The sequence below is a fragment of the Cornus florida genome, unplaced genomic scaffold, assembly GCF_030987335.1.
Source record: "Cornus florida cultivar Cherokee Brave unplaced genomic scaffold, ASM3098733v1 CherokeeBrave_3.0.0_Hap2_Chr04, whole genome shotgun sequence".
Lineage (NCBI taxonomy): Eukaryota > Viridiplantae > Streptophyta > Magnoliopsida > Cornales > Cornaceae > Cornus > Cornus florida.
This window is the reverse complement of record NW_026775574.1, coordinates 94,181,182-94,313,114: the sequence shown is the minus strand read 5'-3', so window position 1 is coordinate 94,313,114 and position 131,933 is coordinate 94,181,182. Positions and strand designations below refer to the sequence as shown.

General features: G+C 35.4%; 11 protein-coding genes, 1 long non-coding RNA gene and 2 pseudogenes across 19 annotated transcripts; 6 read left to right on the top strand and 8 right to left on the bottom strand.

The window, feature by feature from the left end:
* Window positions 1-15,047: 15,047 nt before the first annotated feature.
* Window positions 15,048-21,271, bottom strand: LOC132304004 (uncharacterized). 4 transcript variants are annotated; one of them, XM_059801485.1, is made up of 5 exons: window positions 20,893-21,271; window positions 18,061-18,153; window positions 17,827-17,961; window positions 15,768-15,813; window positions 15,048-15,665 (listed from the first exon to the last, which is right to left on the bottom strand). In XM_059801485.1, exons 2-5 carry the CDS (start codon window positions 18,088-18,090, stop codon window positions 15,622-15,624), a joined length of 255 nt encoding a protein of 84 aa, XP_059657468.1. In that variant the 5' UTR covers window positions 18,091-18,153; window positions 20,893-21,271; the 3' UTR covers window positions 15,048-15,621. The 4 variants fall into 4 exon arrangements, 2 of the variants coding, with proteins under 2 accessions (XP_059657468.1, XP_059657467.1); XR_009481472.1 differs by lacking the exons at window positions 15,768-15,813; window positions 18,061-18,153 and adding an exon at window positions 20,373-20,430 and having other exon boundaries at window positions 20,893-21,265; XM_059801484.1 differs by lacking the exon at window positions 15,768-15,813 and having other exon boundaries at window positions 20,893-21,075.
* A 9,534-nt stretch (window positions 21,272-30,805) lies between these two features.
* LOC132304003 (uncharacterized) lies at window positions 30,806-36,766 on the top strand. The gene is made up of 4 exons (XR_009481470.1): window positions 30,806-30,912; window positions 31,022-31,069; window positions 32,257-32,666; window positions 36,415-36,766. It is a non-coding gene; the product is annotated as an uncharacterized LOC132304003 (long non-coding RNA).
* Window positions 36,767-38,434: 1,668 nt separating this feature from the next.
* Window positions 38,435-43,726, bottom strand: LOC132305383 (21 kDa protein-like). Its single transcript, XM_059803030.1, has 2 exons — window positions 43,348-43,726; window positions 38,435-38,637 (listed from the first exon to the last, which is right to left on the bottom strand). The coding sequence occupies exons 1-2, from the start codon at window positions 43,724-43,726 to the stop codon at window positions 38,435-38,437; spliced, it is 582 nt and encodes a 193-aa protein (XP_059659013.1).
* A 2,675-nt stretch (window positions 43,727-46,401) lies between these two features.
* On the bottom strand, window positions 46,402-47,025 carry LOC132302337 (21 kDa protein-like). Its single transcript, XM_059799172.1, has one exon. The coding sequence runs from the start codon at window positions 47,023-47,025 to the stop codon at window positions 46,402-46,404; it is 624 nt and encodes a 207-aa protein (XP_059655155.1).
* Window positions 47,026-50,255: 3,230 nt separating this feature from the next.
* Window positions 50,256-51,156, bottom strand: LOC132302336 (21 kDa protein-like). Its single transcript, XM_059799171.1, has one exon. The coding sequence runs from the start codon at window positions 51,154-51,156 to the stop codon at window positions 50,533-50,535; it is 624 nt and encodes a 207-aa protein (XP_059655154.1). The 3' UTR covers window positions 50,256-50,532.
* Window positions 51,157-53,479: 2,323 nt separating this feature from the next.
* On the bottom strand, window positions 53,480-54,444 carry LOC132302335 (21 kDa protein-like). Its single transcript, XM_059799170.1, has one exon. The coding sequence runs from the start codon at window positions 54,166-54,168 to the stop codon at window positions 53,533-53,535; it is 636 nt and encodes a 211-aa protein (XP_059655153.1). The 5' UTR covers window positions 54,169-54,444; the 3' UTR covers window positions 53,480-53,532.
* A 1,821-nt stretch (window positions 54,445-56,265) lies between these two features.
* Window positions 56,266-68,068, bottom strand: LOC132304001 (uncharacterized). Of its 3 annotated transcripts, XR_009481469.1 has the most exons (10): window positions 67,910-68,068; window positions 67,638-67,784; window positions 67,413-67,510; window positions 65,529-65,601; window positions 65,381-65,441; window positions 65,200-65,285; window positions 65,027-65,116; window positions 61,154-61,226; window positions 59,567-59,657; window positions 56,266-56,772 (listed from the first exon to the last, which is right to left on the bottom strand). XR_009481469.1 is itself a non-coding variant. In XM_059801482.1 (9 exons), exons 1-8 carry the CDS (start codon window positions 68,015-68,017, stop codon window positions 61,164-61,166), a joined length of 726 nt encoding a protein of 241 aa, XP_059657465.1. In that variant the 5' UTR covers window positions 68,018-68,068; the 3' UTR covers window positions 56,266-56,772; window positions 61,154-61,163. The 3 variants fall into 3 exon arrangements, 2 of the variants coding, with proteins under 2 accessions (XP_059657465.1, XP_059657464.1); XM_059801482.1 differs by lacking the exon at window positions 59,567-59,657; XM_059801481.1 differs by lacking the exons at window positions 56,266-56,772; window positions 59,567-59,657 and having other exon boundaries at window positions 60,961-61,226.
* Window positions 57,691-59,560, bottom strand: LOC132304002 (21 kDa protein-like). Its single transcript, XM_059801483.1, has one exon. It carries the CDS (start codon window positions 58,603-58,605, stop codon window positions 57,967-57,969), a length of 639 nt encoding a protein of 212 aa, XP_059657466.1. The 5' UTR covers window positions 58,606-59,560; the 3' UTR covers window positions 57,691-57,966.
* Window positions 68,069-75,535: 7,467 nt separating the features above from the next.
* LOC132304000 (non-specific lipid transfer protein GPI-anchored 7-like) lies at window positions 75,536-77,955 on the top strand. Its single transcript, XM_059801480.1, has 3 exons — window positions 75,536-75,932; window positions 76,414-76,449; window positions 77,645-77,955. Exons 1-3 carry the CDS (start codon window positions 75,623-75,625, stop codon window positions 77,728-77,730), a joined length of 432 nt encoding a protein of 143 aa, XP_059657463.1. The 5' UTR covers window positions 75,536-75,622; the 3' UTR covers window positions 77,731-77,955.
* Window positions 77,956-82,677: 4,722 nt separating this feature from the next.
* Window positions 82,678-88,704, bottom strand: LOC132303999 (FAM10 family protein At4g22670-like). The gene is made up of 11 exons (XM_059801479.1): window positions 88,454-88,704; window positions 88,303-88,354; window positions 87,649-87,810; window positions 87,470-87,557; window positions 87,256-87,336; window positions 87,025-87,089; window positions 86,448-86,588; window positions 86,114-86,230; window positions 85,673-86,026; window positions 85,439-85,496; window positions 82,678-83,004 (listed from the first exon to the last, which is right to left on the bottom strand). Exons 1-11 carry the CDS (start codon window positions 88,561-88,563, stop codon window positions 82,907-82,909), a joined length of 1,326 nt encoding a protein of 441 aa, XP_059657462.1. The 5' UTR covers window positions 88,564-88,704; the 3' UTR covers window positions 82,678-82,906.
* A 3,132-nt stretch (window positions 88,705-91,836) lies between these two features.
* On the top strand, window positions 91,837-99,234 carry LOC132303997 (uncharacterized). 3 transcript variants are annotated; one of them, XM_059801475.1, is made up of 4 exons: window positions 91,837-92,094; window positions 95,030-96,723; window positions 96,943-97,287; window positions 98,754-99,234. In XM_059801475.1, exons 2-4 carry the CDS (start codon window positions 95,058-95,060, stop codon window positions 98,780-98,782), a joined length of 2,040 nt encoding a protein of 679 aa, XP_059657458.1. In that variant the 5' UTR covers window positions 91,837-92,094; window positions 95,030-95,057; the 3' UTR covers window positions 98,783-99,234. The 3 variants fall into 3 exon arrangements, with proteins under 3 accessions (XP_059657458.1, XP_059657460.1, XP_059657459.1); XM_059801477.1 differs by having other exon boundaries at window positions 96,943-97,306; XM_059801476.1 differs by lacking the exon at window positions 98,754-99,234 and having other exon boundaries at window positions 96,943-98,062.
* Window positions 99,235-100,998: 1,764 nt separating this feature from the next.
* On the top strand, window positions 100,999-103,834 carry LOC132303998 (flavonoid 3'-monooxygenase CYP75B137-like). Its single transcript, XM_059801478.1, has 2 exons — window positions 100,999-101,955; window positions 103,068-103,834. Exons 1-2 carry the CDS (start codon window positions 100,999-101,001, stop codon window positions 103,686-103,688), a joined length of 1,578 nt encoding a protein of 525 aa, XP_059657461.1. The 3' UTR covers window positions 103,689-103,834.
* A 3,954-nt stretch (window positions 103,835-107,788) lies between these two features.
* On the top strand, window positions 107,789-127,234 carry LOC132305382 (flavonoid 3'-monooxygenase CYP75B137-like; annotated as a pseudogene).
* A 1,224-nt stretch (window positions 127,235-128,458) lies between these two features.
* On the top strand, window positions 128,459-130,585 carry LOC132305381 (labd-13Z-ene-9,15,16-triol synthase, chloroplastic-like; annotated as a pseudogene).
* Window positions 130,586-131,933: the final 1,348 nt, after the last annotated feature.

The following is a 131,933-nucleotide window of genomic DNA, read 5'->3' as shown; positions in this document are numbered from 1 at the left end:
GTTACTTCATGGTGTACAAATCTATAACCCAAAAGTTTTTGAATTGTTTCAAAAAGAGTACATGAGGTTGGGTGATTACAATGTGTATAAAGTGGCTAAAGATGGGACAAAAGTTGAATACAAAATATCTTGTGTTGGAAAATCTGTTGGGCATGTGGTCAATTTCGAAGCCTCAACAGAAACAGTCACGTGTAGTTGTATGAAGTTCACTTTTATTGGGATTTTATGTGTTCATGCTTTGAAAGTGTTGGATAAGAAGAATATAAAAAGGATTCCGTCCTAATATATCGTGAAAAGATGGACAAGAGATACAAAGGCAAGGACTATCACCAATTATCATGGAATTGAAGCCAATGACAATCCTAAAGAGTCTATGGGAAAGCGTTGTAGTCATTTGTGTCGAATTTTTCGTGAGATTTCATCTTTAGCATCGGAACATAAGAAGTTATATACATATACAAATGATCGTGCTCTTGTGTTGCTTAATGACTTGGAGGAATTGAAGAAAGAACTTTACTCAAATAATGAAAGTGGTGGCGAAAGTTCAATTGGTCGAAATGAGGAAGTTGATACAATAGCTCCACCAAAGAATTGTGTGTGCGAATAGGGGTTAAAAGAAAAGTCACAATTGGGCGTCCACGTAATCGATTAAAAGGTGTACTTGAAAAGCGAAGAAAAAAATCATATGCCAAAGATTCAACAAGACAACAAAAAGGCCCTGAGGTATTTTATGAAACTTTATAGATAAATTAAAGTGTAATCAGTGTTGTACTTACTTTTTTATTTTCCATGGATATTATAGGAGCCTATTTTTAGTAGTGGGAACGCACAAGAGCAACAAGCTAGACATGATATGTTTACTCAGGTAATTAATTTCTTTTTGTGTTGTGTTTCTTTACCTTGGCTTATGGTTTATTTTATAATTTTGTAATTATTGCTTAATTTATATTTGACAGGAATCTCAAATTGGCCTTGGAGCAGAGACGTCTTCCGCAGCTCATTCAATGATGAGCTATGATCATGAAAATTTTGAGGCAATCACAAATAGGCTACCTAATATGTTTTACACATGATTACTTCAAGTAATTATATTATCCTAACAGAATAATATTGATAATGTTACAAATTGATGATTTAGATTTATTTATTTTAACTTTCTCATAATTTTAGTTTTATAATACTTGTAGGAGTCCCATTATGGCAACCTCTCACAAACTGCATAAGAAGGCAACCCGTTAGAAAAATTTCCTCCTTGTTAGTCAATTAGAGGCATGTTTGATGGAGCTTTTGGGGATGCTGGGATTGTTATTTTTTGTTATTATAGTTAGTTATTGAATTTGTTACTCAATATGATGCCTATTTGGTGGAGTTTTTGGGCATGCTGGGGATTGTGTTACTTTTATAAAAACTGGTTAGTCAATCGGAGGCATGTTTGGTGGAGTTTTTGGGATGCTATGGATTGAATATTTTGTATCCTATTTTTTTTTGGGGAAGGTAATATTTTGTATCCTACTACTATATAGGATAAATGAATTAGTTTTTGCTACTGTGAAGAGGCTATTATCATGTATTTCCTTCCCAACAATGAACATTATAAAGAAGGTTTTGATTATAAGTGGTTTTTAGATTTTCATTCTCATATTGATGTCTATTAGCTATATGGTTGAATGTGCTAATCCAGTTTGTTGGAAGGTTTACCACATTTATTGATCTAGATTCAAGTTAAGTATTTTCTCTGTAGTTTGCAACTTGAATCAATTAATGTGTTGAGCTAATTATGAGTAAAAGATTGTGGTATACTGTTGAGGCCGGCAGTCATGTAGTTTGGGTGACAAATTTCTTTCTTGGGTTCATATCTTCTGTCTTTTCTCTAATTTTGAGCATAAAAAGGCAAGATTAGTTTTCTCAAGCTTAATCTTTTGTCATAATAGGTATAAAAATTATTTGAACACAAATCTATTTCTTGAATGAATCTATTATTTCATTTGAAAAGGAAAAAGAAGAAGTTATAATGTCAAATCCTAACTGTCCCAAACAATTTGGCTTATGCATTTCTGCAGTTGGAGAGAGCATTTCTTTGGAGAGAGAAAGGGGGCTAAAAAACGGGTTTGACCTGCAAAATGGGTATTACCCATGTTTTTATTATTTTTTTAATAATGGACACGTTTCAACATATAAGGAAGCCACGTCAGCAGGGAGGATGAAAGTATTACTCTTAATATAATGAGTAATGTCTATTTAGATCTATTTGTCTAGCCAAGAGTGTAACTGAAGGGATTTTTATCTACGATGTAGTGGATATGCTAAATGTTGATCCCATTCACTACATCAAAGGGATAGTAACCCTTATACAAATAGATTTGAAAAGTCGCTTTAAGAATCATTTTCCTTAAAGCGCACACACACACACACACATATACATATAAGAGCCAAAAGGCATAAGAATAAAGCAGACATATATATATATATATTCCCGGTAAGTTCATAACAAAGACTTATAGCAATACTCTTAAAATCTTTTAAAGAAATGGTCCTGCAAAAAAAAAAAAAAAAAAAAAAAAAAAAAAAAAAAAAAAAAAAGGCATTTAAAACTCAAGGAAATATAACAGCCAAACCAAAAGCAGTCCTTGTTGGCTTTTGCTCTGATACCACTTTATTGGTTTTTTCTCTGATAATACTTTGTTGAAAATAATGGCCTAGATACACACAACACTCAATAATATTTTGAAAGAGAATGATATAAAGGAATACTAGGAAAATTATTTTATTCCACTTCTTCTATTATTTGACTAGAGTACATGAATATATATTGGCCACATGAACATAGGTGTAACAATTATATTTAAGTGCCCAATTACTCACACTAACATAACCTTTAGGCTTAACTCCCACTACTCTTACTAACATGGTATTTAGGAGGTTTAATTCTCACACCTCTTGATTTTACATAACATTCACCATCAAAACTATTTACTACCCCACTAACATGAAATGCACACATGCATTATGTATATCAAATACTTTAAAATACTAATTGATACTAAAATTCTAAAATCAAGTTTATTTTCAACACCCCCCCTTTAAACTTGATTTTGTAACTTGAAAGTAAGCTTCTTATTGATTTTGGGGGCAAAAAGTTTGTTATTTTGTGTTGAGTTCCACCTCCTTCAACTGCAACAATCTTCTTGGCCATTTCCATTGATGTATATGGCTTGTGAAAAATCTTCAAATGCTTATTTGATGTCTTCACATAATCATATATCATCCTCTTTATACAAATTCACCATCTATCTTTTTTCTTTTTGAATTTTTTATGGCTCTTCAACTTCACATATGCTTCTTCTTTAGAGTTAAAAAATAACTCCATATTTACCCAACCTTTGTCAATTACAAAATTCTCCAAACTATTTTTTTTTTAAAATCATTTGAGAATTTCTTTTCATCTTGCTTCAATCTCATACTTCTTTAGAACAACTCTCTTTAAGAGAAGTTCATCATTCTTTACAACAACACAATTACCATAATATTTGATTTCGTTTTCTAATTGAGATGAATATGAAGAAATCATAATTTTTTCAAATAAGTGAAATCTAACTTCTTTCAAGGTAGAATTCGTAACCATACCTGAAGTTGTTAATGCACCGGCCAAATTCATCAACTTGTGCATCTTCTTTAGCACTTTCTTCTCCTTTATCTTCTCTTTTAACTTCATTCTCCTCCACTTTTTAATCCCTTCTTCAACACATTTCTTTACCTCTTCCTCATTCAACATTTCACTTTGGCCTTCAACTTTTGAATTTTCAAATTCTTCAACTTCATTTGTATTGTACGCCTCTTCATTCTCCACAAATTTGTTCTCTACACTATTATAAATATTAGCCTTCGTAAACTCATCATCCTTAAAGCATTGTACCCATTGCTCAATAGGTAGTGATTCACCTCTATGATTGGAAACGATGGTCTCAAGTTTCCAAACACAACTTGGAGTTTTGGACTCTCCAAAATACTCCCAATCATCTTGATGTATTGCTTTTTGCAACACTACTAATGCTTTCTTTTCACAAAACTTGTTGGACATGCCATTCTTTGACTTTTCTCCAACAACATCCCACAAATCACATGCTTTGAGGTATGAAGTCATGATGATTTTCATTCTCTTGTAATTAGAGAACATCATCTTCTCACTAAGAAAATACATTTTCCCCTCTTCATCATCATCAAGGAGAAACATGTTTTTCTACAAAAGTTGAACCTTCTAGGATCAACTTCGGTAGGCCTTCAGGATCATCTAGGCTTTGAACATGAAACCTGGCTCTGATATGTTGGAACTTGGCTCTGATACCACTTTTTTGGAAAGAGTGGCCTAGTTACACACACAACACTATACTATTTGGAAGAAAATAAAAATAGAGGAAAACACTTTTATTTCACTTGATTAAAAATGGGTACAATACATGGGTTTATATAGACTTTAAAACATATATGTAAATGAAAATTAACACCCCGCTAACATAACATTTAGTAGGCATAACTCCCACTAACCCACTAACAGTTACACATACAACACTATACTATTTGGAAGAGAATAAAAATAGAGGAAAACACTTTTATTTCACTTGATTGAAAATGGGTACAATACATGAGTTTATATAGGCTTCAAAACATATATGTAAATGAAAATTAGCACCCCACTAATATAACATTTAGTAGGCATAACTCCCACTAACCCACTAACATGACCATTACTAGTTGTAACTCTCATGCCTCCCACTAACTTCAATAAAAACTAACATAAAACATAAAATTAAAAACCAAATAAATGACCTTCGAAGATATTTAAAAATATAGTCAAGTTTAATTTCTAACAGTCCCAATGCATTTTGATAATCAACAACTAAAACAAAGGCAGACCCACAGAGTATTAATGGAACAGTTACGACATCCAAACAAGCACTTCATTACAAATAAGCAACTTACTATTACATTGTCAAACATGAGAACTTCCGATTAATTACTTCTAATCATAGCAGAGTGTTGCTTTACATTAAAATGGTATATTAAAACTTTCCATGTACAAAAATTTTGTGCGCTTTACACTACAAAGAATAATGGACAAATATTTATAGCATATCATTCCTTACTAACTCTACACATTTTAACTTTGGTCTTCTCCTATGTCACATTCAATGCAAATCATGTCACTCTTCCGTACTAGCTCACTTAGTAATCTTCTTATTTGCACATGTCCAAACCATTTTAGTGCATAACCTCTCATTTTGTCTTCATTATATTGGTGTTACTTTAACCATCCCATGGATGTGCTCATTCCTAGTTGTCCTTTCTTGTCTTATTGACGCATAGACCATGACATTCGTATTACAGCCGCACTCATATTATATATATGTTGTTTCTTAAATGCCTAACATTCTATCATGTAAAGAACAAAGGGTGTATTAGTTGTTCTTTTTTTGATAAGTGGGTGTATTAGTTGTTTTTATAAAAGTTCTTTTTCAATCTTAGCGAGATATGTAGATCAAATAACATACTAAATGAACTGCTTTACTTAACCCATCTTGCCCTGATTTTATGATCAACATTATCTCCAATTTCCTCCTCAATATAAATGATTGAGCTAATATAATGTAACTATTCACCTTTTTGTGTCTCATGACCCTCAATCTTCACTACATACTTGTTTAAAAACCCTCTTAATTCTACTATTGTAAATGAGCCAAGTTGTTCACAAAGAGACTAGGCTCGATAAAACTCTGATCGTGTTAGTTCATTAAGTAAGCAACCGAGCTCAAACAATTTTCTCAAGCTTGTACACCAATTACCAAATAAATATATATAAACATATATACATGCAATATGGAGAGTATAATATATAAATATATACATGCAGACTACGTTTCATGGACTCTTCAAAAGTAGTGAAGTACTCGTGTCGGACACATATTGCTCGAACATGGGTATGGGATATGTGTCCAACACTTAGGGTTGTACTTAAAAAGCATATCCAATTATTCAATTATATTATATTATTACTTTACAGTGAGTTAAATGTATATATTGAACACTATATTGGATAAAAACATTACTTTACTGTAAAAAAATTAAATAAAATGAATAAATAGTAGTGTCTATGTGTCGGAGATGCATGAATACATACCCGTGTCCGACAGACATATCCAAGTCCGGGTAACATAGTATATATGCAGAGTCAAATAAAAATGAAAAATATCTAACACCAAATGAATTATTAAGTCATTTTTAAGTGGCTTCCTATATATGTTTTTTGAGATCTTCCACTTTAGCTAGACTAGAGTCTAGATATTTCTCAATAGTTCTCTTCTCCGTTCTCGCATACACTCACCAAAAAGTTTTCCGCTTATGGTCTAAGGAATAATCCATATTACTCCGAAAGACGGAGAGTTTCTCTCTAAATCTCTCATTAACGGGGTTTTATTTCGAATGTTGCTGGTCATAGGATTTCAAACTATGGCTTCTTATTTTATGTTATGTTCAACGCGAGCTCAAACAATAATGTAGAAGCTCGATTCAAGCTTGAGGTGAGCTCAAGCACTCTTGTAAAATGATCGAGCCAAGCTCAAACACCCACTACTCAGCTCGGCTTACTTACAACCCTACTTAATTCTAAAGTTTCATCTAATCCTCTAATCTAACACTTAAGAGGTTCTCTAGTTAATGATCGAGCCAAGCTCAAACACCCACTACTCAGCTCGGCTTACTTACAGCCCTACTTAATTCTAAAGTTTCCTCTAATCCTCCAATCTAACACTTAAGAGGTTCTCTAGTTTTATCTCTTAAAATAAGCAATAAGAATATCATTAAGTGCAAGGAGAAAGGGTCGAACCTGGGACTACTAGGTGAACCATGAATGGAACATTAACCACTACGTCTCTAGCTTACTTCCTCCGTTATTATATGCACAATTATAATATTTATTGCATCTTAGGTACAGTGCATATCTATCAAAATGTATAACCTTGTAAATAATGCTTAATATCAAAATGTAAACCCTTGTAATGCTTCTTAAAACCTTATAATACATTAAACATAAAATTATATATAATCAATTTATATTCTCCGACTTTCAAAAAAAAATAGAAAAAAAAATTTATTTTCTATTTTTTTTTTTTTTTTAATTTTCACTTATAAATGGTGACTTTTTTGCGATATAAATGTTATATATGTTATGATTCATAATTTTCTAAACACTTTTAAGTTGTATTGTATTTTTCATTTTTTAAAATTGTCAGAGACTCAGATCTATTTTTTACTTTTTGTTTTTTAATTACCACGTATTATATATAGCTTGAAATTTCATTTATTTCACACTTAAATTTACTTTTATTCATTCATTTTTGTAAGGGTAAAGTGCATTAAACCCCCCTGAGCTATGGGGGTTTTGCAACTAACCCCCCTGAATTACAAAAAAACCCCCTGAACTTTCACTTATTTGCAATTTGCCCACTTAGGCCACCGGAAAAGATAAAAGACAATTTTACCCTTATTCAAAACTACATCGTTTCTATCTCCCTCTCTCTATTTCTCTATGTGTGTATATATTATAAATATATGTATATAATATATATATATATATATACATATATATATAGACACAGAGAGGAGAGGGAGCACATCGATCTCGCCGGCCAGTTATAACGCCACCTCGTTCATGTTGTCGTTGACCGGCGACACCGACGGCAAGCAACCGTCATCTTCGTCGGCGTTCCAGATCACCAACATGTCCCATGTGTTCTGCGAAGAACAGAAATAAAGGCGGCAGAAACCCGGGCGGCGGAGATAGACCATCACGGCCGAGTCCTCACCGGACGACCTTTTCATAGTCGACCTCTTCACGGCGGCAAACGACGAGAGCAGATCTGACATCCCAAAGTTGTTGACGGCGCAGACGGTGATGGACTCCCGTAACTCCTTGTGCCACACCCAGCGCGTCCTCACCGCCTCACCAGTAACTCCTTGTGCCGCTGTCCTCTGTCCTCGTCGGCGCCGTTTCTGGGTTCGACGGCAACAAAAAACCGTACCAGTTGCAGAGTTCGTGATTTGGGGATTTTTTTTTATTTTTTATTTTATTTTTGGTTGAATATTATTTGGGGAAATTTGGAAAAACCATGATCAATTTCATTTTTTCGGCTAGGGTGGATTGGTTGGGCAGAATGGTGACTGTGGAGGTTTTGGGTGGAGAGCGGTGATGGTTTTAATTGGTTGAAGGTGGTGGTGGACTGGTGGTTATGGGTTGAAGGCTTCGGACGGTGGAAAGGATGAAGGCGGTTTCGGCTTTGGATGATGTCGGTTGTGATGCAGTGGCAGTGATGGACCGGCGAGGGCTCGGCCGTGAGGAAGAAATGCGGCAGTGGAGTGGACCGGCCGGCAAGGATGAATCCAAGCTTCTTGTTCTGTAAATGGGTTTTGATTTTTTAATTTTTTAATTTTTTTGTAATTTTGAAATTTTCTTATTCTGTAAATGGGATGAATCCAAGCTTCTATGCCTTGAATCGTTTCAATTCTAATGCCAAAGGACCGGTCACGAGCATCTGTAAAACATACAACATATATATATATATATATATATATATATATATATATAGATGTATACATATATTGGCAGATATATACTGCACAGATCGATGAGGGAGACGAACAAAACGTTAGGGCTTGTTTGGATACTAGTTGGGTTCAAATGTCTTTAAAGGTTATTATGGTCTTTTTACATTCCATAAGGGCTCTATGGTCATTTAGAGAAATATGGGCTATCACATGGTAGAAATCCATCGGCCGGTTGCCGGATTGGGGTAAAGTGCAACCAAACAACATACTTCAGGGGGGTTTTATGTTACTTTATAAATTCAGGGGGGTTTTTTGCTCATTAAGGTATAGTTGAAGGGGGTTTAATGCACTTTACCCTTTTTGTAAAACACTTTATACGGGCCTAATCTGACCCTTGATGCATGCCTACGGTAATTGAAACTTCAATTGTTTCCCACATGCCATCTAAACTATAGTCACACATCTATCATACATATCCTTTCTGGCATCAACATATTACTTTGAAACTCTTTTTCGTTTTTCTTTTTTCTAAAACACTTCATTTTAGATATCTAGGTACATTATCGTAGGCATTCTCTAAATCGATAAAAGCGATATGAAGATATTTCTTCTGTCTCATTAATAAGTAAATAACCTCCCAAGCATGAATCTAAATTGATCCTAAAACGCTAAAATTTCCTTTCCTTAGTTGATGTTTAATCACTCTCTCCTAAAGTTTCATGGTAAGACTCGTCAATTTAATACTATGGTTATCTTATATAATAGATAATCTGAAAAAAGGTTTATATTTACATATTATCGGATCCATGTTGTGTTTGTATGCTACTTTTTACAGAATTCACATGTTGGTGTATTTATATCGTACCGTTTACAAGACTCATGTCCGTGTTTGTATTATTTAAAGAATAACTAGCGTTGTATTAAAGCAATCATCATGATTGACTCTATAAAAACAATACTGAAAGTATAAGCATAATAATAAAATAAGAACCAGTCTCCCTTTGGCTTGGTGGCACTGGTTCTCAACTTCCAAGCCACCGGTCAAGGTTTCCAGACAGACAAAAGAAGGAATAATAAAATAAGAAGCAAATTAAAGAATTCTTTTCCCTGATGATAATATAAAAACAATAGCTATACGTACCTTGCAATACAAGATATATATAACAAATAAACTTGTTCTAATACATACTCAAATATTTACATGTTTTTGGTGCGAACACAATCAAGTAACACAATAGAGCCATAACTTCACATATTAAAGGTAACTTACAAATTATAATGCATTGCAATATACTCCCTCTGTCTCAATATTCTTCCCCATCTTTTCATTTTGTGATGTCCCATTTAAAAAATGGATGTACTATTTTTATAACATTCCCAAACTATCTTTTGACATTGACTTGATGCATTAATTACGGAGTACTCCTTTTTCTTTTAGTAAAGATAAATTTAAAATTTTACTCTTATCCAAAAAAGTTATATTCTCCAAACACCCAAAGAATTTTAAGACAGAAGGGGTACATTATTCTCTACAACAATTGCTTTGGGTGATGTTATATTGCCCCTCCTTTCAAGAATACACTTTACAAAATTTTCTTACACAAAGAAAAAAATATATATTAGAAAATTATTTTAAAACAACTTTATGGTTCGTCAGTGAAAGAAAACATTAAGGCCTAGTTTTAGTGAGGTGGAATGGAATAAATTTTTTTTTTTTTCCATTCTCGTGTTTAATGTCAATTTTAAAGTTGGAATCACCATTCCTCACTATTCTTGGAGAATGATCATCCCATCAAAATCATTCCACCTTCAAACAAAAAGAATAACCATTCCATTTCATTTCCACCTCCATTTTCATTCCATTCTAATTCATTCCACCACACCAAATTAGTCCTAAAAGTTGATTCCTTTATTTAAGAAACCTTTGGACTTGTTTCTGCCTTTACTAAAACATAAACTCAACTACAAGGATACTCAATAATGCAATTAATTATTATTTGATATTTAATGCAATTATAGAATTCAAGAAATATGAAGTCTAAACAGAAAGTTCTTGAAACTCTAAAAGAATCATTGATAAATCACAACCGTTATTCTCAACGTGTATGAATCTTCAGCTATACATTATGTTTTTGGTTGTAGAACATTATCAAAGGGTAAATGGTTTCAATTCATAAATTTGTCTCAACATTAAAGATCTATGAAACTATATGACATATTAATATAGCTTTGTGTACTTCTAGTAAGCATTGATTGTGACCCTCTCTCATGCCTTTCTTTATGGAGCTACTATAACAGATTAAAAAAAACTAAAATAACATACTCCGTTGGTACAAAATTGAGATTTAGATATTATGCGACGACCAATATAGAAGTATTTCCATTGTGATATGATTTTGCCTTTATGTTGTCTTCAACTACAAGTAGATATGATACAATGTAATTCACAAGATGGGACCCACAGATAATTTTTTTTAATGATCAACAATTATATAAATTACAATTTTATGATATTTTTCTAAAGATTAGAAAACTTTATATAAAGAAGACAATTATCTAATGCCAGTAACTTCTATCCATGGCCGTTGCTGTCAGAGGAAGACACGAGATAATTATCATGTGTCATTATACAAAACACCCGTATACAAAAAAAAATATTTACCTGCAATTTAAATTTGTGCAGCAAAGGTGGTGCATTTATCAAGGTCGTCCAACTGAGAAGGCTTGAACATTCGTCTGCCTCAACTGGCAATGTCAAGTGTTTGAGCTTGGTAAATTCAGGAAGTTGTTTGAATCCTGGATTACCCTGAAAAGCAAAACTTATCATAAAATAACAAAATTAAAAATGTCACTACCTAGTGTTGGGGTTACGTGGGATGTTGAGAGGATTTACTCAATCCAAACCTAACCTTTGATATAATTTTTTACAAAAAGTATTTGCAGTCATACTCGAACTAGTAACACCAAGCAAAGATCGCTATTCTATGGTAATCCTCACCCAAAAAAAAAAACCAAATAATAAAATAATAATAATAAAAAAATAAAAAATGATCACTATGGTAATAACTTTAGAATATATTAAATCACGCTCCTGTTAGAAATTGATGCACTATTTACAAAAAGGATTTACGAAGAAAAAAAATATTAAAATTTAACAAAAATAATTTATTCATAAATTTTTGGCAAGTTATTTTACATGCTCTGTTTGATGGACTCGACCTTAACCTCGACGTAAATATTTGCCAAATACCGACAAAGTAAAAATAAAAGAATATTTTACCTGAAAAAGAAAAATATTTTTTAAAAAGAATATTTTACATCGAAACAAATGGAGCCAAATCTTTCGAGCTTTTTACATGTAAAGATTCAAGAAGAGGACAATTGGAAACGAAGTATTCAAGAATTTCTTCACTTAAGTTCACAAACTTAAACAGAGGGATCTTAGGGACCTAATTGTCACGCTTTGCCTACGGAGGTTACGCTACGCAGGCGACACGCAGATACTGAGTAGGAAGCTGCATGGCAACTACATGGCGAGAGGAGTTTCTAGAATCTTCCGGAATTGTCTGGAGTTATGTGGAAGATTCTAGATATGTGTGGAAGTGTGTGGAAGGTTTTAGAGTTCTCCAGAATTGTGTAGAGTAGTGTGGAGAGTTCTAGAATATTGTAGATACTTGTAGATATGTATGGAAGTGTGAAGAATGTGAGAGAAAATTCTAGAGAATCGATCTCCATCATCGGTTAGAATGCATCTTAGCCGTCCATTAGGGATGGGGATGCATATAAATAGGAGAAGGACTTCATTTTGTAGCCAACAAGTCCTGGAGTGAGTCTTGAGAGCCTTGTAGAGAGTTTGAGAGTTAGCCTTGTACAAAGCATTCTTTGAAGTAATAGAAGTGTTTTTTCCTTGCCAACTTAAATACCTTAGTGTGTGTGAGTGTGCAAGCCAAGTGAGGAGAGGGAAAAGGCCACTACAACACTAGTAAGCGCACGAGGAGAGTGCGTTGGCTAAGGTGGGCACGGGAGTGAGGCTGACCAAGTACTTGCGAGAATAGAAGCAACGTCTTGGTGCTGTATAAGAGTAGCTAGAGTGGTGCGCTGAAACTCTAAACCCGTGATAGTTAACTGGTATCAGAGCCAGGTTCGTTAAGGAAGCTTTATTGGAGTAGATATGGCTAGCGGAAAAGACCACCATGTCCATGTCTTGGAGCAGATCTTGGAGGAAAAGGTCACCACACACTTGGTCTACACGGAGACCAAGTTCAACAGGCTCGAGAGAAAGATGGCAGAGCTCTACGAGTTGATTGACAGCATGGCCATCAAGGCATGAGAGAAGGAAAGGGACTTGCATGATCTGGTAGACGACTTGCATATGGAGATTGACGAGTGCAAGAAGAAGCTCTCCCAGGCGCGTGAGATCGTGGTGAAGCCAAGTAAGAAGAAGACGCCAGAGCCCAAAGAGTATGATGGGGCAAGGAATGCACGCCAGATTGACAACTTCTTCTGGCACATGGAGCGGTACTTCGAGTGTATGGAGATCGAGGATAATGAGGAGAAGGTGTCGACAGGCACTATGTATGTGATACCCACAAATTTTCATGTGTAGGTTGGCCAGGCCTGAAAATATGGGAATATCAAAACAATTTAGTATTTAAACGAACACAAAATACAAGAATAATAAAAAGAATGAATAAATCGCTAAATAAAATTCTATTAATAAAATAAACCTCCTTTACAAAAATAAATTCCATGAATTTAAAATTCTAAAATACAACTCGGGAATCCTATAAGTCAAGGACCCCTAAATTATAAACTATTAATTCACCAGATATCTAACAATAAATAACAATACTAAAAAGTAAACAAGATAAGTAGATGAATGACAGTCTCCCAACTGTAGATCCTCAACCTCGAGATTAGAACTTCTAATAACCTGAAAAATAAATCGTGGGTTAGACCCACGAGTAAGTTCCTTCTACCAAGCCTCGAAAAACCAAAACATTTCTAACCAAAATCATCCTAATTAAAGTTTTAGCCTTTAATATAAGATGATACATATATATTATATATATAAATATATAAAGAATATATTCATTAATATATTCCTGGAAATCCAAGACCATAAACAATTATAAGACTACCTCCATATTTAAACTAACCATCAAGTACATTCACTTTTAAGAGAAAACTCCTTTAAACCTAAATTCCATATTTAAACAGTTATTTAACCATTTAAATAATAAATAATAATCCAAGAAATATTTTCCTTCAATCCAAATCCCAATTTCCACCAATGTATGATTTTATTTATAAAGATCACATAGCAAAGATCTATACTTTGGCAACTCATCCATACCTACACTAGTATTATTTTATTAATATTATAAAATAATATATTATTCTTTAAACATTAGTTTATTCTAATAAGAATATTTATCACCTCCAACTTATAAACACAATATCCATAGATGTACATTTAATCATCTAACTTACCTAGTAATTTATTTATAATTTGGCAAATTATCAATGCCTCCATAAATATTTATTTATGTTTTGGCAAATCAACCATGTCTCTAGAAATACGTTTATTTATACGATAGCAACTCAATCATGCCTACACTAGTATTACATTTATACTTTGGCAAATCAACTATGCCTATTAAATGACAATCTGTTTATGTCTTGGCAACTCATTCATGCTTCCAAAAGTATGTTTTTTATCAATACTATTAATTAGCAATTCATCCATGTTTCCCATGTATGTATTTTATTCATACAATTAATAAGACAATTTATTTATGCATTTAACAACTCATCCATGCCTCCAATTTAACCATATACCAAACTTTACAATTAATTATGAAATAAATTATACATAGGCACTCCATGCAAGTTATAAGCATATAATTAATTTAAATAAACAACCTATTATGATTTCATCAACACCACCACCATATATATAAACATAATAAATATTAATGAACAACTTATTAGTTGACACTACAAGAAATTAGGGTTTTAGGGACAGTCGAGACTGTCCCTAAAAGCTCTGAAACCGTCCCTAAAGGTCAAACTGGTGCGTCACTAAAAGTAGCGTACCAAAAGATCTTTAGGGACGCTCAAATAATTTAGGGACCATACGTATTGTCCCAAATAACACTGTCCCTAAAATTATTAGGGAGGTGTCACTAATAAGGTATGAATGGGATAGTTTTGAGGACTGTCCCCAATATGTATAGTATTAGAGACATTAAATTGTCTCTAATACATTATTTTTTAATTATAATTATTTTATTAGGGATGCATGGACTGTCCCTAATACATTATTTTTTTAATTATAATTATTGAATTAGGGACGGATAGACTGTCCCTAATATATTATTACTATTTTTTTTTTTAATGCTTGATTTGTGGGTTTAACGATTCCGGATACATGCAAAACATAAACAAAATAGATTCAGAATAACATTCAAAAATATATTACTAGCCATGAAACAAAATAAATCCACAAAGTCATCAAAATACAACCCAAAAAAAAAAAAAAAATTAGTAATCAACTAATTGATCATCAGAAGGCTCCAAAATTTGTGTACCAAAAAAATTTCTCTCTTTATCACATTAGTCATTCTGTTGGTGGTTGTGGTGGTGCTTGGTGACGGCTGCTGATATTGCCATCTTATTGGTGGCAGTTGCTGCTGCTGTTGCGGGTGGGAATCTGATGGAGAATATTGTTGGTGGAACCATAGTGACGGTTACTGTTGCTGCTATTGATATTGGAGGAACCATGGTGGCAACTATTGCTGGTATTGCTTATGCATCTTCTCAAATTTATCCATCTTTTTTACCAATTGTATATTTCTTTCCTCATCAATTTCGGCCCTTTTCCTAGAAGCCTCGTCACATGATGAGGAGGCACGTTGACGCTTTGGAGCTACGAAACCATGTCCGAATCCACGACAATATCCCTTCCTTATGCCTAGTTGGTTTTGCATTATCTTAACATCATTTATGATTGGACTCGTATCATCAGAATTTTGAGAATTTTGTGCAACCTTTTCTTTCATTGCATCCTGCAAAATATTTAATTGCGCTATCAAATTGAAAGAATATGGCATAAGAATAAATCATGTGCAAGCTAGAATATTAATCTCAATAGAGAGAAAAAAAATTACTTATTGAAATGCTTATTTTCAAAATGGAAGGATGAGTTTGGCCACACTGCAATGACAAATGACAACTCATATTAATTGTAAGCACTTTTTAATTGAAAGCAATCTAGAGACATTTTGAATACTTTACACATTCAAGATCTGATATTAGAAACTAGAAACAAAAATGTGTTTTTCTCAACATTTCATCATTCTCATCTCTCAAAGAAATTCATAATACAAACCAGACCTTTAAATTTATAAAATATCTCACTTGCACAACAAAAAGGGTAGCACAGCTTCTTCTTTCAACTTTAGGATTTCTCACAAATACAAATACTCTTATTACTTTTAGAAATTCCTAGAGCATGTGAGGATGGGTACGCAGATCATTAAATGTTTTTTCTTGTATGCTACTATGTATGCAAATGACAGTTTACATGTTTCTGTTTTTGTTTTACCCAATTTAATTGCCTCTTGATTTGACATGTTCATAGAGAAACTTGTTGACGAATTTGAAGTAACGGAAAGTAGATATAAAAATTTGCTGTAATGTGCTGTTGTCAGTTGACACTTTTGTACAACCAGCTAAAGTGCAGTTTCTGCTAGACTACTTGATAGTTTTATTGATTGTTAGTAAGTTCTTTTCAATTAAAAAATGACAATTCTTGAGAATACAAAGAATATTTTGTGAGCACTGCTACATACTATTCAAATTCAAGCGACAATACATCTCAAAACTCATTTAGAATGTGAGAGGGCTATCAGCCAATCACAAAAAGAATTGTAGTTCATTTATAATTAGACAGTACCAATGTAAAGAATATGGATCACAATTTGATTAATTAAATTTATAAAATATCTAAGAGATAAGTGTCTTCTCACAAATACAAATACTCTTATTACATGCCCAACTAGGTTTTACTAATTTTATAAACAGAATGATAAATATAATAGAAACATAAAAAGGGCCTGAATTTGGTATTTCTCCAACCTTCAAAAATGAGATTTAGAATAATTTTCCATTTATTTATTTTTTATATATTTTTTTAGGAGCTTGGACTAACGAGGTGTTGGCACTATTTTTTTATGTTCAAAATACAGTACTCCTAGTTTAAAAGATGGCCATTACAACTGCCATCCAAATTGTGGCATTATTCTAATATACATAAACAAAAAGTAAAGACAAAATAAAACCCTAGATAGGATGAAGGCACCATCAACATCAAGGCCATCATTTAAGTGACTGTCATTGCACAAGTGTTTGGACATTTTAAATTAATAATTTTTATTTTTTATAAAACCAAAGTAGGAAATGATATTAGTATTTAAAATTTGTTGAGTAGCTTCAGAGCAGTTTGAACATTTTAAAAATCAAATTCATACTCTTTTACACACATATAATCAGATTATGAGCAACTTTTTTTTCTTTTTTCTCCACATCTCTACTTTGATTTTCATAGATTGCAAAATAGGAGCCAAAAGAATATATGTCATTAAGAATTAAGAATCCTTTTCCTCCGGGCCTTTCCGTAAACATATTTTTCATATTTGTCTTCTGTTTTCAGGACTTAAATTTGTTTTGCATTATTGTCCAGTTATTTTGATACTTGATGAATGATGGTTAAACTTTGTTACAAGCTCTTTAGACATTTATAGATGGCTTCTGCTAAAAATTTTGTGATAGCTTATTTTTGGGAAATTTTCTGTATAGTCATAGTTTAATTTTCAGGCTCTCTTTTATGATCTCCCTTATCACATTAACACAACTTTAAACTTCTTTCAATGTGAACCCTCTTTGTCACATGGCCGTTGTGCACAAATAATTTCAAAAAATTATTCCCATTATATATTTTTAGTTTTTAAACATGAAATGCAATGAATGAAAACCACACTTCATCCGCAACAATTCCCCACCTCCATTTGTGCACAAAAAATCAAGAATGGTCACTTAAAGGCATGTGACCGACCCCCTATAAACCGCAAAAATGGTCACTTAAAGGCATGTGACCCCCTATAAACCGCAAAAACATTATGAGATCCAAATTTCATAATCCAACATGCTAGCTTATAGTTAACTTACAAAATTCCTCTTAGCTTTCTCGTGTGCCAATCCACCTTGTTCCTTAAAATGTGTATCCTTGTACAAGCGAATAGCAGGATCCTCATCCCTTTCACCATCCTCATCTTCTTGGCTCTGCCTTTCTTTGAGTTTGACCTGCAGTATAAAGTAATAATGACCATTAGACAAATATATGATTTAGAACGTAGGATATAAAATAAAAAATTTATAATTATTGTTTCATATATTACGTACATAAGTATCGTAATGTCTAACGAAGGACATCGATCCAAAATAATGTGGAAACTCATTTTTGGAATGGTTTTCTTTGTTTTTTTCACTTATTTCCTAGGTAGTAATTCAAACAATATTACAAGTTAGGAAACCCAAAATATATATAATTGAACCCTACAAAATATATATATATATATAATTTTTTCCTAATAATTGTCAACAATTGAGATTCACAAGCACCGACAAGCTTCAACCAAACAGAAATTCCAGCAACATAATTACAAGAGAAATACACTACTTTTTTTATAAAAAAAAAAAAAAAAAAATTCAAGCGATTAACAAACAAAATAAGATTTAATGATTAGGAAACAAAATAAGAGTTAAGAGTCATCTTGCATGATATGTGATACATTTTGTACTAAATATATATTTCAATGGCTTTTTAAAAATAAATTTTAAACTTTTCTTAACAATTATACTATGATATTATTTTGGGAAAATCTACATTTTAATGTTTAAAACTAGTTAAAAATGTGTATTGAAGTATGCGAGAAGTATTTGTTATGTGATCGATGTGAGAAGTATCGAATACCGGTTTTTAAAATGAATTTGTTAATAAACAAAGAAACATGTTTTAATTTGAGTATTTGTTCATTGACTGTCATGGGTCAACTATCGCTAATGTCCATCTACCTTCATTTATTAATGTCCATCTGCCAGAGAACTCTCAATTATAGGTTGTTATTCTTAAACTAATTTAAACTCAGATGGAATATTGTGAAGTAATGACATAGCAGCAATAATGTAGAAAAAAATTATATACGGAAAAAAAAATTGCTAAACATCTCTCAATAGAACAAGAAAATTCATTACACGTTGCAACGACAATATCATTGATTATTTAACATGCACCTTTAGATGATAAAAGTGGAAAACCTAAGAATTCCAAATCTATTGTATATCATTATAGATTTAGTAAAAGAAAGTCCAATGGAAAAAAAAAAAAATAAAAATAGAAGAAATTAAAAACTTTTAACGGATGACCAAATGGTCTGCAAAAGGGATGGTCACTACAAGGGTTCATTTCAGCAGTAGCTATTTGCTGGTTTAGTTGAGACCTTCCCATCATTTTCTGTCCTTTGCTTTAGAGGAAATTGATACTCATCAAATAAAGAAATCTAATATATAAAAGCAGGATGTTCTTGGTTTAGTCCTAATATATTTTACATTTTCTTAAAAGTAGATAACACCCTCATAAAAAAACTTTATTCATAAAAGTATCCTTATTCCTTTACTTAAAAAAAAAAAAAAGAAAAAGAAAGAAAGTATCCTTATTCCTTACATCCCACTTACATGAATTGTGATTTCCTATATTGACTCTCTTGCAACTATTCTATGATTCAACTTGGAAATAAGGTGAATACATGTTTTGTTCTCTTTCTACTTCACTACAAACTCTATTATACTTGAATAGAAATTATACCAATTGACCTACAAGAAGAGAATATGTTTTTATTCTATGACAACAGACTTATTGTAAAAAGATGTTATTCTACAACAGTTTCTCATTTCCTTTCCCTAGATCATAAGATCTCCCAAGTAAATAGTTTCTCTTGTTTTTCTCTGTAAAATTCTCAAAAAATTAGCTGCTCCTGGAAAATTTTTGTCCTTGACTTGATCTTTGTTTCAAATTGTCTTGGAATATAATTCCTGTCTTATAATGTGAGATAAATTTTAGTAGTATGATATCTGTGATCTAAAAGTTATTTTCATGCTCACATATATTGTTTGTCATTACTATGATTAGTTCATTTCAGTGTTCTCCCTCATCATCCAAGTGATTTTGATATGCTATCAAACTCTGAACAGTTGTTGTTTAACACTATCCTCCAAAATTTCATGTACAAACATGTTGTCCTCTATTGTGATTGATCCCTGCCATCTATGATTTCCACTAAATCATTATGGGTCATTCGAGACGCAGTAGTCTTGGTCATTCCTTTTTGAAGTTAGATAAAGCTTTTTTCTATATATGTGTGTGTATAAATAAAGAGGCCATTACCTAATATAGTCTCCATTAATCAGGGGTGCTGGAACTGGAAGGGACAAAACTATATTGTGACATAATTTTTGGCATTATTTTTATAAAGTGCTACTATGGGATTGCACCAACCAAAAAGTGGTTAAAAATAAAAATAAATAAAAAAGTGCAGATCAAATATTAGATAGAAAGTCTACAAAATTGATACCTAAATCAACCTCAAATAAATAAATAGTATAGAGAAGCAATCTAAGCTAGTCAATTGAGATATGAAGAAGAGAGTGAAACATACCTCACGACAAGTAGATAACTGCCAGTAAAACTAGAAGCAGAATGTTGAGTGATTAAATCTATTGTATAATAATGAATGAGTAAAGAAACAACATAATAAGAATGAAAATAGTACACAATTTTTTTATGTGTTCGTGACCTAATGAATGAATTGCATATACATATATATATATATATAAAGGATACACATACATGTATATTTATATGTATATAAGGGATAAATTAATAAAGTTAGAAAGTTCAAACAACCTGTATGATTTCCAACAGCAATTCAAACTAAAACGAAAAGCTTTTTCTAGATTTGTAATTTACCCCTTCAACTGTTAGGCCTTTTGCAATTTCAAAACCCTAAAACATGTATTTACATAAAAATAAAAATAAAAATAAAACTAGGGTGAGGATCATGAAACCGAAGTGGGTTATATGAACGCCAAATTGAACATGGAGGTTCTCTGAAAATTGAAGAAAGAGGCTCAAACTTGAATAATCCCTAAAATTTTGCAAAAATAAAAACGTAGTACCTCAAGATCATCGTCTTCTGATTCGGTGAAGATTGAAGACGCTTTGAACGAGCTATTGAATTCGGTGAAAATCAAGCCCAAAGAATGTTTAAGAAGAACTGAAGAGGTTTGTAAATGATATATGTCTTAATATTTCGTGACAGTGGAAGAGCTCTGCAACTTTTGACAAGAATTGAAGATCGAGGTTTGCAAATGATATTTACTAATTTTTTTAGGCAAAAACGACGTAGTTTGATTACTCTTCCCAATTTTGTAAAATAAAATAATTTTATATATTTCATTTTTACGCATACTATAGCGCCAAAAAAAAAAAAAAAAAAAAGAGGCTAAAACTTGCCACTACTTTTTTGGTGGAATTGGGGACGGTATTGGTGACATATCAGATTGACTGTCCCTAAGGCTCAGTTGGGTAGAGTGAAAATGGGGGGGAAAGGGAAAGGAAGGTGATGGAGGGTGATTCAAAAATTGTGTTTGGGTAAAATGGGTGAAAGGAAAAAAAAAGGAGAGGGAAGGGTTTGGAGGGTTATGTATAGCTTTGTACAGTGATTTGCTTATCCTCCCAAAAATGGGTAGAAATGGAAGAAAATGGAAGGCAATGGCTGATGTAATATTTGTGATGCCAATTTTACCCTCTTCTCGTATGCAAAAAACAATATGCATACAAGTTAGCAGTTGTAGAGAGAATGAGAGACGGCGGCCAGCAGCTGAAGCTTGCGAATGGCGAACCCGAACTGAAACAGCGGGCAATGGAAACTGAAAGATATGGGTTTTGATTTTTTGAACAATCTGAAATGATATGCCGATATGTGTTTTGAACTTTTGATTCTTAATAGACAAATTGAAATATTTGGGTTTTGAACTTTTGATTCTTGATAGACAGCGGCTGTAGTGCACAGAGAAACAGAGAGAGGGCAAGTTCAGAGTTGAGAACGAGAATAGAGATAGAGGCAGAGAGATTGGGGAGGCTGCAATGATATTGCCCTAAATCTTGTGGCCCATCATCCATATACGTGGCTTACAGAGGCTATTTTACTTCTTTTTTTTTTTTTGGTCTATTTTACTTTTTTTTTTTTGGTCTAGATATATAGATATATATATCTTTTAAAATGGAAAAGGGTATAATAGTAAATTTTCTCTCTTTCCTTTTTTTTCCCAAACATGATTATTATACTTCCCTTTCTTTTCCTTCATTAATCAACTAAATACGATTGGGGGTTAAAATTATCCTTCCATTCCTTTCCCTTTCCCTCATAACTAATGTTATCATTCCCCTTCAAACCTACTGTACCAAACATAGCCTAAGGGTCAGTTTGGTGCAATGGCAAAGGGAGGAAAGGGAAAGGAAGGTGATGGAGGGGGATTAAAAATTTGTGTTTGGCAAAAATTGTTGGAAGGGAAAGGAAGGAAAGGGAAGGGTTTGGAGGGTTAACACAAGGCTTCAACAATAAATTTCTTAACCTCCCAAAAATGGGAGGAAATGAAGGGAAAGGGAAGGAGAGCCTTGGTGTGTGATTTCAGATGCCAATTTTCCCCTTGATTACATGTGAATCTAGTTTGCAAAACAAGAATTACAAACCTTGATTAGTTGATTTAGGAGTTGCAGAGAGAGGAGGGCAAGCTTGAGAGTTGAGAGAAAGAGGGCCAGCGGCTGAAGCTTGCGAACGGCGAACCCGAATTGGAACAACAGCCGATGGAAACTGAAAGATCGATATAGGTTTTGATTTTTTGAACAATCTGGAATTGGGTTTTAATATTTTGAACAATCTAAAATGATGCCGATATGGGTTTTAAAGTTTTGATTCTTGCAGACAAATATATAAACTAAAATATATTTTGAACTTCTGATTCTTGTATTTGCAGTTAGAGAGAGAAAGAAAGGGTAAGTTCAAAGTTGAGAACGAGAATAGAGATGGAGGCTGAAATGATTTGCCCTAAAAAAAAATTCATTTTCTGGTGGCCGTTCCATGTCCTTTATAAAGGAGACAAATATATATATATATATATATATATATAAATTTATATTTTAAAATATAAAAGAGCATAATAGTAAATTTATTAAAATAATTCTCCTTTCTATCCTTCCCTTTCTTTCCCCAAACATGATTATTATCCTTCCCTTTCTTTTCCATTCAATAATCAACCAAACACGATAGGAGACTAAAATTATCCTTCTCTTCCCTTCCCTTCCCTTTCCCTCATAACTAATGTTATCCTCTCCCTTCGAACCCACCCTACCAAACATAACCTAAAGGCTGGTATTAGGGATAATAAAATTTGCCCGTCCCTAATAATAAGATCTTTAGGGACAGTTTTTTAGTGCGTCACTAAATGACTATTCCTAATAGCCTAATTTCTTGTAGTGATTAGGTTATATTTATTTATTTATGTGTGGCAGTATAACACGTAGGTTACACAATTTAGAAATGTCCAAATAACACGTTACACGTTAAATAAATATTAAGAATTATTTGGGCTTAACCAATACAAATTATCCAAATTGGTTAAAACAATTATGGGATAAGATATATATATATATATATATATATATATATATATATATATACAAAATTCGTACTGACTTCCAACCCATTTTCGTTCAATCACGTGGGATTTGAGCCGTTTTGGCACTCAAGGAAAGAGATACAGACATAATACTAAAACAGGAATTAGAGAAAGTTTCCTAGTTAAAGAATGATTCTTCTTTTTCTTCTAATCAATTTCTTTACATGCATTTATCCTATATCTAGGTAATTAACATGCCAATTTAATCTATAGATTTTGATATCTAAGGTGATAAACTTATGGGTTCTAAGAGAACAATTAGAAAAGAACTTACCTGAAAGTTTCGAAACGAAACCGATGCTTCAACCTTGGTTGTCTCTTCCAAATCCGACGTCCTCTTTCTCTGATCCAGCCTTCTCGTTGTCAGCCTTCCCTTCTTCTTTTTATCTGCTTCTCTTATTTTTTTCTAACGTGAAAAACCTTATAACAATATAATCTTATGTGTATATTTATACACATTAATACCCTAATCCTATTCCTAAAATGACTACCCAAATAAAAATAATAATAATCTTAAATAAAATATATACAAATATATTTTATTATATATATATAATTATTATTATATATATAAATATTCTCACACAATAAAAAATAAAAATAATATATATTGCCAATTCAAATCCTCCTCCATGTAAGACTCCAACTATATTAATATACATAAAACATATATATATATATATATATATATATATATATATATATATATATTTTGTAATATATATTTATAAATCTTTTTTAACTATACTTACCATATATATGCATAAAGTCCTATACATATATACTTACTATAAATATATTATTCTCTATATATATATATAATAATCCATTTAATATGCATAATAAATATATATATACTCATGCATAAATTTATGGGCCTTTAAACCATGCCAAATCCTTTAAGGCTTCCTTTTTCCAACCCAAGACCTAAATCATTTGGTCCAAATAATCCAAGCCCAATCCATTAAATTTAAACAAATAATTAAATAAATAAACACTTAATATTAAAACAACTAAATACATGTAGCACATAATCAAATAAAAATTAACAACTAAGTCATACCATACAAATAAAAATCAACACGTCAACAAATCAATCAACAATCAAGCACTTCATCATACCAATAAATCAAATAAACAAATAAACAAATAATTATTTTAAAATAAATAAATCCATTAAATTTATTTAAAGGCAATTAATTTAATTAAATAATTCTTTAAAATATAAGTGTATTACATTCTTCCCCCCTAACAAAAGGAATTCCGTCCTCGGAATTCATGAATTCATAAAATGAAAACTTTAATTATTTATTTCACTTTCCATTTTTCCTTTTTCCGTATGGAAAATAACCCATCCATACTAACCAATAATTAGCAGACATATCTCATAATTTATTAAGAATATGCTAAGCTAATCCGTGCATTTTTTTGCAACCTAATCTCATCAATTTATATGCGTTGGTAATTATCCCCATTGCTGTATTTTCTTACAACAAAATACATGAAAACTCTTTTTTTCTACACATGGTGCAAAATATATATTTATATCTTTAACTATAGGCTATTGCCTAGAAATAAAACATAAATATTTATAGAGTGAGGTGATAACATCCTTTCCTTTCCAATCAACATTACTCCCTCTATGGGAGACAATTTGGGTAAAGACTCACTTTTAAACTTCCGAACTCTAATATGCGAGTTTACTATTAATACAATTATTCTGCCTACTCAGGTAGTACACATAAAATCTTGAATAAAAGTAATCCCTTTGATCGTATCATTTAATAAATGTAGGACTCAACAATCAATAATATCCCTCTAATTACACAATCATCATACAAATCCTTAAATTGTCTTATACTATTGGTATAGATAAACTCTGGAAATATTAACTACTATTCTCAATTGTCCATATTATTTAGGACTCTTTTTTGCTGCATGTAAATATTATTTAGGCAACACGTGTGCTTGTTCATAGATGGGCTGTAGTCTTGGGTGGCCACGGAGCTTAGGAGGAGGGAGGCTAGCAAGGGCAGATCCAGAAAATTGGCAGTAGGCTGGGCTAAAATTAAACATAAATTTAATAACACAATTTCTTAAGCAAATTTTTTTTATAATATAATCTAGATAAATATTTGAATTCAAATATTACAAAATATCTATTTAAGTTGTGGTCGACGAATCTTTAAAGACTCAAATTCGTTGATAATAGACTCCAAGTCAATTTTTTAAACAAGGTAATTCATCTCTTATCGTGCTATGTTTTAACACTTTTCATATTTGTTTTGTTTTTTTTTTTTTTTTTGTTTTAAAGATTTAATTATTGTAATTTTTGTTTGTGGTTTTATTTTATAAACTTTGTTGGTTTTAAATATTGAATTATTGTAATTTTGGTTTGTGGTTTTATTTTATAAATTAATTTGAAATTCTAACACTTACCCATCTATATTTGTTTTATCTAAATTGTAGTAAGTTAGCAACCTTTGATTTGTGAATTATTGGATTTAGATGTTTTCTTTTATACTAATACTACTTGTCTACTAGAGATCAAAATCATCAAATTTTCGTAGTTTATAATGCCATAGATTTTTTTGTTTGTTTGTTGAATACTTTCTAGATAAACACAGGAGCTTTGTTTATTTTTCATGATGATATGAAAGTGTTGAAATTATGAATTTATGCTATATATATAATTTCAGAACTACCCCTGTAACAATTTTATCTTAAAATATGTTTTACTTTATATCCTAATAATAGGGCTTGTTAGGCTTGGGCCTTTATTTTAGTATTGTGGCTTAGTTGACTTGGGCTTATTTGGGTGAGCTAATATTAAAAATAATTATTTTTTTTGGGCTGGGGTAAAAATACCAATAATAATAAATTTTTTTTTTTTTTTTTTTGGGTGGGCTGGAGCCGAGCCCAGCCCAGTTTTACGCTGGATCCGCCCGTGAAGGCTAGAGACTTAGCATCCGTAATGGCTGTAGTGGATCGCCTTAAAGACTTTAGGTGTGATGACAAGAGGGCCACGTTTCCCAGGAGGGACCACAACAAAGGTAGGGGAGACCGGCGCTCCAAGAAAGGGGGCTCGCCCAAGTCCAGCGATGATGAGCACATCGATGAGGAGAGACGCCTACGCCATGACAAAGGCAGGGACCATGGAGAGAGGTCCAAGGCCAGTGGCAAAGGGGAACACCACGACAAGGGCAAGTGGGAGCCGAAGTGTTACTTGTGCGAATGGCAGGACATATTGCGACACTGCCCCAATAAGAAGACCATGAGGGCCTTTGTGAAGGATAAGGGCAAGGGTAAGATGAACGATGCGGGCAGTGACAAAGACAGGTGCATGGGGGCTATGTAGATACTGAGTAGCATGGTACATGACACCAAGAAGAAGGGCAAGGCGAAGAAGGTAGCTGGGGTGCGCTATGTGGATGCACAGGTTGGTGGCAAAGCCGTGCAAGCGTTGGAGGACAAGGGCGCCACACACAACTTCATTACCCCGAAGGAAGCGCAACAACTTGGCTTAGAGATGCGCAAGACGAATGGCTGGGTCAAGGCCGTCAACTCCGTAGAGGCACGCATGAATAGAGTGTGCAAAGAGGTAGAGCTATGCATGTAAGGGTGGAAGGGTAAGGCCTACTTCCAGGTTGTGAAGATGGATGACCATGACATGGTACTGGGGTTGGAGTTCATGGACAGGAACAACGTCGCGCCACTATCGTGCCTTGGTGCACTGATGATACTTAGAGGCGAGGAAAACAAGGACGCATGCATAGTGCTGCTTGTGGGCAGGAAGGAGAGTTAAGAGGTGGCAGTCAACACGATGGAGCTCGTGAGAACCTCACATCTCCCGAAGGGCGCGCGTACGTTTGGGCCAAGGACATATGCGCAAGTGCTGATGACCTGCGAGAGGCTGGGTCAGTTGAAGAAACCGTGACGAGGGCATCACAGAAATGGGTGGGGGAGAATGTCACGCCCCGCCTATGGAGGTTACGCCACGTAGGCGACACGCAGACGCTGAGTAGGAAGCTGCATGGCAACTGTATGGTGAGAAGAGTTTCTAGAGTCTTCCATAATTGTCTGGAGTTGTGTGGAAGATCTAGATATGTGTAGAAATGTGTAGAAGTGTGTGGAAGGTTCTAGAGTTCTCCAAAATTGTGTGGAGCAGTATGGAGAGTTCTAGAATGTTGTAGATACTTGTAGATATGTATGGAAGTATGAAAAAGGTGGGAGAAAATTCTAGAAAATTGATCTCCACTGTCAGTTAGAATGCATCTTAGCCGTCTATTAGGGATGGGGATGCCTTTAAATAGGAGAATGACTTCATTTTGTAGCCAACAAGTCCTAGAGTGAGTCTTGAGAGCCTTGTAGAGAGTTTGAGAACTAACCTTGTACAAAGTATTCTTTGAAGTAATGGAAGTGTTTTTTCCTTACCAACTTAAGTACCTTAGTGTATGTGAGTGTGCAAGCCAAGTGAGGAAAGGGCGAGGGCCACTACAACACTAGTAAGCGCACGAGGGGATTGCATTGGCTAAAGTGGGCACGGGAGTTAGGCTGACCAAATACTTGCGAAAGTAGAAGTAACGTCTTGGTCCCGCACTAGAGTAGCTAGAGTGGTGCTGAAACTCTAAGCCTGTGACATAATGCTGGACAAACCCGCAGGAGTTTTGATGTGAATATAACTCCAGTTTGTAAAAGTATATGCTAAGCATTTCCAAAAACAAAACATGGTTCAAGTCCACCTTAAAGCCTTTGAACTCTCTTTGCTATTGCAAACTCAATCCATCTATCAATGTCACAACTAGAAGAGTTATTCAAACAAAAAGAAACTCTAAACTCATCTATGGTTGAACCAAGATGCGACTCTATGACTTTGTTCACCCAATTTATGTACCTAGATCTTTCTACTTCCAGTTCCTTTCGATTGGATTCAAGATGCAAATTTGTTTGTAAAGCATCAAAATTTAGAACCCTGTTGTATGACCACACATGTTCCCATCTTTTTGAGAGTACACAAGTGCGTGCAGCTTCTCTAATTCCCAAAAGAGATAGAACAGAAACAAGACTTTCATCAGGCCGCCGACCGAGCCAATCTTTCATGTAGTTGTTACTCTGATGAACAGTACATGATAATGTTTCAGCCAAAAACACTTAGCATAATCCAATTACCCTGAAAAAAATATATAATAATAATAATAATAATAATAACTTTAGAGTGCTCAATGTTAACAAGGGGTGATAAAATGGATCAGAAACTATCAACCTGCCCATATCCACCAGCTATTTAATGGTTTTGGGTGAACCATATTTAAGATGAGTCAAAAATGAGTTGAGTAATTTTTAACCATTTAATTTGAGAGCCAATATTCAACCCATATTTCACCCCGTATATAATAGACACATTAACACACATTTATTTTATATTGCACTAATTCATTCTCTCCCTAAAATTCACTCATTAGGGTTGCAAGTTGGGCTGGCCCAACCCAACCCAATCCCAACCCAACCTCAATTCGAAATCGAGTTGGATTGGGCCAGCCTCATTTTTTGGGCTAGTTTCAAGGGTCAATTTTTTTTTTTTTTTCATTTTTTATCCCCCTAATATACCAATTACATTTTCTTTTTCCATATTTGTAAATATCAAAATTTTGGGCAGGTCGGTCGGGTTTCACAGGTCAATTTTTTTTTTTTACAAATATACAAATTACATTTTCCTTTTCTAAGTTTATAAACATCAAAATTTTAAAGAAATTTATATTTTTTAAACATCAATATTTTGGGCGGGTCGATCGGGTTTCATAGGTCAATTTTTTTTTTTTTTTTTAATTATGCAAATTACATTTTCCTTTTCCATGTTTGTAAACATCAAAATTTTTAAGAAAATTTTATTTTTAAAATATCAATATTTTGGGCGGGTCTGTCGGGTTTCACGGGTCTTTTATTATTATTATTACAAATATACAAATTACATTTTTATTTTCCAAGGTTGTAAACATCAAAATTTTTATTTTTTAAACATCAATATTTTGGGCGGGTCGGTCGGGTTTCATGGGTCAATTTTTTTTTTTTTTTTTAATTATGCAAATTACATTTTCCTTTTCCATGTTTGTAAACAACAAAATTTTTAAGAAAATTTTATTTTTAAAATATCAATATTTTGGGCGGTTCTGTCGGGTTTCACGGGTCTTTTTTTTTTATTATTATTATTACAAATATACAAATTACATTTTTATTTTCCAAAGTTGTAAACATCAAAATTTTTATTTTTTAAACATCAATATTTTAGGCGAGTCGGTCGGGTTTCACGAGTCAAATTTTTTTTTTTTTTCAAATATGCAAATTACATTTTCCTTTTCCATGGTTGTAAATATCAAAGTTTTTAAGAAAATTTTATTTTTAAAACATCAATATTTTGGGCGGGTCGGTCGGGTTTCACTGGTCATTTTTTTAATTTTTTTTTTCCCAAATATGCAAATTACATTTTCCTTTTCCATGTTTGTAAATATCAGAGTTTTAAAGAAAATTTTATTTTTAAAACATCAATATTTTTGGCGGGTTGGGCAGGTTTCATGGGTCAATTTTTTTTTTTTTTTTTTTCAAATATGTAATTACATTTTCCTTTTCCATTTTTGTAAATATCAAAGTGTTTAAGAAAATTTTATTTTTAAAATATCAATATTTTGGACGGGTTGGTCGGGTTTCACGGGTCAAAATTTTTAATTATTATTTTTTTTTTTCAAATATGTAAATTACATTTTCCTTTTCTATGTTTGTAAATATCAAAGTTTTTAAGAAAAATTAATTTTTAAAACATCTATATTTTGGGTGGGTCGGTCGGGTTTCACGGGACATTTTTTTTTTTTTACAAATTACATGTTCCTTTTTCATGTTTGTAAACATCAAAATTTTTAAGAAAATTTTATTTTTTAAGCATTAATATTTTGGACGGATGGTCATGTTTCACGGGTCATTTTTTTTTTCTTCCCCAAATATGCAAATTACATTTTCTTTTTTCATATTTGTAGACATCAAAATTTTTAAAAAAAATTTATTAATAAAACATCAATATTTCTTTTCTTTTCTTTATTTCTCTTTCTCAAACGAGTTAATAAATATTGCTGAGTTTGAGATTGTTTTTTTATTTGTTATTAAATAAAATTTTAAAACATTTTGAAAAAAATAATTAAAAATAATAATAATAATTAATGAGTCCATGGGTCAAATGGGTTGATCCTATATATTTTTGACCCGTTTATTTTTAACCACAAGTTGAATATGAATCTTGACTCATATTTAATCCACTTATTTTTAACCCAACCCAAACTCCGCCCGTCATTTCCACCCACCCATTTCCACCCCAACCCAAACTCCGCCCGTCATTTCCACCCCTAGTACTAATACAGTACTCTATACGAAATAGGTCTCCCAAGCAATTCGCCGCATCTTGCAGAAATTAGGGTTTGTTCTCTCGATTTCTTCTTCTTTTGATTTTTATTTCCCTATTACTTCCTCACTTGTTGTTTGATGATCATAATGATGAATTTGCTCTACTGATTTACTATTTCAGAACAAGATTTGCCACGGCTTCCCGCAGAGATCGAAATCGCAAGAACGAGTAATGATCTGAATTTACTTGTGTTAATGGTTTGTTTTAGTATAGCGATATCTTGATTTAATTTTTCTTGGCATTTTGATGTTTGTTGATGATCTTCATTTGAATTTAAGTTTCCATGATTATGGCACCCTTCGTATATTGAATTATATGAGATTCTTTATTGCTTTTGCATTTTAGAAATAAGACTAGACCTATGTAGCAGATCTAACCTCATGCATATTAGAGATCGTGTATTGACCACCTAAAGGCAAAGCCTGCCGACGATTTTAAACAAGAAAACTGTGAAATGTTTATTAAATTCCCGGTATTTGTGTCCGTAATTTGCGTGGCTTACTATTTTCTTTCTGTTCTCCCAAACCGCTTTTTACTTCCTACTTTTTCCTGCTTTTCTGTTTCTGTTTCTGTTTATTATTATTATTTTCATTTTGATTCTGAGTTTTAAATTAGTGCTTTTTGGCCGCGACACCACCAAGTTGTGGAGATGATAAATAACATATAGTTTATCTTTTATATGTTTTAAAATACTCTCAATGTGGAACAATGAATCAATATTTGTGGCGGCTGTCACATGTTGGCAACTCAACTTGAACGAAAGTAGATTTAAATAATGTTCAAGATTATTTGTGTGTATGCTCTTTTTGTCACACTACTGACATTGGATGGTTATATGTGCAAGTAGCAACATAGAATGGTGAAATGTGTAAGTAAAAAAAAATTAAAAAAATTAATATGAGGTATGTCTTTTTCCTTTTAAAATGAAAGCGATAGTTCAAATCTCAGTGGGTTTAAATTTGTTATGTCTTGCCTTCAAAATAAAACTAAAATTAAAAGAGAGGTGATAGAGAGCCCAAATTCGAACTCCAATCACTCACAAAGTGATGTGCTTTGCTCATAAAAATAAAAGTGAAAGAGTGATGTTAGAGAGTTTAAATTCAAACATGATGGGCTAGAGAACTCTTTTGTGAGTTTGTTGAGAAATTGAATTCAAAGTCCAATTCATTTTTTTGTGCTACTAGTTATATTGTGTCAACAAAATTTTCTCTCTATTTTCTTAAATATTTCTTAAATATTTCTTATCCCTTTCTTACTGTATTTAAATCGATGAAGTTGGAAGTAAAATAAAGAAATGAGAAATAATAACTATAATATCATGTTTTTATAGTTATTCTTTTTTTGGTTCATGACAGATATGACAAGAAAATGGAGGAACGCTGCGCAGAAACTGCCACGTTCATTGCGACTTCTTAGGAATATATCTGCATCTCACAGTGCAGTGTTTGTTTTGTTGGCTGAGAGTCACAAGCTGCGGCTAAAACTGCGGAAACGAAAGATTCAAGTTAAGAAGCTTACGGAAAAGGTGAAGAAAATGCTTAAAATGATCAAAGAAAAATGGGACGAGGAGGCTGACAGTAAGTCAAAGATTCTGAAGCTTGATAAGATTGTTATAAAAACCGTGGACATCTAAACGCTGTGGTCAAGCTGGCTCGCTCTTCGCATGCAGGACTCCAGATCCCGCTAACCATACATACTCGTGTGAAACAGAATGCCCGGGAATGGCTCACTGAGCAGGCCCAGAAGGAAGGGCTTGAAGTTGAAGGTGAGTTGTTCATGTTTAATTATTTAGTATGCATGAAGAGAAACGTAATCTGTAGATGCATTTAAGCAAGCAAAATAAATTAAGGATCACAGTTATAGTACAATTTGTGCATTTAAGCAATCATTTAAGAAGCAAGGGTTCTTTTGGTTGTAAGAAAAAAGGGATCTCTAAAAGTTTTTCTTTGACGAGTATCACTGGTTTAATAGTGGGGTAGAATTCGCACCAATATACTTTGGTATACCTCATACAGATGGTGGTAATAAGGAAATTACCCAAAAAAAAAGTGTATACAGGATGGGTTTGTAGTTGTTTTGAAGTCTTCTGGGGATCAGCTTCCTTATTTTTTTTTTTCTAAATCTTGCTACATTTCACAGTTTGTTCTTCCCACTCAATTGATTAGCTAGAGTTGGTTTCTTTCTTTTGATCCCAAACTCGTGCTATAAACGCGTAGATAATACAGTAGAATCGGTCAAGTCAGCGAGAATGATTGAGACATTTTCTTTAGAAAGTGCAAGTGCGAGATCTACGACCAACCTTGCTTCAACTACGTTTCTGTGCAGGGTATACCCTTTACAATGAATTATGAATTGTGCTGATAGCTTGAACCTTTTACTTAGCTTAAGCTATAGCGTGCGCAAGAAATTCGTAGTATAGGTGCAGTTCAAAGGGGAGAACACCACCCCAGCAGATACATAGACATCGGTCTACCTGCTGACCCGTATGGGACACTTGGTGGACCTGACAGTGCCCCTACTTTCTAAGTAGCCTTCGGTGTACGAACGCGTAGCTCTTCCAATGCTCCTATGCTACCTATCCGGGGCGTGTGAAAAACGCTATGTACTTAGCGAGACGGGGGTGACAGGAATCCTGAGACGCTGGCAAAACTCAACGAGGATTCTAACGTCGACGTCTCAGATATCACTCTCTTGCTTTGCCTGAGCGGCAAACATATCAAGAAGTGAGTTTCCTTAAGTTCCAGTTCATATAGGAGATAGCTGACCACTGCATACGAAGGACCCTGCCCCCTCTCCTTATTGTTCTTGCCCCATTGAATTCATTTCTAGGTGCTTCAATCTTTTCACCATCTGTTAGAGCGCATTAGCCCATTTTTTGCATTTCTTTCATGAATTGGAGGATGCTTCCTGGCTTTACTCATTATCCTATTGATTACTGTGCAAGCACTCATTCTAAGAATCATTTATCATGGAAGTTTTCCCTCTTTGGGTTAAAAGCTCTCTCTTCTTCCAAGCCCTTCTTAGAAAGCACTCACTCAGTTACTTACCGAATCTCAAATCTCTTTCAAAGCCGAGAATGTTAAAAGCTCTTTCTCAAAATGCTCTTTTTATCACTGGAGAAAAAGAAGAAACACCTGTCATTGGAATCAAGCATCATTCTGTCATTCACCCCTTTTCTTTCTTTCTTTCTCGAATCACTAAGAAAATAGTTTCTTTTCTGGTTATACGTGAAGGTGCAAAGTCACTTCACTTCCCTCAACAACTGTGAAAAACAAGTCTCCAAATGAAAGCAAGTATGTTTGATCCAAAGAAGAAAAAAATGCCTTGCATTGCACTATATGCAGTTTGAGTACCAAAAGAGTCGCTTCTGTGGTTCTTTTATTAGTCGAATCCTTTGCTTTCACTTTAGTAAGCTTTAGTCTCGGTCACCTTCTCGCTGTGCTACAACCGGTCAAAGTTTGAGCTAGAATCCGCTCAATGCTGCGGTAATTAGACCCAGTTCTTCAATCTGAGAAAACTTTTCTTGTTCTTCTATTCTAGCTGGCTGTCCCGCATTATTCTGTTTGTTCATCCCTAGAAACTGGAACTAGGAATCTTTATGAATGAACAACCGCTGTCAAAAAGTGCTATACGTCCCCTTTTGTTACCTTTAATGCACGCCCCGTGTCTAGGTTCTTTCCTATCGAGTGCTCTGCTTCTTCACACCACTTGTTAAATTGTTAGGGAATAGAAAGCTAGTTCATCACCTGGCAGAAATGGAATTGATTCATAAGTATGTCTACTACTTCAAGAAGCAGTAGAATGATTTTTGACACCCATTAAGGGGATGAGATGGAGCCGGAGGCTTCCATTCCTTGGTCACACATCAGTTGAATGAAAGTAAATTCTCGTGGAACCGAGCAAGACAACTACTTTCTATATGGAGGAATGACATTTATTTCACTGCACAGGCCAGGTATAGCATAAGCACTTTCTTCATTTGAAGTGGCAACTTACGTTCCTTTCGAATCTAATGGGGCCTTGTCCTTCTATAGAATTTCTTTCTTTGAATAGCCTTATTTCGTATATAGTGTGTGCTTCCAATAGTAGGGGCGTAAGCAAGGAGTTCAGGCAACTCTTTTTTTTCATGCTCAGTGGAAGGAGGTCCTGGATCCCTTCTTACCAATCTGAAATAGGAACTCAAAGTATATACAAAATCATTGAAGCTAACCAGCGAAAGGCAAAACAGCTTCTATTGCATTTTTGTCTTTCTGGAAAGCAACTATTTGATCCACGTAAGAATAAGAGACAAGACTGTACTTTTGTGTGGGCTTCTTGTTGGTTAACTATAAAAGCTAGCTAAGCTTCAAAGTCTCCTCGATTCTCAAAAAGACGGAAATTGAAGAAAGAAATAGGCCAATCAGCTCTGCTTAGGAAAGCCAATCTGGTACCATAAAGTGAAGAAGGCCTTACTACAACCTTAATGCCTATATTCTCTGATTGAAATAGGTAAAGAAAGGGCGCAGCCGACGGCTTCTCCACCACGTCGGTTAGGGGAATGTGAATTCTCGTCTACTTGAAATTCATTTGACTAAATAAAGAAGAGAGGACGGCGGCAGAAAGAGCTCACTCGTCAAAAAGTGCCAGTCTCCAAACATGAAGTTCTTATTTCTTAAACAGGGCGGGGCCAGGAACGGGTTTAGGCAAACCCCGTGCCATACCCGCCCCGTTGCCATCCATACATGACAGCCATATTTGTTTAAAAGTATGTCTTTCTAGATATCTAGCTTTGGATTGGAAGGTTAAACACAGGCATCTTCAATTGGGGAGACGAGACATCCAGACACCGGAAGTCTTAATTGTCAAACTATAAGTTCGTAACAATTTGAACACTCCCCAAATTATTTGCGAGTGTAATCAAAATTGGTTCAAAACGGAACCAACAAGTATATCAAATAAAGTTAGTGAAGGTGCTGGATACTGGGATATTCTGTCTCAGGGCTTTGCTTACCATTATTTGATGGAAAAATAAACTACTTGTCTGCTTCTGTTCCTATTGATTCCCTCTACTTGTTTGTTAAATTCTAATGCCAAATATCAAAATTTTCAGTTAGTAGCTGCAAGTCTCCCAGTATGTTGCATCACTAGTTAATTATGGATGATCATTTATAGTCTTTAAATAGAGAATGCCCTTGAATCGCATGTGCTTATGTTCATCCTCACACGACAAATTTTGGGTTGGTTATGAATCCGGCTGTGTTGCAAAACACCCAGTCAAAAGCCATCTTTGCTGGTGATCGCAGACTCGTGTTATTCATTACTGCTGCATAGCATAGCATGTAATTCTTGTTAACTTTGTTTGCACCTTTGAGTTGAAGCATATAATTCACATGGTGGAGTCATCAGTTCTGTTTTGGAGCTTTGGTTCTTTGTTTTGTTCCATTGGATGTTCATTTAGGCTGATGGATATCACATACCTGTATTTCTTATTGAACTTTGCTTGGAGTACTTAAATGTGTATGCCTTTTTTGCAGAACCCCGCTGATAAGGAGAAATCTGAAACAATGTTTGAAGAGGAGGACAGAAGTTGGCTTTCAGGAGATTGGTAGATTGGCTGACTGTTGATATAACTCCTGTTTTTTTCTCTTCTGGTACATAAAAAAGTTGGAAGGATATGAAACTCTGTTTTTTGGTTTGGAATATTTTTCCATCTGGTATTGGTCTTAACATTTTCATTAACTTTAGCTCATAGCAGCGCTAGCTGATGTGATCTGTTAATGTGAGATCAATTCATAATGAATGGTTTAGACGGGAGATTTCTTTTTGCCTTGGATCAAAATCCAAAATTATCTGCAGAATATGAAAGTCACGTGTCATTGCTGTGTTCGGTTGGATGGCTATGTTCCGGTTGGATGGAATTGATGCATTTGAATTGGAAGATAAAAGTTGTGAGCAATTTCTGTTTCCTTGCATGATTTTATAATATGCTTCTTTTGATTAGTGAGTGTAATACTAATAGTTGAGTAATAGTATTATGATAGGTTAGAATTATGTTCCATATGTGAAAAATAGCAAATCTTGAAGCATATATTTTCTCAGTTTTACATAGTAATAGCATATTATAACACGCCATATCCCAATATTTTTTGAAGGATTTGGCTGGGTATCAGAGCTTATTAGAGCATTGTGTGGATTAAAATTTTCATCAAAATTCCTATAATTTATTTTGCAGTGACTGGCTGCAGTTGCTGTCCAAAGCCTTTCATAGAATTGAAGAATCCACTCCTTGAAAACTTTAGGGGTCATCTTCATTCTCTAAGATGTAATTGCATTTTAACATCTTTTACTCTTCACTGTACAATGGAAGAATTCAGTACACCTAACCCATTCTGTAAACAATTAAGTTGTGACGAAGCTATTAAAAATAATTTGAATTTATTTAGTCGACTCTATTCATATGGGATTATGATGACTATGATGACGGTATTTATTTAGTCGACTCCATTCATATGGGATTATGACTACGGTTTCCATATAAGATATTATCAGTCTGGAACCAGTAATAACCACCCAACAGACTTCCTTTCATTTCATCCTTAAATAAACATTCTAGTTTTCACACTTAATTGCGGCATTTCTCATTTTCCTTCCTAGACTCAGACTGGCACAAACCATTTTCACTCCAAAAATGAATTAGTACCATGGCCTTGGTCTTTCCAGAGCTTAAATTTCCTGTAAACGGAACAATACCATAAACAATTAAATTAAAAACTCCTCATTGCTATCTGTTTTACCGATATGAACTCAAATAAAGTACCAAGTTTTTACTAATGACCATCTAGTCATCCTCGTCATTTGTACCTCTAGGTCACCCAACAACTACTATTAAAATGATCAGCATGTGCAGTGTAGCAAATTACGACATAGTCGATCAAGTGTTGATTATATATATATGTATATATATATATATATATATTTTACAAGATCAAGGAATTAACTAGTGGGATAAATTGTTTAAAGAGAGACATATTAAGATATTCTTCTTATTTTAGTAATCTATAGCAACCACCACAAGTCCCCTTCCCTTGAAATAAGAGTAAACATACATTTCTGTATTTTGTAGTATATATGGAGCTTTATACCAATAGTGTTCTGGGCATAGCTTCTATAATTTGTTTTGTTAACCACAAACATCCATATGATACCAACTATTTGTCACTATATTTCACGTTTCTGAGGGTCGGGACGTGAAACAAACGAGAGAGAGAGAGCAAATTTATCAAGCCTAATACAATTTAACAAAAAAAAAACCTAGTAAAAGAACTACTCCAACTTAGAGCAGTTGACATTTATACATAAACAAGCTTTTTGTGCCCTCAGAGAGACCATTCAAGCAAAAACCAGATGCTATGCAACACGAACCGAAGCTATACACCAGATCAAAAATATTAAAAATAAAAGGGAAACCTGGTGCCTATTACAAACATCTTCGAGGGCTAAAAACATATTTACCAACAGACCTGCACAATGAAACACTTTGAAGAAGATATCTAATCAAGGAACGTTGGTGGTCGAAGCAGCTTTGTGTCTTGCTGCATAGCAGCTCGCCAGCGCAAGTGTGTTACTAGTGAGTTGTGCAATATTGGTGACCCTATTCTTAATAGCAGTCTTCACATTTCCTTCCACGCCTTGGTCAGAAAATCCATCAACACAAGTGCTCTCCCTGGTGAGCGCGGTACTGATGGGTAATGTGGAGCCTGATAAATGCTGTACACCAAGCCCTAACTCTACGAATCCAACTTCGTGGTAAGTTGGTGAGGGAGTTATAGGGGGGGCAGAGCCCCCTTGCCTGAAGGTGGGGGTTCGGGGGCTTGCCCCGACCTGAATTTTTTGGAGAGTATTTTGGTTATTTCTGCACTTGTTATGTTGTCCTAGTGCGAGAGTATTTATTCATTCTGAACTCTCTGTATCCGCTACTATTTTTTATCATCATAGTGAAATCCCTGCAACCCTTGGACGTAGCCCTAGATTTTGGGTGAACCAAGTAAAATCTGTGTGTTCTTGTTGTGCGTGTGTTTGATCTATTTCTTGTATTTTCTGTTTGATTTCGTAACAACTGGTATCAGAACCATTAGGTTCGAGTGGGAGCGATGGGTACAGAAGAAGGAAAGATCAAGATCGATAAGTTTAATGGTGCAGATTTCGGGTTCTGGAAGATGCAGATTGAGGATTATCTGTATCAGAAGAAGTTGTATCAGCCTCTTTCCGGAGAGAAACCAGAAGAGATGAAGGATGATGATTGGGCTCTTCTTGATCGACAAGCACTAGGGGTCATTCGATTGACACTGTCGCGCATCGTTGCCTTAAACACAGCAAAGGAGACGACAACAGCAGGTTTGATGACTGCCTTTTCAAATATGTATGAGAAACCCACTGTGTCTAATAAGGTATATTTGATACGTCGATTATTTAACCTAAGAATGTCAGAAAGCGCTTCAGTGACTGACCATCTGAATGAGTTTAACATTGTTACGACTCAATTAAGCTCTGTAAAGATCGAGTTTGATGATGAGATTAAGGCGCTGCTTCTCTTATCCTCTTTACCAAAAAGCTAGAATGGTACTGTTACAGCAATGAGTAGTTCCTTAGGAAAAAGAAAATTGAAGTTTGATGATGTTCGGGACTTAATCCTCAGCGAAGATATTCGCAAAAGGGAAACAGGGGAATCATCTAGATCTATTTTCAATACCGAAGGCAAAGGAAGAACTTCTAAAAGATCAGACTCGAATTGCAGTAAATCCAAATCTAAACACAGAAGCAAGTCGAAAATTAGAACCTACTGGAACTATGGAAAGAATGGGCATTTGAGATTTGAGTGTTGAGCACCAAAGAAGAAGAGCGAAGGAAAATAGGAATCTGTAAACGCCGTTAGAGAAGAGATTGTTGATGCTCTGATTTTGAGTGTAGATAGTCTGGTTGAGTCTTGGGTTCTAGACTCAAATGCATCTTTTCACTCTACCCCGCATCGTGAAATCATGGAAAACTATGTTAGTGGTGATTTTGGAAAGGTTTATCTGGCTGATAATGAACCTTTAAATATTATGGGTAAAGGTGATGTTCGGATCAGGCAACCTAATAGGGCTGTATGGAAGATTCAGAATGTGAGGCATGTTCCTGGCTTGAAGAGAAATTTGATCTCTGTGGGACAACTTGATGACAATGGGCACGTAGTTAATTTTGTAGGTGGCTTGTGGAAAATCACCAAGGGATCCTTGGTCGTGGCTCGTGGAAGCAAGATAGGTACTCTATACATGACAACAAACACCAAGAACGCCATTGTTGTTGCTAATGCTGGCGTAGATTCAAACCTGTGGCATTGTAGACTAGGTCATATAAGTAAGAAGGGGATGAAGGTACTTCTGTTGAAAGGAAAAATGTCAGGTATTAAATCAGTTGAAGTTGGTTTGTGTAAAGACTATATCTTCGGGAAACAGAAGAGGGTCAGTTTTTCAAAGGTTGGCAAGACACCTAAGCCAGAGAAATTAGAATTGGTTCATAAAGACGTGTAGGGGCCTTTTCCAGTTTCATCTCTTGGTGGCTCATTGTATTATGTTACATTTATCAATGATTCTACGAGAAATGTATAGATTTATTTTTTGAAAAATAAATCTGAAGTATATGATACTTTCAAGAAGTGGAAGGCCATGGTGGAGAATGAGACAGGCTTAAAGTTGAAGTGTTTGAGATCTGATAATGGTGGTGAGTATGAAGACAGAGGCTTCAAAGAGTTCTGTGCTGTTAATGGGATCAAAATGGAAAAGACTGCTCCTAAAACCCCGCAACAGAATGGGGTTGCAGAACACATGAATAAAACCTTGAATGAGTGTGCTCGGAGTATGAAGATACATGCTGGATTGCCTAAGATGTTTTGGGTTTATGCAGTTAACACTGCAGCATACTTGAACAATCGGGAACCTTCTGTTCCTTTATATGGAGGCTTACCAGAGGAGGCTTAGAGCAAAAAATAGGTAAATCTTTCACATCTGAAAGTGTTTGGCTGTGTTTCATATGTACATATAAGTTCTGATGCTAGAAACAAGCTGGATCCAAAGTCAAAAAAATGTACTTTTATTGGGTATGGCATTGATGAGTTTGGTTATCAGTTTTGGGATGATCATAACCGAAAGATAATTAATTAGAAGCAAATATGTCATATTCAATGAAAAAGTAATGTATAAGGATAGGTTAGCAACAGATTCTACTAATGCATGTGCTCATGCTGAAAATGATGAGTTTGTTGAGTTGGAGGAAATATCCGAGGAAGATGTGCAGAGGAGAGTTCAAAACAATCCAGAAAAAATAGTTCCACAAGTGGAACAAGGCACACCTATTACTGCATTGAAACGGTCCTCCAGAGTCTCCAAATCTATGCAGCGTTTCTTACATTCTTTACACTATTTGTTGTTGTCTGATGGTGGTGAACTAGAGAGTTATGATGAAGCAGTGCAGGTTGGTGATTCAACCAAGTGGGAGTTAGCTATGCAGGATGAGATGGACTCACTCTTTTTAAATCAGATATGGGAGCTAACTAAACTACCAAAGGGCAAGAAAGCTTTACATAACAAGTAGGTTTATAGAATCAAGGAAGAACATGATGGCAACAAACGTTACAAAGCCAGATTGGTTGTCAAGGGATTTCAGCAAAAGCATGGTGTTGACTACACTGAGATTTTTTCCTTGGTTGTGAAATTGACTACAATCAGATTGGTGCTTGGAATTGTGGCTGCAGAAAATTTGCATTTAGAGCAATTCGATGTGAAGACTGTCTTTCTCCGTGGTGATTTGGAGAAAGATATCTATATGAGACAGCCACATAGATTCACAGTGCCAGAAAAGTCGGGTTTGGTATGCAAGCTGAAAAAGAGCTTATATGATTTGAAGCAAGTCCCCAGACAATGGTGTAAGAAGTTTGATGGATTCATGTGCAATAATGGTTTCACGAGATGCTATGCAGATCATTGTTGTTATGTTAAGAGGTTTGACAACGGTTAAATTATCTTACTATTGTATGTTGATGATATATTGGTTGCTGGGTCAAGTCTCGGAAAGATTAAAAATCTGAAGAAACAATTATTTGTGCATTTTGCGATGAAAGATTTGGGTGAAGCAAAACAGATTCTTGGCATGAGGATTTGCAGAGACAGAATGGGTAGTACTCTGAAGCTGTCACAAACAAAGTATGTTAAAAAGGTTCTCAGCAAGTTCAGCATGCAAGATGCAAAACCAGTGAGCACCCCATTAGCTAGTCATTTCAGACTAACTAAGGAACAGTCACCCAAGACAGAGGAAGAACGAGTATACATGGAAAGAGTTCCATATGCCTCAGCTATTGGCAGCATAATGTATGCCATGGTTTGTACCAGACCGGACATAGCACATGCAGTGGGAGTTGTGAGCAGGTACATAAGTAATCCAGGCAAACATCATTTGGAGGCGGTAAAATGGATCCTTAGATACTTGAAGAGTACCACAGAAACATCACTATGTTTTATTGGGAAAGGGGTTGCATTGCATGGTTATGTTGATTCAGACTTGGCTGGTGATATAGATAATAGGAAGAGTACTATGGGTTTGTGTATACTTTGGGTGGTACAACTGTGAGTTAGGTCTCTCAGTTGTAGAAGATTGTGGCTCTATTAACCACAAAAGCTGAATATGTTGCAATTACAGAAGCTAGCAAAGAGATGATTTGGTTGCAGGGTTTTTTGGAAGAATTGGTAAGAAGTAAGAGAATAGCATTTTGTATAGTGGTAGTCAGAGTGCTATTCTTCTTGCTAAAAATCCATCATTCCATTCCAAAATAAAACATATACATTTGAGGTACTATTTCATATGCTTACACTTAAAGGATAAAGTTTTATCACTTGAGAAGATCCATGGGACTAAAAATCTAGTAGATATGTTAACCAAGGCAGTGACAATTGAGAAATTGAAGCTTTTTTTTAGCTTCAGTTGGTGTTCAAGCTTAAGGACAAAGGAGTGAGTTGATGTGGTGTTTTGCTATATATGAAGGCATATGGGAGTTGACAGTTTGATATTTATTAGTCTCCAAGTGGGAGATTGATGAGTAGTGTGGAGCCTGATAGATATTGTACACCAAGCCTTAACTCCGCAAATCCAACTTTGCGGTAAGTTGGCGGGGGGTTGCAGGGGGCAGAGCCCCCCGACCCGAATTTTTTGGAAGGTATTTTAGTTATTTCCGCACTTGTTATGTTGTCCTAGTGCGAGGGTATTTATTCATTCTGAACTCTCTGTATCCGCTACTGTTTTTTATCGTCATAGTGAAATTCCTGCAACCCTTGGACGTAGCTCTAGATTTTAGGTGAACCAAGTAAAATCCGTGTGTTCTTGTTGTGTGTGTGCTTGATTTATTTCTTGTATTTTCTGTTTGATTTCGCAACAGGTACTGACCCACGTCTGCACATTGCTCATGTGCCACGCAAAGTCCTGAGCGGCTTTACCCATCTGGCCTAGCTCCTGAACTGATCTATTGAGCTTGTATATGGCATCACCTATGTTAACAATGCAATCTTTCACAGCTTGGTACTCCCTAGGCTTGATGCCTGAAGTTTTAGTCATCTTGGAGACGAACACTGCAGCCAATCGAGCCCTGGTCAAGCTCACTGACAAGGAAGCTTGAGTTAATTGTTGATCACTCTGTTGTATTGTACTGGCATAACCCGAGAGAGAGTGAAAACACAACGCAAGATAGCTAGTGGCTCTGCATGACGTTTTTATGAAGTTTGTGGTAATGGAGTATGTGGCAACGGTAGGCTTCGCGGCCATGCCTACCATTAGATGCAATAAGAAGAGTAATAATACAAGCAAAGGTCAAATTTTGCCATGTTAATGAGAAGTAGAAAAAGAATGGTTTTAGATGGTATGATTGAGAGAATTGAAGCTTTTGTTTTGTTGAGTTGAGAGGGTGGAAGCTTTATATAGAGATTCTAAGAGGTTGTCACCTATTTTCTTAAGGTATATCTATCTCCCTCTAAGATTAAATAAAATAAAATATTTGTCACGTGCCTTCTTCATTCTAGTTCTTTGTTTTCTTTATATGCTCGCTCCACTTGGTTCCGAGAAGTGATACAATTCCTGATCATCTTTGTTTTCATCAATGTAAGCAATCAGATAGAGACGAGCATACTCTATTGTTAGTGTAATAAATGTCTCACCATTTTTTAACTCAAACATGTGCTCCGCGTTCATTATAAGTCTGAATCCTCTATAGTCGCGTGACGTAAAAATTTCAACACATTTATTTCATGTTCAGTATGTTAGTTTTATTGTTAAAATCTAAAATAAATATACTCCCTATAACGTCAGAGTTTCCAGATGCATCATGCATTCATATCAAGGATTTGAATTGGATTCTGAAGAAGCTGTCAATGTTTCCTTTATGTATAAATGTAAAAGAAACCACACCAAGGTAAGTAATAAAAGCTGTCAATGTTTCCTGTATGTATAAAAATATAAAAGAAAAATGTTAATTTTAGCTATTAAATTAAACAACTCCTGTTGAGTCATACAAGATCCAGAAGGTCAAGCAATTTATTACTAAGTATACAACTCACATGGAAGGTTCTAGTTTGCAGTTTTGAGGAGAGTGATTCCATTAATAGAGGTCAATGTCTCTCTGCCTTTTTTTTTTTCTCAGAAGTCAAAAACTAAACACACAAGTTGTTAACTAAAGAAATCATAGTCATTTGTGCCTCCAACTCACCAAAAAACTACTATTAAATGATGAGCATGTATGGTGTAAGAAACTATATCACAGTGAATACATGTATGCAGCCTTGTACCAATAGTACTGGGCATAGCTTCTATGACTTTTTTTAACCACAAGCATCCATACGATGCCAACCGTTAGAGCAGGCATGCCTGGCCCACACTAACTGCAGTTTTAAGGATGGGCAACCTAGTACTCACACCTCAATTTATGTACTTTATTTACTCTTAAAAAAAAAAAAAAAATTAAGAATTTGAAGATGTATGAGTGGATGACTAGGTCAGAAAAGATCACTAATCAAAGTGTCAGATGAAAATTAGGTGTATCATCTATTGGTGAGAAAATTCGAGAGAATAGACTTAGATGGTTTGGACATATGCATCGGAGACCTAATAATGCGCTGGTCAAATGAGTAAGAATAGTTGTAATAAAAGGTAAGAGATGGAAATGTGGGTAAAAAATAATACGAGAAGAGGTTATTAAAAATAATTTAAAAAACTAATATAGTAGGTGAATTGACATGTAAAAGAAAAGTTTGGAGGGAGAGAATTCATGTGACCAACCCATTCATATGGGATTAAGACAAGAATGATAATGATGATGATGATGATTTATTCATATAAGATATTTCCCTCGTAAGATTATTCTGGAACCAATAATAACCACCAGCAGACTTCCCTCCATATCAGGGTAAAGAAGTATTGGGTAAGTTGAGGAACATTCACCAATTTTTGCTTGAAATAAGAGTAAATGTACATTTATGTATTTGTAGTATGAAGCCTTGTACCAATAGCGTACTGAGCTTTGTTAACCACAAGCATCCATATGTAACCGTTAGACTGGCCCACACTAATTGCAGTTTTTAGGATAAACCTTCTATATTCACAACTCATCTCATGTACCTTCTGCGTCCATATAACATATTTCTCTCCTTGATTCAAGTTTTAAACTTCATAAGATTATTTTGGAACTTGACAAGCGGAGAGATGTACCGTGTAAGTTGAATAATAAGATTTTCTCAAAGCCTCCAGTTTAAATGATTTTATGTTAAATGTATCAAAATCATTGAAAGGCTCGTCAACTAGCAAGTTTTGGAATCAATAACTCATTGAAGCATGGAGACAGATACGGGTTACATATGCCAGATGATAGAGATATGGCGACACAACAAAAGAAAAATCAAATATCAATGGAGTGATGGTACGACAATATACATATATATGAGTATATATTGGTGGGCAACATACTGCTTCTGTGAGACTCATGTATATTGTATGTATTGGTGGACAATATACATATTATGGAAATTGTAGAATTTGAAGAATCAAAACAACTCCTCTTGAGATGATTTTGCCACCTTCTGAGTTTAATATTGTTATTTCACGTTGCCGACACAAAATCTCACCTAGAACCATGTAGGAATATCATGAGAGAGAGAGCGCAAAATTATCAAGCATAATACCATGTAATAAACAAAAGATTGGTACAAAAAACTACTCCAACTTAGAGCAGTTAAGTAACATTTATACATAAACAAGCTTTTGTGCCCTCAGAGAGACCATTAAAGCATAAACCAGATGCTATGCAACACGAACAGAAACTAGACACCAGATCAAAAATATTAAAAAATAAAATAAAAATCTGGTGCCTATTACAAACATCTTTGAGGGCTATCGATTAACATATTTACCTAGAGACCTTCATGATGATACACTTTTAAGACGAGATCTAATCAGGGAACGTTGGAGGTTGAAGCAGCTTTGTGTCTTGCTGCATAGCGGCTAGCCAGTGCAAGTGCATTACTAGTGAGTTGTGCAATATTGGTGACCCTATTCTTAATAGCTACCTTCAAGTTTCCATCCATGCCTTGGACAGAAAATCCATCAACACAAGTGTTCTCTTTGGTAAGCGCGGTACTGACCCATGTCTGCACATTGCTCATGTGCCATGAGAAGTCCTGAGCCCCAGCTTTACCCATGTGGCCTAGCTCCTGAACCGATCTATTGAGCTCGTATATGGCATCACCTATGTTGGCGATGCAGTCTTTCACAGCTTGGTACTCCCTAGGCTTGATACCTGAAGTTTTAGTCATCTTGGAGAGGAACACTGCAGCCAATCGAGCCCTGGTCAGGCTCACTGACAAGGAAGCTTGAGTTAATTGTTGATCGCTCTGTTGTATTGTACTGGCATAACTCGAGAGAGACTGAACACATAACGCAGGATAGCTAGTGGCTCTGCATGAGGTTTTTATGAAGTTTGTGGTGCTAGAATCTATGACAACGGTAGGATTCGTAGCCATGGCAACTATGAGATGGAATGAAAAGAGTAATAGCAAGCAAAGGCCAAGTTTTGCCATGTTTATGAAAGGTATAAATGGACTGGTTTTAGATGATATGACTGAGAGTGGAAGCTTTTGTTTCGATAAGTTGAGAGAATGGAAGCTTTATATAGAGATTCTAAGAGGTTGTCACCTATCTTCTTTAAGGTATACCTATATCCTTCTAAGATTAAATAAAAAAATTGTCACGTGCCTTCTTCTTTTTAGTTCTTTCTTTTCTTTATATGCTTTCTTCTTTCATCTCCAAAAAATACCTACTTTTTAACACTCCACTTGGTTGCTAGAAGTCGTAAACTTCCTGATCTTCTTTATTTTCTTCAATGTAAGCAATTAGATAGAGACGAATATATTTTATTGGTAGTGTAATAAATGTCTAACCATTTTTTACTCCAATGTGTGCCCTATGTATTCATTAAAAGGATTTGAATTGGATTCTAAAGGAGAGTAGACAAACCACACGTAAGTAAGTGATGAAAGCTGTCAACATTTCCTGTTTGTATAATTATATAAGAAAATCTTTTAACTATTAATTTAAACAATTCCTGTTTAGTCATACAAGATCCAGAAGGTAAAGTAATTAATTAGTACACAACTCATTTGATCAAGTGGAGGGTTGTCATAAAAGATAATAGATGGAGAGGGCGACTAAAAATACTATGGGCTGTTATTATCAAAAACTTTAAAATATATATATATAGTAGGTAGTATAACATTTAATAAAAAAGAATGGAGATAGAGAATTCATGTGGCCGACCCCATTCATGTGAGATCAAGATAAGGAAAATAATAATAACAACGACTCATATTGAAGGCTCTAGCTGAGAAGGTAGAAGGTCGAGAGGAGAGTGATTCCGTTAATACTGGTCAATGTTGCCTAGATCTTTTATGGATGATTCTGAATTTTTCAAATGTGAGTCTCTCTGCCTTGTTTTGCAAAAGTCAAATTGTTAACTAAAGTAATCCTAGTCATTTGTGTCTCCAACTCACCAAAAAACTACTATTAAATGATAAACATGTGTAGTGTAAGAAACTATTACATAGTCAAGTTTTGATTTTAATTTCGTTTACAAGTCTAAGGGATTAATTAGGGCTGCAACTCGGGCAAATTGGGCGGGCTTGGCACTCATCTCGGGCTAGGCCCATATAAAAAATATTCAGTCCAAGCCCAGCCCAAACCCGCCTTAAGCCCAGCCCATATAAGATTAGTTCAGCCCGAGCCCGCACCAAGCCCGCCTCAGAATAATTTGTGTGTAAAAAATAAATCAATTTATGCTGCATACACGACTTGAATATGAAATCTTTAACATAAATCGTAAACACACTGTCAACTTGGCTATTACACTCTTGTGATCCAAATATAGGTATAAAATATATAATATTTTCGGGCTCGAGTTGGGTTTCGGCCTTTATCCATATCAACCTAAGTCCACACCGAATTGAATTCAGACTCAAAATATATAGTCCAGGCCGGCCCAAATTGATATTAAAAACACATTGCCCAAGCCTACAAAATATTGGGTTAGACTCGAGTTATTTTGGGTTGGACCCGCCAAGTTACAGCACTATGATTAACTAATGGACTATGCTAGGATCAATTGTTTAAAGAGAGAGAGAAAGAGGTCTACTAAGATATTCTTCTTAATTGCAGTAATTTATAGCAGACACCACAAGTCAGGGTATTGTCCATTACCAAAGAGTGTCTATCTTAATGGTATGAATCTTTAGGGTTGGTTGAGAGTTCGAATAATCACATAATGTGAATAATGAGTGTGTATCTTTAAAGATTAAATTAAATTAAATTAAACAAATAAATAGTACTGGGTATAACTTCTACAACTTTTTTAACCACAAGCACCCATATGATACCAACTGTTAAAGCAGACATGACTGGCCCACTCTAATGCAGCTTTTAGGATGGGCAACCTAATATTCACACATCAGTTTATGTACTCATGCATCCATGTCAGATATTTCCCTTCTTGATTAAAGCTTCGAACTTGATAACGTTATTTTTGACATTTAAATAAAGAAGGAATGAGGACAGAGAAGAAGGTCAAAATGACATCATTGATTTGTGAAGGGAGATGATGTCATCACTTCAAAAAAATAAAAAATATCTCTTTCTTCATTATTTAAACTGAAGAAGTGGAGTGAAAAAATTTCTTTGGAGTCTGAATATTACTATCTTTTTATTTATTTTTAAAAAGTAGTGTTATTTAGCTAAAAAAAAATAAAATAAAATAAAACGACTCTTCCAACAAGTTAACGTGGCTACCCAAGTGGTAAGTCCAATGAGGCCCATCTTAAACCAATGTACACAAGAAGTTGCCTATTCGTATGCCTCTATCTCTTGCGTTTGAGAAAACAAACTACACAACGATCAGAAAACAACCTAAACAACGACGATCTGCAGATCAAGATCAACAGACCCCATAAACAAGATCGCAATCAACATTCTCCATCCAGAATCCAAAAATAAAACCCTAGAAATAGTTAGAAAGAAAACAAGGTTGCAATCAACATTCTCTGATACGAAATTCGAAAACAAAACTATAGAAATAGATCAGAAAGATATGCAAACCATTTCAACTTGCTATAGAAACAAACAGGGAACCAAAAAATATAAATTGTTTCTATATGTAACAATATATATACATGTATATATATATTATCAACCGGATTTGATTTTGTGGACTAGTGAATATCTTTACAACTAAAAAGCCTCGTGTCAATTCTCTCTGTGCCAAAGGCCAGATAACATTATTCCTCTTACGAAACCCTAGATTCAAATGTCCGATCCTCGTCTTTGCTTTCTCTTTCGTCTCTCCCTCCATATATCCTCTTTTATTTCTTCTCTTTCATCTCTTCTCATTCTCACTCCATCCCAATCCACACCTTACAAAACCTCTCGTCTGCTGAGTCCTTCATCGGCTCCCTCATTTTTATTCATTTATTTATCATTATTATTATAATTATAATTTGGAATGTTATGATTACGTGTTCAGCCACATTATTTTTCCATGTAAGTGGGTTTTGAAGTAGTGTGTATTATTATTGTCAGTTCTGTTCTCAAATTAATGATTTTTGGAGTTCAATGGGTTGAGAAAGTAGTGACAGCATGAACCCACTTAAGCATATATGTAAATCGAGGTTGCCTTCTACCGTCCTTCCAGACCAGTAAAAAAATCTCACCTAGAAGTACCATGTTAGAATATCATGAGAGAGACAAATTATCAAAGTCTGTACCATGTAATAAACAAAAACTTAGTATAAAAAACTACTCCAACTTAAAGCTGTTGAGTAACATTTATACATAAACAAGCTTTTTGTGCCCTCAGAGAGACCATTCAAGCATAAACCAGATGCTATGCATGCGCAACACGAACAGAAACTAGACACCAGATAAAAAAAAGTTTAAAAAAAAAAAAAAAAAAAACCTGGTGCCTATTGCAAACATCTTTGGCTATCAATTAACATATTTTCCTACAGACCTGCAGGATGAAACACTTTTAAGACTACATCTAATTAAGGAACGTTGGTGGTTGAAGCAGCTTTGTGTCTTGCTGCATAGCGGCTAGCCAGTGCAAGTGCATTACTAGTGAGTTGTGCAACATTGGTGACCCTATTCTTAATAGCAACCTTCAAGTTTCCATCCATGCCTTGGACAGAAAATCCATCAACACAAGTGTTCTCTTTGGTGAGCGCGGTACTGACCCATGTCTGCACATTGCTCATGTGCCATGAGAAGTCCTGAGCCCCAGCTTTACCCATGTGGCCTAGCTCCTGAACCGATCTATTGAGCTCATATATGGCATCACCTATGTTGGCGATGCAGTCTTTCACAGCTTGGTACTCCCTAGGCTTGATACCTGAAGTTTTAGTCATCTTGGAGAGGAACACTGCAGCCAATCGAGCCCTGGTCAGGCTCACTGACAAGGAAGCTTGAGTTAATTGTTGATCGCTCTGTTGTATTGTACTGGCATAACTCGAGAGAGACTGAACACATAATGCAGGATAGCTAGTGGCTCTGCATGAGGTTTTTATGAAGTTTGTGGTACTGGAATCAGTGGCAACGGTAGGCTTCGCGGCCATGCCAACCATGAGAAGGAATGAGAAGAGTAATAGCAAGCAAAGGTCAAGTTTAGCCATGTTTATGAAAGGCAGAAACGGACTGGTTTTAGATGATATGACTGAGAGAATGGAAGCTTTGTTTTGATGAGTTGAGAGAATGGAAGCTTTATATAGAGATTCTAAGAGGTTGTCACCTATTTTCTTTAAGGTATATCCATCTCCTTCTAAGATTATGTGTTCTTCTTTTGTCCCACTTGGTTGCAAGAAGTCTTAAACTTCCTGGTCTTCTTTATTTTATTCAATGCAAGCAACTAGATAGAGATGAATTTACTTTATTGGTAGTGTAATAAATGTCTAACCATTTTTTACTTCGATGTTTGCCCTATGTGTTCATTACAAGTATTTTAATTGGATACTGAAGAATAGTAGACAAGCCACACATAAGGTAGGTGATGAAAGCTGTCAATGTTTCCTGTGTGTATATAATATATAGGAAAAATCTTTTAACTGTTAATTTAAACAACTCCTGTTTAGTTATAAAAGATCCCGAAGGTCAAGCAATTTACTAGCATACAACTCATGTTCAAGGCTCTACTTTGCAGTTTTGAAACTAACAAATGAGAAATATTTTGAATATTGAGAAGGTGGACGGCATGGGGGAGAGTGGTTCCGTTAATACAGGTCAATGTAGCCTAGATATTTCGTGGATGATGATTCTGAATTTTTCTAATGTGAGTCTCTCAACCTTGTTTCTCAAAAGTCAAAAACTAACCACACAAGTTGATAATTGAAGTAATCCTAGTCATTTGTGCCTCCAACTCACCAAACAACTACTATTAAATGATAAACATGTGTAGGTAAAAAAATATTACGTAGTCGGTCGATAGTTTAATTTTGTTTACAAGGTGAAGGGATTAACTAGTGGGATATGTTGGGATCAGTTGTTTAGAGAGAAGAAGAGCGACCTATTAAGATATCATTCTTAATCTAGTAATTTATGGCAAGCACCACAAGTCCCCTTTCCTTGAATTAAGAGTGAACATACAAGTAGTGATATCTCACAGAAGCACTTTAATTGTTAAAATGAGATTTTGCGAACATGTTTACAGTTGGATTTTAAGAATGATAATTTGAAAATTGAGACTGGACATAATGAGGTTTATCCAGAATTTTATTGTACCAAGAAATATGGAATATTTGGTTTTTTTCGTGAATTTTTTTTAACATCGGTTGTTCCTGTTGTCAAGAACAGACTGTATGTGAGTATTAAATAATGTTTCAGCACTATGGAATTTGATATGATCTCTCAACTGTGTGTGTATGGCATTAAATAGGTAGGGTAAGAGTTTCTCTTGGGTTGAAAGACCCTAAACGGCTCAGGTTTAATGAGGGAGTGTTCAAGGTCCCTGAGTGCAAGCCCCTAAAGCCAAAGGATGGGGTGGTGGTCCCTAGGAGAAGGTCCCTAAAGACGCATAGGATATACACTGATCAGTTATTGTCTTTGGATAATTTTCTTGGTTTTTATATCACCAATTGACTATTTGAGTACTAGCCATATTAAGCTGATTTGGTGAGGAATGGTGGATTGATTGTGTTAACCTATCTTCTTAAGATTTCATGAATTGCTATTATTTGATTAATTGCTTTATAAGACGACATTATGAAATATTTCGGTATTACTTGAAAAACAAAGTTTGGATAATATGACAATTTAAATGCTATAATTTACTTGATAATAATCTGATGTCTATTTCCATTTGTCCAGTTCATATTTTTTGGCATTTGCTAAAGGAAGTTCATCGTTAAATAAAAATATATCTGTATTTTTTGGAGACTTGACTTGTAGTTGGGTTATATTCTATTTTGAGATTGTCTATGCATTGAACAGAGTTTTTGGATCTTCATTATGAGACTGAGGGATATGGTCTAATAATATAATATGGACGGAATGTATTTCTGATACTATGGAGGTTTTAGACTCTTAGAGTCAAAACAATTCGGTGCCTTTATTGTTATTAATGAATTAAAATAAGCTTATCTTAGGAATGTTTTGAGATAATTTTTGTCACTTTCTGAGTTTAATGTTATTTCACGTTCCCCATGGTCGGGCGTGACACAAAATCTCACTTAGAACCATGTAGGAATATCATGAGAGAGAGAAATTATCAAGCCTATTAGGCTATTACCATGTAACAAACAAAAGCTTACTACAAAGAACTAATCAAACTTAAGCAGTTAAGAAACATATGTGCATAAACCAGCGTACTGTGCCGTCAGAGAGACCATTCAAGCATAAAAGCAGATGCTATGGAACAAGAACAGAAACTAGACACCAGATCAAAAACATGAAAACTAACATGGAAACCTGGTGCCTATTACAAACATTTTTGAGGGCTATCAATTAACATTTACCTACAGACCTGCATGATGAGAAACTTTTAAGACGGGATCTAATTAAGGAACGTTGGTGGTCGAAGCAGCTTTGTGTCTTGCTGCATAGCGGCCAGCCAGTGCGAGTGCATTACTAGTGAGTTGTGCAACATTGGTGACCCTATTATTAATAGCAGTCTTCATATTTCCATCCATGCCTTGAACAGCAAATCCATCAACACAAGTGTTCTCTCTGGTGAGCGCAGTACTGACCCATGTCTGCACATTGCTCATGTGCCACGCAAAGTCCTGAGCCCCAGCTTTACCCATGTAGCCTAGCTCCTGAACCGATCTATTAAGCTGGTATATAGCATCGCCCATGTTAGCAATGCAATCTTTCACAGCTTGGTACTCCCTAGGTTTGATACCTGAAGTTTTAGTCATCTTGGACACATACACTGCAGCCAATCGAGCCCTGGCCAGGCTCACTGACAAGGAAGCTTGAGTTAATTGTTGATCGCTCTGTTGAATTGTACTGGCATAACTCGAGAGAGAGTGAACACATAACGCAAAATAGCTAGTGACTTTGCATGAGGCTTTTATGAAGTTTGTGGTACCGGAATTTGTGGCACTGGAATTTGTGGCAACAGTATGCTCAACCATGTCAACCATAAAATGGAAGAAGAAGAGTATTAGCAAGCAAAGGCCAAGTTTTGCCATGTTTATGAAAGGTAGAAATGGATTGGTTTAGTAATATGACTGAGAGAATAGAAGCTTTTGTTTTGGTAAGTTGAGAGAATGGAAGCTTTATATAGAGATTCTAAGTGATTGTCACCTACCTTCTTTGAGGTATATCTATCTCCTAAGATTAAATACAAAATTGTCACGTGCCTTCTTTGTAGTTCTATCTTTTCTTTATATGCTTGCTCCACTTGGTTGCAAGAAGTTGTAAACTTCCTGATATTCTTTATTTTCTTCATTGTGAGCTATCAGATAAGGATGAAAATACTTTATTGATAGTGTAATAAATGTCTAACAATTTTTTACTCCAATGTGTACCTTATGTGTTCGTTGCAAGGATTTGAATTGGATTCTGAAGAAGAGCAGACAAACCACACGTAAGGTAGGTGATGAAAGCTGTCAATGTTTCCCGTATTTATAACTATAAAAGAAAATTCTTTTAACTATTCATTTAAACAACAACTCCTGTTTAAGTCATACAAGATCCAGAAGGTCAAGCAATTTATTAGTATACAACTCATATTGAAGGCTCTAGTTTGCAGTTTTGAAACTAAAGCATAAGTATTATTTTGAACACTGAGAGGAAGGTGGATGTTCTGGAGCAGAGTGGTTCCCTTAATACAGTTCAAAAGTCAAAAACTAACCACACAAGTAGATAACTAAAGCTATCCTAGTCATTTGTGCCTCCACTCACCAAACAAACTACTATTAAATGATAAGCATGTGTGGTACTACTGGGATCAATTGTTTAGAGAGAGAGACCTATTAAGATTTACTTCTTATTGTAATAATTTATAGCAACCACCAGAAGTCCACTTTCCTTGATATAAGAGTATGAAGCCTTATAATAATACTGGGCATAGCTTCTACAACTTTTTTAACCACTTAGCGTATCCAAGAAACATGATAGAAAAGTACGCACACCATAAACAAAGAACACGGCAAAGCCTACATTCACGGTGAATATCCGGCAAAAGTTTTCATTATGCAAAAAACAGGAGATTACAAGTTTCAGCCCCAAACCATAGCTCTCGCCCTCACTCTCTTTTATGCGATTTTCAATGTCTCTCAATATCCCACTCCAAACCCTAAACACCCTTATATATCGGGCTACAAGAGAGTACGAAATAGGGTGCACGAGCCGTAAACAAAAAAGGGGTCACAACGCGACCGGAACAAAATTCGGACCACAACATCACAACATCCATACAATACCAACTGTTAGAGCGGACATGCCTGGCCCACACTAATTACAGTTTTTAGAATGGGAAAACACCACAGTTTATATGTACTTATGCATCCATATAAGATATTTCCTTCCTTGAGACTCTATATCTAGGTAAAGATGTATTGTGTTTAGTTGAGTGATGAGGTTGGCTCAAATCCACCAATATTGGCCCAGGCTATCCATTTTTAATTTTTTTTTTTTTTTTTATAGTTGGTACTCACAGGCACATGCCTCCAGGCTTGAACCCTAGACCTCCCTTTGAAAAGTAAGGGCCTCATACCGCTAGGCCACTAGCCAGACTATACATTTCATTTCATCCTAAAAAAAACATTCTAGTTTTCATACTTCAGTATGGTGTAGAATTTAATCCTCTAAATAGCAACTGATAATACCTCATTGGATCACTTCTCATTTTCCATCCAAAACTCAGACTGGCACAAACCATTCTCACTACATAATGTGAATTAGTACCATGGCCTTGGTCTTTCCAGAGTTTAATTTCCTGTCTACAGAGCAGTCCCCTAAAAAAACAAAAACTCCTTGATAAAATTCAGCCTAGTTGTCCATAAGTTCATTGCTATATGTTTTACCAATATGAACTCAAATAATTACAAGTTTCTACTAATAACTATCCAGTCATCCTTGTCATTTGTGCCTCCTCCTAACCTAACCACTACTATTAAATGATAAGCATGTGTAGTCTAACAAATTATTACATAGTCGGTTAAGCATTGATTAATTTTGTCTATAGAACGGTCCGGTAAAAAATAAAAAATAAATAAAAAAACCTCCTTGATAAAATTCAGCCTAGTTGTCCATAGGTTCATTGCTATATGTTTTTACCGATATGAACTAAAATAAGTACAAGTTTCTACTAATAACTATCCTCCAGCTCACCTAACAACTACTACTAAATGACAAACATGTGCAGTACTGTAACAAATTATTACATAGTCGGTCAAGTGTTGATTAATTTTGTTTAAAAGGTCAAGGGCTTAACTAGTGGGATGTGCTGGGATCAATTGTTTAGAGAAGAGAGACCTGTTAAGATATTCTTCTTATTTTAGTAATTTATAGCAACCAACTCAAGTCCCCTTTCCTTGAAATAAGAAGGAACATACATTTATGTATTTTTAGTATGGAGCCTTATACCAATAGTGTACCGGGCATAGGTTCTATAATTTTGCTAACCACAAGCATCCATATGATACCAACTGTTACACTGGCACACACTAATTGCAGTTTTTAGGATGGGCAACCCAGTATTCACACCTCGGCTTGTGTACTTAGGCATATCCATATAACATATTCCCTCCTTGATTCAAGTTTTGAACTTCATAAGGTTATTTTGGAACCTGATAAATAGAAAGAAGTACTGTGTAAGTTGAGTAATAAGATTGCAAGTAGCAACAAGCATTCTAGTTTTCACACCCCAGTATGCTGAGATTTTCATTCTCTAGATAGACAAGTGGTAATATCTCACAGAAGCACTTTAATACAAATAAGAATTTTACATACATGTTTCTTTACATGATAAATGTGGGTTAAGTTATCAAACTACTTTGTTTAGCATGAAATTGATTGGAGATTTGTTAGAATTTTACGGTAAATTCTTGTGTTGAGAACTGAATTGAACAGTATGGCTTTAGGACTGGAATTCTCATACTCTTGACTTAAAATTTGTAAATGAAATTTTGAGATATTAGAGACACGTGTTAAGGAGTTCACAGATTTAAACCTAACAGAAACTCTTACCCTACCGGTTATTGTGTACACAGATTGACCAGTTATTGTATTGGAAAATTTTCTTCTTTTTTATATCATGAATCGCCTATTTGAGTACTCACCTTATTAAGCTGATTTGATCAACTATGGTGTCCGTGAAGTGTAATGTTTTTTGGAGACTTGACTTGTAGTTGGGTTACATTCTATTTTGAGATTGTCTATGCATTGACTAGAGTTTTTGGATCATCACTACGAGACTAATGTATGTTGTCTAATAATGTAATATGGACTGAATGTAATTCTAATATGATGGAGATTTTAGACTCTTAAGAGTCAAAACAATTTGGTGCTTTTATTGTTATCATTGAATTAAAATAGGCTTCTCTTTAGAATGTTTTGAGATAATTTTGTCACTTTTTGAGTTTAATGTTATTTCACATTCCCGAGGGTCAGGGCGTGACACAAAATCTCACCTAGATCATGTAGGAATATCATGAGAGAGAGAAGGAGAGAGAGAGACAGACAAACAAACAGAGCAAAATTATCGAGCCTAATACCATGTAACAAACAAAAACATAGTACAAAGAACTAATCAAACTTAGAGCAGTTAAGTAACATTTATACATAAACAAGCATTTTGTGCCCTCAAAAAGACCATTCAAGCATAAAGCAGATGCTATGCAACGCGAACAGGAACTAGACGCCAAATCAAAAACATGAAAAAGAAAATGGAAACCTAGTGCCTATTACAAACATCTTTGAGGTCTATCAATTAACATTTACCTACAGACTAGCATCACAAGACACTTTAAGACAAGATCTAATCAAGGAACGTTAGTGGTTGAACAAGCTCGGTGTCTTGCTGCATAGCGGCTAGCCAGTGCAACTGCATTACTAGTGAGTTGTGCAACAATGGTGACCCTATTCTTAATAGCAGTCTTAACATTTCCATCCATGCCTTGGACAGCAAATCCATCAAGACAAGTGTTCTCTTTGGTAAGCGCGGTACTGACCCACGTCTGCACATTGCTCATGTGCCATTCAAAGTCCTGTGCCCCAGCTTTACCCATGTGCCCTAGCTCCTGAACCGAATTATTGAGCTCGTATATGGCATCGCCTATGTTAGCGATGCAATCTTTAACAGCTTGGTACTCCCTAGGCTTGATACCTGAAGTTTTAGTCATCTTGGACACATACACGGCAGCCAATCGAGCCCTGGCCAGGCTCACTGACAAGGAAGCTTGAGTTAATTGTTGATCGCTCTGTTGAATTGTACTGGCATAACTCGAGAGAGAGTGAACACATAACGCAAAGTAGCTAGTGACTTTGCATGAGGCTTTTATGAAGTTTGTGGTGCTAGAATTTGTGGCACTGGAATTTGTGGCAATGGTAGGCTCTACCATGCTAACCATAATATGGAAGAAGAAGAAGAGTAATAGCAAGCAAAGGCCAAGTTTTGCCATGTTTATGAAAATGGACTGGTTTTACTAATATGACTGAGAGAATAAAAGCTTTTGTTTTGATAAGTTGAGAGAATTAAAGCTTTATATAGAGATTCTAAGAGATTGTCACCTACCTTCTTTGAGGTATATCTATCTCCTAAGATCAAATAAAAAAAAGAGATTGTCACCTACCTTCTTTAAGGTATATCTATCTCCTAAGATCAAATAAAAAAATTGTCACGTGCCTTCTTTCTAGTTCTTTCTCTTCTTTATATGCTCACTCCACTTGGTTGCAATAAGTCATAAAATTCCTGCTCTTCTTATCTTCTTCCTCGTAAGCAATTAGATAGAGATGAATATACTTTATTGGTGGTGAAATAAATGTCTAACCATTTTCGTTACAAGGATTTGAATTGGATTCTGAAGAAGAGTAGACAAACCACACGTAGGTAGGTGATGAAAGCAGTCAATGCTTCGTGTATGTATAAAATATATAAGAAAAATCTTTTAACTATTAATTTTAACAACTCCTGTTTAGTCATACAAGATCCAGCAGGTCAAGCAATTTAGTAGTTTACAACTCGTATTGAAGGCTCTAGTTTGCAGTTTTGGAACTAAGGCAAAAGTAATATTTTGAAAACTGAGATGTGAACTCAGGAGGGGAGTGATTCTGTTAATACAGGTCAATGTAGGCATAGCCTAGATCTTTCGTGGATGTTTCTGAATTTTTCTAATGTGTCTCTCTGCCTTGTTTCTCAAAAGTCAAAAACCAACCACACAAGTTGATAACTAAATTTATCCTTGTCATTGGTGCCTCCAACTCACCAAAACCACTACTATTAAATGATAAGCATGTGTAGTGTAAGAAACTATTACATAGTCCGTTCATTAACTTTGATTACATGGTCAAGGAATAAACATTCTAGATTTCACACTTCAATATGGTGTAGATTTTCATCCTCTAGAAAGCAAGTGATAATACCTCATTGCAGCACTTCTCATGTTCCTTCAAAGACTCAGATCGGCACAAATCATTTTCAAGCCTTGGTCTTTCTGGACGTTAAATTTCCAGTCTACAAAACAGTCCCGTAAAAAACTCCTTTATAAAATTCAGCCCAGTTGTCCGTAAGTTCATTCCTATCTGTTTTACCAATATGAACTCAAATATGTACAAGTTTCTACTACTAACTATCAAGTCATCCTTGTCATTTGTGCCTCCAGCTCACCTAACAACTACTATTAATTGATAAGCATGTGCAGTATAATTTTGTTTACTAGGTCAAGGGATCAACTAGTGGGGTATGCTGGGATCAATTGTTTAGAGAGAGAGAGAGAGAGAGAGAGAGATCTATTAATATATTCTTCTTCTTGTAGTAATTTATAGCTCCCACCACAATTCCCCATTCCTTGAAATAAGAGTGAAAATACAGTTATGCATTTTTAGTATGGGCATAGCTTCTATAATTTTGTTAACCACAAGCATCCATATGATACCAACTGTTAGACTGGCCCAAACTAATTGCAGTTTTTAGGACGGACAACCTAGTACTCACACCCCAGCTCATGTAATTATGCATCCATATAACATATATATTTCCCCCCTTGATTCAATTTTTGATCATCATAAGATTATTTTGGAACCTGATAAGTGTAAAGATGTACTGTGTAAGTTGAGAAATAAGATTGGTTCACATCCACCAACACTGGCCAGACTATCCCTTTCATTTCATCCTTGCAAGTTGCAACACAGTCTAGTTTTCACACCTCAGTGTGGTGAGCATCCTCAACATAGGCCAATGGTAATATCTCTCACAAGCACTTTTCATTTTCCCTCCAAGACTCGGGCTGGCACAAATGGTTTTCACTCCAAAATCTGAATTAGTATTGTGGCTTTGGTATTTCCAGAGCCTAAATACCCTGTCAACAGAACAGTCCCGTAAAAAGAACTCTTTGAGACAATTCAACCTAGTTGTCCATAAGTTCATTGCTATCTATTTACTGATATGAACTCAAATAAGTACAAATTTCTACTAAAAACTATCCTTTCATTACTGATGCTTTGACAGGATCTGAATTCCTTAGTTATTTAGCACATAAGGAAGTTCATTGCTAGAAGGATGAAAATCAGAATGAAGAAATATTACTCTTCCCTCTTGTTTTCGACTAATTTAATTTCAAATTCTCCTCATGTAGATCAAAGCTTCTGCAACTCTAATTCAATCAAAAAGATAAATTTGTTTGGATGCACAATGGAAATTAAACAACTCCATAATGTTTTACATCGCAAAACTTCCCTAAAGTATCCAGAACCAGTTTATTGCATGTAGAATCATCACTGCTAAATTTGGTGAATGGTAGTATCACTTTTTACTATCATCAATGTAAAACCTCCGTTGAAGGTGCTCTTATTTTTGGATTATGTCCGAATACAATAGTCCATTCACTGAATTAAGATCATCATACATGTATGAGTTGTCTGATGTTGGGTAGTAGAGTGACCAGTTCAAAACTAGTAGTCTACAACTCATCAAGAACTCGTCATAAAGAAGGAAAGGGTACATATAATTACCATTTAAACACTAAACTGTCATGTACTTTAGCATAGCTCCACGAAGCTTTTCCATGAATGCAGCTGCTAGTTTCTGCACACATAGGAAATCAAAATTAGTTCTGTTTGGTTTAGACGTAACCACAAGTTGATGATAGATTAGTCTTAGCAGACTTTCCATGAAAAAAAATTAAAAGTAGAACTCTACATACAGTTATGTCCCAAATTATGAGTTTTCCTAGTCATGATAGGAGTGCAATTAGTAGATCCTATAGAGATTTACCATTTAGTGTGTGCTACAGAGGACCATTTCAGAGCACATTTTAAAGCACATTAAAGCGTCAAATGGGGAGTGAGGTGATAATGTAAACTTTATGTATGAAGAATGAAGATATAGTCTATAGGATTTATGTTGGTGGCATGCTCTTAAGCATGATCCTGTCATGCAAATTAAAACAAGTAGGAACATACTCCTAATTTACTTGGAACTTTCCTAAAGCATTTCATTCGTTCAGACCCTCTAATAATGAGATTTTGAAATCTCATTGGACTTGTCCTGATATTTGTGCGACTCTATGTTTTGGATCATATTTTGAATCTTTTTTATACCAAACTTTTAGAGACGTCCAATGAGATTTCAAAACACCTTTTTCCTTTGTTCTACAGCTCAATATACACTCTATACACACACAAGAGATATTTTATTTTTCACCATTAGAGCTTCTAGGAGAAAAATCAACCTTGATTTTTCTGACCATTTTTCTTTATTTGAGAGCACACACTTATTCACCAGAGTGATATAGGGTTATGCTCTCTATCTGATCGATGACATACAGAGCTTCCTACTAATTATCCTAATAGATCTAGGACTTTGGTTTCCTTTCATCTTTGTGATTGTGAGTAAGGCGAGTTCAATCACTTGAAGAAGCGGGTCATCGTGAGGTGATTGTGTTGGCGTGCATTGGTGTTGCTGGTGATTCCAAAGGCACTGGGATCATAAACTCATGTGGGAAGCAATTTCGAAGGTGTTAACAACCATCTACTCTAAAAGCTTAAGTTGTTAGAGAGGGTGTAACTTTAATATTTAAATCCTTCAACAGAAGGCACTGAAACTCGTTGTACTCTTTCTCATCATAGTGGATTGTGAGATGGCAAGTCTCCATGCTTTTTCCTTTGGGTTTCCACCAAAGATTCCTGGTGTTATCTCTCACTCTACTTTATGGCTTTTTGTGATTGGTTTTTTTATTTTAATTGGGTAAAATTAAGATAATTTGAAAGTCAATCAAAAGAGCAAGTTTGACCTATTCACCCCCGTCTAGGTCTTTCATCTAAGATTAAAACTTTCCACAGCCACCTCCACACCACGCAACTCAACAAGATTTACCTCTGCTTTCAGAGAGGATATTTTTTTGTTTCGAACCCGTGACCTCTAGCCCACAATGGAGTAACCTTACAGTTGCGCCAAGACCTGCCCTCTCCATAATTTCCATATAAAACAAGTTCTACCATATAATCTCCATGTACATGGTAAAGGATAAAAGAAAAACATAGATAATACCGCCTAAATAAGTAGCCATCTTTTAGAGAGAAAGCATCACAACTCTGTCAGCATAGTTCCACTCTTTAACAATTAACAATTGTGAGACACTAAATTTATATTTTATAATAAATATTAAATTTCTACAATTGTGAGTAGCCAAAAAAAATTTAATAACATAAAATTAGAAATATCATTTAATGATATGTTTAATATTGATGAGCGCTGAAAAGTGCGTATTTAAACCCCTTAAACTTAGGCATTCTAGCACCTTTATCTATCTTACTTTATTATTTTAGATTGATTTTGTATTATTTCCATTTTCAGGCACTTATCCCGAAAATAAGCTAACTCAGCCAAATAAGAGATTAATTGAAGCAATTCTGGGATTAAACAAAGAAAGGAGCAAAGTGGAGAAAGAAGGAAGCAAATGAAGCCAAAGGTGACAAGCAGCAAAGTTCGATCGATCCAAGTTTAAGGTTCGATCGATCGAACAATGATCGATCTCAGCACTTCAAGATAGATCCAAACCTAGACCCAAAAGCATAAAGTCCAAAAGTTCGATCGATCCAACACCACCCTTCGATCGATCGAACACTTTTGTCCTTATTCAAATGATTGATCCTATCCACAGTTGTACCTCCCACTAACCACTTTTGTCCTTTTCCCATAAATATCTCCCAAAATATCTCGGATTTGTCTTTTTCCAAAAAGCTCAGCCAGTTGGATCGATCCAGCCTAAGTTCGATGGATCTCAGCCAGTTCGATCGATCCAAGACCAAGGTTCGATCGATCGAACTTCCTCCAGTGCGAAAAAGTTAAATTTCCATCTCATTGAAAGTTGTCCTTTATCCAATCATTAGGGAATATTGTGTGCACAACCCCAGCTCATTTTGGGTGTCATTTTGACCTACCTATATAGGGATAAGGATTACTTTTTACAAAGGGAGCCAATATTGTTTTCATATCATCTCTTGGAGAGTAAGTTGAGAGGAGGAGGAAGCTAGAGACACCATTGGAGACTCTTCATCAACCAAAGAGCAAGCCTCTTCCATGGAGTTAGCCCTTGAGGGTTGGAGCAACATCACCATGAGTGGCTAGACATGCTTTCTATATCTTAATCTTGTGTATTATTGAGGGATTAGTGTTGAAATTAATGTTTTGACACTTTGATATATTTAGATCTTGTTTATTCAATGATTTATGTAGTTTAATCCTTCCAATTGATCATTTCATTCTATCCATATGTCTATGTATGCTAGAATAGATGTTCATGTGCTTGTCTCTAGATTTTGTGTTATTGATGCATGTCTATGTGTATTGATGCTATAGATTTGGAGATTGTCAAAACATAGTGCTTAAAGGAATACTCTTGTGATTCTCTTGATGGTTCATACTTATTCCTTGATGGATTGTGCCTCTCCCCTAGTTTATTTTCATGCTAGTAGTGTAGATGTAGTGTAGTTATAGTGTAGTGTTAAATGGGAGGACAATCCATGCTTGTTATTTGATGATCCAAGCTTTTAAATGCAAGTAGCATATGTCTCTATCCTTGTATTGTATTTGGATTGTGAGCTTAATGAAAGGATTAGTGACTTGTTTTGATCTATTGTGCCTTTCACATGTTGTTTAGACAATATATGCTTCATTGCTTAGATATATTGTGCCTTTCACATGATGTTTAGACAATACATGCTTAACTAGTCATCCTTGCTTGTTGAATTAACAAAACACACACACACACCAATATTGCAACACACCATTTGCCCTCATTAATCACTTGTCAATGATATAGAAATGCATTGCTTGGTGGTGATCTCTAAATCCCAAGATCTCTCTCTCTTACTTACTCTTAATTGCATTTTTTTGCTATCACTTAGTTTAATTTAGTTGTTTTTTAATCAACCAACCAACCAATTGTTTGATCACTCGACCTACTAGCCCTAATAACGACTCCACGACATTGCTCGATCCTCACAAATCCCTTGGGACGATCCCTACTCGCCTAGCTATATTTATAGTGAAAGGTAATAGTAGCTTCTATAAATGTAAAACTCTTGGCCCTCGCCTTAATGCACTCTTAAGCTCGTGGTGCGGCGACACACCAAATATCATAGACAACATATATTTTATGCCCACCGACTTTACACCAAGATGAAAGTTATGAAATCCTAGTTTTCAAATTAAATTTACATATTTTTGAAATAGGGAAATCAACTTTTATGTTGAATTGGTTCCAAATGATGTGTTTATACCTAGTACAACATCAGTATGCTATATATGCATTATGCAAATGAAAAAGAAAACATGAGAAATTTTACATTGGCAAGTTAAAAAATATTCCCAGCATCTCTCACCTGGTCACCCTTGTGTGCATTTGCTATGTTTTCGTCAAGAATCGTTAATAAGGACCTATTGAGCTCATTCCGCTCAACCATCTCCAATAACTGCATAATAAGATAGAATGACTTTTGTTGAGGAGCAACACATAATCAGCAAAGATAATGAGAGTATAAAAGGTAGAACATACAGTTGCTTTTACATCTTTTGACGTTAATAATTTGGTTAGGCTCTCCTTTGCCTTTACGAGATCAGTCTGCATTTTATCATAGGCCTCTGTAGAAGAAAATGGAGTACATATATTGAGTGTTTATGGAAAACAAGTGAGGATGCAAATCCTTTAGCACCAATCTGCGTGTTGGTCAACCAACCTGTTCCCTCCTGCAAAGCCTTCTGCAGTGCTTCCAGCTCAATCAATCTGTCCTCCATATCCTACAAAAGCCATCAGCATTTCTATATTGTGGTTGTGTTCGCTTGTCTAAGAAGGATTTGATTCAAATATATAGGTCAATTTTGAACCTGAGTTTTTGAAACAGCAAACCGAAGTTGTCCTAGTTCAAATTGTAGGTGTGCGAAAAATTCCTGGTTCAATCTGCAAATCGTATATGTTACAATCTTTCTGTAAGCAAAATTGAGGTTTGGATATGAAAGTCTTTTTCTATTCATTAGGAATGTGCACAAAAAGTTGTGAAGTATATACTGAAAACAGCTCTCTTGTACAAATACGGGACTTTGTTGTTATTGTTAATTTTTTTTATTTAATTATTAAATAATAAGGTGCTGTGCTTTGAAAATTTGAACTTTTTCTCCAGAAAATGTTGATGTTCAAAATGAAAAGAAAAGGCGCTAAGGAGCAAGTGTTCTTTCTATCACAAACTAACAATTACATTTTAAGAGTTATTCTTTCTCTCTCTTTTACTTTTCATTGTTTGTTTTTTTAGGGGAAGCAAATTATGGAAAGCAATCATTCTGTCAATTGGAAACAAAAAAAAAAAAAAAGAAGAAGAAACGGGCATTTAGGAACACAAAGCCATTTGAGAACTTATAACTAGCAATCCCTACTTTATAAAGGGCTGCAGGTGCCAAGTAGGAAATCTCTTCATCAATATTAACATAAATAATTTCATCAGAACAAAAATCTGGATAACATTTAGTTAGCAGAAATTTTCAATAATTTTTGAAGAAAGCTTGGTGACAGAAAAATGAAATGTATTAATATCTTGGCTAGTAAAACATAAAGTAAAATTTCTTTTGAAGTGAACACACACGAAAGAGATATTGGGCTCAACTAATCAGAGCAACTAGCAACTTTACTAACTTCCCAATTCATGAGCAATGTCTGCAGTCCAATTAAAACCCCATCTGATCCTAACGAGGCGTGATGGATGATAATCTTTTATAGCAGAATCCATCAAGATGGTTTACATGTCTTTCCTGGAATAATCGTACATTATTTATGTTGAATCCAACCAGCTCATTAGACTGCTTGCACAATCCATGAAGAATTATATCCTTCAATAGCCAATCTCAACTTAAATAAGAAAACTGAGGCTTCAAATTTGTAGATATCTTAAGCACATTGCCATAAAAATGTAGTTTTAATAGTTTGTACATATATCACATGATGCGATCAGTTTGAGAAAACTCAACTTTCCTTTATTTCATCGTAGACATGAAACAAGAAGGGGTAAAATTGATTAAGGTGGTTTGTCTATGTGAAACAAAACCGAAGAGTTACAGAAATGAGCAATTACGCTTGACACTATTTAGCCATCCGGATGAAAGGTGTATCAAGAATGAGAGGGGGACAAAAGAGGACACGAGTTAAGATGGTGAAGAGAAACATAATGATGTTTGATTTAACTCAACGTGTAGCCCAAGATGGAGCAAGATGGAATGGCATGGAAAATAAAATTCAAGTAGATAATCCCATATGATTCATGTCATAGACCAGAGCTTGGTTAGTGCAGAAGCTAAAGACCATTACCCAGTATGCAGGGTGGTGAGAGGAATTGACTGGAAATTCAAAGCAGCTACTCTTGGAATCAAATGACATGTTCATAAATTAAATTAAGTGCATGTATAACTCATGTTGGCTATATTCTAACTGTACCTCCCGAAAAGTTATTGGTGTGATCATAAGCAACCAAAATCAGCTAATTTCCAAAGGGGGCTCACTTACATTTCCATTGCTATGATTCAGAACCGATAAACAGTCTACGCCACAAATGAGATTCACACTCAAATGAACAATTTTTTTTTATTTTTAATATACATGAATGAAATAAAGTAAATAAAATCCAATCACAACTTGAAAGAAACAATATTTCAAGCACATAATATGCAAACGTGACAATTACATTCTCTAAATGAAAACAGGCATTAACAATCACCAAAACTTACTGAGGCCTCATCCTAGCGATCTCAAACTCAATTTCCCGAGCCTCAGTATCAAGAAAGTACTCGATCAACTCCGCCGGAGTATCTGGAACAACCCGAGACTACAAGGAGAACACAAGCAAATAACAGAGACAAACACAACATATATACATGTATGTGTATTTAAGCATATAATTTATGAATAGAAGACCCAATTCATCAAAATTCAAAACCCAGATGTGAAATTACTTGTCGAAGAGATTGGCGACGCTCTTTCTCTTCGCGGACTTGGCGCTCGAAAGCTTCTCTGGCCTCGGCGTCGCTTTCAAGCCGCCTCTGGAACTCGCGTCTGGCGAGGTGGCCTGTTTGGGGAGGACCAAGTATGCCTTCTGGATCCTTCCTTCATACAATGTATAAGATTTAATGAAAATCTTTTGAGCTCAATACCATGAATGAACATTTCAGAAATGGTACAGTAAGAAGAGTGAGATATAAATATATAGATATAGATATAGATATACCCATCCTACACAGCAAATTTTGGTCCTCAAACGACTTGGTTGTGTGAATTTCGTAGTACGGAAAAGAGCGCTAGCGGTGGAATTGAAGATGCCGAGAGAGGAGGCCATGGATGACCTTTTCTGAGCTCTCAACTTCTACTGGTTCTTGGTGCTTCTATAGTGTTTGTTATCCGTTGGAATGTACGAATATTACGGTGCCGTTTTGTCCAAGGCTTCTTTTTATTCAGTCTAGGCCCAACTCAAAAAACTACCATGCCCAAATGGGCTGTGAAAAGGGCTAAGCCCATAAGGGGCTGGTCAAGAAGGAGAGTCCGATGACTGATGACTCTTCTCCCCAATCCGTTATCAAAATATATTTATATATATATATATATAAATTCCGTTTTTTTTTTTTTCACCCTGTAGTTCAGTGATTTGCGAATCGTGAATATGTGCAACCACTCACAAAACAAATTTTATTGAGGTGCAGGTTAAAGATTTAAGTTTTAGGTCAAGTAAAATGTGTGCGTGCCATTTGTTTTTTTTTCTTTTCTTTTTTTTTTTTAATGTGAAAGAAAATAACTTAAGTAAGGTATAATATTGCCGCTAACAAAACATTGTTCAAACTTTTTTTCTTTTTTTAAGGAATAGAGCTAAGTCACGTGAAATTACCAAGTGTCTGTGTCAATAGATTATGACCATTTAATAATTCTCCTAAGTCACATCATTCTTTTAAACGAGTGTCGTTCTCGCCGCGCACACTCTTTTCCCTAATTCCACTTTGTGTAACTTAACTTTTGCCACTTTCATAGTTCATACTACCCTTTTTTCATTTACTTTTACTTTTGCACCCACTTTGTATGACTTAGGAAAAGAGACCTTAACATCAGGGTAATATTCATTGATGCAGTAGATTGTTTTTTGGTGTTCAATATGGTTACGTTGTGTTTAAGTTAACTGAAATTTCTATTGGACAAGGCCAGCCCATATGCAACCTTTTGATTACATTGTTTCACAGGAAATTCAATCCCAACTTTAGTTGGTAAGCTTCATAATATTATTGGTAACAATTTTGCTAAACATCAGAAGAATACAACATTACTTAGGCCAACACTCCACCAGTAAAAAATTTAAGGTGATTGCTTGTGCTATATGAAAGTGAATTGCATGCGTGTTTGTGTGATTTATTTATTTATTTATTTATTTATTTATTTATTATTATTATTATTATTACTTTTGTATGTTAGATGAGAAAGTATTTGATACTTGGACATTATCCAGATACTTAGTTGGTAAAGCCCGAGCGGTACCCGATCAATAGTGAATTTTTTTTATTTATTATTATATAGCCACCCCTTTTGTACTCGTTTATTTTTCTAGTTTAGGATACACAAAAAAGTAAAATAAAATAAAATTCTATTTATAAGGTATATATTATCATAACATATTATAAAAATGTGAGTTTCTTTTTCTTTTTTTTGTTTCTTTGTTTTTGTATAATGCGAATATCGATTCTCTCCTTTAGGTCAATATGAGTACTTTTTGGCATAACTATGACTTATAGTTAATGAAGCATTTTTCATATAAATCTATACATTGAAAAGGTCCAATACCATTTTGAATTACACTAGTATTTCAAGTACTTTTGGTGTGTAGGAATATAATGAAATGCAAGCGGAAATAGATGAATGGAATGCTCATTTTTATTTTATTATTTGGTTGTAAATATGAAATGTATAAGAATGATATAATAATAACCATTCTAGTGTTTGGTTGGACCAATTTAAAATTTAGAATTAAATAAATTTCAAATTGAATTCTCCAAAATAACCCTCATAGTAACAAATAAATAAAATTAACAAAATGACATTATCTAATAATTTTTTAAAAATAAATGGTGGCAGTGGCGGTGGTGACAATGGTGGTGGAGGTGGAAAGCGATAATGGTGTAGGTGGTGGTGTTGGAAAGCGATGGTGGTGGCAATGGTGGAAAGCAGCGGCGACGGTGGTGGTGGAAGGCAGCAGTGGTGTTGGTGGAAGGTGATGGCAGTAGTGTGGTGGTGGTGATGGAAGGAGAAAGTTGTGTAAGTGGCAGTGGTGGAAGCCAATATATGGAGGTGATTGTGGTGACGGTGGAAGGCAGTGGAAGGTGGTGGCAGCGGCAACGATGGTGATGGTGGAAGGCGGTGGTGGTAGCGGTGTAAGGCAGTGGCGATGGTGGAAGGTGGTTGTGAAAGGAGGTGGCGGTGTTGGTGGAAAGTGATGGCTATAGTGAAAGGCGGCGGTAGTGGAAGGTGGTGGCTGTAGCGGTGGTGGTGGTTGCGGCAAAGGAAACAATGTCAGTGGTGAAAGGCGATGTCGGTGGTGGTGGTGGAAAGCAGTGAGCGATAGTGAAAGTCTGTGGTGGTGGAAGACAGTGGTAATGGTGGTGGTGGTGGTGAAAGGTGGAGTTGGTTGTAGGGGTGCATACGGTCCGGTTTGGATCTGATTGGGAGTTTTTTGGGACCAAACTATTTATAATGGTTCCACTATTTTTGAAACCAGACCGAACCATAATATTCATAGAATCAAACCAAATCGCGAAAAATGGGTTTGGTTCAGTTCGGTTTGTCGGTTTTAGTTGATTTCCTTATTATTTTATTTTTTAAAAATAAAATTTCTTATTTTTTCCTGAATATAATACATCAACAGGAACCGACAATATGGACTGAACTTGTAAAACAACAAATAGATTTAGTAAATCCAATAGACTAAGTTAGCCAACAGTAAAAAAAATACAACATGTCAACAACAATTTAGACATAATTCAGTAAACTATTCAAGAGAAGGGTTTGTGGTGATGGACGACAATGGGTTTGTGGTGATGGATGACAAAGGGTTTGAAGGATTTGGAGGAATTCGTGAGAATGTTAAAGGGATTTATGGTTTCATGGCAGCAATTGAATCGTGGGAACTTTACTTTACATCACTACGATTCTAAGACAGAAAAAGTATGTGAGGCGTGGAAACTTTACTTGATTTAGGTTTAGGGTATGATATAGTGATATACATTTATATATATTATATATATATAATATAAGTTATATAATATATATTATATCACATAATAACAGTTCAACCCGGGCCGGCCCGATCCAGCAGGACCCTAAACTAGGACCGAACCGAAAAATTACGGTTCCATAATTTTGGGCTCAGGACCGGACCAAACTACTATACAACTAGCCCAAACTGTCCGGTTCACTCCGGTTGATCCGGTCCCATTTTTCGGTTTATCGGATTTTTTTAACACCCCTAGGTGTTTGTAGTTGAAGGTGATGATTGTTTTTGGAGTTGGAACATAAGAATTTTTTGAGAAGTTGATATTTTTTAAAAAATTACTTGTAAATGGAATGATCATTCTATTGGTTTAATTGTGGAATGGATTTTCATTTTAATGGGATGACCATTTTTACTTTAAATTGCATACCAAACAAATGAATGATTGAAATGAGTATTTCATTACATTTCATTCATGCACATCAAATACAACATTAGTAGCGAAAAATCCAACTGTTGACAAAAAATATATATTTTTTGTATAACCAAACAAAACTAAAATGAGTTTTGGGATGATAGAAAAAGCCAATTACAGCCAATAACTAAAATGAGTTTTGGGATGATAGAAAAAGCCAATTACAGCCAATAAGTAGACCGAGTCTTCAATTTGGGCGTAATTTGAAACTTGCACGGCATGAAAGGTTTGCTTAATTGGTGTGTCGAGTGTGAACAAATGACTTAATTTTCCAAACTCTTTTCCATTCTAATGATGTGACAGGTTTGTATGTGTCTTTTTCATACCAAATTAAATAAATAAAAAACAATGAAAGATACAAGTCAAAGTCTTTAATTGCCTTCTTTATTATATATATATATATATATAAATGAATTCTTTAGACCTAGCCCATGTTCACACACATCATCCAAAGGCATAGTCATAATTATGAATTATCATAAGTATTACTTTGGTATTAAATCATTCTCTATGGTCTTCGTCCTAAATTTTAATTACTTTATATTGTTTTCTTCTTAGACCAGATATTATAAGGTTGCTCTCAATCACTGTGAGTTTGTGTCATCAATTATTTGATCAGAGGCACCATCACAACGTCTTAATTTAACGACGAATTTATTACAAAAATACTTTTAAAATACCTTTTTTCTTTTCTTTTTCTTTTTTTTTTTTTATGTATAGAATGAGAAAAACTTAAATTATGGGTATTAAAGAATAATAGTATAAAATAAAATATTGTTTAATTTGTTGATTTTGCGATATTTGAAACATTAAATAGCGTTTGAAAGTATAACCAACCGATTGCACATAAATTATAGTATATGAATCACATGGCAAGCCAGCACATTAATAAAGGATTTTTAGGAAGGTGATATCCAACTAGAGACACTTCCAACAAAACCGCGTGAAATTACAAAATCAATAAAATGAGGTCACCTATTACACACAATAATGAAACGGTATATATATATATATTATGAAAAAAAAAAAAAAAAAAAAAGAAAAGAAGGTGAAGTAAACACGCAATCACATATAGTCTTGGTCGGAGCTTGGATTGTTGACCCAAAAGTCATGTGGTGGTGCATCAAGACCAAAAGATATTTCCATTGATAACGATTGAGATTTGAGAATATAGTCCACTCCACTCCTATTAACAACGTAGGAATTGAAAGTGAAATCAAAGGTATGATCCGAACATATTGATATGTATGTTTCATAAAAAATAAAAAATAATCAATTGTTTCCGATTCGTTAGATCTTGCCCTTTTTTGAAAGGAGTCCATAAAAAAAATAAAGGTATGCACTAACTTAAAGAGAATTTTAGAATTTTCTATTCTTACTTATTTTGAGTCTTTCCTAAATACTTCAAATATTCAAATCAAAAAAATAGAATAGGTCAAATAAACTACTAGTAAAAAGTGAATACTTAGTTCTTAATTAAATTACTATATATATATATATATATATTGCATAAGCAAAATATCATATAATTATTATATAAGTGATATAAAATTATTATATAAACGAAGTGAATTATTACATAAATAATCTAAATAACACAAACGAATGGCACAGGAATATTCGGATTCGAACCCCCCTGTCTGCCAAATATGGCAGTGTTATTTTACTATTCTGCCCAAACAAAATTTGACTTGAGATGCAGCTGAACGGTTGCAGCCTAACTTTCATCATTTTCATGCTTCGTAAGCCATATTTGTGTGTGTGTATGTATATATATATATATATATGCATATTCAACAACTACGACCCACTCCTGTTCATACATTATGACTTGTTCCTTAATTATGACTTCCAAGCATTGCATCATTAAATTTATCCAGAAGAAAATGATTGTATGTGTGTCCAAAATGCAGTCGTAGTTCTAAAAAAATTTATCCACTCCTGTTTATACATTATGACTCGATAAATGTTTATTGCATTTAAGTAGAATTCATGTAAAGGGTTCCGTCCAAATCCTCTACTATAAAGAATTTCTATTATAACGTGCTATAGTGTTTTATTTAATATCAATATATTTTTGACGCAGTTAAAACCCGAAACAATATGTTGAAAATAAAATTAGATGCGTTTGAGAAATGAAACTACAAAACCAATACCACATCAGAAAATCCGAATTGTTCAATTTTTATTTTGGTTCATTGTTTTGGTCAGTTTATTATTTTTCTAAATATTATATAAAAAATAATTAAAATAAATAAATAAATAAAACTAGTAAATAATCCACGCTTGCCTGTAACTTTCGAATGTCTTTCTGGTATCATGTTGGCATATATATATATTGTTTTTGTTTTATGGGATTAGTTTTTTTTAACCAATGGGATTAGTTGACATAATAGTGTTGTGTCCTCATTGATCAAAGTTTGACCAAAACCCATATATATAATTGGAACATGTTAATTAGTTGGTGTTTATTTTATGAGCAGTGATAGGGAACGAAAGGTATTCCCGAATTAATCACTGAACCTGACGTGGCCAGACCACGTCAGCTTCTTATCTTTTTTGCGTGAGGGAGCAAAAGAGTCCATCCCGTGCAGGTAAAAAAAAAAAAAAAAAAAAAATAGAGATAAGTTTTCTCTAATTTTTGAGACTTCTGAACTTTCCGGTATTCTTAATTGATATATTTTAGAATTTACACTGAATATATCAAATTAAATCACTATACCGATTGAATTACTATTGAAGAAGAAAACTTATTCAAAACCTTAGATAGAGAAAAATAGTCAATCCCGAATCAAATAGTGATGTTGAATCAAATAGTGATGTTGTGAATACTCTCAAATTTTTGTACGTGATTCGAATACAAGATGATCATGTAATTCTTAAAATCAGATCATAGACTAATACCTAAATCTATTGAGAAATTTGTAGAAAAAAATCTTTGAATATTTATGATTTATTACTAACATATATGTAATTGTGTGTATATATATATTTTTATTTGTATATACTCACCTTCTTCCGGTCATCTTCATAGTGTTTATCGCTACATTTCTCAAACAAAAATTTTTTTTTTTCAATTTATTTTAGGGGTGAGCAAAGTACGTGATGGCTCTTTTACTCTTCACGCGCAAAAAATTTTAGAGAATCTTACGTACCAAGTCACGTTAGATTCGATCGTTTTTTCGGGGTTACTCTTTGCCCCCTTATCATTTTCCTTATTTTATATTATTTTATTTCATATAGTTAGTTGAGATAAGGACACTCATATAATCGGTAGAATTAATTAATACTATTTAATATGTGTGAATACAGTTGGCAGATTGACGTTGGGTGTTGGCAAAGCCCTTGCGAGCACGTCTGAACTCATCTTCCCAAATTCAACTCCGTCCATTATTTCTTTTTGAACACTTGAGCACACACAGTGTAGATATATGTGTGTGTGTCCAAAAATATACAACTCATTTACTAGTTTAGTTGAGCTTTGAATATTATGAAAATTACATAATATATTACGAAAAATATATTCACACCCCATTTCTTTCAAATTTACTCATTGCTTTTAATAATAATATTTTAAATTTATCCAAAAAAATAATGAGTGTTTATGAGTCGTAACCCCTAACATTTACTTCTCTTCCAATTTAATTATTCTTTTTTTTTCTTTTTCTTTTTGTTTCAAAATTTATTCAAAAAAATAATGAGTATTTAGAAGTTGTAACCCCTAACATTTACTCTTGTATTTCAATTTAATTATTCTTTTCTTTTTTCTTTTTCTTTTTATTTCAAAATACTTATCTTATTTGAAAAGTGTTAGATAAATGCAATTTTTTCATAAATATTCTTTGTCAACTTGAATGAATAATTATATTATATATATATATATATATGTTCAAATTGTAAAAATAACTTGATAGCTTTTAAATAAGAAAATGCATTAATTGTGTGTGGAGAAGTAAATGTACTCATTTCGGAAAAGGCCCATTAATATGAAGATATTTTTCGACTACAACCAAAGATTAGTTGTCTTATTGTTAGAGGAGCGTGAATAGAACGCTGGACTCTGTCGCGTGGAGTCCGTGGACACGTAAAACAGCGACACAATGAGAGCTGATATATATTGGGCACGAAAGAAAGCAAAGACGGAAGCAAATACTTGCCACCACCAGCGACAGAAAATTTTAGAGAGAGAGAGAGCGAAACACTTTAGAGAGAGAAAGTGAGCAATGGGTTTTTTGAAGATGTCCGCCTTGATGATGGTGGTGGTGGTAGTGGCGGTGATTGGGTTTGCGGAGGGCCAATCAACGCCGTCGTGCGCGCAGAAGCTGGTGCCGTGTGCGGATTACATGAACTCAACGAACCCACCGGCTTCGTGCTGTGACCCACTGAAAGAGGCAGTGACAAATGAGCTCTCTTGTCTCTGCACTCTCTACAACACCCCTGGCTTGTTGACCTACCTCGGCATCAACATCACTGATGCGCTTGCTCTTCCCGGCCACTGCGGTGTCTCCGGTGATCTTAGCGCCTGCAGCAATGGTAAACACATATACATATACATATACATATAAACTAGTGGGTGTTTTATGTTTTGTTTTTTAAATATTGGGTGAACTCAGTGAATTGGCCCGGGAATCTGCTGGTTGGATCCTGACTCAGTCAGCTCGGACTAGTGTTTCCTAATCACTGATTGCTAATTTGCTACTTCTTACCCTGACCAATTTTTATTTTTTTTTTAGTGACTTGAAGAAAAAACAAAATTCCAAAATTGATTTTAACACACACAGACACACACATATATATTATTATTATTTTTTAAATGGTTTTTTTTTTTTTTTTCTCTCTCTCTCTCTATAATTAAACAGATGTAAAAATCTGTCCAATGAAATTTTAATATATTTCTAATTTTCAGTTATTCAACAGATGTCAAACTCACATTAAAGTCCCTCTGTTTTGTGTGTGTGTTTTCTCAATTAGGTGTTAGCTAATAATTTTTTAAAATTTCATTTTTCTTCTGCAGCTACAGCCCCAACAGCCTCAACAGAGCCTCCTCCAGGTAATCACTCTTTCTTCATATTTATAATCCTAGAAGTATATCTATGCATGACATATATTTGCTATGTCAATCTGTTTCTGAGCTGCTTTTTGGTAGAACTGAAAATATTAAGAATTTTGAATTTAAAAAACTGAAGTTTTAAGTGGTATATTTAAATTGAGAAATTTTTATAATTTTTTGAATTTTAAGTGTTGCTCATTCGGTGATAAATGTAGCTTTATTTGCTAAAATTTTAAATAATTACCAACGGGTCAATGTCAGTGGCCGGTTTCTCAAAGGTTTCTCAAAAGGAGGTCAAAAGTTCAAGTATTAAAAGAGACGTGTGTGTAAGTCTAACTAGGAAAGAGAAAAAATAAATAAATAAATAAATAATTTGTAATAGCAATTTTATTTTTTTAAAGTGATATTACATTATTAAATGTATTTAATTAAATAAATATTTAATTTATTTAAAATTAAATACTGAATTGAATTATCAAATTAGGGATCTGTCTTTTGTGAATGGCAAGTTCTGATGTTTTGGTGCGTTGATGGACCAAACATTTTGTTTGTTTATGTGCCATTGACGAGGAACATTAGAAATGTTACCTTCCGAAAAAAAAAAAAAAAAAAAAAAAAAAAAAAAACATTAGAAATGTAAAAAAATTGACCTAGGTTGACGCTAGCAGTTGTACTCCGGAGCCTCCAATTTTGACATTAAAATCATATCAAATGACTTTTTACTTTTTAAACCTTAATAATTGTTGAATTTAAGTTTTGACTTACTTTGGTCTATGAAAATAATCTAATACTATTCCTATACTTAAATAATAAGATTTTAGAGATCCTTTCAACAAATCACACATGCTTCAGGATTGTGTGTGTGTGTATATATATATATATATATATATAGACATTTGTTTCACCCGATGAATGCAACAGCTGTTTTGTATGTTTCCATGGTATATCAAACATTTGGCTTTGTCAATGACCATGGAAGCAATAAAACTATTCTTACTATATTGTTGAATTTGACTCTCCTACCCGGAGGGAAAGTTGAGTGCCCGAGTCTTGATAGGGACAATATTATAAGTCAAAGAAATGACCGTTGAATCACGATGATGGCATGGTTGGAGACATGGCTTCAAATTTTTTAGCATTAGCGTTTGACAGTGTCGCACTTCTCTTCGTTAAAATGGGATAATTTTTTTTTCAGGAGTACCGGGAAACGACGTGAGCAGGATTGCGAGCACTGGCTTGTCAAGCTTAATTCTATTTTGGGCTTCTGTAATGCTGTATTAGTGTAATTCTTCTATTCTTTGGGAAACAGATGAAGTCATATTATTGTTACGGAGAGGAATTAGCAACACCAGGAGGAGGTTTATTTGATGGTTTTTTTTTTTTTTTTAGCTGAGTATGAATATGAAATTGATACGAGTGGTACTGTATTCTATCGTTTATTTATGAAATTTATGTGAACTGCAGCATTTCACAAATTTATGTCACGTTTCATTATTTTACACCTCATGATAATGATTCTTTATTTATACATTATAAAACTATATGTTTCAATGGTGCGTTAGGTTGTTCCACTTGTCAAGCTTTATGTTGCATCTGAAAATTTGTACTTTTTTTCAAGGCTTCGTTTAGATAAATACGAGAGAAAAATAAGTTAATAATAATAACATTCTTGTTTGAAAAATTAAAGAAAAAAAACTTTAAGAATTAAATTACTAGGATAAAGTGCAAAAAACTCCCCTGAACTATTAGCCAATTGCACAAAACCCCCTTGAATTAACCAATACTCCCCTGAACTATTAAAAAGTTGCATTTAAGGACAGTAGGCAAATTTCCGTCACCAGAAAAAGAAAATTACAAAATTATCCTTTAGTGGAACGATGCAGTTTTGATGGTTTATCCCCAAATCACACTCCAAACATAACCTTAGTTTACTGTTACACCTAATTACCCAAACACAGCCTTATCATTACACTGTTTATCTTCTTCATCAATCCTAGCCGCAAGATTTCGCCGCTCCAACTAAGGCAGCATAAAGAACAGCTCTCTCCTTCCCTCCCTCTATGTGTGTGTGTGTGTATATATATATGTGTGTGTGTGTGTGTGCCTGTCCAGAGAATTGAAGATATCCAGAGGAAACATTTTCGGGAGAAATAGTTGAATATGAAACAGAGGGATTGAAATCCAAACAAAACCCTCACCACTCCTCTCCATCGATACCCTTACACTCCTCATCGGAACCGTAACTCAGCCGGCGACACACCCCCCTTTCACTCGTCGCAGAATTGATGGTTCAAATTAGACCCAATTGCTTGTTTCAGCGAACCCAAATCGAGAACATGGTCTCGTCGTCGAATTGATGTTCAGATTGAAACCCAATTGGATCGCCGTCGTCGCCTTCGTTGTTCGTCGTCGGCATCGCCTTGTCTGGTGCTTGTGGATTTTGACCTACCTGCTGAGACCCAACCAGACTGGATTGCAGAGGGTTGAGATGTGTGTTTTTGTGTGTTTTCTTCTTTTGCATTGATTTTGTAGAAAAGTTGGGTTCCAAGGTCTAGAAAAGAGAGAGAGGGGGGTGTTGATTGTTGCAAACTCTTTGATTTTGCAGGAAAAGTTGAATTCCTAGGGTTAGAAAACAGAGAGAGGGGGTTGTTGTTTGTCTTAATTTTTTTTTCTCATCTTCTTCAAGAGATGGAGTTGGATTAGAGAGAGGGAGAGGCGGTGGTGGCGTCCATGGATGGTGGAAGTGGCTGGTAGGGGAAGAAGATACAGAGAGAGAGAGAGAGAGTCGACGATTTGGGGTTAATTTTGTTTAGGTTTTAATTTTGGATTTTTTTTTTTTTTTTCGGAAAGTATCAAAAATTTTGGTTTTATACAATAAGGGCAGCTTTGTCATTTTAAAGTTACAGCCCTGGCATGTGATTATCACGCGCCTATTTAGGCGGAGGAACCAAACGGAACCTTACCGGTGGGTAAGTTTTGCAAAAGTTTGGATAGTTCAGGGGGTTAAATGTTAAAAAAAAAGTTCATGGGGGGTTTTTAGGGAGAGAGAGTATAATTCAGTGGGGTTTTTTGCACTTTACCCAAATTACTATTATAACTTTTTTATAAAATGTTATAAGATAGGAGTCAAATGTTAAAAGAGAGTAGTTTTAGTATTATAAAAATACTATTTAGTTATAAGGAGATAGTTTTGGTATTATGAAAATACTACTCACTCATTATCATTTTCCTCTAAATCTTCTCATTTTTTAAAAGATAACAGGAATTTGAAGGGACAAATCTCTCCAAATCTATTCTTTTCTCTTCCTTAAAAACTACCCAAACATGATTTTTAGAATTATTTGTTTTCTTTTCTCCAAATAACTCGGATCCAAACAAAGCCTAAGCATTTGGTAATAATAAACGTGATATCCCACACCATCTAGGTAATAGTAAACGTGATGTCCCACACCATCTTGGAGGGAGGGAGAAGTTGACGACACTTATTAAGGATGCCTCGTAATTGTGTAGACATATTTTAAAAATGACTGGTGTAGCATAAAGCAAACAATGTGTGCGAAAGAACCTTATAAATGGTCCCTTGAAGATCTTGACTTTGAGTCCCAAAGTGGGGTGATTTTGACCTATATTGTTAAAAAGGAACAATTCATCTCTCTAGTTACGTCCGAAGGTTTTGCGTCTGTTAGATTGAAAATAGGATTAGTAATGGCTTTGGATTTAGATATTATTCGGAAACAACTTGAACAAACAATAGCTTCCTGTAAAATAGCACAGCAGCATGATCTAAGGCAAATCTTCATAGGATCATGGCAGAAATGGTACGTAGGTTGGCACTAGGTTCTGGAACTTTACCAGTCCGGAGCCTTATGATCCCTTAGGCTCCATTTGGTTAGATGAAAATAAGTTAAAAAAGAAAAAAAATAGAAAGTGAAAGAAAAGTGAAGTGAATGAAAAGAAAAAGGATTTTTTAGTATGCATTTGGTTAGTATGAAAATTTATCCAAGAAAATTGTAAAAAAAATATTAGTTTGTTAGTTTTGATACTATGAAAATGAAAAGAAAGTGATTATGCATATCAAAACTACCCTTATGAATTAAAATGATAAATTATTAAATTCAAATATATAATTGTTTATATTTATATTTATTATTTATATTTAGAATAAGGGTTTCATAATATTTTCTAGGTAAAACTAATTATTAGTTTAAGATAAACAAATTAAAAAATAAATAAAAAATAAATTAGAGACTACTGGTTGGGAGAAAAATTAAATAGTTCACCATATAAAAGATATATATATATATCCATACTAGGTTATGAGTAGCTAGAATTGCAACATAGAACAGATGATTAAAAAAAATAAAAAATTCTATTTAGAAGTAAGATCTATTTTACTATGAATTTGATTAGTATTAAAGTCTTTCGAAAAAGTTATAATAAAATATTTACCTATTAAAAAAAATAAAAAAAAAAAGTTATGATAAAATATGATTTTATTAATTTGGGTAGGATGAAAGTAAAAAAAAAAAATAATTCTACTTACCAAAATTACTTTTATATCAGTTAGAATTTAAAAAATAAATGTTGTTCAATAGATGATAAAAATAAAAATATTATAATAAAATAAGGCAAACTAATTTTTAAAGGTTGGATTACACATAATTAGACAGCAGAGGCTCAAGCAAATACTAATATTTTTTTTCTTTTATTTTTGAGTGGATTATATTAAGAAAAAAAAAATTATTGCTTCATAAAAATAGTTGTTGAAAACTCACAGAGTCACAAAAGAGAGAATTGCCCAACAACAAATACAAACAAGTTAGTTGGATAAAATAGAAAAGTCAAATAAAATAAACTCCTTTCACAAGAAAATACTATTTTCTCACATGACCTTTAAAAAAAAATTGGAATCACTGTAACATGATTTAAACCATGAATTCCTTAAGTCAATTGCTAATCTCTTCACGGGGAGACTTGAGTAGTGAAGAAAAGTTTTATATTGTGCCTATGTTTGAAATAGAGAGTGGAAATGAAACAAATGAAAAAAAAATGAAAAAGCAGAAGGTGGTGTTTTATGCGTGAAAATTTTTGGAGACAAATAGACCGATGCGGGAAATTAGATTTTCTCTTTCTTTTCTTTTTCCTTCTATCCAAACTCCAAAAAAGTTTAAAAATTTTCTCCTCCCTTTCTTTTCTAGTTGATTCCACCCAACCAAACAAAAGGTTTCGTTTGGTTAGCCGAAAATTGATGATGGAAAGTGAAAGGAAAAGAAAGTAAAGTAAAAGAAAAGAAAATTATGTTTCTATCATGCATTTGGTTAGCATGATTTTTTTGTAAAAAATTTGTGAAAAAATGTTGTTTCATTAGTTTGGTTAGCAAGAAAGTGAAAAAAAAAAAATAATTTACATACCAAAATTACCCTCATGAAACAAGTATAATAAAAAATATAAATAATCATTTTATGAATAAAAATATATGTGTGTGCATATATATATATATATAGTCCTAATTTAAAAATTCATAAAATTATTGTAACTTAATTAAGAATCCTAATTTAAAGAGTTAGAAAACTGTAATATAAGTAGGAGTTCTAATTTATCAAAAAAAAAAAAAAAAAAATCACTCCTTTTGTGAGTCTAAAAAAGGAAGAAACATAACTACCGAGGGTATAATTAGAAACGAACACATGATGATACAACTTTCAGTTTTGCGTGTTTTATAAAGGAAACATTTTAAAGAAAATCAATTAATTGCGGAAATATTACTTTCCTGAAAATTTTCCCTTTCAGGCTAACCAAATTACAAATAATTTAAAAATTTTCCGTTTCTTTTCCATTCTAGCTAGTTGACGCTAACCAAACTAACCTTAAGGACCTGTGTTACCTGCAAAGTTAGGAAAGGCAAAGGCAGAAGAAAGATGACACCATGACTGCTCATTCTACTTCTAAGAAATAAATGCTCAGTACACTTGGTCCCCCCAGCATCTCTCGCGTCTAGTTGCTCCTCTCTCTCATAGAAAAAGGATATGGTCTTGTGAAAACTTGTTTAAAGGGAAGCAAGTTCGATCATAAATCACAAGCAACCTGGTTTGGATTCAAAAAAGATGGCACGCAACCGAAACAGATGAGATGAACTACCCCTGTACTTCGCACTTTAGGATTAATGCTGCAGTCACGGTGTCGTCTTTATTAATCCCCACCTGTTCAGATAGAAGGGACACAGAAACATAACTCAAAAACAGAGTTTTAAATTTTTTCCCTGGAGAGAAAAGCAATGCCAGGTAACTATTCACAATGAAATTTCTGACCCCATAACAATCTCATCTATACCAATTGATGCAAGTAAAAAGGCTTGAAGAACTGTTTACGTATGATTTTCCAAAAAAGACCATGAAACACACAAACTTAAATAGTAAACCCTATCCGAGCCCCCTCACAAGCATTTTCGCTTCATTATTCACTCGGATCCTGCAAATTTGCTCATCATTTTAGCAATTATGGGAGCCACCTTGGGATTTGCTTGATGCTTTGCAAGATTAGCTGGGTTCTTCATAACTGCCAAATGCAAAACAAGATAAGAAAAATTATATAATAAATAGTAAAAAACAAGAAATCAGCAAAAGTTCCAGAAATCTATGCTCCCTGGAGGGTGGGAATTGGGACAGACAGGGAAGAACTAATTGAAATTTCAAATTTCAACTTCAACAAAGAACACCCTTATCTGAATTTTTTGACAAGAAATGGTATAAACTAGTGGTAAATTTCCAGCAGTGTGATCATTATCAACACTCACAGTACCGTAACAATTCCATGACTCCATCTACTTGACTATGAGTGTATATGAAGCCAGGAATATTGACAAGCACAATTACTGCAATCACTCATGACACCTGCTTTAGATTCTAAGGTAAAAACTAGTAGTAAATTGCCAGCAGTGTGATCATCATCAACACTCACAGTACCATAACAATTCCATGACTCCATCTACTTGACTATGAGTGTATATGATGCCAGGACTATCGACAAGCACAATTATTGCAATCACTCGTGTTAAACAAAACAAGCATCTATAGTAAGATAATATTACAGACACAATATTACAAAATCATCAAATAAAATCAGCCCAATCAAGCTCAGAAATTTTTTTTGGGAGGGCGGAACTTGTGCTATGTAAATGAAATTTTAAAAAATTAAAAATTAATTGTAATATATTTTTCTTTATCATATAACTCTTAGCTTATATTCTTTTAAAAGAATACCTAATACACTTGGCCAACATTATTTATAAACAAAATTATTTACAACTAGCCATTTTTGGCATAGTAGTTTCTTCCCCTCCTCCCTTTGAAGAAACTCGTAAGTTCTTAACAGAACGAGGTAAAAAAGAAGTAAGAGCATCTGGTTGAAGATTCAGAGGGGATAAAGAAAACCTAGGGTTTCATTAGGAAAGAAAAAGAAATAAAATTAGAGTGTACACATACATGGGTAATGCCCTTTTATAAAGATATAAATATAGGGCGCCCACGCGCGTATATGGGATTCTGTAAATCTTTGAGGGGTGAATAATAAATTTTCTAAAGGTTGTCACAGGAACAAGCATAATGCCTTTAAAGTTGAAATGCTTGTAAATCTTTGAGGGGTGAATAATAAATTTTCTAAATGTTGTCACGGGAACAAGCATAATGTCTTTAAAGTTAAAATGTAACATAATAACAGTGTGTACTCTGTATAGAAAGTGTCATGGAATATTCAGAAAAAAATGGACAATAATTCTTCATAGAAGTAAAGCAAATTGGGTGGAATATTCAGAAAAAAAATGGACAATAATTCTTCATAGAAGGAAAGCAAATTGGGTTTAAGTGAAGGAGCGCTTCTAGTGTTTTATCTGATCATCGTATACCTATAAAGTTGGAAATAAAATTTTATAAACAGTTATAGGACAAACCATAATTTATGGAACAAAAGATTGGAAGTAGCAAATAATAGGTTTATAAAATAAGTAATAGGTTTATAAAATAAGTACAGAGCGTAAGATGGTACGTAATGAAAAAAATATATATATATAACAACAACAATTAATGCATTCACAGACCGTTAAAATTAGCACCAACTGGAGATAAAGTGAACTCCCTAAGATGATCCCCTAAGATGATTGGACTATGTGCAGCAAAATCCAATAACTACACTAATGATGAAAAAAGATGCAGAACCATCACCCAGAGGGGCCAATTTTTAGGGAGATGGAAGGCCAATAATATCCTTAAGATGGTATGTAATGAAAAAAAAATATACCATCAACAATTAATGCATTCACAAGACATTAAAATTAGCACCAACTGGAGATAAAGTTAAACTCCCTAAGATGATTCGACTACGTGCAGCAAAATCCAATAACTACACTAATGATGAAAAATGATGTAGAACCATCACCTGAGGAGGGCAATTTTAGGGAGATGCAAGGCCAATAATATGCCTTGTGCCCCTTAATAGTAGTCTCAAAATGTGGATCATGAACGTTGAATACTTAATCATATCTTAACATAGTGACTATCTTGGGAAAGTAGTTGATGAAACTCACTTCTAATTTTATGTGTCCTGACAGAAATATTACGAAAAGCACTGTACCATTGTGTTATGGCTATGAAATTTCAACGAATTATTACTGATATCTACACCCATTATTACTGATATCTACACCCATTAATAACATTACCTAATGACCGTTAATTTAAACAATGAAAGCACCACAATCAATGACAAACCACCATTTAGAATTGGCATTCCCTTCTTCTAAAAAAGACGAGGACAATACCTTTCTAAATGGGCATGAATGGAGAAATACACTATTAAACCAACCCAAAATTATTAAATAATGAAATAAAACAACATCTTTATTAATCACAATAACTACCGTATCACGATGATAAGTTAATGCACTTAACTAAAGAAAAAAAGGAAATTACAAAAGACAGGGAGATGGAAAATGTACCATCTTGAAGAGCTGCCATAACTTCTGGATCTTGGAATGCCGTCATTAATTCAGGGTCCTGCCCAAATAATAACAAAATCAAATCAAGCCATCATCTTATAAAATACATCATTGGTGGTGGTGAAGAAGCATATGAAATGTTTGGTACCAGTTAGTGGACATCTAAAATCTTAGTTAATACTCCATAATATCTGTAAATAGAAGCAGATTCATAGAAAGTAAACACACTCTTACATTCAATATTTTGCTAAAATCTACATTTCCAGGCATTCCTCCTGGCATGCCACCAGGCACACCACCAGCCCCAGGAGAACCACCAGGCACACCACCAGCCCCAGGAGAACCTCCAGGCATGCCACCAGCCCCAGGAAAGCCTCCAGGCATACCCCCGGCCCCAGGAAAGCCTCCAGGCATACCCCCAGCCCCAGGAAAGCCTCCAGGCATACCCCCAGCCCCAGGAAAGCCTCCAGGCATACCCCCAGCCCCAGGAAAGCCTCCAGGCATACCCCCAGGGAACCCACCGGGCATGCCTCCTGCTCTTCTACTTGAAGACGATTGCTCTTGCTTCTTAGCCTTCTCATATGCAGCCTAGAGAAGAATGCAGAACAAGACATTAGGCCGGAAAAAACAAATAACATCTTTAACTATATTAGCAGATGAGTGAACAATTATTACCCGAGCCTCAGCCCGTCGCCGCAGTCGCTCATGTTCAATCTTTTTCTCCTCTCGTTCTTTGCGCAACCTCTCATACTTCCTATGGTGTTCCTCAATTTTGTGTGCATTGGGTTCAACCTACGTCAACCAAAAACTGAAGTGACAATCTACAACAAATTAAGACATGTATTAATTATAATCCAAACATCTTTATTGGAATCCCTAGAACCTCTATAGCAGTATCATAACTTTTTATTGACACCTTGTTGCATGGAACAATCAAAGACAGTGACCTATCAGAAGATAACATTACAAAAATACAAAGAGATATATTCAGACAATAAAAAAGACAAACCTTCTTAAGCACAGCATTTATTTCCTCATCATAGTCCAGCTTTGATGCCAAGTGAAGATCCTTGGCAGCCTCTTCCCACTGGCCAAGCATTGCTCGCGCCATGCCACGGGATTTGTACCCTTTAGCAGAATCTGGATTAATCTGAGCGAAGCATTCAAAAAAAGTGTAAGAAACAATTGAGAAAATCACAATACATATTGAACCCATCTTTATTGCACATAAAGCAATGGTCCAGATGAAAATGTTAACTAAGCAAGCTTGGATATCACAGACATCCTGTTGATAAGGTGCATGGCCTCTTTTTTGTGAACAATAACTGCATCTAAACATATTCTGGAAGCTATATTAGCATTCATACCCACGTAAATAATGCATGATATAAGTAATGCATGATATAAGTAATTACACATGCAAATGTTATCTGCGTAAACATGATGGTATAAATGGAACAAAGTCAAATCCGCATCATATTGGCAAATGCTCCTGTTTGCATGCACGATAGGCTTATTTAAACTTCAAATAATAAAAATAAACTTTCGACTTCTTTCATATGCAGATTAAGGGAAGTGACAATAACCTCTAAAGCTGCATTGGCATCTCGAATAGCAGCATTGGGTTTCTTCATTTTGATATACACACTAGCTGTAAAAAACATCAAATATACAAAAAAAATTAAAAAAAAAAAAAAAATAAGCTACAAATTTTAAATCTCAAAGAAGAGAGAGAGAGAGAGAGAGAGAGAGAGAGAGAGAGAGAGAAAAAAAAAAAACCTGACAGACAACAGTATAAGCCTCAAATCAAGCTTTACCTCTGGTTCCATACATAATTGCTGAAGTTGGGTTGAGCAAAATCGCCTGTGTGAGATGCTCAATCGCTTCCTCCAGCTTACCTGATCAACACAAAGCCTCAAAATCCAGTAAACTGGTTCTAAATACAAAAATGAAGTCATATGTGTATCCAGGCATTGATAAGAATATATCCACTTAAACTTATTTACATATATGGGGAAAAAATTTGTATACCTTCAGAGATTGCTTCCAAGGCCTGTGCTTTTGCCGCCTGTGAAGCATCACGATTTTCTTCTGTAACCTCGACAGAAGGGTCTCCCATCTACAAAATTCAATATGTTAAAAATAAAAATCTCTATCAATGTATCAAAAGCCTAAACAAAAACTAAAAATAAACAAATGTGACTCCAGACCTTTTGTGGAGGATCATTATCGGGCTCCACAATTTCACCTTCAAGCTCAATGTCAGATTCAACTATCTCACTCTCCTCTTCTTCATCAACAGTTGCTTGGGGTTGAGGCCCATCCTCAGCATCCTCCATGTCCTCATCACTCTCATCCACCACATAAGATTTCTGACTCAAAATTCAGGACACCAAAATTCCAAAAATTTAGATTAATCAACAACTCGCATATTTTAAAATAGAACCTAAACCATAAATCCTACCCATTCGTTTGGTTGCTGTAAAAAAGGAGAACCAAAGAAAAATATTCAAGTTCATGATGCCTGTTACTTTAGAATTTAGAATAAAGAGAGTAAAATCAACTACGCCAATATAACTGTATTCGGTATCATAAACTGAAAATCCATCTGGTAATGATTCCCAGATTTATAAATAGAACCAAAACCCTAAACCCTACCCCTTCGTTTGATTGCCGTGAAAATGGAGGACCAAAGAAAAATATTCAACTAAGCCAATATAACTGCATTAGGTATCATAAACTGAAGATCCATTGTCTGGTCTCAAACAATGAGAATTTCATATTCAATGGTTTCATTTGTTCTGCGCAAATGGACAACCAAACGGATCAAAAGGACAACCAAAAAGATAAGAAATATGAGTTACCGATTTGTTACTAGCAGACTCTCCGGCTGATGAAGGAAGCTTAGCCCCGAGACTGAAACACATCAAACCCAAATTAAACACAGATTCAACAAGCATTGTTAATATTATATATATATATACACACACATGTATACATATGATTTTGTGTTACCTTTGGAGGTAGTCAGTGAAGAATGAAAGAGAAGGGTCGGTGAGGATTGAAGGGTTGGACTTGCAGAGGTCTATGAATTGCTTCAATTGGGTCACCTTTTCTGCGTCCATGGTGATTTTGGATCAAACGGACGATTTCAATATTGAACCGAAGTGGGGTAAAGAGTGTAATATAGGATAATATATATATATATATATATATTATACTGTAATGTTTCGCGAGGGTTCGATAGCGAGACAGTAGTGTGTGCGCGAGAAGAATATATACACTGGCTCTTCTAGTACCTTCTAAAGAAAGAGATAGGCATCACCATTTACAATTACGACCAATGTTATTTTTAATAACATATCATCCTTATCATTATCGTTGTCATATAATTATCGTTGTCATATCATAATCCCCAGTGGGCCTGGTGAATTCTTTCTCCAAACTTTTATTTTTTTAATTTTTGTTAGAGGATCGAATACTTTTGCTTCTATTCTTTAATTTAGTAATTGTTTTTAAAGTTGAAATGATGATTCTTGTTCATTTTTCTTCGAGAATGATATTCCTATCACTTTAAAAATAATAATAATAAATAAATGAATAAAAAAAAGATTTGATGAAACGTCGGCTATATATATATATATGTTTTAGGTCTTTCCTTGTGCTATACTTTCTCTTGAAGGTCCTCTCAGAGAAGATAATTTATTTCATATTGATAATTTTATTTTTGGCAGTCAAAAGAGATAATTTATTGGGAAAACTGCAATTACGTATACTTAGAAGTCTTAAATAAGTAAATGATCTATTTCAAAAATTCATTTTTCACTTTGGTTGAATTAAGTAAAATAATTACATATGCATCAATAATTATTGTTTAGCTCTAAAATGTTCCCTAAAATCAAGTACTTTATTAAATAATTTATTTTTTTTGAAAATTAAAAAAAAAAATTAAGATCTTTCCTTTAACTTTGAACCATATTGCTGCAACTTTCATATATATACACACAAGAACTTATATAAATGATAAAAAATATTCAATATAGTAAAAAATGGGGCAATCAAAGGTTAGTCCCAAAAATATATAAATCGTCTTTGTTGTGGTACATGTCTTGAGATAATCATCAATTTTTTGGCTCAATTAATTAAATTTGTTTTATAAATAAGAAAAAAAATTTATTACTGGTATACCATTTACTAAAGTAACCATTTAGTTTTTTCATGATTTCCCTTTATCTTGCGTATGTACTATATATGTGTACATATATATATATATTTTATTTCATACGAAAGTTTTCACATTTGCAGGTTTTTATTGGTATGAATTAGGAGATATGGTTAAAATTACACACACACACATATATGATGAATTTCCATTTACAGAAATAAAAAATTCTATACATAATGAATTTTCACTAAATTTTTTGTATATTCCTAAATTGACATTTGTAAGTTTTAAGCAATATAGATTAGGATATACCGTTAAATTTTTTTGCACAAATATATATATATATATATATATATATATATATATGTTGTTTTTTATTTTATTTATTTTGGTAATATATACACCATATGCAAAAATAACAAGTTGGAAGTAAACTCAAAAATCTTGTTTTTCTAAATTTTATTAATGAAAGAATTATTTGATTTAGGAAGGATATTTCGATATTTTAAAATAATATTTTGGAGGGTATTTTTGACACAAATAATAGTTATTTATGCATATGTAATTATTTACCTAACTCGACCAAATTGAAAAATTAACTTTAAAAATAAAAAGATTTGTTATTTAAGACTCTCAAATCTACTTAAGTGTAATTTTCCTTAATTTATTCGTGACTTTTTTTGATGCAATCAAAACAAATAATTTATTCAACAAAGTTGATTTTTTTTTTTTTTTCAATCATGTGAAAAGAGGTATTCTTATTTTTTTGTCCCATCAAAAGAAATAATTTATAGAATAGAAATATATATTTTTTATGGTGTTATAAAAAAAGATAATTTATTCAATATATATATATATATATATTAATCCTATTTTTTGGGTACTTTTTTTTTTTTTTTTTTTTTTTTTTTCCTCCTGTGAAAAGAGATAATTATTTTAATGGTTACAGTACATTTTTTATTTTTGGTCTGGTCAAAAGAAACAATTTATTCAATATAAATTTTTTTTTGGTCCTCGAAACAAAATATTTTTCAAATTTATTTCTTTTTTAATCTTTCCAAAAGAGATGTAAAATATTAAAGATTAGAGATAATGAGAGAAAGTTTGAAAGGATAGTTATGTCATTTAAAAAGTAATAATCATTTATTTGTAAAGTTAAGGTTATGATTGCCATTTCATTTAAGATTTTAATGCAAACATAAAAAAATAGAGTGCGAATAAGACTTTCCTTTTTTTTTATTATTATTATTATTATTATTATTATTATTATTATTATCAGAGAATATTGAGTAGTTAAATCAAACATTGTCATAGAATAACTTATCCGGCATTATCCCCTACCCAGATGCCTAGTCTCAAAAACTTATCCTTAAATTATGGTTTATTTTTATACCCTTATGATATGTTTGGGAGTATTAAGTTGGCAATTTAAATTTGAGATAAAAAGAAATTTAATTAAAAATTAGAACTAAATTTCTTTTAATTCCGATTCCAAAAAGTACTCCAAAACGCAACATTAATTTAATTATTTATTAGTATGAATCGTCTCATACGTTTCTACATTAACATTATTATTTTTTTATTAAAAATACACGTAAATATATTTAAATTATCATTTCGAACCAAATCGATTGAAATCATATAATTTATTTCAATTACGTGGATCAACAATTTAATTTTTATTTTTAAAATTAAGAAAATTGTTATGATTAGTTTCTTTCAGTTTAAATGTCATAAAAACTGTACTAAGTTGAATCAAACCGTAATATTTATACGTGTTTATTCTGATTTTCACTACTTCATAAGTGTTGTTTACGGTATGCTTACATCACACTAAACTAAGGTTATATATTTCACTATTCTATAGTTTTGACCATAATTCATTTAAGCATATTAATAAAATAATGTTTTACTTTTTTTTGTTATCATGTAATTATTGTGTTACTTATCTAATATAAAAAAAAAAAAAAATTAGATCATAAAAAGTTAGGTCTAAGTAATTATTATTTTATCATATTATAAAGTAAATTGATTTGATTCAGTTCATTTAAACTATTAAGATCAATTTTACTTTAATTTACCAAACCAAATTAAACCTTGTGGATTCCTTTTTGAGTATTGTATTCAAAAATTGAAAACATTAAAACAATGTTATTCGTTCTTCCAAAAGAAATTGGTTGGTAGTGGTATAAAATAAATAAATTCACAAGTTAAAAGGAAAAGAACAATTGCATGGGACATATAAAAAGGAAAAAATAAAAAAACAAAAAAAACAAACAATTGCATGGGGCACGCGCGGATCACGTGAAAGGAAACGATTTCTGCGGTACTCCTCGTCCTCGGTAGTCGGCTTGGCGAGGACTGCTAATTTATCGCCGTGGTTTTCATTTCCTCGGATCTCCATCGCCGATCTCTCCGATTACCGTCAGCTTCCAGCTTCTTACAGCCGCCGGACATAGAGAACCGTTGTCCGAGATCCCTCTCTAATCATGTACACACTTTCTCTCTCTTAAATCTCTCTCTAAACTATTTCAATACGTATATGTTCTCTCTCTCACACTCTCTCTCTCTCACACACACACACACACAATATATATATATATATGTACACACGCAGTTACAAGCACACATATGTTTATTTCTAGGCTCTTCTGATCTATCAATCTCAATTCATTGCCTAGGGTTTTATAGGAGGTTAAATCTCTGTGTTCAGTGAATTGTTCGTGCTAACAAATCATATGCACTTTTATTATTTACAAAAAATGATGGTTTTATGGACACTACTTGTCACTTATAGAGATAATGATCTCAACTATGGTTAGGTCTCTGCTTGTTAATTACCCAAATTCAGAAGGAAAAAAAAAACAACAACAACAACAAAAGAGAAGACAAGGAAGATCCCATTTCCAGATAGATTTTCGATATAGATGATTTAAAAAATAATGAAAGATAGCTCATTCAAATTCAGATAAATATGTATATAAATATGTAAGCATCTAAATTTATTTATATGCTAAAAAGAATGAACTATAGCTCATTCAAATTCAGGTAAATATATTTGTAAGCATTTGGTTCAATTTAATTTTATTTATATCTTAAAATAATATTTGGTATCTAGTCACTGTGTGACTTCATATATAATATTAACTTTGCTAATATCTGGTAATTACTTACTAAATATTTGTGTATTTCTTGGTGGTCTTTGAGATGAGAATATTTTCGTTGTTGACATGTAGTCATATAATCATCAATATATATTAGCTTTTAACTTCTAATTGATTCATTCATTTTCTTTTTTCTTTTCTTGTTCGTTTATCATGTTGACAACCTCTTTTTAGCTATGTTCGTTATCTGAGCATGATTCTTGTTTGTTCCACATTTTTTAATAAAGGCAGTGTTGGTATGATAACTATATAACAATTCTTCCCTGTTAATTGCTTTGATTTCAAATCACGATTTTAAAAGGCTAGAAAAAAGTATCATTTCTGGTATACTGATTAGTGGCTACACAAACTACCAAATCAGATTCGGTTACAAATTTGAGGAAAAATGCATAACCTGAGATCCGATGATATGCCCTCAAGTAACTATTGCCTCAATTGGACTTGACCCAACCTTCCATGTGAGAGGAGGATGAAATACCATTTGAGTTTCATTCTGGGTGGTTACCATAGATTGTTTTCTTCACGTAAGTCGTGGATCTCTTTGAACTGTGAAGTATAGGAATGGTATGTGGAAGGGATGTGGAAATGTTATTTTCGTGCAGTAGTAGAGAAACAACTCGACAAATCTTCCCCTACTCGCAGCTTTTCACCTCATAGCATTCTCATTATGGGTAGTGGAGATTTCAAAAGGTATTAGGAATGACATACAACAACAACCAAGCCTTTTCCCGATTACTTGGAGTCAGCGACATGAATCTCATGTTCCATTCCTCTCTATTTTAGGCCATAGCCTCAGTCAATCCACATGCACCTGGAATAACATATCAACCCTAATTCCTAGCTTTAAACTGTTCTATTGAATTGATCACGGAAGTTCTCATTACGATGGTCCATATAAAATTGCCTAGATCAAATTTCAAAATGCATGGATCAAGTTGATTTTTCTTATAGTACTTATTTTTTATTTTAATTTTTTCCCTTTTGCATTGGAGATGAAACCTCATGTGGAGTAGGGGCAGGGGTTTCCCAAAGTGGGTACCAAATATGCATCATAAGTGTTGATTGAGAATGTGGAACTCCATTGCGACAAGGCTATATATTGTGTCCTCATATCTTGGTTGATTGCAAATTGGACCCATTGGATTTGTAATGGTCTTGGATTCTGTGATGTAACACCAAGGCTTAATATGTCAATGGGCAGGTATTTGAGAGTCCTGCAGCAGTTTTGGGGACAACATTTGTGAAGGAACTTTTATTTGTTTTTGATGTTAAACTCAATTTTTGAATATAATTAGACAAAGCGATATTTTGGAAAATCAGATAGCACCAAGCTACCTTGTCCAAATAATATATTCTAATTTATGAAGCATCAGCAATTATCATAAAGAGAGAAAAGATTTCAAAATTATAAATGCTCTGTCCCATGTCAGTTCTTGAGCCACAAAAGGTGAGGAGCTCTTCATATTGCTATTCATCACTGCAGGCCTGCCTGCTGAATGCAAGCGGTGGGCCCATGCCACGGGTTACTATCCCATTTGATCATGCATAGGTTCAGGTTGTAGAACTCTCAAGTTATTGAGGAAAATAGTTCAACCCGCTGTGCACCGCATATTGTAGAATTTATTTCATTGTTTAATTATTCTGTTGACAAAGTGTTAAACAATACAAGTTATTTTGCTTGACAAGGATTATAGTCTTTTATGAAATGCCTCTCCCTGGCTTGATTAGTTTGATAAAACTTTGGGAAGGATCTTCTGGTAACCAAATAGGATTGATTGAGGGTTGATTTATCTTATGGCAAAGACTAATCTTTTAATGGGCTTAGTTGTAGTTTTTTCTATTGAAGTTTTGAGTTGTACCACATTCATTGTTTTTCTTGTTTAATATCCATATGTTTTCTTGCATTCTGGAATAGTTCTGATTCTGAATACTACATCAATTTATTGATGGAATTTTTAACCTAAAAAATATCTGATATACTCCTTGTCTATTTGTTTTATTGGGGAAAATAGAGAATCTTATCGATTGAGGGTTGATTTATCTTATAGCAAACACTATTCTTTTAATGGGCTTAGTTGTAGTTTCTATTGAAGTTATGAATTGTACTTGTACTACATTCATTGTTTTTCTTGTTTAATATTCATATGTTTTCTTGCTTTTTGGAATAGTTCTGATTCTGAATACTATATCAATTTATTGATGGAATTTTTAATCTAATATCTGATTTACTCAATTGTCTATTTGTTTTATTTGGGAAAATAGAGAATCTTTCTGGATTAAACTATTGATAATGGTCCGAGGAAGAGACGCGTGTTGGGAACATTGCGTCCTTGTTGATGCGACTAGACAGAAGGTTAGGTGTAATTACTGCCAACGGGAATTTAGTGGAGGGGTTTACAGGATGAAGTTTCATTTGGCTCAAATAAAAAACAAAGACATAGTTCCCTGTGCTGAAGTTCCTGATGACGTGAGGGACCAGCTACGGAGTATATTAAACACCCCCAAGAAACAGAAAACTCCAAAGAAACGAAAGGCTGATCGGGCAGCCAACGGTCAACAAAACAGCTCCTCTGCTAGTGGTGGCATCAATCCTAACCATGGATCTAGTGGACAGCATGGTAGTACATGCCCGTCTTTGTTATTCCCACGCCCTTCTCCAAGTGCTCAGCCAGCAGTAGATGATGCTCAGAAGCAAAAACAGGATGATGCTGATAAGAAGATTGCTATTTTCTTTTTCCACAATTCTATTCCTTTTAGCGCTGCTAAATCCATGTATTATCAGGAAATGGTGGATGCTGTAGCAGAGTGTGGGGTGGGCTATAAAGCGCCAAGCTATGAAAAATTGAGATCTACCCTATTGGAAAAAGTAAAAGGCAATGTAAATGATAGTTACAAGAAATTACGAGATGAATGGAAAGAGACTGGTTGCACGATTTTGTGTGATTGCTGGTCTGATGATAGGACCAAATCACTTTTAGTATTTTCAGTTACATGCCCTAAAGGGACATTTTTTCTGAAGTCCATTGATGTATCTGGTCGTGCAGATGATGCTCATTACTTGTTTGAGTTGCTTGAATTGGTTGTTTTGGAGGTCGGTGTTGAAAATGTTGTTCAAGTAATAACAGATAGTAATGCTAGCTATGTTTATGCAGGGAGGCTTCTCATGGCCAAGTACACTTCAATATTCTGGTCTCCATGTGCTTCACATTGTATTAATAAGATTTTGGAAGATTTCAGTAAACAAGAGTGGGTGAGTACAGTCTTGGACGAGGCAAATACCATCACAAGGTACATATATAGTCATGCATGGATTCTTAATACGATGAGAAAGTTTACCGGTGGTAGGGAGTTGATTCGGCCACAAATTACTAGATTTGTCACTAATTTATTATCCTTGAGGGCCATTGTGATACAGGAGGACAACCTGAAGCACATGTTTTCTCATTCAGAGTGGTTGTCATCCATTTATAGCAGGCGTCCTGATGCTCAAGCTATTAAATCCTTGTTGTATATGGAGAGTTTCTGGAAGTTTGCACATGAAGCTGTGAGTGTGTCCGAACCACTAGTTAAAATTCTAAGGATCATAGATGGAGACATGCCTGCTATGGGCTATATATATGAAGGAATGGAGAGGGCAAAAATTGCAATCAAGTCATATTATAAGGGTATAGAAGAAAAATATGTGCCAATTTGGGATATAATTGATAGGAGATGGAATATGCAGCTTCACTCACCATTACATGCGGCAGCAGCATTCCTTAATCCTTCTATTTTCTACAGTCTAAACTTTAAGATCGACTCAAGGATGAGGAACGGGTTTCAAGAAGCCATGATGAAATTGGCTTTTGAAGATAAAGATAAAATAGAAATTACTAAAGAAAATCCTATATACATAAACGCTCAAGGTGCTCTCGGGACTGATTTTGCAATCATGGGTAGGACACTAAATGCCCCAGGTATGTCTCAATTTGCTTTTATTTTTTAATGCTGTTCCTATTGGGTTCCTTCTGAAGCCCCTTAATTGTTGGCTCCAGATTCACTTTAGATAAATGCTACATGTTGGAAAGAAGCAGATGTTTTGCCCATCACTAATCTTTTTTGAAAGAATGTCCACATTAAGTATTCTTTTTCCTTAAACAACACACTTCTATTTATTTGCCCTTATGCATCCATAGGTGATTGGTGGGCAGCATATGGTTATGAGATTCCAACTCTGCAGAGAGCTGCAATACGAATATTGGGTCAACCTTGTAGTTCTCACTGGTGTAGATGGAACTGGAGCACATTTGAGAGTATACATATCAAGAAACGCAACAGGATGGAGCTGGAGAAGTTCAATGAGCTGGTTTTTGTACACTGCAATCTCTGGTTACAAGCCATTGTTAGAAGTAGGGATGGGAAATGTAAACCGATCATTTATGATGAGATAGATGTTAGTTCTGAATGGCCCACTGAATCTGAATCTTCGTCCCCTCTCTTCGATGATTCATGGTTGGACAATCTACCCCTTGAATGCAGAGGTAGTCCTTGACCTTGCGAGTAAGTTAAGAAGAAACAAAAAATTTCGATACTTGATTGTTTGATTTTGTATACGGCTTTACTCTGTACTTACAATTATTTAAATTAATTATGATGAGTTCAGAAGTTGATTGCTAATCCTACTTTCTGCATTTAATCTCCCACATTTATCTTTTGAGGCTTTCACTTTTTCAGGAGATACGATCTTGTTCCACTTTTAGTCTAAAGGTCAACGGTAGTCTTAGTTGATGATGTATCATATTTTTTGGCCAGTTTACCATAATCAGATTTTGGAATTGATGACAGTGTCCTGATAAATGATGTAGTACTAAAAGGAAGATGTTGACATTTTTTTGGAACATAAAATTGCATAAGAAATAAATAAAAAATAAAAAATTCATTCCTTGTGGAAATTGAATGCCCAAGAAATTTTTTGCTGCATCTCACGCTGTTTTCTACACCCCACTTTGCTCAGGTCCCACAGTTTATTATTATTACTCGGTCGTTTAGACATTGTTTTAAAAGTTCCATATGATTCACTGTTAAACACTATCCCAATTTTAGAGAGAGTATTCTGCTTATTAAATATAAATCTGTACTTATGTCAATTAGAGTTCGTCACGTTAGATTGAACGGTATTTTAGGAACTATGTTGACAGAAGTATGTGTCGAGGACCTTAGGGGTCAGTTATACTTCTTAAAGAAAGCGTGTAGGTGAGAGATTTATAGTTTAGATGTGAAATTATCCTCTTTTCTTTTCTTTTCTTTTTTTTTTTTCTTTATTTTATTTTATATATATATATATATATATATATCTTGGGCTGAAAGCCTGAAACAAGTTGTCTATTATGTAGCTTCCCCTACATGAATACTTCACTCATTTGAAACATTCAAGTTAGTTAAGCAACATATCAAGTATTTCTTAGAACCACTAGCAGGCAATGAAGGTTTTATTCTCTCTATGTTATTGGACACATCTGCTAGTTACATGCTGACACATCCCATACCTATAATTACAAGTTGTATTTTGCAAGATTTGAAGTTCCTATTACATGGGATAGTAATGGTTTTATAAGAACCTTCTATAGAAGATTGAAAGCCATCCATTAGGGCGGCTGAATGAGCTGAACTTCTCAGAACTGCACAAGCTATGGTTTTCATTAGCTTGTTTAGCTTATAACTCATCTAAGAGAGCTTGGCTTGACCTTTAGTTCTGACCTCGGTTTGAACAAGCTATGCTTGTCCAACTAATGATTTGGATTGTCTTCACCTGCTAACGGACTTTGTATGCATATGTTCTATGCAAGTATGGTCAGTCGGATTTCCTTCAATTTCGTTTTATGTGGTCTTGCCAACCTAACTGTTCTGTTTTCACTTTTTGGTTCATTTATTGATTGATGTAACAGAATTTTAGAAGATGATGCTGTTCAAATTTGCAGTTTATTGTTAATGTGTAATAGTGTTTCAGATGGTGACAGCATGAGGCGAGACTCTTGATTTTCAGGCACATGAGATGTGACCCTCTGAGGTACGACAAAACATATAATGCAGAAACATTCGAGTGTGAAACAATCTATATATGGTTTGTGAGAACTCATACAGAAAAAGCATGATGGAGGAGAATATGGTGCAGAACTTGCAATTAATTATGGTTAGTGATTCCCATAACAATTGTAAAGGAGTCATCTTAAAGTACTCTGCTGACCATTGATCCTAGATCTTTTTGTTGCTTATTCGGAGATTTGCAGTCGTTTAGTCGAAGGATATACTAAAAATTGTAATAGCACCAAAACCTTTTATGGATAAAAATTTGAGAAATGCTTTTCTTAGTATCAGTGTTGTTGATTTGTGGAGCTGAATTATGAAGAAATTAAAAATATGCATGAGATGCTGACCTTGAAATAAACTATTTATGCACCTAATTTATGTTTCTTTTTAGTTTCAACATTTGACTGCTGGGACAGTTCATCCTGTTTGATGGTGTGAAGTTATGTTTGTTGGGTTTCACTTAATACTGTAAGTCTCTGTAACATACACTCAAACCATGTCAGAATGTGAAAATATGTTTGTTACGAATATCTTTTTAGCTCGAATCACTGCACTGTTGTAGTTACCATTCTCAGATGTCTCTTTTTAGTAAATTAAATGTAAGGTCTCTGCTTAGTCTACTAAGAATGCAATTTTGAATTTCCTACACAATTTGTTAAATTTTACTTTGTTAATTCAGTATCTTGATGGTTTGTAAAAATTTAACAGAATGATTTGACAGTGCAGTCAACTTATGTTAATCTACCTTCTCATATTGCCCACTTAGGCTTTCTAGAAATTTACATTTGATGTGTATGAACATCGAACCTTTTGGGAATTTGGGGTTGACAATATCTCAGTATGGTTTTTAATTGGGGTTTTTGGAAAAGTTGTTATAAATGTTGAAAATTTGTTACTTATCCATAATTCAGCTTTTAGTATAATGCAGCTCGATATTTAAACGTTGATAATGTTTTTGTAAGCCATGATATTTTTTTCTTGACAGCAACAAATTCATGTGATGTAACTGCACAACAGGTTCAAATAAGAGTATCAAATAGCTTTACTATGTATAAACAGTGTCCTAAAATTGCATTCTATCTGCTTCTTTCTGTAACCCGTATCCATTCCCCCCACCCTCCGAGCTTTATCAACTAGAGATGATCATTCTCCATGATTTGATTAGATTAAGGATTGAATAGGAACTGGATACTACCTTTGCTAGTTGTGATGTCGCAGCTGCTGGCTTCATCAGTTATATGAACGACATGTAGGACACAAAATATGTGTTATGGCAATTCAAAAAGCATGAATTTTCATGCATTCTGTAGCATTTGCTAAACAGAGGTTCAGACTTTAGTGAGCCAAGTTTATGTTAGTTTAGGTATATCCCGATTCAAATCACTGTGCAGTTGCTTCTGACCTTTTATAATGTGATAGCAAGCAGGTTTGGGATTATTAATAGAATTTTGGCAGGTTGAAGAGCAACTTCAATGACTGATGGATATGCCCAAAGTTTCGGACTCCTTCCAGCCTTTGTTTGGTTGGATTTACAAGGTGTGTTGCTTCGGCTAAGGAAGGTCCATTATGGTTTGATCAAATATTTGATTCTGTTGTTGAAGAGCCACTTAGAATAACGATGAACCAGGTAGAAGGTGAGGAGAAAGAACTGGTGAATGAAATATGGATTTTCTGCGAGTTCGAGTGCAGTAATTGGACCATGGAGATCCCAAGTATACTTCATCAATATCCATCTCAGGGCCTTGCTCTTGGTTGATTCCACTTTCCATTTTCTGTTTAGGGGTGTGAAAGCTTTTGTTCTTAATTTGTGTTTGAAATTTATCATCAGCATTTTACAACTTCTGTGATGACTATGCTTGCATGGGTGGGCAGTGATGAAATTACAGAACAATTAGAGATGATGAAAAAGTCCAAGAAGACTTTGATGAAGTAGTAGATAAATTCCATACCAATACATAGAAGATATATATATATATATATATATATATATATCTTGTCCTCGGTGTCCATGACAAGTTAGTTTAATATGTACTTTGTCAACGAAGCTCCTAATTATCCCCCAATGAGTCACCCACCACTTTCAACACCATTTCCTCCCATTGTATTCATGCAACTGTTTCATTATTTCCTAGCTCTTAATTCCCACAGCCCCGAGACATAATAAAATGGTTCACAACACCTTTGTACTCGAAGCTTGGACATGGTGGCGGCAAAGCAACAACATTGCTAACCATGAGCTCGCTTGCATACTTGTCATGCTCGCTCTCCTCCTCCCCGTTGTCCTCACCATATCACGGTGTGCAAGAAGAGGAGATCCACCGTTGCCACCAGGGCCACTAGGCCTACCCTTAGTCGGAAGCCTACCATTTCTGGACCCTGAGCTCCACACATATTTTGCCAGCCTTGCTCGGACCTATGGTCCAATTTTTACACTCTGGCTTGGTAACAAGGTCAGCATCGTGATCACCTCGCCTGCCATGGCACGCGAGGTGCTCAGAGACCACGATGCCACTTTTGCAAACCGGCCGGTTGTCTCCATTGCCACCAAAGAAAGTCCACTTGGCGGAGTTGACATCGTGTGGACACCATATGGACCTGAGTGGCGGATGCTGAGGAGGGTGTGTGTTCAGAAACTGCTGAGCAATGCCACTCTAGACTCTTTCTACACTCTACGACGCAGTGAGGTTCGAAGAACAGTTAGAGACTTTTACCATCAGGTGGGATTGCCAGTCAAGTTTGGTGAGCAGATTTTCCCCATTTTCCTCAATGTGATTACAAACATGTTGTGGGGTGGCACTGTCACAGGAAAGGAAAAGGCCGAACTTGGAGCAGAGTTCGGAGAGAACATCAGGCAGATGTTTGATATATTGGCCAAGCCCAACATATCGGATTTTGTCCCGACCTTGACTCGGTTTGATTTGCAGGGCATTCAGAAGCAGATGAAGGTCAATGCACAATGGTTTGATCAGATTTTTAATACGTTGAACGATCAACATATAAAAATGGATAGAGAAGGTAAGAGCAAAGAGAGCAAGGATTTTTTCCAATTCTTGTTGCAGCTAAGAGATGAAGATGATGCCAAAATGCCCCTCACCATGTCCCACATCAAAGCCTTACTAGTGGTATGTTTACCTCCTCGATCTATCATCCATGTTATACGTTCATCATATAAGGACTTAGTTATTAAGGACGAGTAAATTAGAGTTAAAATGGGATCCTCTATGCAGTACAATAGTGAACGAGTTAGATCACTTCACACACTACGACGTCTCAAGTGGTACACCACGCATGCTGTGCCGTAGAGAATTAAACGTGATTTGAAGGACAATATGTAATGGTTTCTTTTATATAAAATGTACTTGTTGCTTGGTGTAATAATAAAAAAGACTATATACCCTCTTCAAACCCTCATAATAACCGTCGCAACATCATACATAAGATATTTCTCTCTTATATTTATGTGGTTAATGAATCACATGAGTGTGTCATGTTGATCCCATAGAAGGGGCATGATAAGCTAGATACCAAATAAATCAGTTAATTGATTGGAAGACATGAAAGGAATATAGTTGCATCTACAGAAATCTTTATTTAGAGTTAGTACCTTATCATGGTCATGAGAAGATTGAAATAATTAAGTTCATAATCAAAGCGTGTGAAAAACGCATTCATCAGCAATAAGTCACCTTCAAAATGAGTATATTAATACTATTGGCTGACTCTGGCCTATATATATTATAACTGAGAAAGGCATCATCTACAATCAAACATTTGTTTATATATAATTAAACAACTTAATAGTCAATAATGATTAGTAGAAGAGATATATACATTGACTATTTGTATCGATCATCTACAATCAAGCATTTGTCATTGACAAGTGGATACCACTATACCAGTGAATTGAGAACACGATTGATGTAGGATAGAATTTTCGTCCGTTAGATAAGTTCGTCTTTTTTATTATTAGAAATGAGTGTTTTTTTGGGTAGAAATGATCCATTGAGAAGAAATCACTAGCTTTAGCTGGTGGGTCCAAAGAGACAAGTTCTAGTATACTGTAATTAGGGCTTGAGAGACTATATGATTTTTATTTGCATGCTAAAATCTCCTGTCATCTTCACTGTGAAAGTAGGTTATAAGCTGAATTACGTTAAATTTCCATGTTCAGTGTGTTATGTCGGTGTATGTTATTTGACCTATCATTTCGTAATATATATTGATATGTGGACAGGATATGGTGGTGGGTGGGACGGACACAACAGCCAGCACAGTCGAGTTTACCATGACAGAGTTGATGAACAAACCAGAAGTGATGAGGAATGTCCAACAAGAGTTGGACACAGTAGTTGGCGAAGATAACACAGTAGAAGAGTCTCACATTCACAAGCTACCATACTTGCATGCAGTGATGAAAGAGGTTTTGCGCTTGCACCCACCAGTCCCACTCATGGTGCCTCACTGTCCCAGCGAGACATGCATGGTTGGGGGCTACACAATTCCGAAAGGTGCTCGTGTTTTCGTCAACGTGTGGGCTATTCACAGAGACCCTTCCGTTTGGGAAAGCCCTTCGGAGTTTGTTCCCGAGAGGTTCTTGAATGGAAAATGGGACTACAGTGGAAATGACTTCAGTTATATTCCGTTTGGTTCGGGACGAAGAATTTGTGCAGGGATTACCATGGCTGAGAGGATGTTCATGTTCTTAGTTGCTTCGCTTTTACATTCCTTTGATTGGAAATTGCCTGAAGGAGAGAAATTAGACTTCTCGGAGAAGTTCGGCATTGTGGTGAAGAAGAAGGTACCTCTTGTTGCAATTCCAACACCAAGGTTGTCTGATACTTCACTTTATCAGTAAGCTTAATAACCGATCGAGCATTTGAGCTCTAGACAATATTATAAGTGTGGGCGCATTTGATAAATGCAGGTCGGCAATGTGTATGTGTGTGCATTCCGTTTTACTTCGTATTAGTAATTATCTGTGGTAAATTTGTCAATAGACTCTAATATGGTAAATAATAAAAAAGCTTACTACTGTGCAGACAAAAACATTGTGTTATTATTGCATTTAACAAAGTACAAATAAATGGCCTAGTTTGCTTAGCCCTGAGCGATCTGTGCTGTTTATTACGACCACATTGTAATAAACTTTTCATATAAGGCCAAATGTGAATGCAGTGGTTTGTTGAATAGAAAAATGACATAAATATCCCTTTTCAGTTTATTAAAATTAGGGTAAACTGAAAAAAAAAAAAACCTTCTTATATACAGAATGTGTAAATACTTCCTTATCTTAAAAAAAAGTCACTACTTTTTTCAAATTGAGTAAATAAAGATATATATATATATATATATTTATTTATTTTAAAACTGAAATACCTAAAATGCTATTAAGATAAGTTAAAAATAAAAAACATGAATTATTAAAGGTAAATTGAAATTTTTATAAAAAATTTTGATCGAAATTGACCATCAAGGGGTAATTTATATATATATATATATATATTAGAGATTTATAGCATAAGGGTAATTTTTGTTTGTTTGTTTTTTTTTTTTTTTTTTTCCTCCTTTACCTAGTCTGTTTAGTTAAATAGAAATAGATGATGGAAAGTGAAAGTGAATGAAAGTAAAGTGAAAGTGAATGAAAATTAAGTTTTCATGGTGCATTTGGTAAGTATGAAAATTTTTCAAGAAAATTGTGAGAAAATATTATATTGTTAGTTTGGATAGAATGAAAAAGAAAAGAAAATGATTGTACTTGTCAAAATTGCCCTTATAATTTTAAATATTAAAAATATAAATAAATTTGAGTAAAATTAATTCATGTATCAAATTTTGTTGTTGATAATAATATTCCGAACTTGTGTGAGACACCAATTCACTGGAATTTCTTTATTAAAAATATATATATATATATATATATATATATATATATATATATATATATATATGATTTGGACCTTACAATATATATAGTAATTGTAAGGATTTTGATGAAATCGAATAAGATTAGGATTGTTCTACTAAATGTTTGTTTGTATATAATAGAATAACTAAATTCAATAGAATTTTACATATAACAACCAAGTTTACGAGGATTCTTTTTGAATGTAACTAGAATTATATAACTATAAAATATTTTGTATTATTCTTTTTAAGGAATGTACATATTTCCAAAAATTTATAATAACTCTAGTATCAAAATTCTAAAACGTAGTTGATATGTATATATACATATTGAAAATTAATATAATGCACTTAAAAAATATCCACCATAATATGTTATATGTATATATGTATTTGGAAGGTAAAAAAACACAGAAGAAAAAAAAAAGGGAAAAAAAGAATAAAGCAATAAAAATAGATTTAAAAAAATTGCTAAAAATAAGATCTCTCCAATTTCACGATGTCTATCAAAAAGGGACAAAAAGATAAAGGAAACCCAAGTTATCCAACTGATAATTATGGGTATAATAGGAATTTAAAATACAACTTAACAACTTTACAACTTTTCTGAGAAATAAAAATTTTCGTGTGTTTTATGCAGGAATCGTTTTAAAGAAAATTAGCTACTTCAAACGCACAAAAAATTTAAATATTTTCCAATTCTTTTCTCTTTCTTGGTAGTTCTACCTAACCAAAAGAACCCTTAAAATTAATATTCTCTAGCTCTATCTCAAAATAATTGAGGTGTTTGACAAACCAACTTTTTATGATAGTGAATTTTAAATATATTTTTTATTATATTGATAAGTGTGAAATTTTGAATTTATAGTTGTTAAAAGATAAAATGATACTGCTTAATTAGTTCACGCGTCTAATCAATTTAATATCGAAATGGGCTGGACAAGAATTTTGGACCCTATTATCACATTGTACATAAATCCTAAACGACGTCGTTGTATTACTTGTATACAACTGAATGCAAAATCTGCAGGCTACATCCGGAGATGGGGCTTCCGAATAGATTCCGGCGGGTTTTCCGGTACTTGTTGTAGATGATGATCCGACTTGTCTCAAGATCTCAGAGAAGATGCTTCGGTACTAACTCTATGAAGTTATGCATATATAAATAAATATACATATGTATAACCTTGAATATTGAAACTTTCTTTAATGGTTGACTGTTTGGGTTCTCCAAAGTTGTGTTTTTGTTTTCATTTATGTTATTAAGAAAAATAATATGTTCTGTTTTCTCTTTAATTTTGCTAATGATGGTACATGATAATCTGGGTTTATATTCTTTGTGTTTTCTCTATATAATTCTTGAGATTTTGTTTATAGGATTAGGAACCTGTGGTAGATAAAAGAAATTGGGAAAAACCACTGACATTTGTATGTGTATATATATATATATATATATATATATATATATTTTCCTGACCTTTGATTTGTTCAGATTTAGAAATGGATTAGGTTAAATTTTACAATATGGTGTGGAAAGCATCTTCATTGTACAAATTCTAACACCTCTAAAGGTGTTCAACTTGTGTATTCATAGGATTCATGTTCATATTGATCATGACAAAGTTTTACGCTCATTGTCAAGTTACCTGACGCCACCCTCCACCTTTATCCGGGCTTGAGACCAGATGTGTTAAGAACACATGCGGAGTTAATTTAGGTGTCAATTTAATTGTTTCATTTGTTTATATTAGAGAAGCTTATTCATAACTTCATGTTTTCATTCCAAACAAATGTTAGAGAAGCTTCTTCATAAGTTTTTCATAAATGACACCAAATAAAATAAGAGTGGGATGAGCTAGGGCTTGGTGGTGAAATGTGAAAAATGAAGAAGATGATTGAGAATGGGATTTTTAGAAGGATGAGTTCTATATAATGGGTTGTAAGGGTATTTTAGACACTGAAAGGGTGTTCTGGTCATCAAATGTTTAAACGGTTAATTAACAGATAGGGGTAGTTTGATTTATTTTGAAATAGTTCATGTTCCTTGATGATTGATTATATAATAGTTTAGAGGGTTATGCGACGAAAATTGATAGTTGAAGGGGTTTTGTGAAATTAGGCCTAAAAAATATATATAGTACTTGTACATCTATGTAATAATTCTGTAGACAAATTGTTATACTAGTTTGATACAATATGTCAATTAGTGCCATAACAAACCTTAGATGATCACAGCCATACTGAGCCTTCCCAGCAAGGCCAAAACTGGACGGGACCTGCTAGAGAGTGGTATATGACTTAATATAAGAAGTTGGAGCTAATAAAGACTAAAAAGATCACTAATTTGTTTCAAGGAATCTCCTTAGTTGAGCAAATAATTAATTATTTGTCAACTCATGGTTCTTACATAATATATTCACAAGTCTATACCTTGATCTCCACATAATAAATTATTTTGATTGACCAGTTTACTTGCTTTCGGTGGATCAAATCTCTATTTCCAGACATGAACTTTTTAAAGGATGATTAGTTTTTGTCGTAAGTTGATATGATTTTTGCAGTAAAAAGTATATTCGTCTGGAAATCTCCTAATATAATGGATGCAAAATGGTACACACACACACTAACATTTTTAATACTTTTAGTTTTAAATTCAGAGCTTTGGTATTGTAATAAAGAAATTAACAGCAGTTGTTGCATTTTGACATTTAATCTAGACACACACACACAATAAAAATGTGACAGAAGATTCCCTTGCCAAATTCTTTCCCAAACAAAAGATGCTATCTTTCCCTTTTGTCCATGAGAGAAGTTCAATATATACTTTGTCAATGAAACTCCTAATTTTCTCCCAATGCACACCCTTTCCTCCTGTTGTATTCAACCGCTTCATTCTTAGATCTTCCAACAGCCCAAATGCTTCAGAAACTAAACACCTTCATCCTCGAAGCTTGGTCATGGTGGTGGTAGAGCAACAATGCCAACAATGAGCTTGCTTGCATACTTCTCACGCTTGCACTCGTTGTCCTCACCATATCATGGTTTGCAAGGATGTCCATCTCAAAGTCGAGAAAAGGACAACCTCCATTGCCACTGGGGTCACTAGGCCTACCCTTAGTCGGAAGCCTACCATTTCTTAGCCCTGAGCTTCACACTTACTTTGCTAGCCTTGCTCGGACCTATGGTCCGATCTTTACACTCTGGCTCGGTAACAAGGTTAGCATCATGATCACCTCGCTTGCCATGGCACGCGAGGTGCTCAAAGACCATAATGCCACTTTTGCCAACCGGGATGTCTCCATAGCCACCAAGGAAAGTTTATATGGTGGCATTGACATCGTGTGGACTCCATATGGACCTGAGTGGCACATGCTGAGGAGGGTGTGTGTCCGTGAAATGTTAAGCAACGCCACTCTAGACTCTGTCTACACTTTACGGCGCAATGAGGTTTGGCGAACAATTGGGGAAGTTTACAATATGGTGGGATCGCCAGTCAACTTTGGTGAGCAGATTTTCTCCACTTTCCTCAATGTGATTACAAACATGTTGTGGGGTGGCACTGTAACAGGAAAGGAAAAGACCAACCTTAGGGTAGAGTTCAGACATATCATCACAAAGATTACAGGCTGTTGGTGAAGCCTAACATATTAGATTTTTATCTGAGTTTGGGTAGATTTGACTTACAGGGGGAATCGACAGAGTGGTTTGATCGGATTTTTAGTAAGTTGATTGATCAACGTCTAAAGATGGATGGAGAAGGTCAAAACAAAGAGAATAAGGATTTTTTGCAGTTCCTGTTGCAGCTGAAAAATGAAGGAGATGCCAAAATGCCCCTGACCATTTCCCACATCAAAGCCTTACTAGTAGTATATTTTCCTCCTCTATCATCTATGTAGTGTGCATGTCTTCTTCATTATTTACATTCATATAAGGACTTAGTTTTAAAGGACTAGTAAAGAGGAGAATAAATTGATCGGGATCCTCTGTTGTACAGTAGTGGACGGCCCTGATCAGTTCAATATAGCACATGTGCTATAGGACAATATATAATGGCACCACTTGGTAATGTGTTTTACATGAAGGGGTACTCATTTCTTATTGTAGTGATAAAAAAACATGAAACTGACAATCATGAGAATGCGAGTATGTCCCGACTCCTTAGAGCAATTACTTTGCGATTTTCCTCTGGTCTTTATGTGGATAATGCCTTTTCAAGGTGAAAAAAGCGTTTCACTAATAGTCAGGCTTGTTGGCTTAGATCAAGCCCAATATCAAGTCTAAAGGAGGAGTGATTTTAGAATTCACAACTTAGTATTGTGTAGGAGAGTAGCTGCCACTCCCTCAGGTGCTATGAATCACAATAATGTGTCATGCTGATCCATTGAATGGGCATGCTAGGCTAGATACCATATAAACAAATTAACTTATTCAAAATTATGACAGATATATATATATATATATATATATATATATATATATTCATTTATTCATCAGTGATAGCAGAACTTCAAAATGAGTATAGTGTAATGTTTGTGATTTTTTTTTTTTTTTTTTTTTTTTTTACATATATATATTTGTGGTGTAGAAAGAAAAAGAAAATTTTATTTAAAAAGGTGGTGGGACCCACCACTAGCATATATGTGTGGCTTAGAGACCCATTTGGTCTCATTCTTCCTCTCTCTGCCGTAGCTCACTCTCACTCCTCTCATTCTCCATTTTTTTTTCTTTTTCTTTTTACAAGATTTCAATCCTAGATTTCTCCCTCAATTTTTGAAGTTTTTAAGTGCCGTTTGCGGCAAATTTGAGATCACGGCGAGATCTTTGATTTGATCGGAGCAAAGGTGGTTTTGGTGCACCCTAAGAATTTCGAACTCTAGGGTTTGGATTCGGCAAATTGGGGGTTTTTGCAATTCTTGAGGTAGGGGTTTCTAATCCACAACTTTCTTTGACTTTTGTGAGTTTTCTTATAAAAGTTGTTAAATTGTTTACTAAATTATGAGTATTGTTTGTGGTTATGGACATTCTATGTACAATGAGCATGACAAGGTGTATATTGTGTTGAAAATGAAAGAAATTACTTGTATTGGTTATTGATTTTGATTATATGCACTTGACTGCTTAAACGTCTAGTACTATGATATCAAAATTGTTAAATGAGAGTTTTTTAATTGAATTTTCCCAAAAGTATGTAAATGAGATATATATGAATTGTATGGAATTGTGTAATAACATGCTTATGTGAAATGAATTATGCTTTGTATGCTGGGTACGCTAAAACAATGTTGAAAGGAAGAATGAATTACCTATTTTAGAGATTTAATTTGCAAAGCATGTGTGAAATTCTATGGTTGAATTTATGATTAGGAGTATGAAGCATTCATGCATCCATTGGGAAAGGAAAAATGGGAAAAATATTATGAAAACAAATAAAATGATTTTGGGAAAATGTTTTTGAAAAGTGTTGCGAAAACCAGGACGCCTAGGAGGCGCCTAGTGTTCTGTGGTGTTAATGTGATCTAAAGGGGGTTAGAGAGAGACTCTAGTGTGGTTGAGCTACACAGACGATGCCATGGAGGTACCATGTGGTCGGGGGAGACTAGCCAACCCCTCCCTCTTAACGCCTTGGAGGTGCTTTGGGTTGGATTACACTAACGGTTTGGAAGTTGAAACGGAAATGTTTTGGAAATAAAGAGCGACATGAGCATGACATTGCACTTCATTGGCATATATGGTGTATTTGTGACTTGGTTGACATTTGTGTTTATATTGGATGTTGTGGTTATGATTTACATACCCGGTATAGTATAATCCCGTTCTCTTATTTTCTATTCTATACGTGGATTCACGGGGTCATAAGAGGTGTGTCTTAGACACTTCCTACTGAGCTTATGCTCACCCCTTTATTATTAACATTTTTCAGGACATATAAGGAAAGTGGCGGACGACGTATATTATGATCGTCATCATAATATACAGGGTTCGATAGGTTAGTAGACCGTTTTTGACATACTTTGTAGCTATGATCTCATTTTATTACCATTATTTATTTATTTATTATTATTATTATCATCATCATCATCTTATAAACCCTGGGATGACACGTATATTATGTATTGACATAGGAAAGGACGGTAGTGCCTTAGTTGACCTCGGGTTCGGGTAAGGACTCAGTTAGTGATGCAGACCCTCGGGTTCGGGTCATTACAAAATTGGTATTAGAGCAATGGTTCGAATACCATTAGGACGACGGGTAGAGGCCTACCTAGGGTTGTGTAGGAAGTCATTTGTATCAGTTTTGTGGCTATTTGCTAAAGTGTTTTGTTAATTAAAAAACATGCTTAACTGTCTACTTGTTTACATGTTTATGTGCTTACGGTTTTGAAAGACATGCTTCCTTGCTATGTGTTTGCACGTTTATATATTTATATGCTAAAGTTTATGTTACATGGCCATGTACGAGGAATAGTTAGATGATCTAACCATGTAAATGAAATGTGAAAAAAAGGGGGAAAACGTGTTGATTGTGTATGAGGAGTATGGTGACGAAAAGTGGTAGGCACGGCGTGTGCAGTTCTAATTTAAATGCTAATGTGACAAGTAATAAGCATGGTATATGCAAACATGTTTTGTGTAGCATTATGAGTTTCATTCATTTTGTATATGTATATGTCTATATTCTTATGTGGTTATACGGTTAAGCATTGGGATGGTTGCTAGTACGATGGGGTACTTGTCACGGTATTGAGGGTTGTGTAAGTTTTGACTTGAGTAGGCGAGGAACTTGGTTGCTCCAGAGTTGTTTGGGTGCCGGTTCTTGTCGAACTAATGGTGTGGGCTTCTAGCTCGTGGATTGAATTATTTGGTGTGTAGTCATCCTGATCTTCTTAGTTGCATTTTGTGCGGTGCTTAGAGTACGACTTTAGGGCGGGTTCATATTTCATGGCATGATGCCCTTGTTGTGTGTGAGTATCATGCATTGGTGTATGGGTTCTGGTGACTGTGGAGGTCAAGTGTGCGAGTGAGGGTTTCGGTATGACCTTAGGAGGTCAGTGTTTGCAACTTAGTTCACGGTTTGGTGTGGAGGTTCTTTTCGAACTGGTCGTGGTAGGTGTGATGGGGGTTGTTTGAGTCACGAATGTAGTCTATGGGATGTAGATGTGTATCTTCTGGTATGGTTTGAGGAGGCGTGTTGGTTCTAACTGTCATGGGTCCTTGTTGAATTCTGTAAGTCTGGGGTGATATAGGACCGGTTGCAGGGTGTGGAGCATTTTGTAAGAGTCTGTTTTGGAGACTGGGTTGTCAAGGAGTGATTCTCATTTTGGATAGTTGTAGGAGCATGTTACGGGTAATTAACTCTTAGTGAGTTGATTACATGGTTCGGTGGATGAGTGGGGTTATAGGTTGTCACGGTTGTCGAAAGAGTCTCGAGGTAGTGTATAGTGGTTAGTTTTAGCTATGTAGTGCATGATTGCACAATAAAGCAGGTAGTATAGGGTTATTGGAATGCTTGGTTGTTTGCGGCTAAAGTGATTGATGGTAGGTGTTATGTTACCAAATAGATTGTGTTCTAGGACTTGTAAGATGTGAACTGGAGTTGAATTTTATGTTGCGTCTGGGGTATGAGGAGATAGTACTTGTTATTTGAGAATTCGAAGAGATAGACTAATGATTGGAGTGATTGGGATGAGGTTGATCTCGTAAGTCTAGTAGGTAGCCCCATTTGACTTCTATCGGGGCCAAGGGTGTTCTGAAGAACGGGAATGATGAGAAGTAATGATGTTGAACTTGGAGTGTGAAGGTTTCTTGTTGAAGCGTGTAGGTTGTCATAGGGAGAGTGGTCTAAGTAGTTGGCTAGGCGTTAATGATTGATTGCATCGTTGATGATTTTAAGGAGACAATTGGGTGTTGAGCATCCTAATTTTGTGCTCATTTTGTTTTGAGGATTTGTTGGTATGGTGTTGCCATACGGAGGTTATTTTCTAAGTGGTGAATAGTGGTCGTTGTGCGAGTATCAAGAGTAATGGTTATTTTCTTGTTAAGATGGTGTTGTCTTAAGGAGGTTTGAGGGAGAATTGCTTGGTAGTGGCCTCATGGTCCGATGGGATGATAGGTATGAATTGTTGTTTCGAATGAGTGGTAGTAGAGGTGTTATGGTGTGATATTTAGTGTTGAGGAGTAGAACAGTTCAAGGTATGATCTGAATGTGACTTAGGGATTGAGGGTCGTTTGTTGTGTGTTGTCAGGAAGATGATGAGATTGTGCACCAGTTGAGGCAATGGTGGACATCTTAGTCTTTAGAACCAATAAGGACGATATTACCAGATAGACACCTTTTTTCTTTTGATGAGTCAGTGAGTTTCTGTGACTGAGGTCACGAGTCTTGTGTGCACTGTGTTTGAGGGAGTGTTGCCTTGAAGGGTAAAAGTGGAATGGGTGGTAAAAGTGTTGTTTTATAGTATAGAGATTATCATTTAGGGGTGACGGTTTCCGGATGAAACGGGATGAGGTGTCTAATGGGAAGAGATTGTTTCTAGTGTTGGTGTGCCGTAAGCGTTGGTACTTTTATCTGATTGGTTCTGGTTAGCAATGGTATCACAATGTAGAGTGTACGAGGTTTCGGTGTTTATAATGTATGACGGTCCGTTTATGGCGAGGTCGCCTAGATTTGAAGTCGTGGTCCTGTATGTGTTTCCAGTTGGTTCTTCTCCTTGTGTGTAAGGAGTTTTTTTCATCTCAGGTGAGATTGGGTGTCCATGGTTGGACGATCGATGAGTAGCGTATGACAGGTTGTTGGGTGTATTCAGGTGTGACTCTTCAGTCTAGTACTAGTAAGGGCGTCGTTTTTCGTAAGTCTTGTTCTCCATTTAGGAGTTGTGCACGTCCGTGGGTGGATGAACTTGTTTGTGGTTTGTTATGTTGTTAGAGCTCACCGGTAGAGGTCCAGGTTACTCACCGGTAGAGGTCCAGGTTGAAAGGGTCGACTCACTTCCACGGAAGTCGGTGAAGTCTTTTGGTTTCTGTAGTGTTTGTTCTGAGAGTGGTTTTGATTGGTGGAATGCAAGGCACGAGTTGCCGAATAGGGGTTGTGTTTCCGATGTTTGGTACTAGCGGTGATGGCTAGGAAATTTGTCGTGAATCGCAGCTCGAGGATAATTAGGTGATGTGATGTGATTCATGTATTTGGATGTTTTTAGAGGTGATTGGTTCTAGCGGTGTCTTAAGGACAGATGTTGGTATTGTTTGAATGTTTTACAGTTAGAGCGTGATTATGGGATTCCATTGAAGAATTGTAAGAACATTTGACTTTGGTTTTAAGGTTTCAGACATGAGACGGTCGTATTGTGCATTTTGAAGAAATAAGAATTGAATTGAATGATGTTATGATGTTGACTACTTGTTGTAGGTAATATAAGGTGACTAGAAAGTTTTTAGGTTGATTGATTATTGTGGTATTGGCGATGTGTTACTTTTAGCTTGTTATGATTAAGGTATGATTGGGGATTTTTAGATTAGGTATATGACTGTATAGTTGTTGAGGTTATGTGGAACAATGGGTGGATAGTGAGTGGATCTCTTGGTTGTTTTGTGGACTGTGTGGGGATGTGTTTCAGGTTTAGACTTGAGCACAGGAACGACGTCTATGTTGAGATCGGATTGATGACGAGAATTGCCTGGCCAACCATTTCTCCTGAGTCAGTCCATCTTTAGCACGATGTCGGGTCAAAGGTCCATGATTGTTTTAGTTTGTCAGGAACAGTGAGAGTACAGTATTGTGTGATGTGTCAGTGTGACAGGGTGGTTTCAGATAGTTTGTCTCGGATGATGAGGTGTGTTAGGTAGGACCAAGCGTTCGATAAAAAGTTTGTGGTACAATAATTGATTATTGAGAATCTCGTTTTGAGGATTTGTGTCCAGGATATAGGATAATATGTTTTATTATTCTGGTGACTCATGTTTATACAGTTGTTGGGAGAATTATTGTTGGGTCATCTTGAGGTTGTTAAGTGTAATGATTGCTAATTGCTGCGGTTGGTGGTCGCTTATACCGATATGTGATGGTGTAGCTGTGTGTTAGACGACGAGTATTGATTTGATAGAGATGTGTGGATTTGAGTTTGAGCTTGATTGTATAATGGACGGGGTTCCCTGTCTGGGATTTTGTGTGTCCTTTAAAGGATGAGTTGAGATAGGATGTTGTCATATTCAGGGTCTTGTAACCGTTCTTCTTTTGAGCTCCGAAGTCTTGTGTAACAGCGTAGAGTGGACCGATGTCTGTTTTGAGTCGGGTATAGCGTAGGGCGTACCAGATGGTCTGGTACTAGATGGTTTGGTGTTATGATGTTATGAGTGATGAGTACTCTCGTAGGGTGGTGAGCATGGGGTTTTTCTGATGTCAGTGTGTGATTGTCTGTTGACATCGGGTATCAAAGACAACAAGGTTGTTGAGTTTTGGGCTCTGCGGTTTGGTGTGGTGTTTTCGGGAAGGGGTGTGGTTGTAGGGCTCCTTCTTTAAGAATGGTAGATTTCGAGGACGAAATCTTTTAAGGAGGGTAGATTGTAATGTTTGTGATTTTTTTTTTTTTTTTTTTTTTTTACATATATATAATTGTGGTGGAGAAAAAAAAAAGAAAAAGAAAATTATTTAAAAAGGTGGTGGGACCCACCATTAGCATATATGTGTGGCTTAGAGACCCATTTGGTCTCATTCTTCCTCTCTCTCCCGTAGCTCACTCTCACCCCTCTCATTCTCCATTTTTTTTTTTTTTTTTTTCTTTTTACAAGATTTCAATCCTAGATTTCTCCCTCAATTTTTGGAGTTTTTAAGTGCCGTTTGCAGTAAATTAGAGATCATGGCGAGATCTTGGATTTGATCGGAGCAAAGGTGGTTTTGGTGCACCCTAAGAATTTCGAATTCTAGGGTTTGGATTTGGCAAATTGGGGGTTTTTGCAATTCTTGAGATAGGGGTTTCTAATCCATAACTTTCTTTGACTTTTGTGAGTTTTCTTATAAAAGTTGTGAAGATGTTTACTAAATTATGAGTATTGCTTGTGGTTATGGACATTCTATGTATAATGAGCATGACAAAGTGTATATTGTGTTGAAAATGATAGAAATTACTTGTATTGGTTATCGATTTTGATTATATGCACTTGACTACTTGAATGTCTAGTACTATGTTGTCAAAATTGTTAAATGAGAGTTTCTTAATTTAATTTTCCCAAAAGTATGTAAATGAGATATAGATGAATTGTATGGAATTGTGTAATAGAATGCTTATGTGAAATAGATTATGCTTTGTATGCTAGGTATGCTAAAACAATGTTGAAGGGAAACATGAATTACCTATTTTAGAGATTTAATTTGCAAAACATGTGAAATTCTATGGTTGAATTCATGATTAGGAGCATGAAGCATTCATGCATCCATTGGGAAAGGAAAAATGGGAAAAATGTTTTGAAAGCAAAATAAAATGATTTTGGGAAAATGTTTTTGAAAAGTGTTGCGCAAACCCGGACGCCTAGGAGGCGCCTAATGGTCCGTGGTGTTAGTGTGATCTAGAGTGTGACGTTTCCAATTTTCAACATTTTTCATTTTTCTGGAAATTCATTGGCATAAGGGTATTTCTATCTTTTTGCGTTTTGTGGTCGGGTCCAATTGCATTTTGTGCATTTTAATTTATGTGGGTTAAGTGATATTTTTGTGGTGGTGCACTTATTTGTGTGTGTGGTGGGGAATTAAAGTGAAAGAGAAAGGGAAAAGTCAAAGGTTGGTGGTGGGACCCACCACCATTTCTTAATGTGGTCTAGAGACCACATATGTGGTCTTATTCTCTCTCTCCCGTAATCCCCTCTTTCTCTCATTCTTCTTCTTTTCTTTTTCCTTTTGATTTTCAAGCTTCAAATCTTGATTACTCCTTCAATACTTGGAATTTTGGAGTGCCGTTTGAGGCAAAACGGAGAGCACGACGAGCTTTACGCGTGAGTACCAACAATTTCAAATTTGGTGCTCTCTTTGGATTTCGAATTTGGGGACCCATTTTAAAGGTTTTGCTCAAATCAATGTAGGGGTTCTTAATTCATGTTTTTCTTGCTCCTGGTGAATTATATCTCATAAATTGTTGTAAAGCAAGTTCATTTTGAATTAATTGTTCTAAAAATGATGTAAATGTTACATGTGAATTAATTGCTATGTGAAATGTGTGAGAACATGCTTGTTTGGTTAATTCCTTTGTCTAATAGTTGATCTCCCATGCCTATATTGTTATAGAACTTGCTAGAAATGAGGTGTGATGAGCATGCTTGTATGTGAGTTCCTAAGTTTACTATGTTGTTAACATGCTATAAATGTTGTATGAGAATATGTTTAATTGTGTTGTAAGAAATCTCTTGGTATTATTGCAATGAAAGCATGAGACTCATATGCACAACATTGGGCTTGCATGAAAGGAATTGTTTTGAAATGAAAATGGGGAATTTTGGGAGAATATTTTTGATGAATTGGTTCTATGAAAACCCGGTCGCCGCGGGGGTACCAAAGGGCTGGAGGGTTAATATAGCCTAGAGGGAATTAGGGAGATTGCCCTAGCGTGGTTGAGCTAGCTGGGCCCAAAATGACACCGCGGGGGTATCAAGGGTCAGGGACACTAGCCAATCCTTTTCTCGTGTCGCTGCGGGGTCTTTAAAGGGCGGGTTATATTAACAGTTTGAAAGTGATGGTTTTGGAATGAAAATAGGAAACGACATTAGCATGCATTGCATTTCATTGCATTGTATTGGTTATATTGAGATTTGTTATTATGTTGTGTATTCCCGACATGATATGACCACATTTCCTATTGCTCTATTCTTTATATGGATTCACGGGGACACAAGAGGCGTGTCTTAAGTACCACCTGTTGAGCAAATCGCTTACCCCATTATACTTAATATTTTTCAGGTTATGGAAAAGAAACGGCGGATGAAAATCCACCACTGAATTGAGGGAACTTGGAAAGCATTTTGGATATATTTTGTAGAATTTGAACTTATCTTGTAAAGCACATGATGTTGAAATGTATTAAGTTCATTTGGTAAAGGACAATATAATGAGAACCTTAAATCCATTTTGAAGTAAATTGATTATAATGTAAAGTTTGAGTTCATGACTCCATGTAGTTGATCTCAATAATGTGTTAATTTGATTACGTGTTGGTTCTCTTGTCTATGACCATGGAGTAACTTAGGATTGAAGATTCAACTCGAGATTAAACCATTGCAAAGTTTCCATTTCAGCTTCCCTTTCATTTTCATAACATAGTATGTTAAGTTCAGGATGCAGGGCTCGAAGAAGCCACTTCGGTCGATCGAAATGGTGCATCGATCGACCGAAATAGGGTTCGGTCAACTAACACTTCAACATGCTCTCAGTATTTCAGCTTCGGTTGACCGAAGCGGTGTGTCGGTCGACCGGTTCTTGGAGGCTTGCTTCGGTGCCTGTTGGGTCTTCTTTGTTCTTTCTTCCTTTTTAATTCACTCTTGATTCCGGAGAATTACCTAGAGCCTTGGGAAAGCTTAATTTTGATCCTAATGAGCATGTTTTGACACTTGAAATGTTTAGTTTGACGTAGATGAACTCGGGTTCGAGTAAGGACTCGACTAACGGTTCGGAACTCCGGGTTCGGGTCGTTACAAGGAATGGTATCAGAGCCTTGGTTCGAAAACCTATAGGACGACGGGTAGAGGCCTACATAGGATTGCATGGGATGTTGTTTGTGTTGTTTATTTGACTATTTGCTACTTGCTTATTATTTGAAGAAGCATGCTTAACCGCTTATGTGCTTAAATGTGTATGCTAAAGTGTTTCTTGTATTATTTTACATGCTAAATGTTTGTACGGCATCATTTCTTGTTGGGTCATCCAAGGTGGACCTTAGTATCATGTTTTTGAACCATTTTCTCGTTTTATAGCACGATGTCACAACGTGAGGAAACCAGGGAAGTTGTTCCTAGGCCGACTAGGGGTGATGTTGGCGAGAGCTCCAGCTCCAATCCGGAGGAGCTAAATGATGAGGACACACTTCTTAGGGACTTGATTCCCCTAAGAGTTGTCCCCACAAGGAGGGATAATGTTGAAGCGCCCGTGGAAGCGGGTGAAGGTTCTGCGGCATTGGAGTTGAATCGTTTGTTGCAAAGTGCTTTGAGAGCAATCATTGCCGCTCAGTCGCAGTCGGCACCACAACCTACAGTTCAAGTTGAGGAGACGCCAGCTCAGAAGCGTTTTAAGATCATTAAGGGATTTTCTCAGTTGATGCCGATTATGTTTGAAGGCGGTGCGGATCCAATGGTAGCAGATGACTACATGGATCAAGTTGAAACTCAGTTGATCTCAATGGATGTGACAGAAGATCATTTGAAGATCATCCTAACAACGTACAAGTTTGCTAAGGATGCCAAGCTCTGGTGGAAGATAGTTACGAATCGGCATAAGGTGGAAGAAATGAGTTGGGATAAGTTCAAGGAACTATTCAATGAAAAGTACTTTCCGCTTTCTAAAATTTGGGAGTTAAAAGACCAGTTTCTTGGCCTTATCCAAGGCAACATGTCAGTGGCGGAGTATGAGAACAAGTTCACTTTGCTTTCTCGCTTTGCTCCAGAAATGGTGAGAGATGAAGTTGATAAGACTCGGAAGTTTGTTTCCGGTCTTCATGATAGAATAAGGCCGTTGATAACGGCACAGTTCATTAAGGTTTATTCTGAAGCGGTAGAGAGCTTTAATGCTTGAGGCTGATATCAAAGATAAGGATGCAAGAAGGGAACAGTGGAAACAAAAGAGGAGTGCAGGGCCATCTTCAGAAGGATCTTCTTGGAAGAAGAATAAGGGTGGGTCATTTCAATTTCAGGGGCAACAGTCTGCACGATCCGCTCCTACCACACCTATGCCAGCTTGGTCTGATAAGAGTGGAGTCGTATGTTTTCAGTGTCAACACGCTGGGCATTACAAGTCCAGTTGTCCCATGAGATCGTCTTCAGTTTCTTCAGCTCCAAGGGTTTGCTATGAGTGTGGCCAGCAAGGTCACTTGATTCGAGATTGTCCTAATCAGGGGGCAGGTACTGTTAGTGGCAGAGGGTTACGACAGAGGCCGTCATAGTCGGCTACAGTTTAGTCCAGTTTCAGACCGCCGCCAACACCACAACCTGCTATGTCTTCTCAGGGGTCACGACTAGTTAGGAGGGATGCCCTTACTGTGCCAGCGCAGCAGTCCAGTATTTAGGGTGGCAGTTCTCAGGCACAAGCACCGCAGGGCCATATCTTTGCACTTGCACCGGCTGATGCATCTTCTGGACCGTCAGTTCTTCGAGGTATCTTTCTAGTGTTTGGTTCTTGAGCTCGTATTCTTTTTGACTCTGGTGTATCTCATTCTTTCATATCATCATCATTTGCACTTGCATTGGGGTTAGAGGTCAGTTTCATGGATTGGGCGTTGTGTGTTGATACGCCAGTTGGGATTTCGATGTCCTTGAATCGAGTTGTTCGAGATTGTTCCATTGTGATAGTTGGATGGACCTTTGTGTTTGACCTTATCCTCCTGGAGATGACTAGTTTTGATGTCATTCTCGGGATGGATTGGTTAGCCTCATTTCATATTACGATGATTGTTTCATAGGAAGAGTTACAGTTTGCACTCCTGAGGGAGATTGTTTCTTTTTCATGGGAGATCGGAGTGATTCCCAGCCTTTATCATTGTATGGAATTCGTGAACGAAGTCGTGGAGATTATTTCTTGGCTAGTCTTCTAGCCGAGGAAGATAATGTTGTGGGAGAAGACTATCCGGAAGTAGTTTGTGGTTTTCTAGATTTGTTTCCAGAGGATTTGACAGAGTTGCCTCCACACCGAGAAGTGGAGTTCACTATTGACTTGATGCCCGGTACCGCATCGATTTCTATGGCACCGTATCGTATGGCACCAGTTGAGTTGGAAGAGTTGAAGAAACAGCTTGATGATTTGAGGATGAAAGGTTTCATCCGACCGAGTGTATTGCCGTGGGGTGCACCGGTCTTATTTGCTAAGAAGAAAGATGTTTCTTTGAGGTTGTGCATTGATTACCGGAAGTTGAATCATGCCACCATCAAGAACAAGTATCCTTTGCCAAGAATAGATGATTTGTTTGACCAGTTAAGGGGAGCCAATTGTTTCTCGAAGATTGATTTGAGGTCTGGCTATTATCAGATGTGGGTTAGGGATGAGGATATCCCGAAGACAGCGTTCCGTACACGGTATAGACACTATGAGTTCCTTGTTATGCCTTTTGGCTTGAGTAATGTGCCAGCGGCATTCATGGACTTAATGAACCGCATCTTTCACGATTACGTAGACCAGTTTGTGGTAGTTTTCGTGGATGACATTCTCATATATTCACGGACTCGGGAGGAGCACGAGATCCATCTGAGCACTGTTCTACAGATTTTGCGGGACACCAATTGTATGCCAAATATGAGAAGTGTGAGTTTTGGCTATAAGAAGTGAAGTTTTGGGACATGTTGTTTTGGAAGGAGGAGTGTCAGTTGATCCAACAAAGATTGAAGCTGTTTTGAATTTGGAGTAACCCAAGAATGTGTTTGAGATTCGGAGTTTCCTTGGTCTAGCGGGTTACTATTGGAGATTTGTAAAAGATTTCTCCCGTTTGGCAGCTTCTATGATCCGATTGACTCAGAAAGGAATCAAGTTTGTATGGAATGAAGCCTGTGAGTCATCTTTTCAAGAGCTGAAGGCAAGGTTAACTACAGCCCCAGTGTTGGTGATACCTGAGTGTGGCTTAGGTTATGTAATCTATTGTGATGCTTCATATGATGGGTTAGGATGTGTGTTGATGCAGGATGGTAGAGTAGTGGCTTATGGGTCTCGACAGTTAAAGACTCATGAGTACAACTACCCTATTCATAATCTGGAGTTGGCGGCAGTCATGTTTGCACTGAAGTGTTGGAGACACTATTTGTATGGTGAGAGATTCGAGGTATTCTCGGATCACAAGAGTCTCAAGTACCTTTTCTCCCAAAAGGACTTGAATAACAGACAGAGACAATGGGTTGAATTCTTGGAAGATTACAATTTTGATTTGCAGTATCATTCGGGCAAGGCAAATGTGGTAACAGATGCCTTAAGCTGGAAATCTCGTGGAACTTTGGCCTGATTAGCTATTCGGAAATGGAAAATGCTTAATGATCTGGCGAAAATGGGATTGTATTGTGTTGACGATGATGATTGCGGTGAATCGGCATTCTTGTTTAGTCTTGTGGCTCAGCCTACTCTTGTTGTAAGAGTGATTGAATCACAGAGACATGACTCGGATTTAGTTGACATTCACGCTTTAATCTCCAGTGGTGAGACAGTGAAAGATTGGACCTTGCATGCAGATGGGGGCCTACGGTTCAGGGGTTTGGTGGTTCCCACAGTTTGTCGGGGGGTCTTATGGGAGTTTCACACTTCTCGATTTGCAGCTCATCCAGGTGGTACTAAGATGTATCACAATTTGAGGCGTCAGTATTGGTGGAATGGGATGAAAAAGAATGTTACACAGTTTGTGGTTAGATGCCTTACCTGTCAACAAGTGAAAGCCGAGCATCAGAAACCGGCAGGTTTGTTGCAACCATTGTCTGTAGCGCAATGGAAATGGGAACATATTGCTATGGATTTTGTGACAGGTCTTCCAAGGTCATGGAGAAGCAACGAGGCCGTATAGGTCATCATTGATAGACTGACCAAGACGGCTCACTTTTTGCCTATTAAGGCAACAGATGATGCATAGGCACTTGGTGTACTTTATGTGAAGGAGATTATAAGGTTATATGGAGTCCCAGTAACCATTGTCTCAGATAGGGATGCCAAGTTCACTTTGAAGTTCTGGGAAGGACTTTAAGCAGCGTTCGGTTCAGCGTTGCATCTTAGTATGGCATTCCATCCACAGACGGACGGCCAGTCGGAGCGTACTATCCAGATCTTGGAGGATATATTTCGGGCATGTGTGCTTGACTTGTGTGGCAGTTGAGAGGACCATCTTCCACTCATTGAGTTTGCGTATAACAACAGTTATCAGGCGAGCATTGAGATGGCTCCTTTTGAAGCGTTGTATGGAAGACCCTGTAGATCTCCAGTTTGTTGGACTAAGGTAGGCGAGACAGCTGCCTTAGGACCCGACATTGTACTGGAGACTACCGAGAAGATTAAATTGATCAAACAGAGATTGTTCACAGCTCAGAGCCGACAGAAGAGCTATGCAGATAGGCGGAGATGACCGTTATCATTTGAGGTGGGAGACCATGTCTTTCTGCGAGTTTCTCCACGGAAGGTGACGTTCGGGAAGAGTGGCAAGTTGTCGCCACGATTCATTGGGCCGTTTGAGATTCTGGACCGTGTAGGAGAGGTGGCCTACAGACTTGCTTTACCGCCACAGATGGACAGGGTTCACAATGTTTTTCATGTGTCAATGCTATGGAAGTATGAACTGGATCCATCTCATGTTCTGGATTGGGTTGATGTGATCATTGATGAAGATGTCTCCTATGAAGAGGGTCTCCTTGACACACGGCAAAGGGTGTTAAGGGGCAAGACAGTGCAGTTAGTGAAAGTTCTTTGGAGGCACCACGGAGTCGAGGAGGCTACTTGGGAGCTCGAACAGTAGGTTCGCTCCAGGTATCTAGAGTTGTTTTCTTCCCCAGGTATGGCTTGATTTCGGGGACGAAATCCTTTTAAGTTGGGGAGATTGTGACGTTTCCAATTTTTAGCATTTTTCATTTTTCTGAAAATTTGTTGGTGTAAGGGTATTTCTGTCTTTTCGCATTTTATGGTCGGGTCCAATTTCATTTTGTGCATTTTAATTTATATTGGTTAAGTGATATTTTTGTGGTGGTGCACTTATTTGTGTGTGTGGTGGGGAATTAAACTGAAAGAGAAAGGGAAAAGTCAAAGGTTGGTGGTGGGACCCACCACCATTTCTTAATGTGGTTTAGAGACCACATATGTGGTCTCATTCTCTCTCTCCCGTAATCCCCTCCTTCTCTCATTCTTTTTTTTTTTTTTTTCTTTTTCTTTATGATTTGCAAGCTTCAAATCTTGATTACTCCTTCAATACTTGGAATTTTGGAGTGCCGTTTGAAGCAAAACGGAGAGCACGACGAGCTCTACGTATGAGTACCAACAATTTTAAATTTGGTGCTCTCTTTGGATTTCGAATTTGGGGACCCATTTTAAGGGTTTTGCTCAAATCAAGGTAAGGGTTCTTAATTCATGTTTTTCTTGCTCCTTGGTGAATTATATCTCATAAATTGTTGTAAAGCATGTTCGTTTTGAATTAATTGTTCTAAAAATGATATAAATGTTACATGTGAATTAATTGCTATATGAAATGTGTGAGAACATGCTTGTTTGGTTAATTCCTTTGTCTAATAGTTGATCTCCCATGCCTATATTGTTATAGAACTTGCTAGAAATGAGGTGTGATGAGCATGCTTGTATGTGAGTTCCTAAGTCTACTATATTGTTAACATGCTATAAATGTTGTATGAGAACATGTTTAATTGTGTTGTAAGAAATCTCTTGGTATTATTGCAATGAAAGCATGAGACTCATATGCACAACATTGGGCTTGCATGAAAGGAATTGTTTTGAAATGAAAATGGGGAATTTTGGGTGAATGTTTTTGATGAATTGGTTCTATGAAAACCCGGTCATCGCGGGGGTACCAAAGGGCTGGAGGGTTAATATAGCCTAGAGGGAATTAGGGAGATTGCCCTAGCGTGGTTGAGCTAGCTGGGCCCAAAATGACGCCGCGGGGGTACCAAGGGTCAGGGACACTAGCCAATCCTTTTCTCGTGTTGCTGCGGGGTCACCAAAGGGCGGGTTATATTAACAGTTTGAAAGTGATGGTTTTGGAATGAAAATGGGGAGCGACATTGGCATGCATTGCATTTCATTGCATTGTATTGGTTATATTGAGATTTGTTATTATGTTGTGTATTCCCAACATGATATGACCCCATTTCCTATTGCTCTATTCTTTGTATGGATTCACGGGGACATAAGAGGCGTGTCTTAAGTGTCACCTGCTGAGCAAATCGCTTACCCCATTATACTTAATATTTTTCAGGTTATGGCAAAAAAACGGCGGATGAAAATCCACCATTGAATTGAGGGAACCTGGAAAGCATTTTGGATATATTTTGTAGAATTTGAACTTATCTTGTAAAGCACATGATGTGAAATATGTTAAGTTCATTTGGTAAAGGACAATGTAATGAGAACCTTAAATCCATTTTGAAGTAAATTGATTATAATATAAAGTTTGAGTTCATGACTCCATGTAGTTGATCTCAATAATGTGTTAATTTGATTACGTGTTGGTTCTCTTGTCTATGACTATGGAGTAACTTAGGATTGAAGATTCAACTCGAGATTAAACCATTGCAAAGTTTCCATTTCAGCTTCCCTTTCATTTTCATAACATAGTATGTTAAGTTCAGGATGCAGGGCTCGAAGAAGCCATTTCGGTTGACCGAAATGGTGCATCAGTCGACCGAACCCCTCTTTTGACTCTCGGGATCTCCATTTCAGTCGACTAAAATAGGGTTCAGTCGACCAAAACTTCAACATTCTCTCAGTATCTCAACTTTGGTCGACCAAAGCGGTGTGTCGGTCGACCAGTTCTTGGAGGCCTGCTTCGGCCGACCGAAGCTCCACTTCGGTCGACCGAAGTGTGCCTGTTGGGTCTTCTTTGTTCTTTCTTCCTTTGTAATTCACTTTTGATTTTGGAGAATTACTTAGAGCCTTGGGAAAGCTTAATTTTGATCCTAATGAGCATGTTTTGACACTTGAAATGTTAAGTTTGACGTGGATGACCTCGGGTTTGAGTAAGGACTCGGCTAACGGTTCGGACCTCCGGGTTCGGGTCGTTACATAGAGGGGGTTAGAGAGAGACTTTAGTGTGGTTGAGCTACCTAGACGACGCCATGGAGGTGCCATATGGTCGGGGATGACTAGCCAACCCCTCCCTCGTGACGCCTTGGAGGTACCTTGGGTCGGATTACACTAACAGTTTGGAAGTTGAAACGGAAGTGTTTTAGAAACGGGTAGCGACATGAGCATGGCATTGCACTTCATTGGCATACATGGTGTATTTGTGACTTGGTTGACATTTGTGTTTACATTGGATGTTGTGGTTATGGTTTACATCCCCGGTATAGTATGATCCCGTTCTCTTGTTTTCTATCTATCCATGGATTCACGGGGTCATAAGAGGTGTGTCTTAGACACTTCTTATTGAGTTTATGCTCACCCTTTTATTATTAACATTTTTAAGACACGGAAGGGAAGTGGTGGATGACGCTCTTCCACAGGGTTCGATGGGTTAGTAGACCGTTTTTGACATACTTTGTAATTATGATATCATTTTATTACCATTATTTATTTATTTATTTATTATTATTATCTTATAAAACTTAGGATGACACGTATATTATGTATTGACATAGGAAAGGACGGTAGTGCCCTTAGTTGACCTCGGGTTCGGGTAAGGACTCGGTTAGCGATTCGGACCATCGGGTTCGGGTCGTTACATATAGAATACTATTTAGCTGACTCTGGCTTATATATTATAAATGAGAAAGCCATCGGGATTATATAATTATGATAAAACAAATATATAGTACAATAAATTATGTAGAACTGATTGTCCAAGCTTGTATGGTCCGTTGGGTTGAAGTCCAAACAGGTAGAATATAAGCAGAACTACATTAAATTTTTGTGTTCAGTGTGGTGTGCGATTTTAGTTTTTGTTATTTTTCCATTGTTTTTGTGCTTTGCCATGGTTTGTCGTATCAATTGGTAATATATATTAATATGTGGACCGGATATGGTGGTGGGAGGGACGGACGCAACCACTAGCTCAGTTGAGTTGGCTATGGCGGAGATAATTAACAAACCAGAAGTGATGAGAAAAGCCCAACAAGAATTGGACACAGTAGTTGGAAAAGATAACATAGTAGAAGAGTCTCACATTCACAAACTACCATACTTACATGCAGTAATGAAAGAGGCTTTACGCTTACACCCAGTCCTCCCACTCATGGTGCCTCACTGTCCCAGTGAGACGTGTAGTTGGAGGCTACACAATTCCTAAAGATGCTGGAGTGTTCGTTAATGTTTGGGCTATTCATAGAGACCCTTCCATTTGGGAAAACCCATTGGAATTTGATCCTAAGAGGTTTTTGAATGGAAAATGGGACTACAGTGGAAAGGACTTCAATTATATTCCGTTTGGATCTGGGAGAAGAATTTGTGCAGGGATTACAATGGCTGAGAGGATGTTCACGTTCTTAGTTGCTTCACTTTTGCATTCCTTTGATTGGAAATTACCCGAAGGAGAGAAATTAGACTTATCGGAGAAGTTTGGCATTGTGGTAAAGAAAAAGTTACCTCTTATTGTAATCCCAACACCGAGGTTATCTGATCCATCACTCTACAAGTAAGCTCAACAAAGGAGAGGTTGAGTGTTCGAGTCTTAATAGGAGCAATATTATAGGTGCCTGCACGTTTACTGTGTCTGCGTGCAGTTGTACTTTGTATTGACAAATATGTAATAGCAAATATGTAAATAGACTTTTTACAGTAAATAATAAAACAGCTTACTAGTGTGCAGACAACATTCTGTCATTGCATTGACTGGAAATGCAAAAATATTGTCTTATTGTTGTAGAAAAACTCTATATCCTAAAAGAACCGGGATGTTGGAGGCAAGACATACTCTTGCCTTGTTTCTTTAACTCTTTTGTTGCTTAGCTCTGGGCAATTTTGTTATGTGTATCATGACCACATTGAGCATAGGTTATTCCTCATAATCTTCTAGAAGAGCCAAAATTCGGCAGGGCCTGCGAGAAATAGGTATAAAATCAAATTTAAGAAGCTAGGGTCAATTAAGACTAAGAAATTAACTGGATTGACAGAAGTTCAAAGAATTCCCCTGAAGTTGAGCAAAATGTTAATCTATTTTCAAAATTGTTGCGACGAACGTCAGCAAAGCACATGATTTACCTAATACGCAATTGTCTCCTACATAAATAAATAAATAAAATAGAAAATATCTCATTTGTTCCAAAAAATTAAATGTATAACTGCTCCTGAACCATTTCTGCTTTGAGCACAATGTGTCAGCTATTATTAAAATGTCCAGAGGAAGTTGCATAGAGAGTTTACAGTTTCTACTTTACATAGCAAGAGATAGAGACTGAAAAATATTTAAATAGAAAGAGAACTGTTTAACAGTACACATCAAGTGGACTTTTTCAATCTGCTTAATAATTTCAACCAATTTATCAATTTTTTTATTGCTCCTCCACTAATGGCGCTAATGTCTCCTCAGTTAATGCAATCATCTTATTGCTACAAATACAAAAAGGCCCCGAAAGCACAGAAAGTCTAATTGTAAATCATTGCCCCATTTTTCTGATTGTCAAGATATCATTCAATTCTTGACCACAATTTTAGCTTTCATTTGGCTAATCTTATCTTAAGCTTTGTTTAAACAATCTAGGATTGATTTCTCTGTGTCAACCTTCAATTATTTGATCCTTTCTTCTCTAAGATTCTAAATTAACACTCCTATTTAGTTCAATACCTATAGTATGCTCTTTTATATAGAAATTTTGAAGCTGCAGTTTCTATAATCCAATACCTGAAATTCATAGTTTGTGAAGATGAATTCAGATCTTTTAAACAAGACTGCACATACAATTTATGAACAATGGGCATGGTGGTGGGAAGGCAGCAACAAGAAAGATGAGTTTGCACGAGCAATTCTAACTGTTTCAGTAGTGATACTAGCAATCTTCTGGTACCTATGGACATCTTTGAAGTCAAGAAAAGGAATGGCTCCATTGCCACCAGGGCCTCACGGCTTACCAATAGTTGGGTACCTCCCATTTCTAGGCACCAACCTACACATAACCTTTGCAGAATTGGCTCAATGTTATGGTCCAATCTACAAGCTCTGGCTCGGAAAAAAACTCTGCATAGTTCTGAGCTCACCCTCCCTTGCAAAAGAGGTGGTTCGCGACCAGGACACAAATTTTGCTAACCGTGACGCGCCCATTGCAGGATTGGCTATCACACATGGTGGGCTTGATATATTATGGAGCCCGTATGGCTCCTACTGGCGCAAGATGCGCAAAGTGTTTGTGTGAGAGATGCCAAGTAACACCAATCTTGAGGCTTGTTACAATCTTTGAAAAGAGGAGGTTAGGAAGACAATTAGAGATGTGTATGCCAAGATTGGCAAGTCTTTGGATATTGGAAAAATTATTTTTTTGACAGAACTAAATGTTGAGCTGAACATGTTGTGGGGTGGCACACTAGAAGGAAAGAAGAATAGTAGTGTTGGAGATGAGTTTCAGGAGGTAGTTGAAAAATGGTTGGACTAATAGGAAAACCAAACATATCTGACTTTTTCCCAATGCTTGCATGGTTTGATATACAGGGTGTGGAGCGACAAGCGAAGAAGCTCCTAGTATGGGTGGAACAAATCCTAGATGCTGTCATAGATGAACGGATGAGATTGGACTCTTGCGAGGGAGCAGGGGTGCCCAAGGATAAAGAAAGGAAGGATTTTCTGCAAATCCTTTTGGAGCTGAAGGAGCAGAAAGACACTGCAAGTCCAATTACCTTGACACAAATCAAGGCCATGTTGATGGTAAATTCTTTTGCCAACATTTTTTTATATTGCTACAGTTCATCTTATGGGTTCCTTAAGCAGATCAAGGGTACTAAAAACTTGCACTTCATTTGTTCAAATTTAGTCATTCATTCTAATCAAATTCTTTGCTTGGTGGAGGGGGGAAATAAATTAGAAATAAGAACAGAAATGAGAATGTTATAGAGAAGAGTGGTGACACACTCTCTGATTCAGAGAGCAAATCATCTCTCTTTAGAGAAAATGCAAATTGGGTGGTTAAATTAGAAGGTTTTAGCCAATGAAACAGACTTCACTTAATTTAATAGATGAAGTGAAATCTTATATAGTTGATTGTGTTCTTATGCAATACTAAATAATTAGCTCAAAACCAAGTTCTAAGTTTCAACTTTGGGTTAGAGTTTGGTCCTTCATGGATCAAAAAATTTATGTCCTATCCTTTACTGGAATCAGTTTCTGCAAAGTGATGAATATTGAGAATTGAACTTATGCTAGCGAAATGTTTGTAACAGGACATTGTGGTCGGTTTGTCTGACACGACAGCAACCATGGCTGAGTGGGTGATGGCAGAGCTCATGCACCATCCGGGGGTAATCAAAAAGGTCCAAGAAGAGTTAGCAGAAGTTGGAATGGACATTGTTGAAGAGTCCCATCTCCCCAGATTACAGTATTTGGATGCAGTTGTGAAGGAAACATTCCGGTTACACCCTGCCGTCCCTCTGTTGGTCCCAAACTCTCCAAGCCAATCTTGCACTGTAGGTGGGTACACCATACCAAAGAACACCAAGGTATTTTTCTTAATGTTTGGGCAATGCATAGGGACCCTCAGTTTTGGGATGATCCATCTGAGTTCAAGCCTGAGAGGTTCTTGAGTGAACCGGGAAAATGGGATTACAGCGGAAACAATCTTCAATATCTTCCATTTGGATCCGGAAGAAGGATATGCGTGGGCTTACCTCTAGCAGAGAGAATGCTTTTGTATATATTGGCTTCTCTCTTGCAGTCATTCGGGTGGCAAATGCCAAAGGGCCAAGAGCTCAATCTTTCAGAGAAATTTGGGATTGTTACGAAGAAAAGAACTTCACTGATTGCTATTCCCACCCAAAGGTTAGCTAGCCTTGAGCTCTATGCATGATTCGAAGGACTTCAAAAAATTAAAAGAGTCTAGAATGACAATAGTGTCTCTTTATGAGCTCACTTAGTGTCAAATAAGGTGCTATATAGAATTATTGCCTTAGTTTGAAATTTGTAATTGAAAATAAGTGATGAATCAGTTTGGATGCAACACAAGTTAGATGAATGTAAACTATACCACTTGCTCGAATTCTTAATAGAACAAACTATATTATATGATTTTCATGGAACATATCATCTATAGATATATTCATGTGTGTATAAGCATAGATTTGGTAGAAGTTGATAAAATACTTGGGGGAGAGTTGATAAATTTGAATTAGCATCCCTGCAAACAGGCAGGTCCTTCTCGAAGTTGGGATTGCTTTAGAAGAAATTAACCGGCTTCAGATCCAAGCGTGATGACACTGTTGGCATTATAGGGTAGTACACCTGGCATGGTATGTGATGGAATTTCATGATGTACCACATAACACATGTTCTTGTGCTCAATCGGACGATTCCTATTTACCAAAAAATCATTAATGAACGTTGTATAAAAAACATATATGCATTTGATTAAGGATTACTTTAGGTTTCTGAATTATTTATGTACCTCTCAGACATTACAACTAGTGTATATTCTCCCTTGCTGTGGTACTCCAAAAGTCTACCAGCCCAATCTCCACTCCGGTTATATGGAGTCACCCACATCTATAATCATCAAGAAGAAAATTTTGCAAATATGGAAAAAAGTTGGAAATCAAAGCAATAATCAATATGATAAGTAAAATCAACAACAATTGTGCGCTCTAAAAAGTTTGAGTTGATAGAGAAGATGTAACATATATATTTCAAATATCTCCCTTCATGTGTGTCCCTGGTTACATGAAGTAGGAGGCGAGCGTAGCAGTAGTACCCTGACTTTGATATTGTATTAGCAACGGACTACTCTAAAAGTTTAAAATATGTAAGAATTAACTGTGTTTTGCAAAGTTATGAACCATAGTTGGCCTAGTGTCACGGACTTGAACCTTTTCAAGCTACCGTGCGGCCTTAGACACTTTCAAGCCCCCTTGAAGCGCTAAGTCAGCCTACCCGAGTGTGCTAGCTTAGTGAAGACTAAGGCTACACAAGTGTTTTGCTTACTTGGGTGTGTAGGAAGAGGTTAGGCAAGAGAGCAAGAGAGTTTGGAAATGTATAGAACTTGTATTGCTTGAGAGGAGAGATTACAACTTGGTTGCTTAGTGAGGAGCAAATGAACTCCCACCTCCTATTTATAGGCCTTTGGCCTTACAAGAACATTCTAGATGTGTGCAAATGTGTGGCCTAGATTTAGTGTCTAGAATCCTCCAGAAATATCTACACAA

Bases quoted from the DNA above. Each gene is read 5' to 3' on its own strand.
- LOC132303999 (XM_059801479.1), bottom strand. From the start codon at position 88,563: ATGGACGCAGAAAAGGTGACCCAATTGAAGCAATTCATAGACCTCTGC. The intron at 87,558-87,648 runs GTCTGGAGTCAC...TGAATTTTGTAG, and splicing joins ATAATGATCCTCCACAAAAG to ATGGGAGACCCTTCTGTCGA. The intron at 86,231-86,447 runs GTTTGTCTTTTT...TGGTTGACGTAG, and splicing joins TAAATGCTGTGCTTAAGAAG to GTTGAACCCAATGCACACAA.
- LOC132302336 (XM_059799171.1), bottom strand. From the start codon at position 51,156: ATGGCTAAACTTGACCTTTGCTTGCTATTACTCTTCTCATTCCTTCTC.
- LOC132303998 (XM_059801478.1), top strand. From the start codon at position 100,999: ATGGTTCACAACACCTTTGTACTCGAAGCTTGGACATGGTGGCGGCAA. The intron at 101,956-103,067 runs GTATGTTTACCT...ATATGTGGACAG, and splicing joins ACATCAAAGCCTTACTAGTG to GATATGGTGGTGGGTGGGAC.
- LOC132304004 (XM_059801484.1), bottom strand. From the start codon at position 18,090: ATGTCCTTCGTTAGACATTACGATACTTAT. The intron at 17,962-18,060 runs GTACGTAATATA...TTTATACTGCAG, and splicing joins TTAGACATTACGATACTTAT to GTCAAACTCAAAGAAAGGCA. The intron at 15,666-17,826 runs GTAAGTTAACTA...AATATTTTGCAG, and splicing joins AGAAAGCTAAGAGGAATTTT to GATGCAATGAAAGAAAAGGT.
- LOC132303997 (XM_059801475.1), top strand. From the start codon at position 95,058: ATGGTCCGAGGAAGAGACGCGTGTTGGGAACATTGCGTCCTTGTTGAT. The intron at 96,724-96,942 runs GTATGTCTCAAT...ATGCATCCATAG, and splicing joins TAGGACACTAAATGCCCCAG to GTGATTGGTGGGCAGCATAT. The intron at 97,288-98,753 runs GTAGTCCTTGAC...ATAGTGTTTCAG, and splicing joins TCTACCCCTTGAATGCAGAG to ATGGTGACAGCATGAGGCGA.
- LOC132302335 (XM_059799170.1), bottom strand. From the start codon at position 54,168: ATGGCAAAACTTGGCCTTTGCTTGCTAATACTCTTCTTCTTCCATTTT.
- LOC132305383 (XM_059803030.1), bottom strand. From the start codon at position 43,726: ATGGCCGCGAAGCCTACCGTTGCCACATACTCCATTACCACAAACTTC. The intron at 38,638-43,347 runs GTACCTGTTGCG...AGCATTTATCAG, and splicing joins CAATGTGCAGACGTGGGTCA to GCTCCACATTACCCATCAGT.
- LOC132304002 (XM_059801483.1), bottom strand. From the start codon at position 58,605: ATGGCAAAACTTGGCCTTTGCTTGCTATTACTCTTCTTCTTCTTCCAT.
- LOC132302337 (XM_059799172.1), bottom strand. From the start codon at position 47,025: ATGGCAAAACTTGGCCTTTGCTTGCTATTACTCTTTTCATTCCATCTC.
- LOC132304000 (XM_059801480.1), top strand. From the start codon at position 75,623: ATGGGTTTTTTGAAGATGTCCGCCTTGATGATGGTGGTGGTGGTAGTG. The intron at 75,933-76,413 runs GTAAACACATAT...TTTCTTCTGCAG, and splicing joins TCTTAGCGCCTGCAGCAATG to CTACAGCCCCAACAGCCTCA. The intron at 76,450-77,644 runs GTAATCACTCTT...TTTTTTTTTCAG, and splicing joins CTCAACAGAGCCTCCTCCAG to GAGTACCGGGAAACGACGTG.
- LOC132304001 (XM_059801482.1), bottom strand. From the start codon at position 68,017: ATGGCCTCCTCTCTCGGCATCTTCAATTCCACCGCTAGCGCTCTTTTC. The intron at 67,785-67,909 runs GTATATCTATAT...GTATGAAGGAAG, and splicing joins AAATTTGCTGTGTAGGATGG to GATCCAGAAGGCATACTTGG. The intron at 65,117-65,199 runs GTATGTTCTACC...CTTATTATGCAG, and splicing joins CAAAAGATGTAAAAGCAACT to TTATTGGAGATGGTTGAGCG.